General features: G+C 44.1%; 5 protein-coding genes across 12 annotated transcripts in view; 2 read left to right on the plus strand and 3 right to left on the minus strand.

Moving 5' to 3' along the window:
- The window catches only part of NIBAN1 (niban apoptosis regulator 1), a 54,406-nt gene extending 32,403 nt beyond the window's left edge, over positions 1–22,003 (minus strand). The window contains exon 1 of one of the 2 annotated variants that reach the window (XM_041479617.1): positions 21,855–22,003. In XM_041479617.1, coding sequence (XP_041335551.1) covers positions 21,855–21,909 — 55 coding nt within the window. In that variant the 5' untranslated portion in view covers positions 21,910–22,003. The remainder of the gene's footprint in view (positions 1–21,854) is intronic. The other variant, XM_041479618.1, reaches the window with a different exon arrangement.
- A 22,269-nt stretch (positions 22,004–44,272) lies between these two features.
- Positions 44,273–62,838, plus strand: RNF2 (ring finger protein 2). Its single transcript, XM_041479525.1, has 7 exons — positions 44,273–44,493; positions 55,564–55,652; positions 56,300–56,460; positions 57,685–57,900; positions 58,701–58,973; positions 59,839–60,010; positions 60,406–62,838. Exons 2-7 carry the CDS (start codon positions 55,566–55,568, stop codon positions 60,505–60,507), a joined length of 1,011 nt encoding a protein of 336 aa, XP_041335459.1. The 5' UTR covers positions 44,273–44,493; positions 55,564–55,565; the 3' UTR covers positions 60,508–62,838.
- A 1,597-nt stretch (positions 62,839–64,435) lies between these two features.
- TRMT1L (tRNA methyltransferase 1 like) lies at positions 64,436–80,122 on the minus strand. 3 transcript variants are annotated; one of them, XM_041479522.1, is made up of 17 exons: positions 80,031–80,122; positions 79,213–79,333; positions 76,545–76,697; positions 75,648–75,710; positions 74,747–74,860; positions 73,705–73,769; positions 73,228–73,357; positions 71,547–71,670; positions 71,059–71,138; positions 70,551–70,797; positions 69,695–69,907; positions 68,702–68,892; positions 67,322–67,400; positions 66,457–66,623; positions 66,195–66,254; positions 65,719–65,845; positions 64,436–65,597 (listed from the first exon to the last, which is right to left on the minus strand). In XM_041479522.1, the coding sequence occupies exons 1-17, from the start codon at positions 80,043–80,045 to the stop codon at positions 65,306–65,308; spliced, it is 2,241 nt and encodes a 746-aa protein (XP_041335456.1). In that variant the 5' UTR covers positions 80,046–80,122; the 3' UTR covers positions 64,436–65,305. The 3 variants fall into 3 exon arrangements, with proteins under 3 accessions (XP_041335456.1, XP_041335457.1, XP_041335458.1); XM_041479523.1 differs by having other exon boundaries at positions 79,188–79,333; XM_041479524.1 differs by lacking the exon at positions 80,031–80,122 and having other exon boundaries at positions 79,213–79,337.
- SWT1 (SWT1 RNA endoribonuclease homolog) lies at positions 79,350–104,128 on the plus strand. 3 transcript variants are annotated; one of them, XM_041479519.1, is made up of 19 exons: positions 79,350–79,414; positions 80,524–80,598; positions 82,718–82,776; positions 83,452–84,187; positions 85,210–85,281; positions 85,421–85,477; positions 86,076–86,205; positions 86,334–86,435; positions 87,956–88,144; positions 88,482–88,575; positions 89,781–89,917; positions 90,598–90,746; positions 91,638–91,776; positions 92,592–92,737; positions 93,841–94,049; positions 94,264–94,392; positions 101,004–101,070; positions 101,762–101,826; positions 103,050–104,128. In XM_041479519.1, exons 2-19 carry the CDS (start codon positions 80,533–80,535, stop codon positions 103,153–103,155), a joined length of 2,652 nt encoding a protein of 883 aa, XP_041335453.1. In that variant the 5' UTR covers positions 79,350–79,414; positions 80,524–80,532; the 3' UTR covers positions 103,156–104,128. The 3 variants fall into 3 exon arrangements, 2 of the variants coding, with proteins under 2 accessions (XP_041335453.1, XP_041335454.1); XR_005956139.1 differs by lacking the exons at positions 93,841–94,049; positions 94,264–94,392 and having other exon boundaries at positions 103,050–103,066; XM_041479520.1 differs by lacking the exons at positions 101,004–101,070; positions 101,762–101,826; positions 103,050–104,128 and having other exon boundaries at positions 93,893–94,049.
- Positions 104,129–104,877: 749 nt separating this feature from the next.
- On the minus strand, positions 104,878–121,506 carry LOC121360080 (influenza virus NS1A binding protein). 3 transcript variants are annotated; one of them, XM_041479565.1, is made up of 15 exons: positions 121,264–121,506; positions 115,490–115,721; positions 114,169–114,295; positions 113,695–113,864; positions 113,532–113,607; positions 112,659–112,832; positions 112,146–112,271; positions 110,677–110,784; positions 108,476–108,602; positions 107,727–107,951; positions 107,528–107,649; positions 107,246–107,372; positions 107,034–107,165; positions 106,710–106,883; positions 104,878–106,294 (listed from the first exon to the last, which is right to left on the minus strand). In XM_041479565.1, the coding sequence occupies exons 3-15, from the start codon at positions 114,277–114,279 to the stop codon at positions 106,041–106,043; spliced, it is 1,926 nt and encodes a 641-aa protein (XP_041335499.1). In that variant the 5' UTR covers positions 114,280–114,295; positions 115,490–115,721; positions 121,264–121,506; the 3' UTR covers positions 104,878–106,040. The 3 variants fall into 3 exon arrangements, with proteins under 3 accessions (XP_041335499.1, XP_041335500.1, XP_041335501.1); XM_041479566.1 differs by lacking the exon at positions 121,264–121,506 and adding an exon at positions 116,182–116,417; XM_041479567.1 differs by lacking the exon at positions 121,264–121,506 and adding an exon at positions 116,123–116,154.
- Positions 121,507–141,964: the final 20,458 nt, after the last annotated feature.

The raw sequence follows: 141,964 nt of genomic DNA on the forward strand, positions 1-141,964 counted from the left end.
TCTTCCAATCTTCACACTACTTGTTGCAAAGGAGTTTTGCATTAAAAATACTCCTCTCTCTTAAAATTAGAAGAAAAGTTTATTTAAGGAGATTGTGAGTGGCACCATTTGAGGACCTGGCCTTGCAGGGCTTGGCTGAACAGGAATTTCAGTGCTACCTGAAGGTGGGAAGAGAAGCAGACAAACCCTTGATCCATTGTTCCTCAATGGATATTTAAACTCTCTTGGTTTACAGAAGATAAAAATATGCTATCTGAAAATAAACATGATGGAAACAGTCCTGAGTAACAGAAACTCTTCCCATGAAATGATAACGTGGGGCAACTGGAGATAAAATACTCCAGGGCAGCTGAAAAATGAGTTCCCCTAATTCTTTTCCAAATTTAGTGTGGCTGGCTTCATCAGAGCTGTTTATATGGAGCACAGCCAACGCTCCCACTTGGCTGGTCTGGCAATGGCACAGCTCCAGCCCATATAAATGGGATTTGAAGCCCAGCAGCTGGGATGTTTATCCTGGGAGAATGAGGAGTCTGATCAGCTCCAGGAGGAGCCTGCATGCACCTCCTGCTCCTGTGCTGGGCCAGGAGCTGGACTCAATGACTGATCCCTGTGGGTTCCTTCCAACTTGGGATATTCTGTGATTCCACGAACCAAAATTACCAACAGGAAAAGACAACTGTGATGGAGGTGGAAGGATTTCCAACAAATTAACATGGTAAGGGTCTGTTTCTCCTTTGCTGAGGGTTTAGAACCTCCTCCAGAATAAACTTTGCTAATACTTCATGATGCACCTCCTGCTCTGCAGAACTGCCCCTGCACATGACCACAAAACTTTAGCATGAGCTATGATACCTCTTTTAAGAATTAAAACAAATGTTGCTGCACTGAGAAACAAGAAACATCTTCCTGTTGCTCCCCTGGAAATCAGTAATCACCCCCAGATTCTTTTTCCTTGCTGTTCCCCTGCCTTTGACCTTCTTAATTGCGTCACCCATGTTGGACATTGTGTGTAACTCCAAGTCATCAAGCCCACAGAATGGCCTCAAATACCCAATTTTGTAGTGGGGGTTTCACTGCTTTTATTGAAATAACTGACATTCAGCTTTTTCAAACGAGGGCACTCTTCAGCAAGTTCTCTCAGGAATGAATTCCTGCTGGTCTGGCTCCCAGCACAGCCTATCCAGCTCGCCCTGCCACATCTCCCTGCTCTCAACAACTTTGCCACGTGGCCAGTCCAGGTGCAGGTCAGGAAAACTCAGGAAAAAAAGGTCAGAAAACAATAACTTCTTGGCTGCCATACAAGAGAGTGATTGCTCACGCTCCCAGAACTTCAGCCATTTGGAAGTTAAGAATGGAAAGAGGGAAGGACTTGCCATAAAAGCTATTTCACTTAAATATTGGTGTTTGGCAGTAAGATGACCCTTCCAAGAGCAGGAAAATGTTCACAATCCCCCTTCACAGCACAACTCTCTGCACTCAGCACCTTTTGGAAAGAGTTTCCCAAATATACACAAGCACTGATATGAATCTCTTTGGAGGTCTGGAGGCTGATGTATCTCCTTACACCATATAAGCCCTAGGGGACATAAATGTAAAGGAAGTAGATTATTTGCTGCATTAAAACAAATCCTGGACAAAATAAAACCTAAAAGAAAGAGGTACTGTGTGTGCTGAATGTCAGTACATCCAGCACTTCAAACAAGTAGAGCAGTGAGACAGAACAGGAACAAATCACTTTGTCTTATTTCCTCCACCAGGCCATGAGCAAAGCTGTCAGAAAACAATCTAAAATGCTCAGCTGATCATACCCACACAGTGCTCCACGAGCCAGGATGTAACCCACAACTGGAGGAAAACTTTTAAATTATAAACTAGAAACCAGTTAATGAAGATGCAAATTGAGCTTTAAAATTACTCCTGTCCATCCATCCATCCATCCATCCATCCATCCAGTCTTATGCTCACAGCCCATCATGGTAGCAGCAAAATGAGTTCAAAAAATAATTCCATTGTTCAGCTCTTGGGCCAACTTCATCCCAAGTCCAAGAAAAGCACAACTCTGATTGAGGTAAATGTCTGAAACTGCAGATGCTCTGAAAGCTGGATGTCAGTACTGGCAGCTCTGAAATGGGCTGGATGCTCAACAGGAAGAGAAGGAAGCAGCCACTCACCATAAAAACTGCTTTTCCTCAGATCACCCCTTCACTGCAAACATCATTATCAGTTGTTAAATGCATCTGGTAACCAGAGAACCTGTGAAAGTGGTTCTGTTTGGCACATCCTGACAGTGCCCACCACCTTCCAGTGCTCTGGGGTAGAGAATCCCAGTGTAGTGGGATTTACAAGTGATTCCCTCTTTCCTACAGTCATCTTCCTTGTGCAGTACTTGCAATACCACCCAGGAAGTGTTTAAGTTCAAGTGCTCCCAGACTTTATCTGGGAAGGCAATGTAAACTACTCTCATTGTTGAAAGCAGAACTCATTTTGATCTTTATTTGTAGAAATAGTAGTTCAATTAATCTGAATCACGATTTAATACCTGTTATGACAAAAATGGATGGCAGACACAAATCCCATGTTCTGATTTGGCTGGATCACCTCTCACAGGTTTGTTTGCACTCAGCCAAACCCAGCAGCTCTGGTTGGTGCAGCCACCCCTCCTTCCCATGCAGGAACATGTGGTTTGCACCTGGTTAAATACTAAAACCAATTATTTATCCCAGCCTTGGTTTATATTAATAGAGACTGCTCTCAATAAAACCTTACAATTCTGAGACTCCAGTGGTGTGCACACACCCTCAAATCACCTGTTTGCCATGCTGGCAAAATCCCTGTTGGTCACCCAAAACTCAGTGCAGAGGAGTGGTAATACCCATCACACCCTGGCTCAGCCTCTCCTCACATCTCAGCATATAGCACTCCTCAGGTGCTTAGTCCATCTTCTCTACAGGAAAAAACTGATGCTGTCTTGTGAAAAAATCAGATTTTTTCGCAAGTTTGGCAGCTGAGACCGTGGGTGTGATATTTGTCCTCCACCAGAAGCAAAGCTTTTTTTTTTCTCAGCAAGCTAAACAAACACATTTGTAAGTTCATCTAGATGTGATTCCCGGCAGAAGAGGTGCCAAAAGTAACAGGCTCCATTCCATCCTTGCAGATCTCCCTTTCTACAATTCTGCCCCTATACTTTGCTCTTCCTCAAGTGCTCTGCTACACGAGGCTGAATTTTGCACTGAGATGGACAATTATCCCATAGATTTCCAAAGGTTTCCATACTTGTGTTGTTCCCAGGCAGCTTTGGGAGCATCTCACATTCAGAGGGAGCAGACTCTATAAAAAATGCTTATTTTGTGATGAGTAGCTTGTGATCTAACTGTGGAGCTTGCTGGTTTAAGTTAATTCTGAATGATGAACAATTATTGAAAATGAAGAACAAACAGCAGAGCACAGACCCTGCACAAACACAGAGTCCAACTCAGAGACTCATTCCTGCACCTGGCTTTCCCTTCCCTGCTCCCACTGCCCAATCCTTATTTATGGCAGAAGGAAAATTTCACAAATTGCCTTTGCACTTCTGTCAGGCTAAAAAATCCTAATAATCATGGAATACATAAAGGCCAGTGCTTGTGGCTGATCAGGCTGAAACAAGCCAAGGGTTTGATTAACACTGCGTCAGATAAGCTTATCTCAAAGGCTGTGAAGATCCACCCTTTCTTGGTATGGGGTGAGAAGCAGCAATGCCCTGTCTAGAAACAATTACTCATGGTCAGATTCAACTAGAATAAGTCTGACAAGACTTTATTTATAAGCTGCTTTCACAGCACCAGAAGGACTTGGGATTTAATAACCAAATGAACCCAATCTAATTCCTGGAGGGGGTCACATGAAACTAAACTATGATCTGTGATAAATAACTTTGGTGAAGGTCAGTGGTTTTCAAGTTTTGGGGTTTTTTTCAACTCCCTGAGGCACAAGTTGAGCCACTCCTGGGGACACAGACACCAGGCATGTCTTGAGCAGCTTTCTCCAATCCGGATCTCAGCACCACATTACACGTCACTGGAGGTCACACAAAAATGTTTCTTGGGAACATTTAAACAGCATTCCAAAAACGTAAGCCAATGCTGCGTCACCCTTTAAATCAGGATGATGTATTCCCCCTTCCCTCCCTTTCGGGTGACAGTTACCTCACTGCCCAAGCATCCACAAGACAAAATGACAAAAAGACACAGAGACATAGATAACAGAAAAAAAAAACATCTTCATGACATTAGCTGAAGCTTTTTTCTGAATATATATATATATATATTTATATTGAGACACACACCTTCAGAAGATTATTTCCATGCAATGCTTGGCATATGCTCATACAAATCTGGGAGATATTTTTACTAATTCCTTTTTTCTTAATTACTTTGCCAAATTATACCACACTACATGGCTCTATCACAAAATTACTCCAGGGAGTGTAGGACATTGGCCAAAACTATGAATACACACATATCTTTCCATGAGGGGCTTCATTTATTCTGAGGTTTCCTTACCTTAGTCATAAATTCCCTTTATTCCCTCACCATTCCAACTCCTGTCACCATCAGCCCAGATGGATTCCTCAGAGTATTTCCCACAAAACAATCACTTTTTAAGCACTGTAGCAGAAGGCCATTATTCCATGGCAGGATTTTATTCCATTTCCCTTCAACAAACACACAAACTGCACAAAACAGAGTAACAAAATGAGAATAGTGGCAACACTGGAGCCTCTTTTCTTACAATTTTCCTCATCAGTTCTAAGGCGTTTGCTTCACTTTTGGCTCCTGTATACACTGAAAATTAGTAAATACCATGATTTGCAAAGGATTTTCAGCTAAGCCTCTGTGCAAGAAGGGTGAAACCAAGACTAATCTCTAAACTAAACAGAGGTCTCCAAGCAAGGACATTTACTTTAATGACCTTCCAACACAACCACACCACTTGATTTGATCACAGGACATAATTTCAGCCTCAAAGCCCCTTCTTGCCACTCTGAACTTCACAGCAACACCTGGGTGAGTACACAGATTTTAACCCAAACAAGCAGCATTCAGATTTTTGAAGCCCAAGGCCATACCCATGTCACAGTTTTGCCATTTGGGACCATTTCCCAATTTCACATGGTTTGGCTTTGCTTGTCTCAACACCTCCTCACCTTGGTCCTCTCTGTAGGGCAGCAACTGTGAAAGGGCATTTTGAGGGGGACAAAGAGCCAACTCTTTGTTGGAAAATCAATAATTGATTTTATTCCTCTTCCCCCTCTTTTAAAAAGGACAAAAATTTATACATATATATATGTATACAATATTAAGCTTCTAATAAAACTTTATAATACAGGAAGAGGAGTATGTAAAATGCAATTCACATTCCAAAGAATTTTTTTTTTTTTTTACCTGACCTCTCACTTTACATTCAGCTTGAACAAGAGAAATGGGAACATTTGTCCTTTGCAGTGTATATTTAGTCATTTGTTCAGGCTCTCACTAGTTTCAGGTTATAATACTGGAATATGACTAAGGAAAGTGTAACTCGTCAGAGCAAAACACTGGGCAGGAGAGGATGGGAGAACTTTACTTTATAAAACTTAGAAGTTCTAGTGAAGCCTATAAAATCTCTTTAATGTGTCATATATTTTGCTGTTACAAAGCTTATAAAGTCTCTTTGATCTGTTATATATTTTGTTGTTAGACAGCAGGATCACAGTGGGATCCCTTTCTGACGTCACATGGACTTTGTTGGCCATGGAGATGCTACAGCAGGAATTGTTCAAGGAATTGTTCAAGGCTGACACAACCTACAAGACAAAAATGTTCCACAGCACTACACTGTGGTCAATCCTTCAAAGCCTTAGCTAAGACAAACTAGACAAACTCTCCTTGCTGGTACTCTGTTCTCATGTTCAGAAAAGTAACATAATAGCTCTCAAAATGTTTGCTAAAGCTTTAGAAATAAATTGATTTTAAAAAAGGATTGCATTCATTCCTTTGCAAGGAATACTGCCAGGCATTAAAAGGGTCTATACTCATGCAACTGAAGGTCTCCCCTTTCCCAAACAAGCCCTTCTCTACCCTTCCATGGATGGTAATTCAGGAAATCCACACTGTTCACTTCTCACCCTGCAGAGAGACAGGAGGAAGTGCTGGCGCCTCATCCTGTGGGAAAGGTTTGCTAAAAAGCATCAGTTAAGGTGGAATTTAGAAGACAAGTGGGTAATTATTACATGAAGCTGCTCACCCAACCCTGTGTAAGACATGACAGATGGGGAAGGGGAACTACAGCTCTGTGACGCACCAGACCAGCTTTACAATTCAAATCAGTGCAGAAACACTGGGAAGGGGCACCAGAGCATCAGCCCCTGATCCAGGCTCCTTCAAAAAAGGGTGGCACAAAGGGAGCAAGATGCACTGAGGCTGCTGGAAAGGGAGACCTTGACCACATCTCCCCAGTCCCCTCAGTCTTGGTCTGGTTCTCTCGCTCACACTTTACTCTGACTCCCCACAGCAGCTGTGGCTGCCCCAAAGTCACACTTCAGAACAGGTCACAGCCCTTTGCTTCCAGCTGTGAAATGGGTGCAAAAGGAACAGAATAGGCCTCTTCCCTTGTGAAACCAATGAAACCACTCCAAAAGCCCCTACTAAATCTGGTCCAGGGACAATTCAAGGGAAGAAGCAGAGAAAATGAGGCAAATGAAAACAAAATTAATGGGAAAGGACAAATAGAAGATGGGAGATGGCTCTCTGGCTGCCTGGGGCTTCTCAACATGGAAGACATGGCAGTAGCCTCCTTTTCCCTCTTTTCTCCCATTCAAAGTTGAACAAGGCCATAATCAAGATCCCAGTATTTCCAAAGCACTGTAAAAGAGTAAAAGAAAACGATCTAAACATTTTGGGTTTTTTCTCTGGCAAAGCTCAAAGGACCCATTAAACTTCAATAATCATTCCTTACTTGGCAAAGTTCATGCCTTTGATTCCTTCTAAATTAAAGCTGGGACCTTATTAATAAAAACACACCTTCTGCTACCAAATTGAGAATAATTTCCAAAATTTTATCCTGAAAAGAGGTCAAGCAAAAATCCAAACAACCCCTAACTTTCTGCCACTGCAACAGTGTCAAAGATGAAGGACTACCTTTACATTCCCCAGATTTGCTGTTCCTACAACCCACATCACCAGAGGCAGAAATACTCTCAGGTGCCAAGGGCACAGGTCAGGGGAATGTAAGGAAAAAGGGAAACCAAAGAACTGTGTTCAGAAAGAATTTTATATAAATGCCACAGAGGACACACACAAAAGAAGACTCCTCTTACAGTCTCTCCTGTGCAAATGTGGGGGTTTAAGGCCTCTCTGTTCCGGCACACTGTTCAAAAGTATTTATTTTCTTTTTCAGGCTGCTATTTTTAACCATAACCCAGAGAAAGGCCAGAGCCCGACAGTGTCTGACTGCAGCGCTCCCAGACAGCACAGCCACAGTGCCACTTGCTGTGACAGGAAGGTGGTGACACAGCTCTGCAGGTCCCAGGTGCCGTGTTTCCTCCGTGGGGCTGGTTTCACCAAAGCCCACTTTTATTCAGTGAAATCAGCTCAGAGGGGTTCCATCCAGCCACCTGGCACATCAAGTGCTGTGCATTATTCTTCTTCCTCCTAGACCACTTTCAGATCCTCAAACACTCATGAAAGCATCACTGGGAGGACAATAGTTACCACTGGTGTTTGTTTTCTCCATTTCTAAGAGGACTTCCCAGGGAGAAGCTCCACTCAGCCATAGTCCCTCTCACTAACCCTGTGCTTGAGGCTCCTTGGCTCTTCCGCCCCAGTGTTTCAATGCTCCTTCCTTCTTGAAATAAAAAAGGGAGATAAGTTGCCTCATTTCCTCTCCATTTATCTTTCACGTTCAAAAGGGCTTGTGACAACATGACTTGAAAGGGAAAACCAAATCCAAACCACCTTCTCCCTGGGCTGTGTTTGTACAGTGGGACCACGTGAGGTCTGGGCTCAGAAAGGCAGCTGGGCAGGTTATTATTAAGAAAAGGAAATTTGTTCCTGAGGGTTTATTGGGAAATGGGCTGGTGAGAGCTCTCCTGGCTCACAGTGACCCTGTGCCTCTGGAGGCCTTCCATGTACAGACACACCAAACTCACCTGCCTGCACACCAGGACCTGTGGCCACACAAAACCAACCAGAAGATGTGCAAGGCTTGGGTTTATACCCTATGTGGCAATGCTTCAGCCAGTGCATTTAACAGTTTGCTTTCATCTCTCTTGCCTTTGTATGCAGCTCCAGTTTTCTAAGTCCCAGCTCTTCCATCAAAGGCCTCTATGAAGTTCTCCCCATCAATCCAATCTGAGCTCCTGTCACTGTGGATGCTGACATATTCCCTCTTTCTGGAGAAGAGTATGTTTCACTTGCCCATATCAAAACTTAAATTCTTCATCTTTCTGCGTTTTGTAAAATGATTTATTTATGGCACCAAGAGAAAAGCAGCCCTAAGAATGCAATAAGCAAGAGATGTGTGGTAAGGGCTTTATTTGGCAAATTTATGTGTATCAGATCACATTTTCACTTTGTGAATGCAGAAGTAATCACTAGTAATGTGACTTTAAATATATTTAGCCCCTGTCTAACAATGCTCATTCTGAGTCTCATCCAAACCTGAATTCCTCCTGCATTTCCTCACTAGAGCTACATTTCAAGCCATGTTTGCATTCTTCAAGGGTGCCTTAAAGGCAGCCTGTGGCTTTCTGAGAAACAAACAGAAGGAAAACCACACAAACCCATTTTCTGTCTTCATTTGGGTTGATGGGACTTCACCAGCCTGATGAGGTGAAAGATGAGCCCTGAATTCTATGAAATATTTTCTCACTTAACAGCATCCAGTGTGGCTTCAAAACACCCTGAAGAGCTCCTGAATCCACAACAACCTTTCAGAGAGTTTTCTACTCCTTATTACAACTCCCAAAGATCTTTACTATACAATCAATCGTCCCTTCCAACGAGATGCTGCTCAGGCAGCAGCAGAACTTTTTGCTGCCCTGAGACATTGTTTCTCTGCTATTTGCCCTTTCAAGCATCTCTGAGCCAACCGTTTCACCAACTGCTTCACCACAGCTTTTGCATAAACCCAGCAGCTTCACGCAAACAGGCAGGCCCTTGATTAAGGAAAAAGCAGAGCAGTGAAAAGTGTAATAGAACAAGAACAAGCCAGGGATTCTGGAAAAGTGTATTCACAAAACCCAATAAGATTCATAGGGTTTTTGTAATTTCCAGTGAAAAAACACATAGACAGTGTTGAATAAATGGATCTTACGGTCCCTGCTCTACTCTGAGCTTTACTAGCAAAAGTGCACCAAACCTTCATAAACAAGTCAGTCAGGCTGAGCCTTCTGGCTCCAAAAGTTTGGGCTTAAATGGAGTCAGGACTTTGTATTCACCAGTCTCAGAAATGCCGAGGTCAGGACAACACAACACAGATTTAACATCCTGGTTTCCAATTCTGTTCCCTCTGAGGGACATGTGCCTTAGCCAACAGCCACAAATCCATTGTTCAGGAGATGACAGTCTTCTTACAACCCCTTTTGAACAAGAAATGAGGTCAGGTCCTTCTGTTGTAATTACTTCCACTTTAGAAGCACCCCTGGCACTAAGAGGACACAGACACTGAAAATGCAAAGGCATTTTTTCACAGTTACTTTTGCTGCACTGGTGTGAGGCAGCTCCTCCTGTTTCCAGAACAGCTGGTACCAACCACCAGCTGCCAGGTGGGTGCCCAGCACCTCCGAAGCCAAGCTGGAGCTCTAAATGCCAGCTGGCATTCTAAAAATCACAATTTTTGGTTGGGTGTATTAAAAATATCTGCTTAGTGTGTTTCAGAACCTGCTGAGAGAAACACGAAAGCATCAGGTCTTATCTCATCCAAGAATGCCTAGTACAGAGCAACACCAACCAAGTCAGAGGAGATCATGCAGCCCTGGCTTCCAGATTGAGCAGACACCCTGACATGCTTTCTAAACTCCTAATCTCTGAGGGCTCCTCTGATTTGTAAAATAGCATGTCTTGAAATTTAAACAAAATACATAAATGTAGTCAAGACACCCACCATACAGAAGTAAAACTTTCCTGAGCCAGCAAACATGATTTGTTTTTTTAAAAAAGGTATTCAAAAGAAAATACAAATCTCTTAAGTGCATTAGATCCACTTTTATTGCAAATCTGCTCTGGCAAACTAATTTTTTAAACATACACACTTCTTTGCCTACCTACTGTATATAAATTGAATATATTCTGATTAACATTATTCAGCCCAGAATAATTACACATCAGAGAGATGCCTAATAAGCTCATCTTTAAACTCTGCAGAACTAAGAAAAGATCCCAAGCAAATTTTATGAAGATAGGATGGCATCAGCTGACAAATACATGGCACAATCCATTTTATTGTGGTTGCAAACAAGAGCCACATGAATGAATGTTATGGGCTTGTCTTTGCATTATTCAGGATGATGGGACTTCTGAAGGATAGCAAGAGTGTGTTCTGGAATTGTGAGACTGTGAAGATAAATGAAAATTAGTCACACACAATATGGTAAAGAAAATACACAAAATAAGCAAAACTGCATTTTACCAAGCAGTGGGCACTTCACTGGAAGATTCCATAAGGTTTTCTGGACCAAACAGCTGCTACAAGAAGTAGCAATGAATCAAAACACTTGGATTTACAACCAGAATGGACAAAGAAATATTTTCAGTTACTATAACCATATTGTTTTAGACTTACTTCAGACAAAAGCTATTTCAACAGGAAAACCTGTCTTAGCCAACAGCTGGAAAGCTCATAGCCTTATTCTGGAAGGAAGGGGGACTGTTACTTTTTACAGATGTCTCCATTCTCATCATCCAAACAGAGTTAAATCTCTGAATAGAGAGATGGGCCCCATCTGAAACGCAGCTCTCCCATCCTCCCAAGGCTGTGCACACTCACAGCCCTGGCACCCATTCAGCCAAGGCGACCAAACACAACAGCCACAGAAACTCAGCGCTGTGCAGCATCCTCAGAGTCAGCTGAGTTTTGGGGTAGCCCCTCAACAGCACAACTCCAGACACTCAGCTGCCAGGGAGGCTGGATTTTATTTAAAAGCAGCTCTCTTGCAGATGGTAACAATCAAACCCAGCCAGTGCTTCCCTCCAGCCCCAGCACCCTGTGAGATCCAGGTTTAGGAGCACCCCCAAGGCAAGCCTGAATCCGGTTTATGGTCACAAAAGTAACACCTGCCAATGCCAAGCGCTACAGAAGAGCAACTTTTCAGCTGACCACACTTCCTGCTGCCTGCATATTTAAGGCACGCCAAGAAAAAGCCGTGTAGAAGAGATGAGTAACTAACAAACCACAAGCTCTTGCTCAGAATTACCATGTAGTATTTTACACTCTGAGCAACACAGCGGCGTGGGACGTTTGTTTACGCTGGTAACTCCTCTGTCTGCCAGTGTGGTATCAGCTTTAGTCACCCCCGTTCTGGTATGGGATGTGCTCGGCTGCTTCGTGCTCGTTCCAGTTGTAAGGGAAGTTGGTGCTGATTTCAGATGGGGCCTCCCTCCTTCATTCACTCAGAACTCAGCTTCCTCCTTGAAAAAACCCAGTGCTGCCTCAGTTTTTGATGTCACCACTATGTGGCCACAGCTCCTAAGGGCTGAACACACCAAGCCCAAGCTCCAAAGTCTTCCCCAGAAGATTCTTTTGTCACAGATCTCGGGTGTGTGTCACATACCAAATACAGCCTCAGTTGTGTTCTGGGCACTCTTCCTCCCCACTGCTTCCCTTGGGTTTGGTAGGACATGATGGAAACACAGAATACCAGAATCATTCAGGCTAGAAAACCCTCCCAGACCACTGAGTCCAACCGGTGCCCAATTCCCACTGTGTCACCAGCCCAGAGCACTGAGTGTCCCATCCAGACAGATGGAGCACAAGCAGCAGTAATTAAAGTTACTTTCCTTTACAATCACACCTAAAAATACCATCTTCTACCTCATATGTACCTGTCCCATTCATTGCAGAGCTCTGAAAGTTTGTGGCACAGTGAGCTGGAAATAGCAGGAACTTGATTTATGTTTAAAAGCAGGTAAACATCACCCCAGAGAAGCGGATCTATCGCTACTGCAGAATGTAAAGGTGGATAAAACATGTGGCACTTACAGAAGAAGCTCACACATGGCTCCTGCCACCTTCTTTTCCTGATTTAGAGAAGTGCTGAGTGCCTGAGCAAAGCAAGAACCTGGCTGGAAACTTGGGGAGAGCATCAAAATTGTCAGTTCCCAAAAAAATTAGGCACCAGGTTTGTTAAGCCCCAAATAAAAGCCGTAACTCCTGGTGCATGAAATCCAACAGCAGCAAGATTAGCTAAGCAATGGCTGCACAGCACTCTGCAGCTTGGCAGGTGCACAGGAAATCCCAGAAGGAAAGAAAAAACCCAAGCAATGAATCTGGGGCTTCCTACTGAATGAAGCAGTAGAAAAACACACCAAAGATAAGCCTTTGCACCCTGGTCTCCTTCAAGCATCAGCAATGAGCTCAGGGCTTCAGATCCATGGAGTTTCCCCCTCTCACGTAAGCCTGTAAGGTACAAAGCTGTGTTTGCTTTGCTCACAGCAGTGAACAGCTGCTGGGAGCTGTGGCAGCTTTTTCTAGCCTGCACCGAGGGCAAACGTGGAAACAACAGGGTTTAGTCCAGCAGGAGAACATGGGCAATGGCTAGAAAGCTCCTTTCCCACTCACCTCCAGTTTCCCCTATTCTACCTCTATGGCCCCCAAGCCCTTCCCTTGCCTGCAGGCCATGCCTGACCTGCTCAAAAGAAGAGGAAAGCATGTTTTCTTTAGCTTAATTCACAAAAAAACCCCAAAACCTCCCCTCCCCAAAAACCCCAAAAAACCAACAAAGCAAAACCAACCAAGCAACCAAAAAAACCCAAATTAAAAAAAAAACAAAACCACCCTCATCCATTTTAGCTGCAGTTTTCTCAAAATGGCAATTTGGGGCAGATGCTCAGCATGGAAACTTCAGTCTGGACAGCTGAAGGCTGGCAAAGCCTCATCTGCAACTGCATACACTGGAAAGTGTCTGGCAGACTAAATAACAGTGACATTACTTTACAGAATAACCTTAAAAAGCAAAAAAGCCTTTTTGTCCTTTCTTTTGCACAGGCCCAGCCATTAAATCCTTGCCTGGGAAGGATGAGAACTTGCCTTTCCTCTCGTGTGACCACTGCAGTATTGGAATATCAAGTGAAATACATAAAGATCCTCTGTATCATGCTCAGTAAAAGCAAGCTGGTCTTTAGACAATGTTCACCCAAGGTATTTAACATCCCAAATCCTGCTCCAAGCCTGGTGTCTCCAACATGACAACAATGTCCTGCAGAGAATCACAGCACAAACAGCAACTGTGGTTTCATGCAGAGGAAGGGAAATGCCATGTAAAGCTCTAGAAATGCCTTCCTGAGACAGGAGATGAGAGGGGCTGAGTGAGATGGATTCTGAGTGGGATGGAGCTGGCACCTTCTGTAAATCTGAAGCAGCAACACTCGCGTACCTCTGAAAAGAGCAAGGAAAAGGTCCTTGGCAGGCAGAAAATTTCCAGATACAGCACATGAGGGTACATTTTTTAGCTGAGGTCCCAAGCACAGTGAACCAAAAATCAGTAGTAAATGGGCTATCCCAGGAAGGGAGCAGGAATCTGGTAAGCATGGCCAGAGGTGGCCTCTGAGCCCTGCAAAACCTGCAGCTCCCTTCACATGGAACATAAACCTCCAGGGGAAACCCCAGGTGGCTTTATAACATACAGAAGCTGTAGGTATTTCTTGGTAAGGCTGGACGTGAAAGCATTTAGTGACAGGCTGAGAGAGCTGGGATTGTTCACCCTGGAGAAGAAGAGGCTGATGGGGTGCCTGCCCTGTTCACAGCCCAAAAACCCCTGGGAGAGCCTGGGCTGGTGGGCTCCCAACAAGGAGTGCACAGCAGCACCGATGGCGTCACACAACAATGTGGGTGACATCCCTGGCACTGCCCACTCCTCAGGGACACGGGGTGCAGGGCATGGCACAGCTACAGGCTTAGAACCAACCTCATCACAAACAGCACCCAAAAGACCACTTCAATCACTAGTTTTGGCTTAAAATATTGACTTAGAAAAGAACTACTCTACTTCTGATCTCACTCGTTTCCTAAAAGAATTTCAACCATACAAAAACTATCTACATACTTTTGAAAAGTACACTGCTTTTAACCTCTCACTCATGTATTCAGAAAAGCCCAAGAGTCAGCCTCGCTTTTGTTTTCTGCTTCCTGCACTGCAGCTAAGACAACTCCCTAGCTTTAAAAACCATGCAACAAAAAAGATGCAATAGCTACATAACAACTTTGGTAGTACTACAATGACCTAAATATTTTTCCTTAAAGCTTCAGTAGTAGCCAAAGTGTAACAGCTACTACTTGGTCAGACCTATTCACAAATATCACAAAAGCATGAAAATTAAAGGCTTATGAATTCAAGACGTAACACTTAATTAAATACTTAGAGAAACAAAGTCACTAAAATCTTAGGTTATCCATACCAAAATGAGCTTCAGTGCAGAATCAGCAGCAAACTTTTTTTAATACATATAAGACTACTAGAAAGACACAGGACAAAGATTTTAGGAGACCCAGGCAGGAGAACCCTTTCTTCACAGAAGTATGAGCCATTTGCACAAGCTTTAATCTTGCTTTGATGTAAGAGTTTGCCTTGTTTCATTACTGTCCTTTAACTGCAAAAGCAAGTAAAATGCTTGCAAGTAGGATCAAAAACTTGGAACAACTTTTAATGGTTCTCCACGTGTGAAGAGAACAGTGTGGTTGTTCCATGCAAAGGAAAAAGATTTACTTTAAAAGCACATTCCTTATGAATATCACCCTTCTCCACCTAGACACTGGCTCTGCAGCTGCCACTGCCCAAAGGCACCACCAACAAAGCTGCTTTCATCATCTCAGAGCTTGCTTTTTCTCCCTTTCATACCAATAAAATGTCTATCAGATGCAAAGACTGTCTTACAATTTGTGGCCAAGCTGCACTAATTTAAGAACTTCCAGTATTCAAGATTTTGGAAAACATCAAGTACAAAGGCACAGCACACTTACAGTGTGTCTCTTAATTACAGATATGGGGCAAGGATGATCCTTTTTCTCATTTTTTTCTACTGAGATATTCTTTCCACTGACCCTGTGCCTAATTCAACACTGTACCTAGTTTCTTTTACAGTGACAAGAAAAGCATGAAAAATGCCACATGCATTTCTTCCCCTACAACCCTGTGGTTTCCCTTCCCTCACACTACCCGAAAAAAGACCAGAGAAAAGCCACCTTTCGTTTTTCAGACCCAGTGATGCAGCACACCATCTTTAAGGGTAGTTCCTTATGTGGGCTGCTGTGGTGTAGGGGCTTGAGATGATCCTGCTGAACAGGCACAGAGCCTAATGCAGCTCTGGGACACAAATGGGGTAACTGGCATTTCTGGGTTTAGGAAAACCTCAAGCCACATACAGAAGGCAAACAGGGTGCGATCACAGACAATACTTTACTCACTAACAAAGAGAACTGAAACATTTCACCTCCTGCTTTGATTAGGGAAAATTTCTGTTGCAAGATAACAAGGCTGGAAACTTCCAAAATTGCTCGTGGAGCTTTTGAGAGAAGTTAACAATGGACTATTTGAACAATGGAAATGGAACAGAGAAGGTATATCCTTCCTTAGTCTCCCAAAGCTGAATCTGAAAGTTACCAAGGACAGTAAATTCTGTCCATGTGGGTGGCAAGTACCTTTTCCATCAATCACATCCCTGGATGCCTTTTGCTTGCATTCAGTCAAAAGGTAAGAAAAAGCACTTGGCCCCTTGAATTAAAGGCCATAAAACCCAAAGAGAAGCTTCCTCTCCTTTCCAGCCCAGGCAGGCACCATCTATCAAAACTATGGGATGAAAATATGCTACTGGCTCCAAAAGCAACAATCTCTCTGAGCACTAAAACTTCTCAGAAAACAAGTAAAGCCAAAAGGATTTTCCTTTAAAAATTTCATTTCTTACAGTCTTCAAGAACTTGGAAACTTTGCAAGGTGCATATAATAAAATCTTACATGCTTATTGAAATCTGAATTTCCTGTGTGCTTTACCTTACTTCTTCCTTCCGTGGATATTTATCCCTTTTGGATTGGACTAGATGGTACTATCATGAATTCTGGATTTAATACATGCTTCTGAATGAAAACATTGTTCTGCCTCTTCCTTAGATTTTGGGAGTTGCAGGCAAATCCAATCAGCTTTTACCATAAACCTCACCAGGTAAAAAGGAAAAGCTGCCTCTAAGATGCTGTTAGGCCCAGAGAGACCCCACACTTGTAGAATTTGTTGGAATGACTTTAAAGCCCATCTCATTCCACCCCTGCCAGGAGCAGGGACACCTTCCACTAGACCAGGAAGGTGCTCCAGGCCCGGTCCAACCTGGCCTTGGACACTTCCAGGGATGGGGCACTCCTGCTCTGTATGATGTCACAGCCATGCTCACCTACAGAAAATGGAAGAGAGAATTTCTGGAACACGGAACAACCAGGCTTGGAACAGACTGGAAGCAAAGGCAGGGAGTGCAGCAAGACTTGTACAGAACCCTGCTGTATTTGCAGTCACACACCAAATTAAAACCAGAAGGGTAAGTGACAGTTTAAAGCAGAAAATCCAACATCCAGTCTGAGTGCCTGTCCAAAGAAAGGCCAGCTTTTCCACAATTAATTCCAAGTCATTCCTCCATCCTGCAGCACTCCTCCTGCCAGCTCTGTGCACGCTGGCTGAGACTTTCACTCCAGAGCTGTATCAGGCTCTTGGCTTCTGTCCCTCTGAGTTGGTGGGACTCATCTCTGTAGCACTGCTGGAATTTATTCACCTGGTTTCCTGGAAAGCTGACAACCCATTTCCTATCTTGTCTTTCAAGTGAAGGGTAAAGCAGGCTCCCCTGCAGCCTCTAAAACGGGACAGAATAGGGATCTGTCTGCTTTTCCAAGTATGCTACATCTTGTAGGAACACACCTACAGCGTGTGATCGTTGTGCAAAATCCCAACTTAATTACCACCACACTGAAATTCCTAAGTAAAACAAATGGCTAGAAAGAAGTTTCTTACAAACATTAAGTAATAGCTTTCACTGTCACCTCAAAAGAACAACAAAGAAAAGTTTTTCTGCCTGGAAAAACTTCCTAAACAATGCGGAAATCCACAGGGTGCATCCTGGTCACAGCCACTGTGCCCTGTGCTGGGGGTCCCACCTGCCTGGGGGAGGAGAGAGGTGGAAGAGAAGGGAAGGAAGAAACTGCATTTAAACAAACAAATCCAAAGCAAATGACTACAAAGCCTCATCCTCTGGACAGATGTCTGTTCATAGACATGGGTAGCCAGGATATGGTCAAGCATACCAAGTGTCTTTACGAAAAAACAACCTTCAGAGAAGTTCAATTTTTCATATGCTGAAGTGTTTTGGAGATGCACCTGTTGAAATTACTGGTGTTAGGTGCTTGAAATCTTTCCACTTCTGAAAATTTAAAAAAAAATTAGTCCCAACACACGACTTGTGACAGAGCAGAGCTTGGTCACCTACTACTTCTGCTGCTGAGATTGCAGAAATGGAAAATCATCAACACTTTAAGGGCAGTTCCATCTTTGCCAGCTGTAAGAGCCTCGTCCTTGATTGCTTCCTGCCTGCTAGAAGGGACACTAAAGCAACACATTTCCATCAGCAGGGGTGATACCTCTGGCACAATCTCAGTGGTATCTCTCAGGACATACCACTGAGCTGCTTTAGCAGGCACTTTCAGCTGATTCCTGAATTTCGTGACTGCACCCCGAGCCCAAAACTCCCCACCACCGCCCTGGACCGCTCCCTCTTGGGTGTAGCACTCCTCAAGGATCATTAGACAATTCACCCAACAAAAAAACTCCCATCATAAGGTTAGCCCATGCCTCAGTAAACTGAGAGCACAAATTTTTTTAATAAACTCTTTTCACATGACCAGCTCCCAGTCCCCTAATTATTACTGCCATGTTTTAAACTCAATTTTACTCACATCCTGAATAATCTCCATGTAGTCCCACCAAAATCCCACAAAGCAGGATTATCTCTGCCACAAGTCATCTTTTTCAAGGCCCCAGTCCAAAACCTAGAGGAATTACTATAAAATTTTCTTTTCATTTTGGAGGGCTTTAAATAATTTTACTGCTTACAATGTGTGTGTATTTAAAATATCTTATGGATTTCAATAGGTGGAAAAATGTATTTTTCCATAGGTCTGGTTAGAAAAACAGGCCTATGCTGCACAGCACAGAAAAACACCTTTGAAACTCCTAAGGCTTCCAGACTAGTAATGCTGCAGTGCATGTGGTCTGGCTTTCTCCCCCTTCCCCCTAAATATCCTCCACACACCTTCTCCCAAAGGACACAAACTGTCCCCACTGCTGACAGGAATCCCTACTAACTCATTTTTCCATTATTTCACTATGATATTCATTCCTTCAGGTAGGAATAGGGAATATCAAGTCCTGATATTTTATTCGTGATTTCATCCCCCAACAGTGATCAATTTTTGTTAATTTCTACTCAACAAAGACAAAAGATGTAAAATGTAACTTCACAAGATATAAACATATACAGAGATGTCCTGAGTGTAAAAATTGTTTTGCAAAGCATTTTCAGTCCCAACTAAGTGTTTAGGCAGTTGATTCAAACTTCACAAGAAAGATCCCTGTCCCTGCAGTTTCAAACACAGCCTCAATTTCCCTGTGAAGACTGCCTGGAAAATCACCCATTGGCATTGTCTGTTCTCTTCTTAGGCATTGTTTGCAGCAGGGGATGCACATTACCAGGTCAATAATTACATTTTCTGTAATTCATGCCCTTCAGGTCATGATATTGCCTAAGTATTGCCCCATGTACAACCACACACAGCTGTGTGTGTTGGCTGGTTCAGTCCTACCCCATTTTCCCTAAGAGGATGGAGGCTGGAAGCAGTTTTAGGTGGAAATCCCAGGCTTTGCATTCAGTAACTGAGACTCTGCGTGGGATGCCTTCCTGGTTTTCTCTGGGATTCCTTTCTGCAGCTGGTCTGACAAGGCTCACCCCCGTTCACCACGGGAAAGCACAGACAGCAGAGCGGCTCCCAGGCTCTACCTGGGGGTGCCAGTGCTGAGGGCAGGTTCTTGATGGGTTACAGAAGCACCTGTCTGACCAGGTTTGCATATTTCCAACATAGTTTTACATCTCACGTAGTTCCTGTCCTCATTTGGTTCTCCTCTCATCCCCTCTACAAACAACGTGAGTAGACTTTCAGAAGTCAGAAAACCTGTAGAACTGTACCTGTGTTGATGCAGAAGCTGTAACATGGAATTGTGGAATACCCAGAGCTGGAACAGACCCACAAGATTCATCAAGTCCAACTCCTGCCCTGCACAGGACATCCACTGCCTTTATGCTCAGCCCCTCATTTCCATTCATTACACTGTGCTTTAGCTTAAATGTTGTCTGAGTAAACTACAAGGCTTTACAATCCATTTAATTCCAGACAAATTAAATTATCATTACGGCAACAAGAAATTAAATTATACCATCATGAAAACAACCATGAACTACACCAAGCTCTCACTTGAAGTAAATTTCTCACTCAGGATTTCCTGTCTTGAGGCTACTGGTATTTGGGCATATGAGGGAGCATCCCAAAATGCACAAGGTTTGGAGAGTGTTGCTGGCTCCTTTGGCTTGCTGTCTCCCCACCTCCCTCCCTCACCAGTGCTGTCCCATTCCAGCACCTATGGACTGACAATTCTGCTGACAAAAAGCAAGTCTTTCCCTTTCCTTTTTACTTTTACCCCTTCATCACCTCTAGAGAAAAAGAGCCCCAAAAGCTGCCATCCCACTAGAAAAACCCACCCAAGCTTCACAAAGCCAGCTGAAAAACATACTGCTTAATCAAGCTACAGACTCAGTGCTTCCACATGGTTCTGCACATGGTTCTTCTTCACCACAGAGCTCCTCTGCAAATAAATCACACCCAGGTGTGTAGGACAGACAGCAAGGCCTGACTCCCACATGCTCCAGCCTAACATCAGCAGTAGGTTTGTGAGCTGGCTCGATCCCACTCAGTTCCCATTTAAGATGCTCTTCACAATTCTTTTTCTCCTCAGAAGTACTGATTCACAGGCAGCCTCTGTATAAAGTACCTCATTAATTATTTTTCCAACCAGGAGCTTTGAGTGGGGGATCCTCACAGCACCAACAGCAGATGTGAGCCAGGGGATGAGCACAGGATTTTAATTCCTTCTTCCACAGTGACTTCCCTCTGGCTCTTGCCCATGCAAAGATGTGATGGGCAAACAAGAACTGTGTCTGGAGTGCTGCAGAGCTCTCAGCATGGACAAGGCACCCTCCCTGTGAGCTGCAGGCAAATTAAATGCTGAACTGTGAAAATGCAATTTTGGCTGCAATATGGGGATGAATGTAAAGAAAAACAGAAATCCACAGAGACTGCACCCTCATGGCTCTGATGGGACTTGAAACCACCCTCAACAGGGCAGGAAAAACTGACAGTACTGATAGGAGGACTGATGAAAAATCTCGGTGTGTGAGGCCAGTAGCTCTGCTGACTGCTTTTTGGGTGAAAGCCATTTACTAACTGGACATCCTTCCCAATATGGGAATCTCTTGAAAGACTGTGATTTCAAAGGAGTCCTAACAGAGCAGCAGCTCAGTGTTTGCACTCCCTCTGCACCACACAAACATCCCAAAGCAAAGAAATCCAAGGACTAGCTGGGTTGTGGGCATCACCCAGGAGTCCCCCTCCAGCCCAAATCCTCAGCACCGAGTTTGATCTCCAAGAGAGGGCTCTCGCAGGCTCTGCATGCATCATACATCAAGTGCTAAAACTGGGCTTCCTTTTGTCATGCACACTTTTATCCCACTTGTAAATCTTCAGCCTTAAAATTTGCTTTGCAAATACTCTACCTGCTGGCTGAGCGATAAGCAGCACAGGTAAGAGTCAGCTGTGTTTCACACCAAACTACTCAACTAAGAAAAAATCACCCCAAACCCCAGAATTACACTTTTCTTTCATAGTTTGACAGCAATATACATAACTTAAAGCCTATTGGTTTTGTTTGCTTTCTCTCTCCTACCATTTTAATGGGATAAAGAATTGCCCTTACACAGTCAGACTGTGTAAGGTACCCGCCTTTTTTACCTCGGAACCCACCAGCAGCGCTGTCACTGCCTCCAAGGGGCTTGGCAAAGCATCAGCCCATATGGTGCTGGTTGGGTTCACACCGGCAAAGCCCGGTGTCCCGGAATCTGCCGGCTCTGGAGGGCCGGGATCTGTCAGCAAACTCAGCCTCAGCGCGCCACACTCAAGTTTCCCCTTCTACTTATAACTAACTCCCGCAGTGGAAACTTATAAAGAAACTGCTCCAAACTCCTAGGGAAGCTGAGAATCGGCTCAACCCGCGCTGTCCGCCGGCTGCCGAGCGCTGCCCGGGATGCGCGGGGCTCCCGGGGCGCTTCCCGAGCCCGGGGACACCCGGAGCGCTTCCCGAGCCCGGCGCTCCCGGAGCGCTCCCGAGGCTTTCCCGAGCCCGGGGGTACCCGGAGCGGTGCCGGCGGTCCCCCAGCCCCGGGGCTCCCGGAGCGCTCCCGAGGCTTTCCCGAGCCCGGGGCTCCCGGAGCGCTGCCGGCGGCTTTCCCCAGCCCGGGGACACCCGGAGCGCTGCCCCAGCCCGTACCTCGGATGTAGGCGCACTTGCTGTCGTCCAGCGGCGCGGAGGCAGAGGCGCCCATGGCTCGGTGCGGAGCTGCGGCAGCACCGCGCTCCCGCCGAGCCCGGACCGCTCCCGCCGCTTCCTCCGCAGGCACCGCCCCTGCCCGGCCCTGCCCCGCCCCGCCGGGCCCGGCAGGGACCCAAGAGGGACCAGACAGGGACCAAGAGGGACCCAAGAGGGACCCCGGTGTCCCCCGCCGCCCCACGGCCCGCGGCGGCTCCGGGCTCCAGGCACGCTCGCCCCCGGCTGCTCGATGTGCCCCGCTCCGCTCTGCCCCGCTGTCACTCGTCACCGCAAAATGCACATCCCCACGGAGACACGGTTGGAGTTTATCTCCGGAGTTTCTCCAGAGGTCGCGTTAAGGACCGCGCCGCAGTAAAAGCACGGTTAAACAGGACCGAAATGCCTCTCCTGGAGGTGTCCAGGAGGCAGCGGGGTCTGGCGCTGGGTGATGCGTGCAGTGGTTTAGGGGTGACAGTGGCAGTGCTGAGGGGGCGTTTGAACTCCCAAGATTTTAGAGGTCTGTTCCAACCTTGATAATTCTATGATTCTGTGATAAACGCCCTGGCACAGGTTGGCTAGAGAAGCTGTGGCTGCCCCTGGATCTCTGGAAGTGTCCAAGGCCAGGCTGGATGGGGCTTGGAGAAACCTGGGATAGTGGAAGGTGTCCCTGCCCATGGCAGGGGGTGGAATGAGATGATTTTAAGGTCCCTTCTGACCCAACCCATTCCATCTTTCTGTGATTCTGTGATTTATGGCTCAGTCTTCAGGGCCATGTTGTCTCACTCTTCCCAGGAATACTGCAAATTACCATTGTGTGTTTGATTCCAGGATGAACAGTAAACCTACACAAGCAGGCACTAAAATACACATCACTTCAGTAAATATTGCCCAGTGATTGAAACACCTTCCTAAAACAGGCAAGCACACCAGTGTGCAGATCCTCAGCACAGCCATGTAAGACAGTATGGAACAGATATTTGAATTCTCTTATCCTGAATAATTATTTCACATCATACCCAGATGTGACTTTCTAAAGTACTTCCTTATTCTTTGCTGGTTTTATAACATTAATCCAGCTGACTGGCCATGGGCAAGGTGCCATCCCTTATTGAGCCTCATATGTTTTGTATGGAGCTGATGAGTTGCAATGAATGTGGATTTTGCTGACGTGCTGGAGGTTCACAGTGACTGGAAGTTACTCATTTTACCATTAAACACTTCTCATTCAGCTTGTACACATCTGCCACTCACTGTGAAATTGCTTGCACATATTTCAGCTTTGCTGACAGGGTTGGTAGGTTTATCCTGTGCCACTCAGCTGATCACAGAATGGTGAAACATGTTGGGGCTGAATAAACCAACCATCTTGGGGTTTTTAAACCAACACTGAACTTGATCAGATTTGAAATATTGCAGATGATATGCGACATCAAGTTCAGTATTGTGCTAAACAATCTCTTTCCTTCCAAAATTCATGTTCTCTGGGCACACACTGGTGGTATCTAAGTGTGATGGAGCAATTGCTTCACTACTTTGAGGAGAGCAGGCTCATCCAGAGCATCACTGAGCCAGCATCTCACAAGTCTATTGAGACCTCAGCTGAGCTAAAACATTAAATCAACAGCACTTCCAGAGGTCAAATGTGAACCAGGCTCTGTTTTAAATATATTTGAGAGCTCTCAGCAAGGTGGCTGCTGTGATTTTCTCACTGCATCTCAGCTGTGTGAGCAGACAGCAGTGAGGAAATACTGTTACTGGTGTGTGTTTTGAAGGCATTAACTCAGAGGGGAATTCAGGCTCTGCTCAGTGTAGTGTATCTTTTATCAAATGTAGCTGAGGAGCTTTTCATCACGTGAAATGGACAAGTCAGCTCCAGGAGTCTGGAGAGATAAGCCTTGGAGAATTCATGAGCCATGAAGTGGATTGCAGTTCTGTCCCATCATTTAGCAGATGAAAATATGCCAAATCCATACCCCACAACAGATATCAGAATGTGCACTGAGTGGGAAACCTCCCTGTCTAATTACAGCTAGGGTAAAAACAAAATGAAAGCTGAGGAGTTTATTTGGTTGTAACATTCTATACTTTGTTACTACCTGATCCACAAGATCCCCAGGCATTTCATAAATGCTTGCTAATTAAAGACTGTAATTTCCTTTTTAAGATAGGGAAATACTGTGTTTTAATGGCAAAGCTTGTGTCTTTATCATCTTAAAAAGACACCATGAGAAATGTGAGCCAAATCAGGAACAAAGATAAATGATCCTATTTATGTACTTCTTAAAACTAAAACCATCCTTAAGATAAGGAATTTGCCACATTAAATTTTAAGCTGATGTGACACACCTGCACTGCAGCTATCGATGATAAAGTCATACAATCAAAACAAGTATTTTCCCACTTTTTCTCCTATGAAATATTGATCTTTAAGGGTTGTGTTTATCTTTACACACCCCAAAAGTCCTTCTCTAAACGCTGTTTTGTACTATATCCTAAAGGTTGTATTATATCCTAAAGGTTGTATTATATCCTAAAGGGCAAAATGAAAGAGAATTCCTGAGTGAAGAGGATCAGGATAAACCCTTCTTTCCAAACAAAGGATGAAGAGCTACCTCTGCTGCCTCTCTGAGTTCACTTGTGGCACAGTGACATGGAGGGAGGTGGTTCCTTACGTCACCAGAGTCTTCCTCATGCTCTGGACCCATGAGGCAGCCAGTGGAAGTACTGGGAGCTCTGGTATCCAAAAAGTGCAGTGCACTGTCACTGCCAAATTCTGCTTTGGGAGGGTGGGAGGGAGGGAGGAGAAGAAGGGAAAGAAGGAAGGGAGAGAGGGAGGGAGAAGGAGGCTGTCTCCACAATCTCATCTATTTGATCTCCCGCTGCAATGGAACCCTGATGTGCCCCAGACATGACAAGGTCCATTCCCAGCACCGCGGGCTCACCATGGAATCAGCTTCCAGGGGCTCTTAGTCAAACACACAGTCCTTAACACAACCACAGGGCTGACAGCCTGCAGAGGTGTCATCACAGGGACTGATAACATCTGGGCCACCTTGCTGGCTGCTCCTCCTTGTGCAATTGGAACCAGCTTGTTTGCCAAGCTGCACAAGAGCACTTGGCTGTGCGCTTTCTCCAGAGGGAGCGCAGGTTCACCCTGTGTGTGCTCCCCCACAGCCCTCTTGGTTGCCTCAGAGACATGGTTTGTTATCAAACAGAAGCACTAAAGTGAAAGGTGTGTGAAATCCATTGGGAGAGATGATTCATTATCCAAAAAGTACCTTTTAGGATTTCTCCAAGGGAAAGGAGCCATTTTAAGGCCGCTGGCTTTGTAGGCAGGACAACAATATGCTGTTGACACAGCCAGCTGCAAATATAATGAAACTGTAATGAATAAATAATAATCATCTATTGCTAGAGGAAACTCCTAATCATTATTGTCTGAAAGTGAAAATCAGGTTGCAGACAGTGTGAGGGACGTGTGACAAAATAAAAACAGCCCTTTTCTCAGGACAGAGTGTTGGTTGAAGTATATTCTGAATCCTTTCCCTGTAAGAAAAACAAAAATGCTATTCTTATGAGTTATTTTCAAAAGGTTAGAAGGAGGTCTTAAAATCTAGCTACAGAGGATACTCTGAGAGAATCACAGCTGTTCTGTCTGGAAAAGCAAAAATAACATTTTGATAAAATAGCCTTTAAAAAAAGGTTAAGAGTTGGTTGTGCTTTAGCTACTGCCCTTATTCTGAGAGACCAACCAGCGTGGAGCACTGAAAACACACACAGAGGAGAGTGGATTTTGACAAGTTCCTAATCCCAGAATCATGGAGCAGCCCAGGTCTGGAAGAGACCTCGAAAGGTCCTCGAACCTCTCCTGAGAAAGGGAGTCTAAGGAGATTATCTAACACCCTGTGCCATTGCACCTTGAGAACTTCAGCAACAGAGACCCTGCTACGCCCCTGAGGAGGTTGTGCCAGTGAATTGCTATTCTTGCTAGAGAATGCATCTTTCTTACACCAAAATGAAAAAGCATGGTCTGGAGACAGTATGCTGCTTCATTTATGAACTGGATGTTCCAGGAAAGAGGTAAAAATGGTGTTTATGGTCATTATTCAAATGAAGAAATCAGATAAAACCCCTTACTTTTGTAACTGAAAAGTGTGGATGACAGCTGAACCACTCATAAAGGAGGGAAGGTAAGGCAAAGGAATATTTCAGTAGTAAATGGTGGTAAAATGATGTAATTTTATCTGTAGTTCTACCTTTCAAAGGTTACGTAGATCAAAATATAATCAAACTGCTGAGTGCACACTTCAAAGCAGGAGGAGGCTTTGCTGGTTGCCTTTCTCACTCCTTATTTTCTTCCCAATTATGTTTTATTATGTTGCTCACATTCAACATGTGAACAACATTCATTGGAATACTCATTGAAAAACAGTGCTTATAGAAAACCAAATTATAAATGACACTCATTATTCTACCCTGCTTGGTTGCAAATTGTTCAGATATGTAAATTTTGCCCACAGAACTGAATGGGATACATAATCTGAGAGGTTTTTGAAACTCCTGCAATAGAATGTTCTAATAATGCATTTATGGTGACATGGCAGAATTCTGTAATTCTGTACTTGGATTTAATAAATATATAGACACAAACATAGCCCTAGCCCATAGCAGGGCTCAGCTAGACATCAGCATTGCTACAAATTGAGCATTTCCTTCCTCAATATCCAAACAACACACATCTTGTTCCTCAAACACTAAATACTTTTGAGTGGAAAGGTAGAAAACTTGAGGTTTAAAAACCTCTTTTTTCTTTGTTGTCCAAGAGTGAGGTTGGATGATGAAAACTTCCCAGTAACGACAACGAGAAGCTTCTCTCTCTTCTGAGCCCTGAGATTCTGGAGTGGGAGGATTCGAGCAGCTGGGCCTTTAAGGCACCAGGTGAGCACAACAGAAGAATTCTGCTCCTCTAGAATTCCTCCTCAAAGCTGAGGGGAGCAGCACAGTGCTCATGGTGCTCACTCCAGAGAGCTCTGCTCTTTTGGTTTCTATCCAAAGGGCCCTTCAGTGGCTCTCAGGTTCCCAGCTCTTATGGAGTGCAACCAAACCCTTGCAAATCTATTCTAAGTGATACTCCTTACAACCAAATGCACAATCTGTTAGTACTTCGGGCACATTACCAACTGGCATGTCAAGACTGCTTTTTAAAACAGAGTCTAAAATTGATTTATTACAAATAAACAGATTGTCCCAAGTACAGCTCCAGGCAGCAGCTGTGGAGAAGGGAAAGCACTGCACACCTGGAGTGAAAAAATCCTCTCAAATCAGTAACCCCACAAGAACAAGAGACTCTGCCTTATCTTAATGTGAAGTAATTTTTCTTTCAGCCCTGTGGTGAAAAGTTCCCTTGGACTTGTCTCCTCCCAAGTTTTCCTGGGGGAGTGCTGCTGGCCCTGTCATTGCCATGTCAGGAACCTGATGGGAGAACTGTTTCAAGCTTGTTTGCTTGCTCTTTTGATGTCAGCCCTGTGGCTCTTTGAAGTTGGAGTATCCCTCTGGAAGGCTGGGGGGCAATGCTGGATCTAGAAGAACAGGAAAGGAAAGAGGTGCAGCAAACCCAGCACCCCTGGGAATGGTAAAGGGAGTGAAATGGAGTGTGAGGACATACCATGAGACTGAGGGCATCTGGGACAGGAATAAAAACCTCGAATAGGGATGCAGAACTCAGAAACTTGAAGATATGGTTCTAGATTTTATTTCCTATAAAGTGAGGAATTAAGTAAGGGTTAAGAATCACCTCCAGCTGTGGCACACTCCATTTGCCTGCCTCACTGGCCAAGAAATGGCATGGTTTTGTGTATATGTAAATTAAAATAAAATACATGCGTTGAACTTGCCTGTTTTTTAAATATACAAAATGTATTTGGTAAATTCAAACACCATTTCCTTCTCTGCTTAGTCACTAGTTATGAAATCTGTTAAATGACAAATGAGGTGATCATTCCTGCTCAGCTGCCATTAGAGGCTGTAATTTAATTAGGTGGGACATTCATGTCAAAACAACTAATGCACAGGCCCTCACAGATCCATTGTTGAAGTTCCCTCATTGTCAAACAGGACTCATGGGTTTGTTCCCTCACGTGAAAACAGAGGTGGTGCTCAGAAAGCAGAGAATAAACCCCAGCTGAGTGCCCTGCCTGCTGCTCCCACGGCTACAGCGCTGCAAAGGAGAGGGCACTGCCCAATCTGCTGATCTCAGCAGGAAATCCAGAATAAAAAGCCATCTGGTGGAGATCCAGTGGGTTCTTCACTGCTTCAAATGGGCAGCCACACCTGCCTGGGAAGACCAAGTAAGTTTATAGGGAGTTTTTTGTAGGAGGCAGCTTGGTAAGAAGGCATCCCACTGCCTCTGAACAGAGTTTAGTGAGGCAAGATGCCAAATCCAGAAATTAAACCTTTCATTTTCTCATCTTAACTAAGGGAATCATAGTGACTCTGCTTAGAGGAGTAAGAAATTCTACTTCCATTTGATTATCAAAGATGTGACTGAAACTTTCTTCCCAAGTGAGCTGCTGTTCCTGTATTATTAACAACCCCTCAAAAGTCCAGCAGGCGAAGGCTGCAGAAGCTGAATGATCCTGCAGACATGATTAATGAAGGAGAGAGCTAAATCCCCACGACATCTGGATTTGCTTCTTCTGGCCACAGATGGTTTTGGTTGCTTTTTATTCCAAGTGTATTCGTTAGGACCAAGCATGGGGTTTAAACACAGCTTTCCTGTTCCAAGTCTCCATTTTCCATGGAGGAGCTTCTCCTCAGGACCCTATCCAGGGAGGCATGTGTAACAAATAAAGTGGGATTTGCTAAACCATCCTGCACACTGAAGGGGCTGCAAAAGTTCAAAAGGAGACACACAAAGGAAAATGGAATAGTTTGGATTTTTGATGTATTTTCCCCTCTCCAAAGTGATTGTCTTGTCTGCTTCATTTTTGTTCCAGATAATTTTATAAAAAACTTATCCCTCCAAGGTTTTGAACTTGCAGTAGATGGATCACAAAGTGTTTACAAGTTTTTCTGTTCGCTTAGTGCAGATGCTGAGAGCACAAGTCCATCCACCCAAGCCTGGCTGCTGGGCTGGAAAAGCCACCCAAGGAGCAGCCTGACAGCAATCCCACACTCATCCCATCAGTGGGTGAGACACCCCCCATCCCTGGGATCCTGTCAGCCTCCTGCTCCTCTCCAGCTCACCCAAAGTGTGCCTGGACAGGAGGACATCACCTCCTCAGCAGCACCAGCACATCCTCATGGTGGAGCAACCAGCAAAAATCTTTCCAATTAATTATTACCGTGACTTATTTGTGTGATAAAAGCTGGGCACAAGGTCTTTCAGTGTCCTTTAGGAGTGCAGATGTAGTTAACTAGTGTACTATTAACCTTCTTACACTCTGTTGCTTCTCCAGTTGTTAATGTGGGTAACAATTAATCTGCTTTTCTAGCACCGTACCTGCCTTGGGTTCACTCTTGCCTCCCTAAAAAACCAACAGAAGAAACAGCAGTGGCTTGATTATGTAGTAATGATCTACTTAGACTTGATAAACTCTATCAAATCACTAGCACTATTGAGAACTGATAGAACTGATAAACTCTATCAAATTACTCTAGTAATTCTGTGTGGTTTTTTTTTTTTTTTCCAAAGCATTTTAAATGCCAGTGCTTATTTGGCTGTTATAGGAAAGCATAATACTGATTTTAAAATTTTCGGACACATCCACCATCACAGTCCCAGCTGTTTTGCTGCGCAGTACTGAACACACTGTCATATTTACTGCATTAAAACTGCTCTCTGCAGATCAAAAGAGATGATTTTATTGCTTTTTTGATGATGTTTAGCAGAAACCTCTGTTCTCCCGGTTACCTACTCTGTTCAACTTTACCAGACTGGTTTAGACCACAGTCAGTTGCACTAATGTTTGTAAGTGAAATGCAACTATTGCTTTTCCTTCCTTTTCTATTTCATAATAAAGTCAGTATTTCCGCAGACACTGGAATCCTCATTTTCCTTACATGAGAGCAAATAACAACATTCTTCTGTTATCCCAACTTTGAAACATGATGATTAAAAGTATTATCATAGATCACAGAAAAATCCAGTTTGGAAGGGACTTCTGGAGCCCATCTGCTCCAAACTTCTGCTGGAAGCAGGACCTTGTGTTAGGCTGTCCAGGGCTCTGTCAAGCCAAACCTTGAATATTTCCAGTGAGGGAAATGTTACCACTTCCCTGGCAACCTAGTGCAATGTTTAATTGTTCTCACAGTGATTTTCTTCCACTTAAACCCAGACAGAATTTCTCCTTGGGGCAAGTTGTTTGTACTAGCCTTAATGTGTTTTCCCTTGATGTGTTCAGATGCACAAATTAGCTCTTGCCTGTCTAAATAACCAGCAGAAGAAGCAGCAGTGGCCTTGCCCCATTTCTCACGGCACACTGGATGTTCAGCAGTTTAGCCACCTTAAGGCTGCCTTTTGCCACATCTTGCAGTAACTGCTGGATAGAACTGGGGGGTCTTTCATTACTCTGTCAAGGACCAGGAACACAGAAGTGTGCAGGAGGCTGGAATTGGGGGTGCTAACCTTCTCTAACAGCTGCTTAGCCCATTTTAAAATTAAGCTTTTTGAGCATGTTGTCTGTATAGAATAATTGAGCTGTAAGGATCCCTGCTGTGGACTGAAAGCAGCACGCAAACCAAACCTCGGAGTCTTGCCAACAATTACCTTTTACTTGGCACACTGCCCAGAATTAAAACCTTGCAAAATTTTAGTCTCCATTTCTCTGGTATATTTCTGTAGCTATTTAAACAACCAATAAAATAAAGGGAAAAAAATGAAAAAAAAAGAGATTATAAAAATGTGCAGATTATGGACTAAGCATACATAATGGTCTGGCTGTGGTTCCCTTCTCTTTCCCCAAATACCTAAAGAATAACAAGAGGAAATACTAAAAAGAACCAGCAATTTAAACAAAAGCTGTGAGGTCAAACTCTCCCTTGCTCCTCCTTCCTTCTCTTTATCGCTGGTCTCCACTTGGCTCCTGGCTCCCAGCTGAAGGCACTGCCTGTATTGTTAGTCCAAGACAAGAACAATGCACCACAACAAAGATTGGGGGAGCTTACTGATTAACTTGAGCCTTTCCAGAGTTTTGTGAAAATCCTCTGAAAAGAAGGAGAAATAAAATGAAATTCATGTGGAATCATAGAATCATGGGATGGTTTGGGCAGGGAGGGACTTCAAAGCCCATCCAGTTCCACCCCCTGCCATGGGCAGGGACACCTTCCGCTAGCCCAGGTTGCTCCAAGCCCTGTTCAGCCTGGCCTTGGACACTTCCAGGGATGGAGAGAACTTCTGCCCAATCCCCCTCTGCAGTGGAAGCCATTCCATGTGTCCTGCCCCTCCATCCCTTGTTCCAAGTCCCTCTCCAGCTCTCCTGGAGCCCCTTTAGGCACTGGAAGGGGCTCTAAGGTGTCCCCAGAGCCTTCTTTCCTTCAGGTGCATCCCCCCAGCTTTCCCAGGCTGAGGGCTCCAGCCCTAGGAGCATCTCTGTGACCTCCTCAGGCTCCAAGAGGCCCACATCTTCCCTGAGCTGTGGTCCCAGAGCTGGGTGCAGCTCTCCAGGTGGAGCCCACGAAGCACCAGCCCCAAGCGTGATCATGACAGATGACAAGTGTCACTAGAATGAGGTGCCAGAGCACAGCTGTGTCTCTATGAGGTGTATCTGCCAAGGAGGGTGGGGAGAAGCCACCTGGCAGGGCTGAAACTGCAGCTGTGGGTGAGGCAGCAGTGCAGGAAAGGCACCAAGAGGGGTCATGGGCCTTCTCACTGGTGGTGCACAGGGCTCTACTTGCCAGCCAGCTCTCATAGCAGTGAAACAGGGTTGGAGTGTGAATTTTCAGTTTTAAGAGAGCCCAGTGGCACCTTGGCCCCAAGCAGCACCTGCACCACCACGTGGGAAGTGCTTAGGATGAACACTCTGTTTGAGGCTGCATGGGTAGAAGCAGCTGCCACTCACTGCAGCTCCCCTAAATGCTGGATTTGCCGTGGAAAAATGACTTAGCAGATCCTGACAGTGCTCCAGTGTCCAGGCTTCTGAATGTTTGTGTTGTCTGCAAAAGCCTTGCATGGCTACAGCCCTGAAAATAAACACAGCCCAAGCTGTAACCTCATTCAGCATTCTGGGAGCACAGGCAACCAACACTAAGTGGGCAGTGTGGAGACTTGTAAGGGGATTTTCTGGTTTAACAAGGAACTAGCTCACTGTGGAGGCTGTATCCACGGCTGGGATTGAGGTAGTGGTGTGACACGAGAAATAAAGGAAGCTGTACACTTCCTACCCAGTGTGCTCTCACACATGCAATTAGAGAGCACTGGTAAAGATTATACTCCTCACTGACTGAAGGCTGGGGTTGCTGACATGAGTGACAGCAATCAGATTTTCACTCCTCTTGAATGCACTAGCTACCAAAACCACAGATGCTCAGTTGGCCGCTCAAACTCTCGTAGGTTATGCAAAATATAACCTCAACCAAAACTTTAAAGCAGCTGTTCTAATGAGGTGTTGTCACACCAGGAATTACTCCTTGCTGTCGGGCGCCCTCTCCTGCACGTTCACCTCTGTAGCTGTTCTGGTGACAGAATCCCTCTTTCCTTTTGCTGCAAGGTAAAATCCTTCCAACAAAAGTCCCTCCTGACCCCCCACACCTCTCTGTTTTTCAGATACCCAACTTGTGGCCGCTCACTACACTCCAGAAAGCTCCCAGGCAATCTTAGCTTTGCTAATAAAGAGTTACCAGGCAATTAGTTTTCTTTACAAAGCAAATTAATTCCAAGTGTCCTCAACTTAAAATCATAGAATCCCAGACTGGTTTGGGTTGGGAGGGACCTTAAGGATCATCTTATTCCACCCTCTACCACGGGCAGGGACACCTTCTGCTAGAGTCAGGTTGCTCCAATCCTTGAACACTTCCAAGGATGGGCAGCCACAACTTCTCCCCACCCTCACAGGGAACAATTCCTTCCCAATATCCCATCTAACCCTGCCCTCCTCCACCTTAAAGCCCTTATTTTACTTCTCATTATCCTCCTCTAACTCTGTTAGTAATAAATTCACGTTATACCTTTGAGCCTGTTTTGCCCTTGGAGTGTTTTCTCCCAGTCCTTATCTCAACTCATGCACCCTTCATTAAGTTTTCCTCTCCTTTTCCCAGCTGTGGCAGGGGAGGGTGAGTGAGCAGCTTTTGTGGGTGCCTGGCTTTTGGCCAGTGTCATCCCACGACACCCCATCATGCCCCTTCCAGCCTCCTTGCTGCTCCCCGTAGTGAGGCAGCACTAACTAGGTGTACTGACACCTGATTGTCCCTGCACCCTAGAGAGGCAAGAAGGAGCAGGAGATTTGGTGTGTCAGTTCCACATCTCAGTGTTCTGGCCAGAAGGGAGTTCAGAGAGATGGGATGTGGCCTTTGTCTCCTGCCAGCAGCAGCTCAGCTCATCCAGCCGAGACCATCACAATCACCACCAGCAGCTCTGGAAATCTGCTCCAGGAATGAGTCCTCTTGCCCTGCTGTGACAGAAAACAACCCACCTTTTCATCTGGAGAAGAAAACCTAGGTTGTAACTCCTACAAAAGCCAAAGAACAGGGAACAAACCCTGAGAAATTTAAGAATTTCTACAAGAGGAAACAATGTGGGGCTAACACTGAATCACCACACTTCTACATCCTCCTCTCACGGGCTGATTACCAAACCACTTTCCCTCATGCTTCCTGCCTTCTTCTTGTCTTTTTTACACTCTGTCAAGTTGTTCACACGGCTTCCTCATCCCTACTCTGTTCCAAGACTTCTCTTTATCATATTTTCCTAGTTTATCACCAAAAAACTGCCAGAAACGAAGAGCAATTATGTCCTAGAGAACAGCAGAGTGCTTTGACTTTTGGCCAATGCTCTGCTGCAACGTGTATGCTATTTGATGCATATGTTTTAGAAAACTTTTTATTGTAGGTTGGGGATGAGGAGTAGATGCCTGTTTTCTGTAAAATCTCATAGATACTCGTCGTTCATGGTCTGTAGGTGCCTTTGACAAATCCTTCTGTAGGGTGGCCTGTTTGAGTCTTCTCTGATCAATGGCTACACAGTACTGCTGTCATTTATTTCACAAGAAAGGACATTAAAAATTTGGGTTTGGTTGCTTTGTGAAATCAGGTGTGTACTCTACAGTTTCATTGTCCAACAGCTCTGTATTCCTGACTTGTTCAGATGATTTTTTTTTTTCCTCTGTTCCTGCTGGTGTTCACGACCAGGATACGTGCCAGGCCTGGAAGTTTGTGAAAGTTGTTCCTCCACTTGTGGACTGTGTGGATTTAGGTCCCCCCTCTCCATGCACACCAACCCACCAGACTTCTGCAAAATCAACCACTGAAAGCAGTGGGAAGAGGAACCCACCAGGTTTCATGAATTGAAACTGCCTCCTCTGACATTTACTTCAGCATACCTGTTCCTGGAACACAACAGGTAGTTCTCTAAAGACACAAAAGTATGGAACAAAGCTCCCAAAAATGCCTACATTTTTATGGCAGTCAAAGCTTTGGTATCTATTGACAATTTCGTCCCACTGTCCTTTACCTTATCACTAGAGATGCCTGGAAATCCTTTCAAACAATAGTACTTAAATTGCTTCCAAGGTTTGAAGTTGGCTTAATTTGTTTTTTCAAGGTAGTGTTTTCTATTGTTGCTAAATTATCACCAAAAAAACCTGATTGTTTTGTAGCTCCTGGAAAAACTAAGACATTTAGATTGAATTTAAGAAGGTGGTTTTTTTCAATGGGGGTGGGCAGGTCCTGGCACAGGGTGCCCAGAGAAGCTGTGGCTGCCTCTGGATCCCTGGAAGGGTCCAAGGCCAGGTTGGACGGGGCTTGGAGCAACCCAGGATAGTGGAAGGTGTCCCTGCCCATGGCAGGGGGTGGGACTGGGATAGCTTTAAGGTCTCTTCCACCCCAAACCAGTCTGGGATTCTCTGACCAGAGCTATCCTGCCAGCTGAGCCAGTTCAGAGGCGTGTGAGAACAGAGAAGGCAATGCAGAACACCTGAAGTGGGTGCTCAGAGCAGACAGTAGGAAAAAAAAAATCTCAGCTTAATGTCATGAGTACAAAAAAAGTATTCTTTGAGCAGTAGTCACCCTTTAACATCCTCCTGTTGTGCATTCATTGTAATGTCTGTCATTCCCAGTCACACCAGCCACATAATAGAGTTCTTCAATGCTTCTAATTTTTATTGTCATTGTGCTCCCACTGTTATGTTAATTAGATTAAACCAGACTCCCACTGAGGCTGTAACAATGATAAACATTGTAGTAATCTGTCAGCTCTCTCTGAAACCACTTTCCACAGCTTTGGAGATGTGCTGCTCCAACAGACCACACTGCTGTGTATTGTAAATAATCTGCTTTGATCACACTTGCTCACATACATTGTAATAATCAACACTGAAAAATAAGCTTCTAATGACTCACAACCTGAGGCATATTATTGATCTTTCCAATCAGCTACCATGAAGGGGCTCATGGAAGCAGAATATATTCATACTGCCATTTTTAACTATACAAGACAAATATTGTGGGGAGAGGGGTCCTGCCAGAAATCTAAAATGACCACACATTAATACTCATCATTTTCTTTGTCTGGAAAAAAATTGGCTTATTCCATCTTCCCCTCTTTGCCTGAAATAGGTTCTAGCTTTTCCACTAATGGTTTTAAAGATAGCAGTAAATTCTGACAGCTTTTAACACAGACAGTTCTGTGGGATTTTGCTTCCAGGCCATTAACTCCTAAATCCATATTCTGTCAGATTTCTTCTGAGAAACAAAAAACAATGTAGGAATGAGACCTGAACTGCTTTTCTTGTCTTACTGTACAGAGACACTCAGCAACAAAAATCTCCTCATTATAGACCCTGTGGAGAATTAGGACTTCACAAATCCAGGTACTTTACAAGTGCTGTGGAAACCATTATTACAGATGGTTCTGTTCTTCTCACTAGCCCTGTGCCTCATTGCAGTGAATCCCAAAAGGTTAAATCTTTATTATTCAGTGTGTGTGTGTGTGTGCTGATGTATGGACATCTGCTGTGTCCATAAACCAGCATTGCACATCCCATTTCCCTTCCTGCTGCAAATCTGAAGCAGATGTGTGAGGCTGCAGAAAATAGGCGTAAGCTGTATTTCTCCAAACTGTGTTCTTGCTGCTGTTTAGAAGGCAGCAATTTGCCAAATAACAGAACCAGAGACTTTAGAAGCAAGTAACAACATACAGCCACAATCTTGCTTTTCCATCCCTTGGCCTGAAAATAATCAAAGAGTGAAAATAGAACCCAAAAAGAGAATTTTAAAATTTTTTTAGACCTCTACCCTAATATAACACCTGTCCATAGCACCTACCAAAGTCCACTGCAGATCCCTAAGGCTGGCAACTGTGATCTTGGAAAGAAACCCCAAATGCAAAGTCCTACCCAATATGCAGGGCTGAAATGTGTGTTCAATATGCTCCAGCATCCCCAGATAAATCAGAGCTCAGATCTACAGAACCCAAGGGCCGTCCAGGCTGGAGCAGCAAAGTCAGGGAACTCCCAGCATTTAGAGAGCAGAGCTGTGTTATGAAGAAATGGGCACAGCTGCTTTGGTGAGTCATGTGTGGGTTTGGAGCAAGGACCAGCTGGCAAACACCTATTTTCCATTCTTTCTTGAGGTCACTGCTGAAGTTCAAGTAATGGAAAAAATGGATGAATTAAAACCAAACCTCCCTAAGCTATATTTGAAACACACAGCTCAGGGATAGCCTTGCAAATTTAAGCAGCCTCTGGAAAGTGTGGCACAATCATCCACTGAGCTTCTCCACTCAGGGAAACAGTTGGGTTGAGGATTGCAGGCTTTGACCAGCTACAAAACAAGGTAAGTCTGTGCTACAGGAAATCTTCTAAAATAAGATATCAAATAGAGAAGGAATAGTCATTTATTTCCTGTAACTGATGCTTAAGCCAAGAATTATTTAAATATATCCTGATTTATTTTTTTCAGTATTTTTCCTTTTTTTTTTTTCCTCCTTCTGCCCTCTTGTCTTTTTGCCTTCTCCTTATCCTTGTCTCTTTAAAAATATACTTTTTAAATTTTGGTCACTAGTAAAGATCAGCACAACAGACAAAGTCATCCTCATATTTATTTACCTTTTGCATGATTTTCAGTGCAAGCATAAGCCTTCAATGATTTCAGCAAAGGTTCTTGGCTGGGCCATTCACAGGAAGAAAAAGAAATCTGTCTGTGCAAGAGAAAAAAAAAAAAAATTCTGATTGTATCTGTCTCATGCTCCACCAGAGGGCACCAGATAATTATCTTAAATATCACCCAGGCCGCTGTTGTGTACGGGCTGTTAATTGTACCTAATTAGAGATCAGTAGATGTATTAATCAACTACAAGTCAGGCCTCAATGCAGAAACACTCAGTGGCACTGTTTCCATCTACCATCAGCCTCCAGCTCTTATTTGGGTCGCAAGAAGTTGTGTATGGGTATTGCTGCTCCCTCCCAATATTCTCCTGTTTCTAACCCTGCTGCTGTGCTCTCTTGTGTCACACACCTCAAATATTGCACATATTTTAAATATTGCCCACAGCCCTAGGATGAGAACAGCCAGTGCTAAATTTGTTTTCCAGGGTACACCACATTCTTTTCGCCACAAATGAAAAGTTCATCAATGCAAGAGACAGCTTTACTGTGGGTTAGTCTCAGCCTGTAGTTCATCCCACAAACACCTTACACACCTCATACACCTCATAAATCTTTGACTTCATCTTTGCAACACTTTCTATGGAGTTATTTCTTTTAAAACTATTTCCAAACATTATATACAGAACTTCCCTTCATTTGGCAGGCTTTAAATACCCTTTTTTCCTTACTGCAGAGAGCAGGACGTTGCTTGCTGAATGACAGATTAGAAAGTTGTAAACAGGGTTTAATCATGTCCCTATTTCAGTTCAAACTGCCTCTGCTAGGCACCAGAGCTGGAGCATGCTGCTTTCTTTGCCCTGACACTACTTAGACCCTTCTGAAAGGATGTGCAAAATCTTCTGAGGAAGCAAGGTAAAACACAAGATTTCTTTTTCCTTTAATCCATTTACTACAATGAAAGTAGTAAACAAGGAGTTACAAGGAAAACCAGCTGCAGTTTGATACCAAAGCCGGGTTCTGTCTTACTCACTGCCTCCTTTGCAGGGTACACAACCAACATTTTCTTGTTTTCCCCAAGTTATTTATAATGAGATCCCACTCTTTGGCCTTTATCTCTGGGGCCTGGATTTCAGGGATTGGAAGAAATTAGCTTATCTTTTGCAGCCTAAATTTGGAACATTCACTGGCTACAGGGGACAGACCATACAGACAGCAGCCCACAGGGAGAAGGCAGCCATGTGTTCAGTGTGCTGCTCCCATCCTGTGGAACAAGCTGGCCATATTCCATGGCTGGGAAGTCCCACCTGTGCCAGGAGACCTGGGTGCCTCTGAACACTGGCACAAAGGTGTCACTTTGGGCAGACAAACAGCCTCTCTCTCCTCAGCTCTGGTTTTCTCTGGCAGCCTGTGCAAGCAGAAACAATTAGTAGCTTTGGTTTTGTAGTGATTGAACAACATGTTTTAGATTAGTGGAATTAATTCTCTTGCTGCATTGAAGGGATATAGGTAAAGCCTAAAATAAAAATCCCAACAAATGAAAATATTTGTAATAAGCTAATTATCTGATTAAATGATTACATGCTCTGTCATCCTACACCTGTTAATAAGCTACTGTAAATATCAAATGCAGAATTAATACCAGCCATTAAGTGCATGCTACTCCTCTCCAAAAGTCCAATTAAGCATGTGTTTACAAATGATGCCACTAATTATCCACCTCTTCTATTTCAGTCAAAGGTCTTAATGTGCCTTGGAGACATTTCCAAAGCTAAGGAGACATAAAATGTCTTTTCAAAGAACCAATACTCGGAAAACATTGTGAATTTCTGAGGTAAGCCCTAAGCCTATAGATTTTATAAACACGGTTTTTTTCAGTCTAAGTGAGTTTGGGGTTTTGCCTCACGAAATGTTGAAGAATGTGAATTTCAGATACTTTTTCAATTGCATGGCCATTTCTGTGATTTGAGAGTGTGCTACTTGGAACTATCCTTCGTTTATTAAACTGGCAAGACCCTTTGATCACTGCCTGAAACTTCACTTTACGAAGCAGATAATAGTATCTTACAGCGACTCCTCCAATTCTTGGCCAGTTTTGACCTCTGTTTTCACTTTGCTGATACAATCACTTTCTGAACCCTGCAGTTGAATGCTGCTATGAAAACACTTCTGAATTACTACCAGTCACTGATAGCAGTGTCCTGCTGTTGTTCCCCTGCTGTGGCTGTGGGATTGTTCTGCTTGTGCCTACACTGGAATGCTTCCTGCCCCTGAAGCTGTCAAAGCTTATTATTAAAATATTATTATATTATTAATATATTGTTATATTGCAAGTTTAGAGTTGAGATATTTGAGATATTTTCTCTCCCTGCCTTCTTATAAGCAATTTGCATCAAAGAACTTTGCCTGGCACTGTTCCCATCAAAGGTGGAAGATTTGATGTCCCTGCTTGCTCACTGCCTGAGCAGAGCATTTCTCCACTAAAGCTCTATTGGGATCAAGTACACTGAAATTTTTGGGATACACTGGAGGGGTAAAAATAAGTCTTTCACCCTTCCTAATGAGATCCACTCTTTTACTACCTGCTCCTGTCTCTTCCACTCCCAGCTCTTTCTGGATTTACCAACTGTTTTTTTTTTAGCAGTATCTTTCCCTCTAGGGTCACCACTGACTGTCCAAATGCTGGCTACAACATACTGATTTTAAGTTACTTTTTTGAAAGCAAATACTTAATAATGGCAGGGCCTGAATACTGAAGAGCCTGTAATGTCTCATGCCAAGTTTCTCTTCCAGAGGAATACAGCTGATAGAATCCCTCATTTGTACATTTTGATCCTTGAGCAACATGGATTCTGTTACAATTTGCCTTTATTCATGTTGCCTCTGTGAGTAGTTAATCTGCCCCAACTCTCTCCCTCTCACTTATTTTTAAAATTATTATTTTGTCAACAAGTCTCAAAATAAAGCCACAATCTGCAAAGTTCTGCAGATATATCACTGGGGTATTCTCTTGCAGGTCTCTTACGATCCAGAAAAGGGCTTTTCCCCTTGACTGCCACGGGACATTCTTACCAGACTGCTACAGCTCTGGCAGGAGGAAAAGGCACATCACAGCTACCACCACAATACCAATCCTTGCTGAGCAATCTTGGTTAATTTCCCTTCTTTCCCATTCATAACATCAAACATTTTTCATTAAAGATCACACAGCTTGCTTGCTCTGCTTTATTTTAAAAGAATCTAAATCTTAAACTGTAGCAAAGCCATTTGTCCTCAGCCAGAGCTGGCTCAGAAGAACCTCAGTGCCTTTTCCTCCTGCCCCATTGCACCTGAGTTGATCCTGAGCAAAGCTGCCCTGTACACACTTTGTACCCTGCACAAAATGCCTCAGAAATCCCTTCTGCTCTGACGGGGACATTTGGCATGGGAAAAGGATTATTTTACTTCTGCTAGGGCAGACCTTACCTCATCCTACCAATGCCCATTTAGTTTTCCTTTGCTATCATTTATTTATACCCTTATCTTGCTTTACTGTAATGTATCACAGTGTAGTAATGCACCAACATGGACATTTTCACCTGATTTTCCCCATCTTTTGCCTCCATTTACAGCTCTCTGCCTCCAGATTTTTAAAACATGAGTATTTTCTCTTCCTTCCCTCTCTGTGCTGGTTTCTAAAAGGAAATGAACAGGTGACCTTCAATCACTTTAACAGGTAATAAATATTTCACCTGAAAGGATGACATGGAAACAACATGTCTCAGTTGACTGGAGTAATTTTCTTTACTATTATTTTGCTGCTGCAAGGAGCAGAACAAATGTTTCCATTACAGCAGGAACAGTGGAAAGCAGGAGCTGGTGAAAGCTCTCTCAGCTCTCATGCTGCACAGTTTTGCTACCTGCTGCAGAGAACAAAAATGCTCCCAACACAGAGCATTGTATTGCATTGAAATATGATATTATCCATCTCCCAGGCTTTCAGGTCTGCACACAAGTGCAGAATCACAGGATGATGGGATAACTTGGGCTGGAGGAGCCCTCAGAGGCCCCTGTCCAAGCTCCAGCTCAGAGCAGGTCAGCCCTGGGGTCAGACCAGGCCACTCAGGCCTTGAACTGCCTGTGTTTGGAAAACTTCCAAGGTTGGAGATGGCACAACTTTGCTGGACAACTGTGCTGCTGTTGAGTGTCCTCATGGGGAACAGGTTTTCCCTGTATTCATCTAGAACTTTCTTGTTTTGGCTTCCTGTCACCTCTCCCCTTGGCTCCATAACCTCCCAGGAAGGGGCTGGCTGTGCAGGGTCCCCAAAGCCTTGCCTGCCCCAGGCTGACCAAGCCCTGCTCCCATGGCCTTTCCTCCCAGGGGAGGTTCTCCAACCCAGCCATCCTGGGAGCCTCCCTTGCCTTCCCTTCCTCCTGTCTGTCAGGGCCTTTCCTGCAGGGAGAGCCCCAAACTGGACAGAGTATCTGGATATGATCTAGGGAGTGCTGAGCACGAGGGACATGGTCCCCAATCCCCTGGCCATGACAGCAGTGTCCCTGTGCCAGCAGCTCTGCATCTGCACCACAGCTGCCCCGAGCACAAAACCCTCATGCTGATGTCTTGGCAGGAGGACAGCCTGCACTTGGAAAGTACTTGGCAGCCTTTTCTCACATCCTTAAAAGCAGCAAGAACACCACATTGCAGAGGAGATCCATGGTGCCACTATTAAATCATGCAGGAAATATAAAACAGAATCAAGTAAATATTCCTAGAAATACAGTGAGCTGGACACCATTAGTGCAGCTTAAATGTGTTGAATTTCTTTTTGCATCTCTTTCAGCAAAAGGTTCCTAGAAATGTTTACAGTTTGTTAATTTACATGCCAGTGTATAGTTTTGCATTATACCAGATTTCCTCCTGTGAGGCTGGAGAGGCCCTGGCACAGGGTGCCCAGAGAAGCCGTGGCTGCCCCTGGATCCCTGGAAGTGTCCCAGCCCACGCTGGACAAGGCTTGGATCAACCTGGGATAGTGGGAGGTGTCCCTGCCCACTATCCACTACGGCAGGTGGTTGGAACGAGGTGAATTTCAGGTCCCTTCCAACCTAAACCATTCTGAGATTCTGTGATTCCTACTCACCTTGCACTCCATCTGCCTTTGGAGATCTGCCTCCCTGACAACTGCATGCTCTCATTTTGCAAATCTTATTTCCACAGCATTAAGATTTTCTCATATAGAACAAATTTTACTAGCAGTGGTACATTAGTATCAGAACCTCTTCACTCACCCCAGTGCTGCAGGCAATTAACAAGAGAAGCAATTTTTACCAAAGGGCACTTCTGGTACCACAATAACTTGCCAGACAACGTTTTCCTTTCCTTCGCACTGATGAATAGTGAAACTTCAGGAAAATTTCAGTCACTAGTTCTGACTAGTGTCATTCTAAAGACAGGAATGTATCAGAATCTCTTATTCCATTCTGTACCAGCTTTGAATTTTAACACTGAAAGAGCTCAACACAACCCACTTCAGAAAAATAATTCTTTAAGAAACCAAATCAAGAGCAAGGACTGTTAAATCCTGTCCACAGCTGACTCCCTCTGAGATTTATCTGAGACATTTCATCACTCTTAGAAAACAGAGATGTTATCCCTGACTAACTCATCAATGTCTTGTAAGGATCAATTATATAGGCTGCAGTATAGGTCATAAGGGGTGTGAGGGAGTGAAAGCTACTCCATAAAAATAGTTACTTAGGAATAATCTCACTTAGGCTAGAATTTCTCAAAAATATGTCAAGTTTTGCAAGGAGAGGTGAAGGTCCAAATCAGGACTTTTAAAATATTCTAATTATGAGAACACTAACTATAACACTCTAGGAAAACTTACTTCATACTGAATTGCTTTAAATGCTCTGTATTGAATTGCCTTTAATACTCCATATCGAATAATCTTATGTTGCTGCATGATTAAAGACTGAAGTATTAATTCAAACTCACGTCTGATCTCTGTTCACTTTTTACTCACACCAGATTTAATTACACTAAGTGCACTGCCTTGCTATCGCTATAAAACAGTTAATGCCAAGACCAGTAAAGGCACCTCTGAAGACCCAAAGCTCATAAAAACAATTTTAATTTACCAAGCGTTAAAACGCAGACCCGGGAGGACAAACGCTTATTTCACGTTAGGACGGCAGAGCGGGCTGGAGAACACCCGAAGGTGCCTCGCAAACAGGAACACCGCAAGCCTTACTTCAGCCTCTGTGCCTCGCCTGAGGGTGTGGGCATGGCGCCGGGCCCGGTGCCCCCCTGCCCTGCCTGCCGGGGCTCAGCTGCTTCCCACGGCCTCCGGGCACGTCCCTGTGGCAGCGGTGTCCGAGCCCCCGGAGCTCAGGGAGCAGAGCTCAGCCGAGGCCGTGCATTCCTGCCCGGGGCAGTGCGGTGCGGAGCCGCTCCTGCCCGCAGAGCGGGGAATGAGCCGGCACTCACCCAATTCCTGCGGCCCGCAGGCTCACCCGGCTCCCCGGGGACAGCGGGGGCTGCTCGGGCCGGCCCGAGGCCGTGCATTCCGCCTCAGGGCAGTGCGGTGCGGAGCCGCTCCTGCCCGCAGTGCGGGGAATGAGGCGGCACTCACCCGATTCCTGCGGCCCGCAGGCTCACCCGGCTCCCCGGGGACAGCGGGGGCTGCTCGGGCCGGCCCCGCTCCGGGCACCGCCACCCGCCCGCTCTCCGGCCCCGAGCTCCGGGGCTGGCTGCGGGAACCGCAGAGTTACCGGGGCTGGAAAACACCTCTGGCATCGTCGAGGGCAACCTGTCAATCAGGCCATGGCACAAGTGCCACAGCCAGCCTTCCCTTAAACACCTCCAGGGACAGTAACTCCACCGCCCCCCTGGGCATCAGCCCTCTCCAAAGTCTAATCCCCATTTCCGGGAAGGAATTCCTCCAGATGTGCGACCTGAGCCTCTCCTAGCGCAGCTCAGCCGCCCCCGGCCGGGGAGGGCGGTCAGTGGAGAGGGGCAGTGGTGCGGAGGGACCCCCGCAGGACGCGGTGCTGCATCCCGGGAACGGAAAGGGAAGGGAAAAGGATATGGAGCACTGGCGGCGGGGCCGGAGGTGTGGGCAGGGCGGGGGAAGCAGCGAGCAGCCCCGGCGGCCGCCGCGCCCCGGCCGTGAAGGAGGCGGAGGAGGGCGCGGGGCGGCCCGGGCGCGGCAGCCCCGTCCGCGCTCCCCCTGCCCAGCCCCGGCCATGAATATGTAACTCCCCTCTATTTCCCGAGCTCCATTGCGGAGCCGCCGCTCGCCATATTGTGCTGCGGGGGCTGCGGCGGCACCGCCGGCCACGGACCGAGGCGGCAGCGGCGGGCGGTGAGCGCTCTTGCGGGGGCTGTCTGTCCCTGCGGGACCGGGGCGGGTGCGGAGCCGCGGGTGCCCGTGCGCGGTGTCCGAGCGGGGCTGACCCCGGGCGGGGAGGCGGCGGGGCGGCTGCCGGGCTATTCCGGCGGGGCGGGGGTCGGGGTGTCCGGGAGGAGCCGTGGCCAGCGGCCCCATGGCAGCCTGGAGCCCCCGATGCCACCAGCCCGGCCGTGCTGCGGGGCCGCGGGGCACCGAGCCGCCCCCAGGGCCGGCGTGGGGCTGCCGAGCCCGGAGCAGCCGGGGTATCCATCTGTACACACATACCTATATGCACGCAGCTGTCTCGCTATACATGCACATAGTGATGCATATGTAGGTGCATGTGTGCAGCCTGGGAGCTGCAGCAGAGGCAGAACGCGCGGCTCCATCGCAGCCGCAGTAGCGCAGCAGCAGCCGGCGAGCGCGGCACCGCCGCTGCCGTTCCCGGCAAGGGACAGCTCACGGGCACGGACACGGACACGGCCCCGAGCCGCTCCCGCTGCCTCTGCGCATCGCCCCGCTAAGCAGTGCGATCCTGGGTGTGATTTATAGCTCGGCCTTCCCGGTCTTTTGTCTGTCCCGGAGCCCGTGGCGAGCGGTGCTGGCGGGGCGTGATGCTCGCGAACTGGGGCTGGGAGCCACCCGGCTGCTCCCGGGAAAATGTCGTTTCCCACAGGGCAGCAGGTGCAGAAGGACGCTGTGCCGGGAGCTGAGGATGTCTCCTCCCTCTACATCGCTCCCGCTGCTTCCCGTACGAATTTAGCGCTTGCTTCTTGCCAAGTTTTACATTCTGCAGGAGCTCTTCTGGATAGCTTGCCTTGCTTGCACCAACCCTATGGCACATGCACTCAGCAATATTCTTCTCGGGATTTTTGTGGGCTGGTTGTTTTTCAGACTCTCTTCTGTGGAAAATAATTGGATCAAGTGTCTAATTCCACAGAAATTCAGAGGACAGCTAGTGGAGAAAGATGATTTCCAATATGATAATTCATAATCCAGCCCTGTTTGGAAGTGGTTGTAGCTCTGTGTGATAACCGTGCACTGCACATGGGCTTTTAAGGATTAAAGGGAATTGCTTGCGTTTGAAAAACTGTGACTGGTGTGCAGGTGAAATTATTATTGCTTGGGGAGAATTCTTTCGTCAAGTGTCATTCATTCAGTGACAAAGACTCAATTTGTCATAGGAGTTCCCTGCAGAGGTGCTCTGATTTGTATTCATCTGTGTTTCCATTAAAAACTTGTGTAATGAGATAATTTGACTTTCTTATACATCATGTCAAGCTCAGAGCTGACATTCAGCTGTCAGCGAAGACAGAGGTGCTGGCTGTGACAGCAGCGGATACGGATAAGCAGTATATTTTGAATTAAAAATATTTGTTGGAAGGATAGTTGTCTAGAGATGGGAGGAATTGTCACTGGACAGCACGAGCTGCAGTGTCAGGTACGAGTTTGTGGCTGGGTGTGACTCTGTGACAGTGCCTTTCAGCAATGACAGACAAATCGAGAGCATCTTTAAACCTCACTGCCCCCATGAATTTTACTGTGTCTAATAACTGCACACTCACAGTGTTTAATAATATTGTTGTCTGCATTCAAGTTTATGATAATAGAGGGACACAGACATTGTATTGGAGCTATTTTTTCACTTCTTTGGTGGCTAAAATTGTTGGCCTTTGGCTTCAAATCTTTGAAGCACCAGCCTTACTGCAGCTGCCAAGAAAAGCACTTTCTGTCACGTCTTAGAGGTGAAATAATATGCAGGTGCCAGCAAAATAAATTGCATGGGATTCCCTTGGTCAGTGATGCTTTGTGTTTTAGGAGTGATGAGTGGTAATGGGTTGAGTGTAAAGACTTGGTTGGGCATCTTGGGTGATTGGAGCAGAATTCTGGCATTTTCAGTGCTCTGCTGTCATTGAATAGAAATACAAGCTACAGGAAAGCCATTAGTCTTATATGTGAAATAGATATTGGGATAAGTGAATTTCTTAATCTTTTAACTCTTTCCCTTACTTACAAAAAAAAAAAAATGTAATGGGGGAGGGAAAGGAGCTTTAAAAATGAGACTCCAGTCTGCGACTGCTCTGTTGTATTTTTCTTAGGAGGACTGGATCTCCTCTTACTGAAGCAGCAGCTCTAGGAACATGCATGAAAGAAGCATTGGAGTAAAGGAATTTCTTCCAGTTTTTTTTTCCTTAAATACCTTTTACCTATTTTTTTTCTGAATAGGTCAGCAGTTTAATAATGATGCAGACAGAGAGTAAAGAGATTGGTGAAGAGATGCTGTTGAGCCTCAGCTTGCTTCTGCTTGGTTTTCTGTTGATTTGAATAACTGGCTGTCAGAGCTAAAATTCTTAATTTTCGAAGGAATGAGCAGCATTTGATATTGTGGAGCAGTTCAGACTTGTTACAGTGGAGAAATATTTTAGGAATTACCCCTGTCTGCTTTCCCCCCACTTGTGGATCCTGGAGCTCTCTTGCAGACAGCAGGGAGTTAGCAGTAGTGTTCTGCTAACTAATTAAAACCTAATCATTCTTTACTCTTCACCTCTTGGGGATAGCATTGCACTGTTTTGTGTAAGTATTGGGTTAAATTGTGTTAAGTGTTGCTCGTGTAGTACTGTTCACAAAATGGACAGTCTTACTTCTGAGGGAGTCCTTGAAACACAAATTGTTCTTTGCTGTTGCCCAGCTTTCGGTGAGAGCTGCCTGCTTGCCAAATTCACTGTTTTGCTTTTATATATTTATTGTAGCTATATTAAGTCAATCAGACATAAAATTGCTTGAGTCTTTTTGTCTCTCAAGTGTTGTGGGGGAGTTTATTTTCTGTTTATTAATAACCAAGCTGTCTTTTTGTTCTCATGAAGAAAATTCTATCACTGTTGGTTGTAGCTTCACTGCCAAGTGGGAGAGCAATCCTTATGGCTCTCTAACAGAGCTCTTGGAAGGAACCTGGAATCCTGCACATACCTCTGGCAGAACCAGTCACAGCATTTGTGAAGACGCAAAAGATTCTGAATTGTCGTGCATGGATGTTCATAGAATTTTTGTTAAAATGTACAGAAAATTTGAAGGCCACAACATAGGTACTGAAATGATTAAACTTCACCTTACTGATTGAAGTGCTTAGGTCTTGCTTTTGGCAGCTGTTACTCCAAGGACACAACAAGAGAGTGGATAGCCTCAAAAAAATGTGCCAGCAGAGCAGAGCAAGGAAAAATTAAAAACTAAACCTCATTAAAAATATCCTAAGGCAACACGTATCATGAATTGTTTGTACAATTTAGTTGCTGTGATGGATTCAACTTTCTGGAGTTTGAAGCTTTACTTTTGTTTGCTCCCAAAAGTTTTCAGTCCTTTATCCCTCCTGTTCTGATCTGATACAGCACTGAAATGAATTTTAGAAAGAAACTTCGGCTTTTCTCTTTCCCAGCTGGTGATTAATTCTGAAGTCTAAGGTTAATTTAAGAGATAAAGAATTTTTGAAACTCACCTGGCTAGTCACAAACATACTATACTGTACCATGCTTCATAATATGAAAAACTTGGTGTAAAATTTAACAAGCAGCAGATAAAATCACAATTCTACTCCCCCCAGAGCTCTGCTTAATGTTATTTCTTCACAGGGCTAAATTATAACTTGGTATTGGCTGTTTTCCTTTTTATATGAATTCTTGGCAAAGTTCTTTGGCACATTTGAGGTCAAGTGTTTGCCTGATCTGTTGACCCACATCAGCAGTGAAAAGTTGCTGTTCCTGTAACAGTTTTGGGTTTTGTTTCTACTCCTGGCAGAGGCATTAATGTTGTAACACATTTTCATACTGCTTTGGATGAGATATAGGTGATGTGAAAGGCTAAGTTCCAGGATGTGAGCTCTAATGATTAAAATAATCTTACTGCCTGATGCATTAGAACAGTGGGCAATGTTTGCTTTTGTGTGTGTGTGAAACCTGAAAAGTTTTCAAATTAATCCCTTAAGATGAAAAAAAAAGTCTAAGCTTTGTACTTTAGGAATAGCCTGGGTTTGACATGTGATGAGTTTGAGCAGGTGAATTCTGGACACCTTAGAGGCAACTGATGATATAGATAGTTCTCTGGAAATGTCATGGTATTTTTATGTATTCCAGTTTTTCTAGCTGAGGAGATGTCCTGGAGGGTAGGGTACAGAACAGGGAATGAGGAGCTGACAATGAGGACTGAAGGTTATTGACAGGAATGGAGAGATCTGGGAGGCGGTGTGAAAAGGCCAGATGCATACAGAGTACAGACCTTGTTAGAATAAACTGAAATTTGAGCCTCAGCTCCACAGGAGGGATGTACCTGGGCTCAGGGTGCTTCAATGCTGCTATACTTTCCTGCTGTAAATATACAGAGAAGCACCAATCTAAAATCAGTCACATCTTTGTGTCGTGTCCAGAAGTACATGGTTGTTCCCAACACTCATAAAACAGCCTGGAGTTTGATCAACAGTTTAATTTGGTACATTATTTTCCTCTGTTGCCCTTGACATCTAAACCAGGAGGATTATCTCCCTTTGGACACTTCTGTCAGCATGGGATTCATGGAGCCCTTCCAGAGGTGTCCAGATGCACAGCAGATGGTTTGTGTGAGGTCACACTCCAGTGTCTCCAGGCCAGGAGCAGCAGCTTGACAGCCAGATTGGAAATGCTGCCCAGCTCCATGCATTGATCCATCTCAAGGCCAGGGAACTGTGAGTGGCTGTTAGCTGGAAGATTCCATACCTCAAAGGCAAAACACTTTCTTAGGGGACTAAATACAGCCAAGAAGCTGTAAAAGACCATGTCCTTCCAAGCCCATGGGTTTCAGAAATGCCGGTGTTATTTTTTCCCTCAGTCAGCTGTCATCTGTCCAGCAGCCTTCCAGAGATTCCATAACACAGCATTAGGTGTTGTTACTTGCTTTTCAAGGAAGGATTTTTTTTTTTTAATGATGAAGAGAAATGCTGTTAAATTTATGGGAAAATGGGAATTTGGGACTCGTTATCAAGGAAATGAAAACCTCTGCTGTGGTGTGACTGAGAGGGACAGTCATGCTGGGAGAAGGTCTTTGGTGTTACCAACTGTGGGGGCTGTTAAACTGCACCGATGCCTCGGATTTCTCTGCATTCCTTAGTTTTATTGGCTGCTTTGGGACATTTTTGAGTCTGTGGTCTTGAATTAATGATACATCTTTCCCTCCTGGCTGGGAGTGCTCTAGGGCTGCACTGAGGTTCTGTCTCTTTGCTAAGTGCTCTTTATAGAGTGACAAACCTTGGATTTCTCCTATTTTAAATGTAGCACTTGGCACAGTCTTGAGTGTGGGGAACATTTGTCACTCATGTATTTACAGATAGTTTTATTGCATTAGTAACTTCTCCATTGTCCATTCACCCACTATCTGACATTCAGTGAGAGTTTACCTATCCAAATGTAAAATTTGTGTCTTAGTATTAATTTTCTGGTTTTATTATAGCTAAATTGTTTTCTCGGCCATAGTGGGGTCATATTGATATAATTGATCAAAACATTTGAATGTTAATCTCTTCATTTCCTTCTGTGAAAACGTGCAGTCTGTTCCCAATACTAGTCATAGTGTGAGAGACAGTAAAACTTAAAACTCTAAACCTGTTAAATTTCCAAGTAACTGCACTATGAATACCTGTTTTTAAAGGAATTAATCCTTAGGAAGGAAAACCAGAAATGGTTGAAGGTGCTGTTGAATTTGGCACACTGAATAGAGGTCTAACTGTCTTACTGTTTTAAGTCTAAATATTTACCTTTTACAACTTGGAACAGAAATCAGTTATTTCTAAGATTTTAATACTCTCTAAAAATGTGTGTAATTTTTTTTTAAAGAGCCTGATGCAATATTTTTCCTCCTAAGTGTTTTTTTTTTTTTTTCATGAAAGTATCACAGAAAGTTGAATGGAGATGGTGTGGTTATGGTCACACCTGAGCTGGGTTTGTGGGTTCTCTTTCCAGCTGCTTGGTATCATTCCAGCCTTTCTCTGATCTCAAGGTGTGCTGACACAACCACACTGCAGATGCTCTTTAGCCTTTGCCTGGGCTAAAACGGGCCCTGCAAAGCATTTTGGAGCATAATCCGGGTTGTGAGGGATCCCTGATGGCATCCCCTGCTCCCTGTATAAAGCAGGACCACCATCAAGCTTAGTGCTGGGCTAGAGCTCAGAGGAATGTTACATATTCAGAACTGACACATTTTCAGCAATAGGACTAAGGAGCTGTTACTCATTGGTGGATCTGAGGGTGGAAACCTGTGAAAGGTAAGCTGGGAAGGGCAGGAGCAGAGAAATGGTGGTGCTGAGCTCCTCCTTCGGCTGCCCACAGATCTCACTGGTCTGCTCTAAGCTGTCAGCTGGGTTTTATTTTTACTGGACGGCTTCAGGAGTGGGATGTCCAAATGCCCACCCTACTTCAGTCATGACTATGTTGGAGTAAATAATTAAGTATATTTCAGTGTAAGAGGTTGTGAAGAGGATGTGGTGTGTAACAAGTGTGGATATTAGTGTGCTGGAGTTTTTTGTGCAAGCACTTTTGGAAGAAGGACACCCCAGCATAACTTCCCCAGCCAGTGAGCAGGCAGGAGATCCAAGGGCCTTCCAAACAGGGTGTTCCTTACTGTTATTTTGTCCTGTAACTGTCTGTTTTCCAGCATTTCAGGAACAATACTTACTTTCTTAAATTTTTAAACCCAACTGGTTTTCTTCAGATTTGTTGAGGTGTAAGACGTTGGTTTATCAGTCAGCTCTGGCTTTGATAGTGACAGATGTGTGTATGCTGTAATTACGGAGTTTGTGCTTAGGGTTTTTGCTGTGCCTGAAGACTGAGTCAGTCTGAAGGGTTGCAGGGGTCCATACAATATTGATTAAGGTGGTTTTCTTAATGATTGACAAGAATGGCTCTCTGGCCACAGCATTAATCCAAACAACTACTACTTGGTGATGGCTCTGAGAGAGAGGTTTGGTCTGCCAGAGGACAGGGTTAGATGGGATAGTGGGAAGAAATTTCTGCCTGTGAGGGTGGGGAGGCCCTGGCACAGGGTGCCCAGAGAAGCTGTGGCTGCCCCTGGATCCCTGGGAATGTCCAAGGCCAGGTTGGACGGGGCTTGGAGCAACCCGGGGCTAATGGAAGGTGTCCCTGCCCATGGCAGGGGGTTGAAACTGGATGATCATTAAGGTCCCTTCCAATCCAAATTGTGATTCTGTAAATGTGGTTTCACCCCAATTAGCCTGTTGTTGTGTGACTGGTTGCTTTTCTCTTATATCCAGAGGGAACAGACAAGTCATAAAGGTAAAAGGATGATAAAAAGTCTATGGCTGTGGTGTGTTAGAAGTTTTTTCAAGGAAGGCTCATGGGGGTGTCTGACTTCACCTTGTTCCTGGTGCTCGCATGTGTGACTGTGAAGAAGCGATCCCACCTTCTTTATAAAGTGGGAAAGATGTGAAATGTTGAACAGGTGAAAAGTGGGTATTGTTGATGTGAAATCTGTCACATAGTGCGAACTGGGAAAAGGAGTGTGAGAAACCTGTCATGTAAGACTTTTTTGAAAAACAATGCCAAAAGGGATGCAGAGGAAGAGTGAACTGTGTCAGTGATGTTAGGAATGTGAAATTTCACTGGACTAAATTTCCAAACTGAAGAACAAATGTGAGGTTTGATACTTTTTCTCTATCTTTTGTCTATTTGCCAGTAGTAGTTAATAAAAAGACTATTGTACCTTCAGTGTAGAAACTTTACACTTCATATTTTTCCCTAGGAACACAGTGTCAAGAACAGGAAGATAATCTTCCTTCAGCTCATGAAAAACTTCCTACTTCTGTAGCTCTAGAAACAACCAGCCAGTGTGACCTGAGCCATGCATGATTTCCTGCTTTAAATCTAGTAGCAGTGGACTGTCCTAAAAGGAAACTGAAGAGTCAGCAAAATGTAGAGGTGTTTCCCACCTCAATTCCCTAAGGAATTGGAGAATGTCATTCATTGATGCAACACCTGAAGCGATGGTTCACTGGTTTTGGTTTTGTGACTGCTGGTTGGTACTTGGTGGCTGTTACATGGTCAGTGAAATTCTGGGTCAGAATGCCTCTCCTGACTGTGGGATGGATGTTTGATCCTGGTGCCAGCTGTGGGTGTTGCTGGGTTAGATTTCAGCAGTGTGAGGAAACACAATCCAATCTGAGAGCCACCAGTGCCAGAGGGAAGAGAAGTCAGGCCTCGTTCACATGCATTTTTCAGGAATGATACCGATATGGCAATTGTAGGGGATCAGGGAAAAAGCTGAGCAGGCTGACTTACTGATCATCAAGAAGAGTAAAAACTCCATGGAGCATAATTTGTTTTAGTTGTCGATCCAGCATGCTTGAATTGACCACGTTTCTGCTGCTCCTCAGGTTTCCCTTGCCAGAGGCAGAGGAAGTGTTTGGTAGTGACAGGATGGACTGTGTGGATCTCTGCAGCTTTCAGCTGGCTTTAAGGCCACTGGTTTTCTTCTTAAAATTTGAAAGTACTCTCACTGCAGCCCTTAGGGCGAGAGTGAGGCACTTGGCATCTCAGATGAGAAGGATTTTGAGTAAAGTTGCTCAGTTACTCATCAAGACAGCTGTACAGAGTCCTGTGCAGTGTAGCTCCCGGCTTGTAGGTGTGGCTGCAGGATAAATTCCTGACTCACTGAGCCTGGAAAACACCTCTAAGATCATGAAGTCCAAGCTGTGCCAGGTTCCCACTGTGTCACCACCACCAGAGCTCTGAGTGTCACATCGTAGCCTTCTTCGGACACCTCCAGGAATGGGGACTCCAAATCCTCCTGGGCAGCCCCTTCAATACCAGACCACCCTTCCCAGGAAGAAATGTTGGTGTTGATGTGGTTGTTGTGCAATGGATGGGTTTGGTGATGGCCTGGCCCCCAGAGCTGCTGTTCTGTGTTGTTCTCTGTTCTTGGACAGTCCATGAGTTCAGGTGAACCTGTACACACAGGGGATGCTGGGATGAGCTCTTGTTTAGGACAGGCTGGATCCTCTGGGGCTCTGCTGTCTTGGTCTGTGTGCTCCAGCAGGTTTTGGCAAGGGTTGTGATTAGCAGCTTCATGAATTTCTTTCAGCTGCTGAAATGATGGTTAATTGAATGTGTCAGTTTTAAAAGCACACAAGAGTGGTATCCAGTGCAGACACAGAATGATGTTTGGCCTCTGTTAGAACAACATTAAAAAATCCTTATCCTGGAGCACTTAGCTTCCTGTACACCTGGAATCGCCTTAAATATTAGTGGAAATTAGAACACAGAGAAACAGTGTTTCCCTTCTTTGCTGAGATGAGTCACTTAATACCATCATTAAATTCATACCACTGAATAAGTGAAATAAAACACTGGCAGGACAGCCCAGTGCTTCAGTCTGCAGCTGGGGATGTGGTGGCTTCTCACTCTGCTGGGCTGGTGAGGTCTTAACTGGACATGGGACTTCTCTGATCCCCACAGAGGAACATGTCTCTTGTGACAAACTGTGGTTATAGGACACAATATTTACACAATATTGGAGTTGGAGATGGATCTTGAGAGGAATTGGAGTGACAGAAAAAGGGGGAGGAGCTTCAGACTGACTGAGGGTATGTTTGCATTGAGTTTTGGAAGTTGTTCCCTGTGAGGGTGGGCAGGCCCTGGCACAGGGTGCCCAGAGAAGCTGTGGCTGCCCCTGCATCCCTGCAAGTGTCCAAGGCCAGGCTGGATGGGGATTGGAGCAGCCTGGGACAGTGGAAGGTGTCCTTGCCATGGCAGGGGGTTGGAACCTGGATAGTCTTAAAGCTTCCTTCAGACCCAAAATATTCCAGGATTCTGTGATTCTACTTAATAGACATAATAGTGGATGTGGCTATTTTATGTCAGGCTTTTTTTCCCTCCTTCCTCAAAAAGAAGGAAAATACCAAGTGAGAAAACTCTGATTTTTGTGCCTGGATGGAAGTAGATCTAATACTCTGCACAGCTTATCTTGCTTTTCCCTTCACAATTAATTAAAGCTTATATAGTGACCTTGTTCTCCAGAGAGTTTGGGCCTTTTCATAAAGAACTTAATGAGTTGGAAAATAGATAATAATGTATGTGATAGATGCCAATAGAAAATGCATTTGGCTGCTGAATTGAAGGGTCTGGAAACCCAGATTTAAAAAAGGAATAAAAAAAAGCACTTTAATTTCTTCCACCTAGAAAAAAGGTCTGCAATTGCAGTCTTGCCACTTACCTAGTTACAATTATTTTTTTTAAACATACCACTATCTGCGATAAGTTTACCTGCTCAAGGCAGGCATTTTTTGGAGTCATGAGAAGCAATGCCTCTTCTCTCCCAGTATAAAAGTATTTTCTGTTCAGAAACATAATTTTCTTCTGTCAGTTTACAGACTTCTTTGCATCTGCAGTGACTCTGTGTGGTAATTTTGCCTCATCTCATACAATAATACTAAAATTTTGATGAAATAGCAGTGTAGTTTCTCTGGGTTTTGAAAATTATTATTTAAGTTATGCAGTGACTGGGTTTCTCTTGATCTTTCAGTATCCTTCAAACTTCTGATGGGAAAGGCCATGGGATGTGTTTTGAAGAAGAAGGAAAAGCCCTTGTGGTGTGCTCCAGTGAGCATATTTAACTGGTGTGCTGTGTCCTGCCTCATTTTGCCCTTCCCCTCGGTGTAGGAATCAGACCCTGCTTGACCCATATGCATGTTTGGAAGTGGATGTTTCAGGAATATTTTCTGCATCAGGTGGCATTTGTGGCCCATGTTCTCTGGCCTTTAGTTCTGTGTCACTTTTGTTTAGCAGCTGAATTGATTTTTGCCAAGTGTTCACGGCTGAGCAGCTCCCCCAGTTCTCCTGGAGTGGTACAAGCAGGGGATTATCCTTGTGTGACACAGCAGAGCCTGGTACGTGGGGGGACGGGTGTTCCCTGGAGCCTCTGCTGGGCTGGACACGTGCTGCTGTGGCTTGGGAGGGGAGAGGATCCTGAGCCAGACTCACCTGAGTGCTCAGCCCGTGTCCCTTCTTCCCCCAGCCATGTCTCAGGCCGTGCAGACCAACGGGACGCAGCCTCTGAGCAAGACCTGGGAGCTCAGTCTGTACGAGCTGCAGAGAACACCCCAGGTAATCACAGAGCTGTGGGACTGCTGGGCTTGGGAGGGACCTCTGGAGGTCACCCAGCCCAACCCCCTGCCCAGGCAGGGTCATCCAGAGCAGGTGACACAGGGGCACATCCAGGGGGCTTTGGGATGTCTCCAGAGAGGGAGACTTCACTCCCTGGGCAGCTGCTCCAGGGCTCTGCACCTTCCAAGGAAAGAAGCTCTTCCTTGTGTTGAGGTGGAGCTTGTTGTGTTTCAGTTTATGGCCATTGCTCCTCATCCTTTACATCCTTACAAACATCAGAGCTTTACCCAATGGCAGCTCTGAGCAGAGTCTGGCACTGTTCTCTGACACCCCTGGAAGATACTTATGTATATTGATGAGATTGCCCTCAGTCCTCTCTCCTCCAGACTGACCAGGCCCAACTCCCACAGTCTCTCCTCATCAGAGAGATGCTCCAGACCCCTCATCAGCTTCATGGCCTCCCCTGGACCCTCTCCAGCAGCTCTTTATGTTTATTGTGTGTTGCAGGGCTGGCAGCACTGGGGTTTTGTGTGCTTGATGTGTTTGTGTGTCGTGTCTCTTTGCTGTGTTCCCTCGGGTAAAACACGCTGTCTCCATGAGGATGGGACTCAATCCCAGGAAAGAACCTTTCCCTTCTTTGCTGCCAGGAAGCCATCACAGATGGCCTGGAGATCGTGGTGTCCCCCCGGAGCCTGCACAGCGAGCTCATGTGTCCCATCTGTCTGGACATGCTCAAGAACACCATGACCACGAAGGAGTGTCTGCATCGCTTCTGCGCCGACTGCATCATCACTGCCCTCAGGAGCGGGTACGTCAGCCCTGCCAGGGGACACTGCCAGGGCACAGGGGAGGGACACTGCCAGGGCATTGTGGGGGGGACACTGCCAGGGAGGGGTCACTGCCAGGATGCGCTGGGGACAACGCTGCCAAGGCATGGGGAGAGGACACTGCCAGGGCATGGGAATGGGACACTGCCAAGGCACGGGGAGGGGACACTGCCAAGAATGGGACACTGCCGGGAAGAGGGATGGGATACTGCCAGAGGACAAGAAGGGGATGCTGCCAGGAGGAGGAATGAATGCTGTGGAGGAAAGAAGGCTTGGACAGTCCATTGCACTTGAGGTGAAGTGTCCTTTGCAGGGGTTGATGTGTGACAGTCACTGTGCACTGAGAGTTTCTGCATCTGCAGCACACCTTTCAAATCCAGTTTTTCTATGTTCAGCCATCTCTGGAAGATCAAATTGCTTCCTCATGAAAAGTAATTTCATAATTCTGTTTCTTGCAAGGAATTGAAGTCCTTTTTTGTATTATTTTCATCCCTTAGATCCAGTAACAGTAAAACAAAAATACACATTACTGACAAAAATGGGGTTCATTTCCCTTATTCTTCCTTTTCCTAACAATACATTTCAAATTATGGGGCCTTCAGCCATTTCAAATTATGTGTCCTGTGAATGTTGGAAATCATGGAATCATAGAATCCCAGAATGGTTTATCTTGGAAGGCACCTTAAAGCCCATCCAGTCCCAGCCCTGCCATGGGCAGGGACACCTTTCACTCTCCCAGGTTGCTCCAAGCCCTGTCCAACCTGACCTTGGACACTGCCAGGGATCCAGGCGCAGCCACAGCTTCTCTGGGCATCCTGTGCCAGGGCCTTCCCACCCTCACAGGGAAGAATTTCCTCCTAAGACTATGCCTCAGTATAATGTCCATTAGCCATCCATTTTTTCTAGGTAAAAATCCATCCAGAAAATGAAGAGAAGAAGGGAACATGGGACTTTTGAGCTCTTCAGTCTAAATAGTTTGCTCAAACATACTTTAAAATAAAAGAGCAGCAGGGAGAGATACGTTTGGGATCTTGGTTTAAATATCTGCAACTACCTGATGTGTCAAGAGACAGAAGCCCCTTTCCAGATTTACTATAAATACTGAGTCTTAGCGAGCACCTTGACCAAAAATGGAAGCAACAGGGCAAACTTTTGTTACTGCTGGAGAGTTAAGTGTTGTTTGCTTTCTTCTTGCCCGTGTCCAGGAACAAAGAATGTCCCACATGTCGCAAAAAGCTCGTTTCCAAAAGATCCCTGCGGCCAGACCCCAATTTCGACGCTCTCATCAGTAAGATTTACCCTAGCCGGGATGAGTACGAGGCTCATCAGGAGAGGGTGCTGGCCAGGATCAGCAAGCACAACAACCAGCAAGCCCTGAGTCACAGCATCGAGGAGGGATTAAAGATTCAGGCTATGAACAGGTACATAATCACCTTGTTTGCCTTTAGGCTAAAAATACAATGCCTGTCCTCCTGCCCTGTGGAGCTTGAGAATCTGCTCCTCTCCTCTGATATCTGCCAAAACAATTTTTAACCTTTGGCAAAAGGATTTTTAACCTTTTGTCTACTACCAGAAATCTCTGTATCACTCCCTGTGACTTCTGTGGCAGCCTGACAGAAACTTCAGCTTAGCTTTACCCAATCATGTCTTAGATAAGAAACCATAACACCATGGATTAAGAAACACCATGAATCCTGTACCAAAATGCTATCCTTACATGCCAGTGAATGCACAGAATACCAGGACTTGGGGCTTAGTTGTGACCTAATTCACAGGCTGGAATATGTTCACACCATGGTGATGTGCATTTAAACCTAAGAGAGCCAGCTGGGAGAGAGGCCCCAAACTTTGCATGATAAAGCATGGTGTGATTTGATAATTCTAACCACATGTGGATGTGATAATTCTAATAATGTGTAATAATTCTAATCCATGCTTGGATGAAAATAATGGTCTGCAATTGCCTGAAAAACAACTGTGTGAAGTTAAAATAGCCTTAAAACATAGCTAAAAGGTGTTTGAGTGACATGAAAAAATGAATAGCTCTGTCTATGAGTATCTTTCTGTACTAGAGAATTAATATTAGTAATTTTTTTAACTTCAAATCTCTCTGAAGCATTCAGTGCTTGCATGTGCACATGCCTCACTTGGGGAGGAGGTGTGCTGTGACCTGGCTGGATTCTGGATGGGTCAGGGTGTATCTCTGCCTGTTTGTGGCCAGGTTGCAGCGGGGCAAGAAGCAGCAGATTGAGAATGGCAGCGGGGCCGAGGACAACGGCGACAGCTCCCACTGCAGCAACGCCTCCACGCACAGCAACCAGGAAGCTGGGCCCAGCAACAAGAGGACCAAAACCTCAGATGACTCTGGGCTGGAGCTGGACAACAACAACACCACTGTGGCCATAGATCCTGTGATGGATGGGGCCAGTGAGATCGAGCTGGTGTTCAGGCCTCACCCCACCCTCATGGAGAACGATGACAGTGCACAGACAAGGTCAGTGGCCCTTTGCCATCTCCAGGTATTCTGCTGCTATTTCCTGGTGATTCGGTTTTCCATCACTTCTTGGGGCTTCTGAACATCAATTTACTTCAGTCATACCACATCCTGTTTAAGTGTATCACAGGATGAAGTGGCAAGGACCTTAAAACCCATCCAGTGCCACCCCTTGCCATGGCAGGGACACCTTCCACTAGCCCAGCTTGCTCCAAGCCTCGTCCAGCCTGGCCTTGGACACTTGCAGAGATCCAAGGGCAGCCACAGCTTCTCTGGATAACCTGTGCCAAGGCCAGATGCAAATAAGCACTCTTCCCTTCTTTCTGTTCCAAGTCAGGTAGATGGTACTGCTCAACTATTATAAAAAAATACAGTCATTAGCTGTTTTAAGCCTTTGATCATGAATAAAGATGTTTTTAAGGATTTCTAGCATTGCAGTTCAGTAGTGGGATAATGGTGTTATATCAGCCTCTTTGTACTTTAAGATTCTTTGGGAATAAACAAACCTTGTGTAAGTGTCAGCAGTTTCCAGAGCAGCTTTGTCTTAGCAAGATTTGCAGGCTGGCAGCTTTTCCTGACTTTTTTTGTTCATAATCTAGACCAAGCACAGATTGCAGTTTGGCTCACAGCACTGAGTAGTTTTATGGTGTTTCCTCAGGTCTTTTCTTGGCTTTCTCCACTGATGAGACATCTCTCTGTGGTGTGTGTAAATCTGTGTGAAGCTTCAGCTGGAAGCTGTCTCTAAAGCTTTTTTACAGCTGACCTTTAATATTTGGGGCGTTGCAGATGGCTTTTCCCACAGCTGCTGCTCAGTGATTACTGACGATCTGTGGGAATTCTTGCTCTTCCTTGGCTGCTGTCACAGGTACATCAAGACCTCGGGCAATGCCACGGTCGATCACCTGTCCAAGTACCTGGCGGTGAGGCTGGCCTTGGAGGAGCTGCGGAGCAAAGGCGAGTCCAACCAGATGAACCTGGACACGGCCAGTGAGAAGCAGTACACCATCTACATCGCCACCGCCGCCGGCCAGTTCACCGTAAGCACCGCGCTGCCCGCTCGCCCACAGCCCGGCATGCACCCCTGCTCAAAGCCCACTCAGCTGGGCTCACGGGAAAATTTGTGCCACCAGCTTATTTAGCAGCACAGCAGTTGCTTTTTGGGAAAACTTGGTAGAAAAGGAGGCATAAAAATTAATTGGGGAAAATGCAGCGATGGCAGCAGCCATGACCTGACTTACGCCATTCTTCTCCAATTAAAATTGAAGAGGGGAAAAATATTACTTGAGAATCTTTGTGTTTTTTAGCTTGTAACTTGTGCCACATTATTGGTGACTCCTTCAAGCCAACACATTTAAGCATTGAATTAAGTAGCCTGTTTAACTGCATGGCACCAGATTACCTCATTTGTTTTCACTTTGCTCTTCTCTTCTAGGTGCTAAATGGGTCCTTTTCCCTGGAACTGGTCAGTGAGAAGTACTGGAAAGTGAACAAACCCATGGAACTGTACTATGCTCCCACCAAGGAGCACAAATAAGTGCTGGGAAACTAGCATGGAACTAACTCTTTTTATAGCTATGACTTCTTTAATATTAAAATAAGGCACCACCAGTATGTTCATGGACAACACACGTGGTGCCTTCAGGCACTCTCACTATACTCAGTAATATGACTAGACAGTATTCTGGGCTGTATTTAATTTAGTCTTTGGGTTGGGTTTTTTGGTTTTTCCCTAGGAGACTAAATGACCTCCAGTGCATTCCAGTGTTTGAGATGCTTTCTTGTTCCTAATGCATGATATCTGATCCAGTGTTCCGGTTTGGAATGGCTTCGTTTTGTCCAGGTAAATCTGGATTTCTGCTCCATCAGACACAGTTATAGTAGCCTCTGTGAAGTGTGGAGTGTTGGGTGGCCAAGGAAATCTGTTCAATAGTAGCATATGCCAAGGAATGTGTTAAATGTTGGAATTTGGTGACTGTTATCCATCTGAAGAATTGATTGGTAGAGAATGGATTTGGGCTAGTCTTACAGCTAGAGGTAATCTGATCCCCTAGGAAAGGTTCATTAAGATATTTTCTTGTGAACAAAAAGTGAATTTTGCATCTTGTGAGAGGTATTGCTGCCCATGGCAGGGGCTTGGACTGAGATGGTGTTTAAGGTTCCTTCCAAGTCCAACCATCCTGGGATTCTGGGATTCCAAAGAGAGCTCCAGTGTGAAAACTGACACTTTAAAACCTTGCTGTTTATTGGGCTTAACTGAATACTTCAGTGCAAAGTGGTTCATCAGATTGATTTTGGTTTTGTTTTTGATGGCTATTTCAGTCAAAAAAACACCCTAACACCCCAAACCCCTAACTCTTCCCCATGCAGGACTTGATTCCTGCCTGGCCCCTCCTGCAATGCTGCCCTGTCCTCACAGCTGAACTGAAGAAATCTGGATGTTTCACAGCCCTGCTCTGTTCCCTAGAGTAGGATCTGTTTTGAATGTGCTGTGAAGAACTGTCCAGAAAACTTTTTTGTTAAAGCAAATCCCCTAAATTCCAGCACACAGCCATCAAAATGCTTTGATTTGGGGGATTGTGCCACCCCAGCACGGACCTTTTCCCAGTGTCAGTGTGAGTAGGGAAGACTTCAGTTGTAAGCTGCTCCAAGATTCTACTTTTGTTACTTTGCCATAGCTTTAACAAACATGGCTTAGCACTTTGGAAGACAACTTCAGTACTTGACAAAGTTTACCATTTAGTGTCTTACATTTAGGCTCAAGTTTCTCAGCGTGGCAGTGGGCTGTGCTGTAAGGCCCAGCAACTGCTGGTCATTTGCATGTACAGCCCTGGTTCTGGACCTTGCTGTGGCTCTGAGGGGCAGCTTGACCTGTCCTATGTCCTGTCTGAAGGCAAGCTGTCACCATGAGGTTCCCTTTCCTCTAAGACTTGCTGATGAACCCTCCCGTTTGCCCCTGAGGCTCAAAGCAAAAAGAGTTGGTGGTAGGTGGGAAGCACCAGGCTTTACTCCACATGCTGTGGTTTACACTCCTCCTGTGTCCTGGACTCCCACCGGCTTTGGCATGTGATACATGTATTCTGCTCGGGGATTCTCCTGGGAAGGACTTGCCCTTCCCTGGCTCTGGGCTTTCCTAGCACTTGTAAATAGCATCCCTTCTGGCTGCTGTTCAGATCAGCTTTATCCCGCTGTGGAAACTGCACAGGCTTCTTTGAGTAACTTAATTATTTCCTCTGACTGGAGAGCCTTGGGCTTTTGTGACATGAAATGGAAGAGTTCAGGCCCCAGAGCACAGAGGGGCAGCTATTAGGGACCTGTTTTTGCTGACTTTGTGAAGCGTTGCTGTATAGACTGTAGTGCATGTCCACGGAATATAACGGGGGGGTGGGGGAGTGGCTGTGCTAAATGCTTTAAAGTAACTGGGGAAAACTTCTAGATTAGTGCCAGCATCCCTCCTGGGGGGAGCTGAGGGGAGAGACAGACCCTTAAGCAAGAGAAGTTGTGAAGCTGAGCAGTCTGTCTAGGAGCTGTCACTTTGTCTCCAGTTCTTTTGAAAAGCGTGAGAGAATGTGAAGCTTTTATTTTCATGTTGTAGTGAATTTCCTGAATATTTATGTTCTTTAAATATTATATATATAATGTAGTTGTTTGATTAAACCATTGATTGCACTGTGACTCTTTAGTGCTATAAGCTATTTTATTTTCAAAATGCCATTATTCTTCCCCCTTTTAAAGCCATGTTCTTTTGTAAGTACATAATGTGTGTTACGTACGGGTAAGCCTAATATCCAACTAAACTATCTCCTATCCAACTAAAGTCCCACTGAAATGCTCAAATTGACAATAAAAGCAAAAATGTTATCAACAAGCTGTTGGGAATTGCAGTGCTGCTTCCTCTTGTGGTTGGTAAAGGACCCCCTTTGGGCAGTGTTTGTGCTGCCACCCTGGCTCTGTGCAGGTGCAGCTCAGCTCCACCAGTGGTGGCTGTTCAGTCCCCTGAGAGCAGCTCAGCTCCTGAGCCCTGAGTGAGAAACAGGGGCACACAGAAGGTACCAGCTCTTCCACTGACCTGTCCCAGATACTGCTGTTCCAACCAGATCCTGCAGCCTGAGGAAGGGAAGGATTTTCACAGCACTCAGGTTAAGCCCAGCAACTCTGGGTGCATTTAGCTATTAGGCAGCTTCAGTCAATAGCAGCAGAGAGCAACTGTAATGAACCCCTTCAGCTGAGGTGCATTATTTAGAGAGATCAAATTTTGTTCCTTTCCTTGTTTTCTCTCTACATTCACCACAACTTTTAAGAAGAGGATGCACCTTGAGTTAAGAGGCAGTGCTTGAGTATGCCCAGTGTAGAGTTTCTTGAGATGCACTGAAAATGAACAGTGTCTGACTGAAGAAATCCTGCTGCTCTCTGGACCACCACTGGTTACCCAAATTGCCTCTGAACAGCTTCAACTCCCAGAAAGCTTCCTCGCCATGTGGATCCATGCAAGGAGGAATAAGATGTGCCAAGCTCCAGACTCAAACCTACAGTAATGTTCTGCCAGGCGATTATGGCAGGACTGACCCTACCTGGTCAACAGCAGAGACACCTGCTGAATAGGAAAAGAATTCCCAGAGGCCTGAGTTACAAACACCCTTCAGCTGGTCCCTGACAGATTACAACAGCTTCTGCCTGTCTGGCAGAGGAAAAGAGCAGACTGTACAGACAAGTCTGAGTTTCACTTTTACTGCCCTTCCACACCTGGGAATAGTTGCATTGGCTTGGAGAAGGTATTCAATACCTTTGGCTCCTTAAAAGGAGCTGCAAGAGTAAGCAAAAGTATTTCCCACAAGGGGCTTCAGTTAAACTTTCTTTTTAACCTACTTTACTGTAATCAGAACAATCCTTTGCCCAGGTAACTGACTTTAGGACTGCTTTTATCTTACTAACACTGAAGTGTGTTACCTGCAAGCAATGTCTGCCAGCAGTCTATCCGCTTAAAAACCCAAAAATGCCACTAGGGAACATGAAATTGTCTCCTTCCACTTAGCTTTCCAATGTGCTCCCAGGTGATTTTTGGAAAAGAACTGTAAGCACAACATTTTTGAAGGAAATGTTGCTGTATCACTGATTCAAGAACCCTTCAGTGGGTTCTTCCTTTTTGAAATTAGAGAAGAGAGTAATTCTCCACCAAAGCAATCTGGAATTGAAGAGAGTGGAAGAGGCAGCAGCAACTTCTGGCCTGACAGGAGCATAGGATGCTTTGCATCATCAGGAGTGCATTAGTCCTGTTACTTTTATTATAAAGTTTCAGAGATGGGTAAGGATAATAACCCCTCATATTCTGGTCTTCGATAAACCTAACACTGGGGGCCAGGCTGAACACCAAACTTGAGAGCAACCACTGCTGACAGCTATTCAAGTGGAATACACAGAGATACCAGAACTAAGTGTGGGGGAAAGAAAGGACAAAGGCAAGCTGGTTTGGCTGGAATGCTGCCATGTATTTAAGGAAACCACAACTGCCAACACCTGGCAGCTTTGCTCCTTCACAGAAGAGGTCTTAGCTCAGAGTTACTATTGACAACTCACCACAAACTTCACCTGAACATCCACTGTGGTCCCGTATCCCTGTACCTTTCTGCAGCACACAACCACTAAGCTCTGAGCAGACAACTACCTAGAGTGACTACACAATTCACTACGATTTGGGTACAAACTGAAGTTCGCTAGCAGCCGTGTCACCGCCCCTACCTGTTCTCCTGGGATCAGCTCCTGCCATGAGGCAGAACCCTGGAAACACACCTGAATGCAGAGTTACGTGTGCAACATGGAGCTACAGCTGCACTCAGGCAGGACTGCCTGGCTTTAACTCAGAGGGCATTTTATCCTGTGCTATTTTCTTACCTTAAGCATGCCCTCTCTCTGGATCACAGCTGGCCAGGTTTAGGAATGATGCATTTCAGGAACAGGCTGTTTCACAATAATGTCATATTCCAAAATGCTGAATACTGTTGGCCCTGGCCCCCCTCCTGGATGCTGTGCTGGCAGTAAGGCCTGGACAGACTAGGAAGCAGCCTCCATGTCTCAGTGTGAAAAGGAGGTGAGCATAAAAGCAGTTAACTCCACAGCCTTCCCCACAGTGCTGGTTCTGTGACCACAGCCATGCCGGGATCAGGGTTAAGTTCTGTTACCTAAGTCTAAACTGTCCTTTTGAAGTACAACAGGCAGCTCAAAACAGTCAAACTCCAGCTTGGGAGGAAGGAGTGGCTTACTGGAACAGGGTGTGCTGGAAGTCTGTAACATCCTGATGAACAAACCAATCTGCATTATTCAGCAGCACAGTGAGTGGCTTAGGACTCTGTGACCACAGCGGTGGCAACCCCAGACTTATCATCTTCTGCTAACTCAGCCTCCTCCGCCTTCAACACTGCAGCAGCTGGAACCTCTTCTCCCACCTGGATCTCTCCAGGGAGATGCACAGTGCCCTCTGCCTGTGCCCCCACGTAGGTGGGAGTGCTGTACTTCATGAGAACAGTCTTGAACTGCACCAGGGGCGCGTTGGTGCGGACTCCCATGGGGTCAAAGTGGGTTCGGCTCACGCGGTATCCGGCCTCCAACAGATAGTTCAGGAACTTATTTAACCTGGGAAGAAGGGCAGCAAAACCAAAGCCCCGCATTAGAACGGACGTGGTGCTGACAGGGCTGACTCAGAACAAGCTGTGTGTCAGAGTGAGGGCAGGCTGGAAGGTGAACCCACACTTACTTTGGCATGTTCATGCCCTTGATGCTGTGCCGGTGGATGTTGTAGTAGAACGGGGGGTGCTCGGTGCTGTGCTCGGCCCGCTGCCGCTTCGCCGTGCCGCGCAGCACCTCCTCGCTCTTCCTCTTGCCTGCAGCACAACAAGGCCAGGAACCACTCAGCACTCACAGGCACCCCAAAAACGCCAGCAAAGCCTCAGGCAGTACACACAAAAACAAAGCCACGCAGCAACTTCAGCTGTGTGCCTGCTTTTGTAAGCCAGTGTTTGCAGAGGTAAAATCTGGCCTGAATTTAATCAACACGCCATTTTCTGTAGTAACAAGTAAATTAAAGTGGCCTTCATAGAGTATTTGGCATTTTGCTTTTACCAATAAATGATTCTGGATAAAGATAAAATCAAATCAGTACTGGGTGGGAAAAAACTCCAGAGTGCAATACTGTTAAATATAAAAAAAGCTACACCAAAATGTTCCACTTACCGTGTACTAAGTAGGATTCTGCAGAAGTATTTGGTGTTCTAATATATACGCCACACTCTTCTAGAATACAATTAGAAGGCAAAATTAGTTGTATTGTAAAGTGGCAAAATGCTTTAATTACAGAGAGTGAAATAATCCAATTATTCAATAATGCATTCAGCTCCATGGATATCCTGCTGTTAAACAACTTATCACAGATCAGCATCTCTAAATATCACCACAAAGCCAGTCCTCTCTGTGAACAGGCTGCCCCTTTTCTTACCTTGTTTGTTCTCGTCACCAAGACTGTGGGTAGAAAAATGTTTGGGAGTTGTGCACTCTGCTTCACAAACTAATGTCTTCAGAAGTGGCTGAGCTTCATCCAAGCCATACTGCACAGCCTCCAGGAGCATCCTCCTGAGGAATCCAGTGTTAAAGAGAGGTCCTGACCTATGAAACACAAGAGAAATCAAAAGTTAAGGCTTCTTAATGCAAGCTGCTCCAAAATTCCCTTGCCCAAATTGATCAGCAATTATGTTACACTGAATTGATTTTTTGCAATGACAACAACACTGGTCTTGTTTTTAAAAAAAAAAAAAAAAAAATCAAGATCTCAAAACCAGTCATTTTATTTCAGCCCTAAGATGTAGAGAATGTAGAGAAAATCATTCAGCCCCCACAAGAAAGGTGCTATTGATCACCAATAATTAATACTGATTTGAAATGGCCTAAAGACTAAAATATTTATTCTTGTTGCTACAAATATTAATTAACAAGCAATGTAGTATTTATTAACATCAGCACATGTAATGATTTATTTAATAAATTCTCTATAAGTATAGAGTAACAGGAGTTACTTTTGGCAAACAGAGGAACACAGAGGCAGGTTCTCCTGTGCAGGACATATTCCATAAGTGCACTGAATGTGGAATTTAAAATGTGTTACTATTTATTAACCAGTCTGAACAAAAAGAAAAACTGAATACCCCACTAAATTGAAATCCACACTTGGTTTCCTGAGCTCCTCCTGATTTCTGTACCTCCTTTTGTAGTGCTAAAATAAAAAAATATTATGGTATGAACAGCTGAGCCTCAGAGCTCCTGGACCCAGAGTGACTCTCCAGATGTGTCCTGTGATGTGAACTTACCAGAGAGGACCAAGAAGCACTGCTGTCTTCCCAGGCATGCTGCCGTGGCAGTCACAGGGCAGCTGCTGGTAAGGGTTTTCTGCAGCAGAAAAACAGCATTTAGATTGCTTGGCAATAGCCAGCCATGCCTGTGTTACTGTGTTAGTCATGCAGAGACAGAGAGATGCAGTGGGAGCTCACTTCAGTGAGGTATTTGGAAGGGCAACAGCAGAAGTGTGACACTGTATTTACTTCTGCCAAGCAGCTCATGGTGAGATTTTCTGATTGATGACTTGATCTGTAATCAGTGTTAAAACACTGAAGGAAAAAAACCCCAACATAACTTCCCTATGTTTCTTTCAAGAAACAAGGAAAATATCTGCCTTCCTACTGTTACATAAACAGCTGTCCAGGTTAACACTAAGTGCCAGCTACAAAATCTGAAACATCAGCCAGTTACATCTGAAAAACACAGTCCACCTATGAGTCTTGTAAGCCCAGTGCAATTAAGGCATTAAGCAAACAGTTCACTTACAAATTAAGATCTCTACAATAACACTGTATTCAGCTACTCATCCCCATCCTTAAAACTGTTATCTGATTTTTAACAACTTTTTAATACCAGGCTCATTGCATGCTTATGCATCTCTCTTGAGCAGGGCAAAGACACCATGAGTTGACACCAAGCTATCTAAGAGCCTCTAATTTGGAAACAAGGTTTAAGAGTTTATATTAATTCAAACCAGCATCTCCACGAGTGCAAGTTTTCTTGTCTCTCTGTCAAAGTCTCCTGTCTTTGCTAACGTGTGTGTGGGGACAGCCCATTAACAACACCAGGGGAAAACCAGACTGCTCAGTCCACTGCAATTTAAGGAACTGAAATGCAGCAGAAAAGCAATCTGACACCAAAAGCTATCCAGCTGCTGCCATCTGAAGGAACCCAACAGTATCAAAGGCTATTCCTAGTGGCAGATTCATGGACACACCAGGCATCCTGGCAGCTCCAGCAGGCTGTTTCTACACAGGACTAGAGAAATCCTGTGTAGCAACAGATCTCAGAATGGTTTGAGTTGGAAGGGACCTTAAAACCCTCCCAGTGCCACCCCCTGCCATGGGTAGGGACACCTTCCACTAGCCCAGGCTGCGCCAAGCCCTGTCCAACCTGGCCTTGGACACTGTCAGGGATGGGGCAGCCACAACCTGAGCAGTGTGTGCCACAAATCCAGTCCATTTACAGGAAATTCCATGCAGACAACCAATCCAGCCCATAGCCATGAAGCACAGCGCCCTCTCCACCTCACACATACCACTCGTTACATACAAGGGAATTGCTACTGATGGGATGTAAATATAAACAAGGCACAGAACAGAGAGACAAACTGCAAAAGAAGAGCCATTTACCTTCCACCATATTGCCCTCTTTCTGGAAAACCCTCTCTTCACACCACTGGCAGTGGATGAGGTACCGGACCTTCTTTGCAGAGTCATCTGCAGGGGTTGGGCCCCGTAAAACTCTGACCACCACCAGAACAAAGTGTTCCAGAGCTACTGCCAGCAGCACTTCAATGCCTTTGTTACAGCGAGCTGCAGCTCTGGGGGGAGAAACACACACAGAAACCAAATTGAACTGAATTCAGCAGGTAAACACTGCCATTGACACCTGAACCTGCTGCACAGTTCTTGAGCTTGCCCACTTCCTAGAAAGGGGTACTGAAGATTTGAGAGATCAGGAGGAAGTGTTCTTTCTGAAGTGCCTCCTTTTGTGGCCTTCCTGGCAGGCCAAGCAAATCTAATTTTACTTCTTTTTATCACAGCTAGAAATAGTGGTCTGCCACCTGCATCATCACATGAGCAGAGAGAGGACAAGGGAAATCTAAACACGTTCAGCTCAGCATTTGTGCTCCAGCATTCTCAAAACCACTGGTGATTTCATTTCCTCCTCATCTTTCCCAAGCAGTTGTCCCCTCTTCCTGCCTGTACCTTTTTTTCCCAACTAGATTTTAGGTCTGCATTTCTTTAACAGGCTGAGTTTAGTTAGAGTATCTATATGCAAATAACTGATTTCACAAGTCAGTAACCACATCCATCTTTTTAACCTCAAGTATGAGGATGTGCAGTGAACATCAGGTTCCACTGAAGCAAGTCTAACTGAAAGGCTTAGATAGAAGCCATTCAAGGAAGCAATACTTCCTTGTATCTAGGAAGTCCTATGGAGCTCTAAAATGGCAAAATTGACAGAGAAATAGAAGAGTTTGCAAGTCAGGGCATTTTTTTTTCACATTACCATCCACCCCCCCACCCCCCACTGATGCATTTTCACCTTGCTCAGTTACTAATTATTTCTAATAATTACCTAATAATTTTTTACCCTAATTGGAAATGGTTCAGCAGTACCTTGTGACAGCAGCAATTACAACCCTGGCTGCCAGCTCCTTGTAGTACTCTGTTCTGACAATATTGCAGCCGTAGTGACGCAGGGCCACGTGCTGAGCCTTGGCATAGAGGGAGCTGATGTCTGTGGATGTCAGTGACACAATCCCAAGGTTTCTCACGTTTCTAAAGGCAGAGTCCAGGTAATTCACAGAAGTTCCAAAGGGGTCCAAATGGCTGAAAAAAAGGACGTACCACTGAGTGTCTATAAATGTTCCAAAGCCTGGCTTTACTGAGGAAAACACTGCTTTATACACCTATGATCACATTTAAAACAGAAAGAAGGAACAGGACTAAAACTTCCAGCAATGCTTAGATCTGAATGTTAGTCATTAATAACTCAAAAAAAATCCCACCATCCTGTATAGGGTTTGAATGCATGCATCTGTATACCCAACCTGGAAGAATCAGCCTGCTTTAATTCAAAGTTAATATGCTGCAAAATAGATAAAAACAAGAGATGCAACGACCACCATTTTAAACCAAAACGAGTTTTTAAAAGACCCAAAACTGATTTGGTATTTCCCTCAGCAAACAGACAATGAAGTTATAAAAAAACCCCAGCCCGAGTTAAAATTTTCATGTATATTTGTAACCCATTCTGAATGCCAGAAAGACTAATATTTTTTCCAGCAATTTCTAAAACATTTAACATTAAAGTTCTGTCCCCATACTATTTCAGGGACAAGAAAATTACATTTCAAGTGACTGCTAGTTCATTCTTTTATCACTGCAATTTCTCCAAATAACCATATACTGGGAAGTGGAGTGGGGTGTGTCATTAGAAACCAGAAAACTGACAGAAGTACTCAACACTTACATAAAATCAAATGATCTCAAATGCATGACAACATTGGCATCCATTTTTGTCACCTCAATGGTGTCACTGTTTTCTTCTCCATTTCCCACAGTTTCATCACTGTCTTCTTCCCTAATGTTCAGTTTCACCTTCATTTTGTTTAAATGACAATTTTCCTTAATCATTGTCACAGAATTTTCATTACAATCGTTAATTGTAACTTTCACAGAACTTCTGAGGTGCTTCGCCCACTGCAATCCCATGATTCCTGTGGAAAAACAGAATTTAAGGACAGTAAGACAACTGATTTTAAGAAGAACGCTGAACTTTAATATCATTTTCAGCCTTTTTAAAAGCCTTAATACAGCTTTTGACAGCTGTCTTTTTGTATGGAAGCTCAGGAGTCCCTGCCTAAGGAAGAGAATTATTACATATCTCACATTATTTTTGAGTATGTGATGTCAGTTATGAATTTCTGCTGCTTCCTTCCATTGGATATTAACCAAAATATTAAAGAAATGGACTTTACCCGTGGCACCAAAAGCATCCAAACATTCAATGGGTTTGCGCTCCCCAGCAAGCACGGCCAGCGCACAGAATATCAACTGCCTGGAAGATAAAAATCATACTCTGTAAGTTGAGAGAACATTTCTGCTTCCTTTTCCTTATTTATTTTCCTTTAACCTAACAGTGGAATATTTAAACTGAACTCCATTTTTTACAGGGAAGAACTGTAAATAAAAACCTCAGCTATGCTGAAAAGTTGAATTCTACAGCAGAGTATTCTTAAAGTAATATCTAGAAATTACAGGAAAATACTTATTTACTTAAGAAATGACACTATTTCACATACAGTGTTCTTGGGAATAAATATCATTTTTCAAAAAGAGTTTTCTGATGAGAAACTCCTTTCTCCTGCCCTCTGAACAGAAGTTTCACAGGGTTACTTTTCAAAATACATATTTTTCACCACAAACTCCCCCCTCTGATGCATCCTCCCACTCCCTGCTCTCTCACCTGTTGAGTTTCATTTTAGGATTAAAATAGGAATCTGTTTTCTGGGGCGTGGAGTGGTTGGGAAGAACCTGCACATCTGTGGCTGACTCCTTCACCACTTTGTAAGATGACTTGGGAGCACGAACTGAAACAAGCGATTGAGGCAGAAGGAAAGAATCGGTGAGAACTGAAATTAATATTAACACAGTTGGTAAATCACACTAAAAAACTGCTCCCATAAAGCAAGTCTGCTGCTGCAATCCAACCAGCACATGGGCAGGTTTACAAGGATGAGGGGAGAAGCAGGCAACAATTGATCTTCTAATCTCAGAAGTGGCAAATAAGGATCATGCTCTACCACACTTTTCTTCTCATAAAACATCAGATTTGTTTCTCAGTTGGGCTCCTATCTATCCACTCCAGTTTAAGAAAGCCAGCTCCTGAGCCTGAGACTTAGCACATTTGTTTTGCATGTTTAAACATAATACATTGCTCATTAATTAAAACCCTGTTAACAAAGTCCTGAACGTGTCTCAATGAACTGCAAAAATCCTTGATTTAAGTTATTGAACAGCCCCACAAACTGTGCGTGAACAGCACAAGCACATGGACAATTCCAGCACCAGAGCTCTGTGGAGACAGCCTGTGGCAAAACAAGCTTTCAGATCTGACAGCTGTAAACACAGGCTGCCATTCCTCTGAGCAATTCATCCACAGTGTAAAATGTACCTAGGAAAAACCAGGAAAAATTTGTATTAACTGGATATGACGACCCTGCCTCTCTCAGGGCTTTCAAACACACATGGTGGATCCGCTCCACCTTCAAGGGCCCCAAGAGCTGCCCAGTGCCTACAGATCACAAAACCTCTGGATTTCTCCTCGCTCTGTAAGGAAAAACTGCCTCATGCATTTTGTTAAAAATGCAAAATGGGCCATTCTTTACTCAGAGCTCTGAAGAAAGCACACAGAGATCAATGTATTTCACAGCACAAAATCTATAAAGATGTGGAATGCAGTACTACTATAGCTTTTCAGACATGCACACTGATGCCCAGGCATCAAACTACTGGCATTCCAATTATTTAAAATGCTTTTAACCTAGTTTATGCAATTTTAGAAATCAAAGTCTCATTCTGGACAAAGTCAGGTAGGATTGCAATTTACCAAAGAACTACTGACACCTCTGTCATGACTTTCTGAGACTGGAAAAACATCACCTTGTTTTGGGAACCCAAGATGGTTCAGTCTGGATAAAAAGCTACGGATTTTTCATTGCAGAAAGATTTATTCCAGACTTTTTTTTTTTTTTTTTTCCTGTGGATGCCATGTCCTCCTGGTTCAGTCTGGATAAAAAGCTAAGGATTTTTCACTGCAGAAAGATTTATTACAGACTTTTTTTTTTTTTTTTTTTTCCTGTGGATGCCATGTCCTCACTCTTTTGGAAACACACAAGCTAGTACTTACAACATTAAGGGTGAGGGGAGTACTAGTTATCTCAGTAAGAACACAGGAACTGGTCAATGCAAGACTAAATCACAACTCCGAAGAAACAAAAGTTCTGAAATATTAAGGGCAGATTTTTCATTAGAAAGGCTAAATCTCTGTTTCTGAATTTCTCCTGTGTCTCCCACCCCTTAGCACAGTTACTGCAGGTGGTACATGACAGAAAAGGAGTGAATGCTTCCTGTCAGTCAGAGCTCACCTGTGCTAAACCTGGACTCAGTCTCTCCTTTATTCACATGACGATTAATGTGCCCGATCATGTCAGTTCTTCGTATTATAGTTGCTGAGCAGATGATACAGTGGTAATGAGCTCCCATCTTTGACAATGTCTGTAAAACAGAGCCTTTTATGTAGCTCCAGAAGACATAAAACATGCTTGAAGTAGATCTGAACACAGGCATATGAGAAGTCATCTGTCTGATACCTCTAGAGCACTCAAAACTTCTGGAATCTAGAGCCACAGCTGCCCCAGGCAGCTGCCCCCCACACTGAGAGGTACAACCACATGCAGCTACCCAAGGGTTCTATCACACATCCTGGACCAACAAGATTTTGGCATCACACACAGAGGAGCAAGACATATTTGGCAACTAAGCAGATCTCAAAAGTTCCCCTCAGTCACCCAATTCCCGCACTTTGCACAGTAACAAGAATTTCTGGGATTCAGCATTTTTACCTGGTCTCCAACAAGGTTGGGTTTTACTGGCCGACAGGGTAAGTGGCAGATGCACATTCTGTACCCTGGAAAACAAATACCACACCAGAACAGTAAATGAACAGCACATCTGTGGCCTGCAACACATGCTCTCACTTCAGATTTCACCACACAGCAACAAGAGAACATCACCAATTATCTGGTACATTCACTCTCCACACAGGGAAATTTATCAGCTAATTATACATTTTAAACTTTAAAATGCAAAGAATTTAAATTTTATTTAAAAAAACTTGGAGCATCTTACAAAGCTACACCAAGTCTCCAGTTCAAAAGTACCTGTGAGTCTTTCACAAAAATATTGTTACCTGGCCAAAAGACTTGTGTGAAGACTCCTATAAACATATGTTGTACAGTAAAAGAAAACCAAAATGAGATACCTGATACTCCAACTGGAAAATGTATAGTTCAACTTTATCTTGCCCATCCTCTAAATAGTCACTTTATTTGCCACAAACCCACACACTTGAATTTTTAAAAAACACACACTGCTCACTTGATTTTCCTTCCTCAACTTCTGGCGGGGATTTTACTGCATCTCACAAGCAGATTACAGAGTTTATTATAAAACAATTAAAGCTACTAAGTATTGATACTACATCAAGATTCAAGTGTTTATTGGAACCCATGGAATCTTTATGATCCACTAGAACTGATCACCTGTGTGTGTGTCTGATTATTATTAATATATAACTAAAACTTTTACTGCAGTAGTTTTCATTACACACGTATTTTAAATTTTATGGTAATTTTCATGACATGCCAAGCAATTATTGTTGTTTTTCTAAAGAGAAAATGCATAATTGTAACCATTTTGGCTGGAGAAGAATAGCATTCTTTCACATTTACACTTTACATCCCACCTCAAAATTCATTCTGTCAAAATATGGTTCTAATTCATAGCTGGTAACAAAATGCTTAAGTCAAGAGGAATTATGAAAGATGAAACAGAACATATCCACATTTCTTCTAGTATTTACTATTCAAACCCAATTGCCATTACCTTCAAATTCAACAGAAACCTTCCAGTGCAAATTCTGCAAGTGACGATGGAGTTTGTGGCTATAGCAAGCTTTGAATTTCTCCTCAGGACACAATGGACAAGGCTTCCTTTGGTCTGAAAATACAATTAAAAACTATGAGAAACATGAAATGCAGTTACCACTTGTGTTAGCGGAGATGCAGGCCAGGAGAAAAAAGGCTGAAGGTAAAATCAACTTGAGTTAAAGATGAAGTCCTCAGGGAACATTCTATTTCATGCACAAACTTCAAATTTATGGGTTTCCTTTTTCTGCTCCATATAATATAGACCAAAATCACTATAACTTTAAAAATTATTAACTCCTACAACCTTTGTGTTTTGGTTTTTAGTATTTTTTACTTCAGCAACACGAGGCCAATGAAACTTCTGAAAAGTACTGAGGAACAACAGAACTTTACAGATGACATGCAAAGACTTGAAATGTTTTAAAAAACCCATCAAACCAAAATCTCCAACAAATCAGGAGGTTAAAACAAGATTTTGTTGTTCCAACTCCTGGATGTTTCGGACAAAACAAGCAGCTGATATCTATTTAAGCTGCAAAATAAGGCAATGTACCTTATATAAAATAATTTAAAAAATATAAAATAATTCTTGAAAATCCTACATGTGAGACACAAAAAGCAAAGGCAAGACTGTGTACAAAGGTGTTGAAGCTCTTGAAGTATTAACCTAAATAAAAACTAGCTGAATGTCAAACAACCTCTCAGGCAGAATTTAGCAGAAGAACAAGAGAAGAAATCATAAAGCCCTTTTTCACAAAACCCCTTGTCTTTAAATATCATAAATATATGCAGTGTGTTAAAGATAAAATCTAAAGGAAAATGTAAAATGTTCTGGGACACTGCTGTGGACAACTCACCTGCTCTCAGGTCAGCCAGTTTCTCTAGATCAGCAAGGTGTCTCTGAATTGAAATATGTTTTTCTAAAAAAAAAAAACCCCAGAAATATTTAGAAATTAAACATTCTTAGTTTACTGCTACTTTTCTATGCAACATATCAAATCTAGCATTGTTAGAGAATGACTGCAGTAGCAACTGAAATACTTGTTTTTGTCCTTTTAGTTCCATGGCAGCACAGATGACTGCAAAAATTATCCCCAGAATAGCTGTTTAATAAGATCCATATATTTTCATATATTTCTACTTCCTTTTAATACTGACACACAAACTTTCTGAGATAGAAAGACCCTCATTTGAAAAAAAAAAACAGTTGAAAAGATAAGTCACATTCCCTTTACACCTGGTTTTACTGCTCAGCATTGTTAGTGAATGCAAATCCTGCACAAAAGCAGCACAAAAACGTGGTATGAACTCACTGGCAAAACTAATTATCTACTACAAGTGGACCAAATTTAAGAACAATTATTCACTGTGGAGCCAGGATACATTAAATTCTAGCATTTTTTTCTTTCCCTTAGTAAACAATTTAACCTTTAAATCTACCACCTGATTTTTCAACTTATCAGTCAGAATTTGCCAATACCAAGAAAATTAGGCTGAAATCTGCTTTATTGATTTCAGCACACAGAACTTCCCAGTCCACTCTAATAGATTCTGTAGAACCTTTAAGCTTTACAACATTTTTAAAGGATAAATCTTCAGGTTTTCTTATGCCAGACAAAGCAACAGATCCATGTGGTCAGGACACAAAGGTGAGTTTTAAAATGAGATTTCACACCCTCCCTTTAGATTTCTTCTCTAGTATTTCTACCTCTCCTCCAGCACATGGTACAAATATTAAGAGTTTATTAACAAACCTCGTGGGTAATCAGATGATACATCCAAAGTGTTGCTATCAGATTCCCTGGGGCGTTCTTCTTCTGCTCCTTTGTCTTCAGCTTCCGATTCTGACTCGGGAATTTTCACATCAGTGTTGTTGCTTTTCACGCTTTCAGAGACCACCAAACCATCTTAAAACCAAACAAAAACACAGTATAAGTGTCACTGATGTAATTGAAGTATTCACACATGTTCGTTTGTGTCCAATAATCTGGTGCTAACTACAAGCATGAAGGAGGAAAAAATTATGTAGGAGAATAGTATGAGATGAATTTTCACTCCAACTATCCCTGGAAAACACTGTGCAAAAATGTAATCCTGGACAGCTGAAATGACTATTCACACATCAGTATCAGATGTTTAAGATGAAAATAACATTTACAGATTGTTTTCTGGCAGGATGCAGTGAAGCAAGGCAAAGAGGCAAGGAGGAGCTCCAAATCCCCCTGACAATTTACTATCAGCTAAAAAAGTTTGATAACAGTATAGTTCATTCATCAAACAGTATGAAAGAAGGGACCAAGGCAGGAATTTGTTATCGGCAGAGGCAGTGATGAGGGGTAAGTGCTGGTGCCATCAGCATTTGCAAATGAATTACTTCCTGGGGCAGTACAGATGGGCCTGGTGAAGAATTTCAAGCATTTAAAGAAGCTGAGAGTTGGGACAATAAAATGATGAGAATAGTCAAACCCGGGGAAAAGAACTGAAGGAAAAGGTAGAAATCCCCAGAACGTGTGGTCTGATCCCCGTCCAAGGAATATAAGGAAGCACTAGGAGAGGATTCAGAAAGCCACATAAATCTATAAATATTGTCCTGCTCCTTGCAAGATTCCAGGGAGAGGTGGGACTAGTGGTTTCAACCATGGGTAACAAGAAATAAAGCTCGGGCATCACTTTGCAGCTACTGAGAAGCAATAGAGCAGGCCAAGGCTTTTCAGCGTGCATGGGACAGACAGGAGGTGCAGAGAGGGCACAAAAGGCAACCAGGGGCTGTCTGTCCTGACACAGAAACTAGGATGCACCTCATGGAGAAAACATGAACCTACAAACTGGTTTGTGTTGGAAGTTATTTCCAGAGGATGCAGAAATGGATGGTTGTTCTGGATGTGGAGGAAGCAGCCTGGGACAGTGGAAGGTGTCCCTGCCCATAGCAGGGGCTGGAATGGGATGGGCTTTAAGGTTCCTTCCAACCCAAACCATTTCATGATTCCATGGTTTTCTGATTTTGCTGGTCTTGCCTATCCAGCTATTCCTGACCACAACTTAAAGACAGGCTGAAGGATCTTACAACAGTTCTTCAGATTCCCCTGGGCTACTTCTGTTTGTTTTCTTTTAAACATTGCTGTTAGGTAAAAATATCTGTTATTATGAAACCTGACAGAAAGAGAAAATAGCAGGAATACCTCAAGACAGGGGCTCAAAAACCTGAAAAAACAGAAGCCCAGAGTACAATATTCTAGCTGTCTTAAAATCTATCAGGAGGTGCATTGCTAGGAAGAGATTGTTGCTGTGCTCCTCACAGACCTGTTTTAAGATGACAACTCACCTAAGAAAGATTTGCATGGAGCCTACTGCTCTATTAAAAAGTTGCAGGATTCCTGGTGATAGTTTCTACGTGCTTTATTAAAATCAAGACAGAAAGAAAACGAGTAAGTAAAAGCATGTTTGGCAAGAAATCCCTGACAACTATTGATTAGTTGTGGGAAAAGTAGAAACAGTTATAAAAATGTATAGTGAGAGCACAGCAGTGACAAAATCCAGCAGAGTTGGACAGTCTGCATCTTCAGAGCACGTGGAGAGGTTAAAAGGGACAAAAGGATAATACAAGTATATGTAAAAATCAGCTAGTTAATATGTAAACGTACAAGGAAAGAGGTAAGATTTCACACTGAAAGATGAAGAAAGGCAGGCTGCTACCGAACCAAGACGTCAGGATTGTCAGGATTTTTTAAATGCCCACCAGGAATCACTGATCACACACAAACAGAGTAACGCTTCTTCAGAGAGCCTGAAGTACACTTACACGCGAAAAAGAATTCATTAGAAGAGTCAGTTCACTTGAACCGTAAGGCTGCAGCAGCAAAGGGCTGGCACCAAGGGCTCACTTGGGGAGCTGAGGTCCAACAAAACCAATTTACAGAATCCCAGAGCGGGCCAGGTCGGAAGGACCACGGTGGTCCAACCTGCCTGCTGCAGCACATGGCGCAAACACGTTTTGGTTTCAAAATCTGCGAGGAAAGATGCGCGGCTGAGCCCGCGCGGCCCACGCCGCACTTCGGCCTCCCCAAGGGACCTCACGGGATAATAAATGATCCTCAAAGACAAAATATCTGTAGGTTTGGGGAAGAAAGAAGCGACAGGAGCGCGGGTTCAAGCGTAGCGAGGCCCGGCGGGAACACGTGTGGCCCCGCACCGCGCTGGGAAAACGGGAGAGCCGGGAGCCTGCGCCTCCCAGGGCTCCCCGGCCCCAGGGTGTAAATTCAAACCCAGCCGAGGTGTAAATTCAAACCCGGCTGGGGTGTAAATTCAAACCGGCCCGGGCTGTAAATTCAAACCCGCCCGGGCTCCGCATGGCGCCCACCCGCCCTCAGCCCCGGCACGGAGGGCCCGGTTCCCCCTACCCGCCCGATCCCTGCCCGCTCTCACTGAGCGCCGCCGGCCCGCCACCGCCTTCAGCCTCATGGTTGTGGTTTTCCTCCTCCTCCTGCTGCTGCTCCTGCCGCCGCCCCAGCGCGGCCTTCGCCGCCTCTAGCGCTGCCTCCGCCGCCTCTAGAGCTCAGCCGCGGCGGGCACAGCCCGAACGGCCCCGACAGCTGCCGCGGGGCCCGCCGGGGAGCGGCTGAGCGGGGTGAGGCGGCGCCGCACGGCGTCCTGTGAGGGGGGAGGAAGAGAAGGGAAGGGAAACGGACGGGAGGAAGGGAAGCTGTGTTGACAGCGCCCTGGGTACTTTGCGGGCCGCCGGGCTGTCCCCTCGGGAGGAGTGAGGCAGGAGCTGTCGCCCCTCAGCCCCCCGTGAGAGGCTCCTTCAGAGCCCGGTGCTGCCCGCGCCTCAGGGCGGAGCCGGTCCCGGGCTGCCCTGCTCGGGTCTGGGAGCTGGGCATCGCCCCGCTGGGAGCTCCGGGTGAAGCTTTCCACAGCTGCCCTGAACTTCCTGGAGGTGTGCGCTGTTTGTGTGGAGGGGCTGCTGCTGAGGGGATGTCACTGTCATTCCTCCATCCTCGCGAGGGGCCGAAGGCGACAGTCACCCAGCCGGGACTGCCTTAGACAGTCACGGCTTCAGCTGGGTTGGAAAAGCTCTCCAAGCCCACCGAGTCCCAGCTGTGCCTGATCCCCACCGTGTCCCCAGCCCAGAGCACTGAGTGCCACATCCAGGCCTTCCTGGGACACCTCCAGGGATGGGGACTCCAACACCTCCCTGGGCAGCCCCTCGCGGCCTTCGCCGCCTCTAGCGCTGCCTCCGCCGCCTCTAGAGCTGCCATATTCCCGGCACGGAGCCGCCGCGGAGCCCACACGCCGAGGGCGGCCCGCTCCGCCTACACTTCCCAGCCGCGCCCGGGCCGGCCCGGCGCGCACCGCGGCGGAGGAGGAGCCGCGCCGGGGCCGGGGCCGGGGCCGGGGCCGGGGCCGCTGCGGGGTTAAGCCCCTGCCAATGTCCGACTGTCTTAAAACTTGGTTATACTCAGTGTTGAAGGATGGTAGTTTCTGTTTGTCTGCTGGTACAAAATAGGTGTCTCTGGGGAGGTGTCATTGCTGTCCTTTCTCTGGTGTCCCCTCAGATGTAAATAATTAACTAACCATATTGAGATCTGCTGTGGCTCTCTAATGAGAAAACAAAAGAGGACTATTATAAAGTATTTTTCTCTGTGCAGTTAGAACTTATTTTTATCTCATCTGGATCTAAAAACTTAAAACAGGCAATAAAGACAACATGTTTTTGGTTTGTTTTTTTTTTCATAGTATTTGAAGATGTCTAAAAAGAAGCTGAAGAAACTGTCTGCAAAGGAAGTATCTTTGGATGGCCAGGATGACAAAGTATGGGCAGAAATATTACTACTTTTATATGTTAATTCAACCTCCTACATTCAAGAGAACATTAATTGTTTAGTAGCCCTGTGGTAGAAGGATGAATCCAATTTAAAGCAGGGTCATAAAGAACAGCAGGAGGGTGGAGTTGGTCAGATAAATGTGTTTTTCTTCAGAGGCTGAGTAGTATGGGTATCAGAAAATAAGAAACTTTTTCATTTTAGTGTATCTTTCTGTTTGAAGAAAGTTTGGTTTAGTATTGATACTGAAACCAGTGCTGTTTTCTTGGACTGTTCTGGGTCTTGGATCATATATCCTAATTTTCTGATTAACCACAAGTTGTACTTCTCAGCATTTTGGTGAGTGACTCTGAAAAATTTCCTTCTAGCCACTGAGACATAATTAATGACCAAAATTCTCAGCATATTCTTATATAGTACATACTTGTATCTAGTGAGTCAACTTTCACTGAATCACTTGTAAAATACAGGTGCTACAGGAGCTGTCACCTTTTGGTCATACTTGTGTGTAGCTTCCTATTGTTTTTTTTTGTTTGTGTCCACTTCTGACAGGTTATTTACTCTCAGAAGTGCAATACGTACTTGATAAATCAGTAGTTTATTAAATCCACATTTAAATTTGCTAGATTTTTTTCCTGTTGGATTCTGCAAGGAATATGTACAAAGTAAGAGAGCTTTTACCTGTCTTCTCAACAATTTTTTGCAACTGTTAATAAAAAAGCATGATTATGGCCTTATAAACTGATTCATTCATGTTAGAAACTTTCTGATCATAGAGAAAATGTTGTTCAAAGTCAAATGTTTGTAACTATTATTTCTTGCCCTGATTTCCTTACTATTATTCAATTTGTCTTTAAAAATTAACTTATCCTAAGATGCTTTATTGTTTTGGGTTTTTTTACTTCTGTAATACAAAGGGTATTACGGAAGTAAAAAAAACACTTGGCTTAAAACCTCCTACTGTAGCTTATTGCCATTGCTAATGCCTCACCAGTTTGAAGAATACAGCTTTAACAGCAAAAAGATAAGGAAATCTCTAACAGGAGCAAGTGTCCTGCAGTGTGATCCCAGCACGGGTGGGAGGTGTCTCATACCTCAAACTGATAGTGCTGGGAGGAGAGGAACAGTAAGAAAATTTGCTTATGATGATTAAATTAAATGAAAACGTTTGAGAAAAGGAGGAGGTAGGTTGGAAAGAAATATTAAAAGTGTCATGAAAACTCACGGTTGTCAGGGAATAGGCTTTAAAGAGAGAAATGATCAGCTGGAAATGGGTTTGTTATTATCAGAAGTTGTCCCAGCAACATCATGAGCTCCACCTGCCCCAAGGGAGCTCCTTCAGTGCTTTCCAGCTGCTGTGGACAGCAGGGGGGTGCATGTGACCCCGGGGGGAGCCTTTGGAATTGTCTGTCATTCTGTTTGTTCTTTGCATTGCTGCTATGGATTCTGCAGCTCCAGAACCAGCCACAGGCAGAAGTTCTCAGAACTGCCTTAATTTAGGACTCCCCTGGTTTCTGCAAGCCTTTGATTTTTGCATTAAGTGCTCTCTAGTGTGGGAGTAAACCAGCTAAGGCCTCTCTAGGCAGGAAAAATCACTGCAGCAGTGACCTAATGGCCTCACTGAGTCAGCAGGCCCCAGTTATTGAAGGAGTGAATTATTTGTGAAAGGATGAACTGTCTGGAGCTTCCTTATCCAAAATAATCCATGTGTTACCGTTCTCTGTTGTAATTTCCTACAGCCTGCTGTGGTTTGGGGAAAACTGAATTGTATAACCCAGAGGTGTATAAAAACTACAGTGCATGCATGGTTTTACCTGAGTGAGTGCCTGTGAATTGATCATGGTAGGGATGTTGCTGTCTCAGGTCTGTGGTTGTCACTGCTGTAGTGGACCCTGTTGAATCACTTTGTAAGCATTAAAGTGCTCCATGATTAAATCATGAAGTGCTGCTAAACCCTTTGCACCCTTATCTTTGCATGCACATCCTTGGCACCCTTTGACCTTAGTGTTTCTCTAAGCAGCCAAACCACCCAGTTTTGACATTGTCTTATGAAGTTGTTTTTTTTCAACTGCAGTTTCCTTTGCAAGACCCTGAATTTTTTTTTTCAGAACTCTGAAGACACAAGATCTGACAAGCACACTGCAAAAGGAGAAACAGAACTTCAGAGGTAAATTCTCAATCTGTCATTAAATAGAACTACTTAAAAATATAACAATCACAGACCGTTTAATGCTGAAGACTTTTTTTCAACCTGTTCACCAAATAAAATAGGGTGTTTTAACCAGTCTTTCTTTGAATATTTTAAACCTAGTGTACAGTAAATATGATTACGGAGTATTTTCTCTGCTCTTATAAGAAAGTTTCCTAATAATTTTTCATATAATTCATTATTTCTGTAGAATGGTGTTATATTCCCCTCCATTGTTCCCTTTCCAAGTTCCCCAGTCAGTGCAGGAGAAACAGTTTGAAAGCTGTGTGTGTTTTGGCAGCGTGTGACCAAGCTGACCTTTTAGGTAACACACCTCCTTTATCTCTGAACTGCTGTTAAAACTTATCTGAGTGATAAGAAGAAACTCAGCAGTGTAGGGTGTCTCTCAAACCAACAGAAAAAGCTTTTTTCTCCATTTTCTTAAAGCTAAAATGGCTGTACAATGGAGAAAGGTAAATCCAAAAATTGCTGTATCAAACTATTTTGAAGGACAACTGTTGCTTCAAGTTCATGTTTAGGAATATGTGCTCATAAATACTTAGCTTTGTCTCCGTCAAATGCAGGTGCCTTTTTTGTTGCTGTTTTCCATTAAGTGAGCTAAATTAAATTACTTTCTTGATCATGTTTCTGTAGGTCTAAACCAGAGAAAGATGGGCATGAGAAGAAGCGACACCGAAGTTCTCGTGCTTTTCACGATACAGAAGGAAGATCCCAGGAGAAATCTCCAAAGAGAAGCAAAACCCCCGACGGTTCTTCAATTCATACTGAAAGGCAGAAGAAAATAGTGATCCAGTTTAAAGCCAAAGAAATCAAACATGGCAAAACCACCCGCACTCCTGATATGGTGACTGCCAGCAAGGAAAGAAGTCAGTTAGATGGAAGAGAAGGAAAAAGGCTCTGGCACAGCTTTGAACTTCAGAGGGACAAGGCACTGAAGAAAAAGAGAGAGAAAGCTGAACTCTGTAAACTCAAGCTAAAAGCAGAGCAAGCTATGGTAGAAAAGTTTAAGTCCTCTGTGTACGAGGTACCACATAAAAAGGCAGAGAGCTCAAAAAAGCAGAGTGAAGATGTCAGAATTCCCAAAAAGCCACCTGACAGCTCTGTAGGGACTGGGCATGGTGATAGACATGCCAGTAAGGAGCCAAGTGCATTATCTAGCTTCTGGGAAGAAGAGGAAGAGGAAGAATATAAGGACTTTGCTGAGAAAAAAAGGTACACAAGTAAACACAGGTCATCACACTCCTCATCTGAAACTCCGCCACGACGGGACTCTCGGAAGCGCAAGAAACACGGCCCTGGTTCTCCTAAAGCTCCTGAGCACTCAGGAACTGAAGGAGACTTGGAAGCCACTGCATTGTGTTTCAAGCAGGTAATTAGAACCCCATTCTTTGTATTATGTAGATGTTTCAGGATGGTATCTTAATGGCACATTTATATGAGCAGACTGTCTTCTTTACAGAATCCAGCCAGGTTTCATAGCTAACTAGGTGGATTTTTCTGATCCTAATGTAAACCTTGTTTCCATGTTCCTCAGCTAAAAGTTAAACAGACCAGAAGAGTAAAGGTCTTAGATGTTGGGAATGTGTCTGCGCAGATGCTTCCATGGCTTTGCTTTGCTGCCGGGGGGTGTGGAATACTTCAGTTTAGGTATAAATCAGCTGATTTTTTGGTTTGAGCTGATATGGTTATTTCATTTTTTGAATGAATAAACTGAAGCAATGAAAACTTGCTGCCAGACAGAGCATTGCTTGTGGAGTGATGCCAGGAGAGCTTGGGGTGGATGTGGGACTAAATAGGTATGTGTGCTGCAGAATTCCCTTTCATCTGTGACAGGTTTGTTTCTAGCTCAGGTTGTGGTGCAGAGCCAAACATAAGCTGGGGGCAAAGAGCCAAACTTGAGCATGGGGGTTTTTTGCTGTTGTTCTGGTGAAAATGCCCAGCAACTTTGGACATTCCAGTTTGTGTTATGGTAGTGTGTTTGTGTTGTGGTAGTGTGTATGCTAAGAGTTATTATGTGCAAAGCTGGGGAGTCATTGAGGTTGGAAGGCACCTCTGGAGACCATCCAGTCCAGCCCCGCTTGCTCAAGCAGGGTCAGCCAGAGCTCATTGCCCAGGACAAAGGATGGAGACTCCACAACTTCTCTGGGCAGCCTGGTCAAGCACCTTCAATGTAAAAAAAAGTTGGGGGGTTCATGTTAATGTTCAGATGGAATTTGCTGTGTAATCCACTGTAATTTATTTAAAAGAAAGCCATGCATCTTAGCCTTATTAAAATGATACTGTAGATGCTAATAACTGTAGTTTTTGTTCCCTGTTCACTTGGGAGTACCAAGTGTTCTCTAAAAAGCCCCCTAAGACACCTGTTGTTCTTCTGTTCCTGCTTGTTTCTAGAATGTTGAGGACCCCTGCACATCTGACTCCTACCAGGGAGGTGAGGTCAGAAAGCCTGTGCCTGTCCCAAAGGTGAGTGAGTGACTTGTTTAACACTGTAGGGCTGTATTCCAAAACTCCTATCATGGGGATCCCTTTTACCTCAGTATTCCTTGATATTTTGTGATGTTGGTAGGGTGTGTGTTTGTCGTGTTTTTAATTCTCCTTACAGAGCTCTGAAGACTTTCCACCCCTTCAAGACAGTCAGAACACAGAAACAGACCAAGAGGTTGGTAATGCTTTCATTTAACACTTCTGTGTTGTCTTAAAGACCAAGGGCACCGAGGTTGTGTAACTGGACAATTCCATGACCTTTCATAGTATTTGACATTGTTGACTCATGATATACACTCAAATGTGGAGCATTTATTTAAAAAAAACTGAGCAAACTTGCTGAAGTGCTGCTAATCAGGAACTTTCTGAGATAAAGAGTGTCTTTCTGTTACCATGTGCAACAAAAGGGCCTTCATAGTTGCTCACATGCTCCAGCTATCTCATTTTTCATCCTCTAACTTTTTATCTGGAAGAGAGACATATTTTTTAAGAAGTGCCTGTTAGGAAACTTCCAGTTTGTGTAGCAAAAAATACAGCAAAGTTTTTGAATACCATGTAGAGAGGTCATAAATCTTTCTAGGCCATATTTTGGATGTCTTTAGTGGAGAATATGCAGAAGTTCTCGTGGATTTACATTTCCTGTACTGACTTAAAAATTTTCAGACATCATTTTGAGGCAATTTTAACAGCTTTAATGCAGAAGTGTCTTTTTGGGGAATAATTATGAAGTGATTCCTTCCAATGGATTACACACATGCTCATTCTCACTGTAGATGCAGATAGTTGAAGACTTGCACGTTGCTCGTGTGGAGAAGAGGATGGCCCTATCTGTAGTACAGACCTGTGGAGAACTTACAAGCATGGAGATAGATCTTCCAGAACAGGATTTAAATACTTCTGCTGGTATGTCAGGATTGGATCTGCTTTGCTCTCTAGTTGCAACAAGTAATTACAGTTATTGATAGTCTGAGTAGGGAGCACACAACTGATTATTTCTGCTGTTTTCTCTTTTTTCTCTTCTTTTGCCTTAGGGGCTTTTAGTTCTGGTCTGAACATCCTAGTGGTGATTGACACAAATATAATGATTAGTCACCTCGAGTTTGTGAGATCCCTGAAATCTGAGGATATACCAGGTATGTAAATATGTTCTGATGAGCAAGAAAAACAGATGCTGTAAGAGCTTCAGAATACCTGAAGGAAACCAAGGCCTGGGCTCCTTGAAAAGGCAGCAGGTTTTGTGCAGAGGCAGAAGGCACACACACAACCTGGTTCTGTGAACCCAAACCAGCTGCATCCTAGGGAAACCTCAGCTGTGGAAGCAGAACTTACTGTGCTTACAGCCCATGTACCTATAGAGAGTCATGGCAGATGCTCCCAGGAATATGCTTAGATTCTTAGTAGTAAATAAGTCTTAACCCTTTCTAAGAACATAATGTAAGCATTTAATCTCTTACTAGTGATAATTCTATTTTCTCATCTCCTTTTAGCATTTCTTTTTCTAGAAATAGAAAACAATCTAAAAAGCTTTAGGCAGTCAGTCAGTGCTTTGTTTCTGTTTTGGTAAAGGTGGCAGAACTGAGCAATTTCTCAGGAATTCAGAATGCAGACCCTGGCTTTAATATTTGCCTCTAATATTCTGGGAAGCTGTTGGATATTTCATGTTTGCAGGATTGGGATCATGCATGTCAGTTCTTGGTAGGCACATCTGGAATCTGTCAGAATGCCTAGGGTGCTTTGATGCTTTCAGCTAATGAGTACACTTATTCCAGCCACCTGGAAAATACCTTTCCTTAGGGCCTGAGTGATTTTCAGGAGTGTGTCAGACTGTATTTCTTCTCCCAGGTTAGGAATGCTGCTGTCTCAGGTACACTGAGATGCCTTTTTAGAATACTGCAACTCCTGGCCCTGGACCAGACCCACTATGTTGAGAAGGCTGCTGATTCCCAGCCTACTTATTACAAAGCAGATGGTTATGAATGCATTTTTTTTCAAAATTCTGTTCTCATAATGTGAATGAGAAAGAAAGTGGTTGAAGTATTTGTCACGGGGAGACAACAGAACAGTCGTTAAACTTCTGATTTATCCCTGTATTTCATATAAAAGCTTTAAAGTTTAGCCCATACTTACCTACAAATAAAACCATTGTCCAATATCCACACTTTCTGTTCCTGGTTTAAGAGTGCTGGTTGGCAATGAGCACAAGCCCTTGCTGCTTTTCTTTGCTGCTTGTTTTGGCACAGTGACTGCTGTGGTCACTCGGGTGTGTGCAGCCTGCTATTCCAGCTGCTATTTCACCTTGCTGCAACATCTAGCAGCGGCTGTGTGCCAAGATAATTGGTGCAAATATGTGTTGTTAATGTCAAAATATTCTGCTGATTAAAATTGTGTCTCCCTTTTGTTTGCCTGGTACTGTCACTTTTCTGTGTAATCGGTGTAGTGCCAGATTGAGGTTAGATTAGAAAGAGGGAAGTCAACCTTTTTTGCTCTTTTCAAATGCTAGATTCTCTCGAGCAAGGACTATGAAAACTGCTGGCAGAAAGGTGTGAACTTGCATAAATATGATGCTTGAATTGAAAGTTCTCTGCTTTGTTTGGTAGTTTGTGTCACTCCAGCAAATACCTTTATTTACTGGTGGTGGTTTTTTTTCTTCTAGGAGTTGATAGACTTGCATTAATAATTCCCTGGGTTGTCCTGCAAGAGCTGGACAACTTGAAGAAGGGGAAAATGTTGCAGCATGTTCGGGACAAAGCCATCCCTGCAGTGCAGTTCATCTACAAGTGTCTCAAGAACCAGGATTCCAAACTGTGGGGGCAATCCATGCAGCTGGCTTCTCAAAAAATGTGTAATACATGTGCAATCCATTTGTGCTGGGTACTTCATCCTTGCACTTCACCTAGTGGCAACCTTAGAATTCTGAGTTTAATGGAGACTTCCTCACTCTGCTGTTTGCTAATTAAAATGAGCTAATTTCTTACAGAATGTATCAGAGTGTATCCAAGGCTGTGGCATGCGAATGTCTCCACTATCTCTTGTTTACCAGTTGTTTCTCACTTTCACCTGACACTCGAGTCCTCGTGTGGGGAGTGTTAAATGTACAAAGAGCACCATGTGTGCACTGGGGTGTTTGTGAGGCTGAGTTGTGCCCACATCCCTCAGCTGTGTCTGCCCTGCCTTTGCAGATGGGCTGAGCGATGAGAACAACGACGACCGCGTCCTGCAGTGCTGCCTGCAGTACCAGAAGCTCTTCCCACAAGCTCTTGTCGTCCTGTGCACGTGAGTTCCTGGCTGCCTTTAGTTCTCCTGCCACACTGCTTTCAAATCAGGGCTTAAAGAAAGAGCACTTTCTTGTAAAGTAAGCTCTTGGAAGGGCAATCACTCTTAAAAACTAGAGTAGGAGCATATAGTAAACGATTACAACTGGAGATGGTGGAATCACCTTCATGAGCTTGAGGCCTGAAATAGAATTCAGCTTACTCAATATTCAATTTTGAAACTAGTTAAAGCATAGGCTTCTCAGATTTTATTCTGGTTTCTCATAAAAAGTATTTCTGAAGTTAAAAGTAGAAAAAAATATGTGAATTAAGGATTTAGAGCCAGTTAGACTTTATCCCTGATCCCAGCCAGGTGAGCAAAAGCAAAGAAGGTATTAATCTTAGAAAGAAGGAAACTGGGGTTGGATTTGCTGCTGTTCCTGTTTGTGAAGATAACAGCTGACCTCTGGGTATTGATTCTGAATTTGATAGGAGCAGGTGAAGCCAGCTTGAAGGACTAATACTCCTTGGCTCTATTTGCTCTGTGCTTGGCTAGAATCAGTTCCTGCACGGTTCAGTGAGTGGGGTTAAAACTCTGGGCACCATTTGGATTGTTCAAGTTGACACAGGTGGCTGCTGAAAATGCCATTTCAGTCACAGTGTTCATAGGGTAGTGATGGTGATTTTAGATTTCACTGATCAAAAAACAGGAGGTGACTTCAGAACTGGTTTTCATCCAAAAATCCCTTTATCCTCCACCAATATAAGCAATGGGAATTTTTGAGAAAGTACTGGGATGCAACTTTGTCCTGGAATTTTAAAGTAGTTCTGCTGGAGCAGAGCCTCAGAGTGGCATCTGAGATAAAGATTTGGCCAGCAGAATAGTTAAAAAGGGTCTCAACAAGGAGAATTAACTGTAGCCATCAAATAAGATAGTACTGTCTTAGAATTATTGCCTGGTTTGCTTTCTGAGATCATAGCAACTAAGCATCACTGCTGTAATTGCTGCTGTAGTAATTATAGCTATTGTTTTCTTAAACCTAGACCCTGAAACACTTCTCAGTATGTTTCTCGTTTTTACTTAATTTTCTGGTTTAACTTTTTGAACTGCTTCTAAATGCTTGAGAAAGAGAACTTTGCCTATATAATGAAGTTCACAAAACAAGTTTTCCAAATACAACTGTGCTGCTTTTATTCCTTGGTTGACAACAATTAATTATTTTCTAGGGATGATAAAAATCTGTGTAATAAAGCCATTGTGAGTGAGGTCAAGGCATTCTGCAAAGCTGATCTGGTCACTGCTCTGCAGAATGTGAATGCAAATAGGCCCCAGAACTCTGAGGAGCTGCAGCAGCCGAAGCAGGGTGAGTCTGTGGAATGTGGTGGTTTGAGAGTTTGTAAAAATCAGTGGGATAGAGGAAAAAGTTGCTACTATACCTTCAGTTTTCCTATGCTTTGAATCCTTAGGAATGTTTTTTTGTTTGGGGAAGGTTTTTTGTTTGGGGAAATTTTTTTTAAAGGTTTTCTGAAAGTTTGAGACGTTAATTAAACCATCTGTCTGAGTTCTAGGAAATGCAAATATGATGTATTTTTATTTTATAGGAAAAGCCACTGCATTAATTTCCTGTGTTTAGAGTAATTTAAAAGGTGTCCTAAACTTTTTGGGAATGAAGGAGGTTTTTTTCATTTTTCCAAAGATACAGGTACAGCTTACAGAGATCCTCTTGTGCTTGCTGATAACCCTGCTGGCTCTATATGATCTAAGTTATTTAAGGAAAAGAGAAATGTAGAGTAAGGTCATTAATGAGTAATACTCTGGGGACATTAACCTTCTTGGTTAGTAGCTCTTAATTAAAAACACACACAGTATAAGAGGTGGGTATAACTATAAATAATTGAAACTTAATTAGGTGAAGCATATCTGCTTTATAAACCAATGTGCAGTCTGTCTGTATTTATGGGGACAAGTTCTTCATGTGCCATCAACATGAATTAGATATAAGCCCAATTTCAATAAATGCCTGTTGTTTCATTGGTTTGACAGATACAGAATTTGGGAAGACAAGAGGTGATGCTGGTTTTACTTCACAATTCCCAAATGTGCTTCCAGACCTTGAAAAGAACTTAGGAGAAGCTTTGTCTTGTATTTTGGAGACTGAAATGAAACTTGCATTTGGAAACCTGTGGATGGAGGTGGTTTCTTACAACATTTTGCTTGATATTTTGATTTTTGAAAGGTTTGAATGTCCTTGGTATTTTATTGCTGTTCATACCTGTACCCAGCCAAACCCAAGTCATCCAGGTCCCTGATATCATTGACAGGGAACAGCTCAGCGTTCACTTCTAATATTTAATTTTATAGCAAGATTATCTAGTTTGACCACTAGTGTGCAACATGTGCAGTATTTTAATAGAATTTTAATGACATTGTAACAGGGCTGCTGGTTTCTCAGTGTGAAGTTTCAGAGTTCTTTTTATTAGTGGCATTAAAATGCTATTTCAGCTTTTCTACTCAGGTAAAACCCTGCACTGTAAATACATCCTGCAAGAAATCATTCCATCATGTTCTGTATAATATCAGGGCATTTGTTGCAGGCATTTCTTCCCCACCAGAGCAGATGTGGATAGAACTGTTCCCAGCTAAATTGATTCCAGTGCAGATACAGAATGGCAGGGGTACTAATGAGAACCTCTAAACATGCTTGCAGAAGTGTGGTTTGCAGAAGATAAATACCCACGTACTGTTGGCTTTTGTGCACAAGTAACTCATTAGATCAGTTTTGACATAAATCAAAAGTATTCAGAGTTTTTGAGGAATGGGGAACCACGAATCATGAGGCTGATTGATTGTGCATTGCTTCTGAATAAGCATCGCTGTTTGACCCATGGTGCTGCTGAATCAAATCTTAGTTAGTAGATAAACTTGTTTAAATCTGGTCATGGTTTTATTTCTGAGCAATCACTGAATTTCTCCTTCAGCAGTCACAAATCATCACGTTCTTGAAGAACAGAGCAGTTGTGGGATGTATAGGAATATGTCTAAATGAAAACCAGCCTTTGTATTTATAACATACTCTCTTCCAGATCCTCTATCTGAAACCACCATGGACCTTAGCAAACCTGCTGAAATGTTATAAAAAACACTGGATGGCTGTTTTTGGTTATGTGGTGCCAAGGAGTTTATTTTCAACCATTGAATGTCTTTCTAAACACCTTTATGCAGGTAACAGTTCCTGGGAAAGTTAATTGTAAACTTGTAAAAAGCCTCCATGTTCTGGTTGGAGTTATGGAACTGACTGTGTGTATTAATAGTCACCTAGGTCTGAATTATTTTTACAAAGCAAATAATCCTTTTCCCTCTTTGCCCCATGTTACATGTGACCAAATGATCTGCATTTGCCAAAATCTTTATGGAGGAGCAAAGGATATTTAATGTGGTATGTGAGGGCAGGGAGGTTTGTTTCAAAAAGAAGCCAACTAAAATAAAACCCCCACAAACCTTCCATTTGTTTAAAGATGTCTTTGAGCATTTAATTTTGACACAGACCTGGTGAACTCCCCCAGAGGGTGCTGGGCACTGCCCAGGCTCCCCAGGGAATGGGCACAGCCCCGAGGCTGCCAGAGCTCCAGGAGCATTTGGGCAATGCTCCCAGGGATGCACAGGGTGGGATTGTTGGGGTGTCTGTGCAGGGCCAGGGCTTGGACTCCATGATCCCTGTGGGTCCCTTCCCACTCAGGATATATTAGGATTTCTTGGTTCTAGCTCTTTGGGATATTCTGCTGTTCTGCAGAGTTATTTTAGATATGCCAGTTGATCCTTGTGCAAGATCCCAGGACAAATTTGGAAGGCTTGGTTGAGGAGAGAGCAATCTCATGCATGTTTCTCTGAGATTGTTGTACCTGATGCTTCTGAACCATTTTCCTAGGCTTTTCATGTGGTTCTATTAATCTAGGTATTTGAGTATGAAATTTGCCTGCCAAGACTGTTAAATCCTAACTTTTTTTTTCCTCTCTCTTACATGAATGTCTAAACATCAGATAAACCATTTGACTCCTCAACGGTGCGTGTCCTACTCCAGGAATCCAAAAAATTGCTCCATGCTTTCAGCTGCAGGTCAGACTACAACGGTGTCCTCCCCCAGGCTTATGCTGAAGTGGCAAAACTGTGTGAGACCCTCGGGGGGGTAAGGGCAGCTTTGGTGTTTGTCCCCCTCACCCCATCCTCAAGTTGTTCCATGTTCCAAACCTGGCTTAGATTTCTTAATTATTCCCATCATTTCCACTGATTACTCCAGGAAATGTTTCTGGGGTGTTTTCAAAATGAAGAGACCCTGACTTTAACTTTTATTTTCATACAGTGAATATCTGCTGATACATTTTTTCCCTAATATAAATGTGTTAGTATCAGAAGGCTGACTGAAAACCATTATTTTGTCTTAGTTTTCTATTGCATTTGTACGTGATGGGCCTTAGAGGCTAAACTTGCTGGTTCTCCTTGTGACATGAGTCCCATACTGCTCTTCTTAAGTGTGTTATTTCAGCTTTCATTGTCTTTGTAGCTGAAGAAGGGACTCCCTTGTATCACGTGGTTTGTGGTGGTTGTCCTGGCCCCTTTTGTGTTCTCAGAACTTGGTCTTCACTCCCAGCTCTTGAGTTGCTGTGCAGAAAATTCCAACTATCTTGGTTTATGGTTACTGTCAGTTCTGTATGTAATGACATAAAAACTGGAGTCATGAGCATGGATGAAATATTTGGATTTATGGGAAAGAAGATAGGTCAGAAGAGCTGTAAAGAGTTCTTGGAGTCTTTGGAAAAAGATGAAAGGGAAAGGTCAGGAGTCCCCTGTGCTGGGACCTCTGTGCAATGCAATCAGCCCTGAGCCTCATGTTCTGTGTCATGAGAATCAGGCTCTGTTTGAAAACTTGTCAGGAAGGAAATTCCTCCCTGTCAGAGTGGTGAGGCCCTGGCACAGGGTGCCCAGAGAAGCTGTGGCTGCCCCTGCATCCCTGGCAGTGTCCAAGGCCAGGTGGGAAGGGGCTTGGAGGAGCCTGAGGCAGTGGAAGGTGTCCCTGCCCATGGCAGGGGTGGCACTGCATGGGCTGTAAGGTCCCTACCAGCCCAACCATTGAGAGAGGCTGTGGATGCAGAGACTGTAACCAAGGCGACTCAAAGAGTTCAGCCTTGATTTCTTGAGCATTGCTTTAAAAAATCTGTAGAAGTGTGTAGATTCTGGTTTTCTGAAGTCAGGAACCAAATTGATTATTTGTTTGCTGAACTGTTTTATAAGGTGAGGGCAGACAGTGAGCAGGATTTATCAGAAGACATCATGGTTCTTTCAGAAAATGCTGCATGTGAAAAAATGGAAGCCACGATGCCCAATTTGCAAAGCACTGCGGAAAAAGAGCTACAGCCCAGCTTTCATGTGGCTCAGGAAAATAGGCACCAGGAAATCTGGTCGGTCCTGGAAGGTGTTTGGAACACCATGAACTTGTACAGGTACAGCTGGCTGAAGGGGCTCAGAAGTAACACATAACCTTAGATAACTTTCAAACAAGCACACTTTAGAAACTGTCCTTTTTTTATCCACAATTAATCTAAAGTGACCCAAAAAACAATCACACAAAAGTTGGGAGCATGCAAATTGTTAGGTCAGTCAGAGCTTTTGTATTAACTGCTTTTCTATCTCTTCTTTATTTCTTTGGAATTTCAGTATTGAGCTATTCCAGAAGCTGGACCCCAGTGCAGTGACCATGGCTGCCAAGGCCTCGTTTGAGGAGGCTTTTTTGGGCCTGCAGAAGCTGCTGGCAGCAGTGAAGGACATCCGTGAGGGCATTGGCAGGTGAGCACTGCAGCTGGGCACAAAATGTGTCACAGGCACCTGAATTAACAGAAGTCTGAAATATTTCAGCACCAAACCACTCTTTATTCTGGTGTGCTTGGTGACATGATTTGCAGTAAAAATCCTGCTGTCAAGGCTGCCTTGAACCATTGGTAGCAAAAGTTCATGGAAGTGTTGCAGACTTGGAGATCTCTTGCAGGGAATTGCCTTTGATGTCTGGGATTTGTTTTCCAGTTTGACCAGCAAGTTGCCTCTGCTCAGGTGTAACTGGAGCTATTAATGATTAATGATTATGATTAATACATCAGTTTTGATGGCAGGAACTTTGAATAATTCAGGGCATTTGTGTTTCAAATGTGAGGCCTGCTCAGATGGGGGCGAAGTTCCAGTAGAGTGAAGGATGTAAAGTTTTGGGGCTTTGCTGTTCCCAGTTCTTCGTGACAGCCATAACAATGACAATCAGCTGCATTCTCTCTTTAGGTAGGATAATATTCCCTCTGTCTTCATGAAATCACAGAATCCCAGAGTGGTTTGAATTGGGAGGGACCTTAAAGCCCATCCAGTGACACCCCTGCCATGGGCAGGGACACCTTCCACTGTCCCAGGGTGCTCCAAGCCCCATCCAGCCTGGCCTTGGACACTGCCAGGGATCCAGGGGCAGCCACAGCTTCTCTGGGCACCCTGTGCCAGGGCCTGCCCACCCTCACAGGGAACAATTCTTCCCCAGTATCCCATCTAACCCTGCACTCTGCCAGGGGGAGCCCCATCCCTCCACTGTCTTTTTTTACAGCACAAAAAATTGGAAGTGTCAGGAAGAATAAGGAATTTCCTGTGTTGTCTTGGCTTAGTCCTTTTTTCATGGCACTGAAATATAGATCTATTCAAAGAATTACAGTCTCTCTTTCAAATACAAATGATCAAAATATTATAAAAATTAGAAGCAGAAAAATATGGGTAAAAGAGCTTGAGCAGCTAAATGCTGATGGATTAAATTTATTGCTGGTGGGCTTTTTCCCTCTAAGGAAATGGGTTTCAATAAAGTAGGTTACTGCTAAACTTTGTTCTCTTCATTCTGATGCTAAAGTTTTTGCAACAGGTCCTGTGGTATCAGTTTATAAATGTGGTGGATGAGATTAAATGGGAATATGGAATATTCAGAATGGTTATTTTTGTGTTGCAGAGGTGTTTCATTGAAAACTGTTGGTTTTCCTTGTGGGAAAACTCTGTAAAAATAAAAACTCCTGAAATACCCAGGCTGATGGTTGGAATGGAATAGTTTCCTGGACACTTTGGAAATGCCTGCTCTGATGTGCAGGTTTGCAGTAGGTGGCATCGTGGAGCAAGAAGTGGGGAGAATTTGCACCAAGCATTCCCTACATTGGCCTTGAGTGGAGAGATTTAAGGGAGTTTGAGAGTTCTGAGGAGCTTTTCCAGAGAGCCAGGAGCCAGTTTAATGTCTCACTGCAGTTTTATGAATATTACAGAATACCAAAGCAAAAATTCAGAAGCTTTCATAGAATCAGAATGGCTGGGGTTGGAAGGGACCACAAAGCTCATCTTGTTCCACCCCCTGCCATGGGCAGAGACACCTCACTTTCATTTTGCTCTAAAATTGATCTTGCAGCATATTTATATTTCTTGATTTTTTGAAAAAAATGCCTCTCAGTGACTTAATGGTGCGATTGCAGAAAAGGAGGCACTGGAGAAAAAATAGTCAGCAAGTTCTGTCTTGAATATTTGGAGATAACGCAGCTTTTAGTGATCAGACACAGCTGATTCTGTGGTACCTTCTGATCCCTACTGTCCAGAACAGAGAACAGAAAATATCTTGTGAAAGTTTGGAAGCTTTACCAGTAAATTGTGTTGGAAGTTCAACTGCATTAAAAGTTTAGATTTTCGGATTGTTAAAAACAATTAGAAAAACATGATAATGCTTTTTGAGATAAATGTAATGATGCTCTTAATCATAAAAAAAAATACTACACCAGCTATTCAGGCTTGATGACCAGAACATGTTAATGACAAATACAGATACAGAAGGGGAAAAAAAAAAAAAAAAAAAGATGTTTCATTGCAGATGTGTCAGTAACAGCTTTTGTCACATTACCCTGTTCTGGTAATTTCTGTAACACCATGCAGGTTTTTTATTTTGTCTTGATTTCTTCCTCTAACAGTATTGGGAGCCGAGTGGTGTTTGTATTGCACAGTTCTGCATGTCAGCAATGACAGCCTTCAGCTCTGAAATTAAGAATAATCAGTACAGTTAGCATGTTCTAACTATATACCTTTACTGTTGGTAAGGGTATGAAACCTCTGAAATTTAAGCATCCAGTAAAATTGTGAAACCATGACATGATTTCATATAATTTTGGATTGAGGATTTGTGAGTGTTCTCACTGTTGGTTTATATTTGTATTTGGGTTGGGTGTTATTTCAAACCAGTTAATTGGGGCACCTTATTTAAGGTCTCTTAAATTAACTCTTTAAAATAGGGGTTTGGATTAGCTGATGTTTGCCCTCAGCTGAAGAGAACTTGTGGTTCTGAGCTTCTGTATGCAGCTCTAGGGAATTGGACATTGTCCCCATGTTTCCTGCCAGGTTTCTTTTGGATAAAAAAATCCTTGTTCATAGGAAAGAAAGAAAATTCAGTCTTGGGTGAATTGATGCAGTTATTTGAAGTTGGATTTTTTCTTTTCATCTCTTGGCTAAAAAAGAATTTTTTTGTTCATATGCCAACTTGAAAATCACTAACATCTTATAGCATATATACTTAGATACAGGCCTCCTAAATATTTATACTGATATGCTGTCACTGTAAAATATTTGTTTGTTACTGACTGCATAAGGAGCCTGAGTTCTGCTTTTCCAATATTTTATCTAAATTGAATTTCTCTCACACTCCCAATGGTTTAGAAAAATGTGGTTTAGTCAAGGACTCCATAAACATTTGTAAATTAAAAGTGTAATTTCTTAAGATTTCAGTAGTGCAGGAGAGTGTTACTATATCAGAACTGATCACTGAATTGAAATGGTTTAAAAACAATTCTGCAGTGTTGCTAGCTTTAGTACAGAATTCCTCAGATGCAGAGAAACTGTCTCCTCTTTATTTTTTCAGCTGGTCAGTGGAGGAATTATTGAGGTCTCTTCTCCTTGTTGTCTCAATAGAGAATTGTCTTCATTCCCTTAGGTTCCTGTGTCAGTTAATAATTTCTGCCATAAAGTCTCTAGATGAAGAGCTCTGCCTTTAATCTTCTCTGCATACCGTCTCTTTTTGGATGTAAAATGGAGATTAGCTCCCTGTTCAAAAAGTATCAGACATTCCAGTCACTACTTGTTTGATCTTTATGGTTTTATGCATTGAGGTGAAACCTGAAACTGAATTACCTGCAGCCTTCTCTGCTGCCAGCCCCAAATTGAAATGTTCTGTTGTGCCAATTTTAATGACAGCTGTAAGAAATAAAGCTCAAATAGAGCTGGAAGTGGGCAGTGCTCCCCAGGGCCAGGGCAGAGGTGCTGCTGTGCAGCTGCTCACACCCTGGTGCCTTTAGAGCAGTCTGAAAAGCAGAAAGGTTTCAAACATGGGGCTGTAAAAGCCATGGTGCTTTGAACCTGTAGAGCCAGGGGTGCCAGCAGGGGCTGACAGTTGAGGTATTTGGATCTATTTCTTATCCATTTCTATTTATTATTGTATCTTACACCTGTGTTTGGCATCAGATGAGTGACAGGACAGGAGATAAACACTGGGAGTGGCTTGGGAAACACTTGAGATAAAATCATCAAGTCTGTCTGTCTCCTTTCTCCCTCCTGCCCCCAAGACAGCATTTAACCTCCAATTGGTGGCAGGTATCCATAGTAATTTCTTGGGTCTTTCTGTGACATTCCCTTCTTTACCTCACATGCTCAATATTTCCAGAAAACTGTGTAGAACCACACTGGAGTTCTTAGGCTGAAGCTGAAGTACAGAATGGGGGGTGTTGTGGCGTGGTTCTGCAAGGCTGTGCTGATGGAAAGGCCAAGTGACTCCATGGATTTCCACCCTCTGCTTCTGAACCGGTGTGGAGAGAGGAGCAGCAGCAGTGGTTAGTGCTGTAGTGCTGAGGTGGTGCTTAGGACAGCTGGATGTAAAAGCCCTTTGATTTATGGATTACTGATTTACAGACAGTTCTCTAGACATAGTTCTGTAGTTGAGGCAGATGTTTTATCACTGAGAAACTTCCATGGAAATAAGGGCAACTTGATTTAATGAAGTAATGGAGGCAGAGTCAATGCTCCTACAGACAGGTCCAGATTTCCCAGTGTACTCCTTCCCTTAAAAGGTCCATTTTCCATAGCACAGGGTGGTGGCTACAGACAATGAAAGGAACCTGAAGTGATTGAAAGCAGTAGGGAGCAGTGGTGCTGAGAAATCATTGCTCTGCAAACAGGAATGTGTCAGTTTTGTACAGAAGAATATATTCCCAGACTGGAACTGGTATTGCAGCCCCTGTTTAGCTGCAGACAGCACCAGGCTGTTTGATGAGTGCTGACCTGTTGGGAATCTGTGGGGGGAGTTATGGTGCAGGCTCTTCCCTCAGCAGCTTCCCTTCCCAGGGCTCTGTATGGAGTGAGGGCTCTCCCCTCAAAACAACAAATCTCTTACATTCAGAGCTGCTATAAAACTTGGAGCCAAATGTCAGACTTCTCATTCCACAGTACAAACCCAGAAACCATTGGCATCCTCCAAGCAAAGGACATAAAATGAGGCACAGGATTTAACATTTAGTTACTTGGATGATTAATTACACAATTTGTTTTTTTTTCCCCAAAGAGCTGGAGGCACAGTGGTTTTGTCCATACACCTGAGGTCTTGCAGGGATACACTTGAGTGTGTTTCCTCCATTCCTCCTCTGGAGAGCTCCCATGGCCAGGTTTTGCACTGGCACCTCTGTCACTTACCCGTGTGTGTCCTTGGCACAGCAGGAAGAACAGGGATGGACAGATCTTGCCCCAGCATTTTGTGATGGCCTCGGGGTGAGATTATTCATAACACCTTAGCTTTTATGTAGTGTCCACTTGTGCAGCCAGGCTGATGGCAGCAGTCAGGCAGGTTCTGCCTGGACTGGAGGGAATGATTCCATGAGGAATCAGCCTCTCCCAGGCTCGGGATGCTCCACTCCTGCTGCCGCAGGTGCTGGGTGTGTTAGGCAGGGATGGATGGCCTGGAGCCTGCTGGGGGTGGGAGTGGGAGCTGCTGGGGGTGGGAGTGGGAGCTGCTGGATGGGGAGTGGGAGCTGCTGGGGGTGAGAGGGAGCTGCTGGGGGAATGGGAGCTGCTGTGCAGCTGCCAGGATTCCCAGTGTTTCCATGGAGGGTTGCTGGCAGCTTCTCCCTGCTGGGCTTTTCCGCTGTCAAAGCCGATTGTCGCTGAGGTGCCCAGGGAAGGTTCTGAGGTGTTTGTAGGCAGAGCAGCCAGCTGGTTCCCTTCCTGACTCGTTGGCAGGTTTAAGGCAAACATTTTGGGTACTGCTTCTTAGGAAGCAGGAGGAAGAACGCATGACTAATTTTTGGTGATAATTCCTATGAAAAATGATGAGAAAAAGCAGTGGACACTCTGCTTTTAGAGTGGACTGAGCAATGAATCCTGTGCTGTGTCATGGTCTTCCAGCCTGCTTCAAACACAGGGTCCTTTAACTGGTATTTTCAAACTTACTCTGTTACTTTCCTTTCTTTTTTCAAATCCTAATTAATTCATTTATAAATGAAGCTTACAGCTTGCAAGAGGAGGGAGAGAATTTGGGCACTTTCCCATGGGAAAGTAAATAGAGCTTTCCCCAAAAGATTTTCCAAGTCCAGTCATTATCTTAACCATGATTTAACTATGTAAGACTTAAAAATCCAGAATTTTCTCAGTATTTCTTAATATATATAATGTGTTACTTGTCTTTTAATTTTATGTGGATTTTAAGGTACATTTTGCAGCATTTAGGAGGGTTCTGCTTTTCCTGGTGAATGCAAATGAAGTTACACTGAGGTGCAACTGAATTGTATCTGCCTGAATAGATGTGGATAATTAATTTTGTTAAAAACCAACTTCTTTACTGGATTGGCTTTGGAGCCTTGTGGAAAAGGTGTCCATCAAGGTGCTTCATTAAAGCCACTTCTCTTCAGCTGCTACATCCCATTGGCTCTTGCCTGTGTTGGGTGGGAATTGGTGATTATTACAAGTAACAAAATTAGGAAGTGAGCTGCAGCATTTGAGCTGTACGTGGGAATCTGGAGGGAATGAGTTAAAGCTGGGGTGGGAATGTTGTGTGTGAGCCCAGGGGCCTCGCTGGTGGGCACCAAGGGGCTTTCAGTTAGTGCTGGGTTTCCTCCCTCCTCCCTCCTTCAGAAATGGCTCACAAAAACATGGAGGGAATTTTAATTAGAAAAACCCTCCAGAAAAGTCCTCACAGAAGTAATAAGCTCTTTAATTCTGTTAAGAGTAGTGTAAGGGAAAATTCTTCAAAGTTCGTAATTTCCTTTTTGTTCAAGTAATTTTTTTCCCCTTGAAGATTTCTGACTTCTATTTTAACTCTTTCATAGACTCCTTTTCTGCTTGCTTTAAAGCATCCCCAAACTTTTCTTTTTCAGAATTTTAACCCCAACCAGCAGTTTCCAAGATATTTGGACCCTCTATAGCTTCCTCAGAAGACATGAGGTATGACTTTTTTTGGTGTGTGATCACTTCACTTACAGTTTTTATTTCAAGTAGCTCTGAGGTCATGTCTCATCACTGTATTTCCATTAAGAATTTTGATTCTTCGCTCTTATTTATTAGTTGTTGAATATAAAGATAGATTTTGGTTGGATTTCAACAAGTATTTGAATTGTTAATGTGATTTACTCAGTGCTCACTTGATGTGAATGACTTGCTGTTGAGAGTAAAAAAGCCTCAAAATGAATGTTTTTAGTAGAGTATTTCTGTTTAATATGTTACATATTTCAGGCTTGCAGTGCTCTGCTGTGCAGGGAAATGTATTTGGGGTTTGGGCCTTCACATATATGTTTGGAATTGATGCAAGTCAGAGTTTATTTCATTTGAGATACACACACACACACACATATGTATCTATGTATATGTGTATGTAATTAAAGCTATAGGGTAACTTCAGAGGGGAGGAAGAATTCTTGAAGGTCTTTTAGATTTGTGCAGAAGTGGTTAGAAAATGGAGTTGGAATTTGTAATATCAGATTTTATTACAAGTTACAGGATGGCTTTTTTAATGTACTGTCTCAACTTGAGAGCCTGTTAGGGAATACATGAGCTGTATCTGCTATTCCTACTGTGTAATTGTGGAAGACGTGATACTTGATAAATGACTATATTAATTCCTTCTTCTTTGTTTTAGATCAATAACAGTCTGAAATTCACTGCTGAGGAGCTCTATGAGTGTGTTTCACAGGAGCTCTACAGGTGAGCAGTTACTGACCCCACTGGGGGAGCTGAGGCAGCTTTTTCACCTGTATTAACCAAGGTACCATGAGATCAATCATCTGGGTCAGTAAAGATCCCCCTTTGTAGGAATAGTGTAGGGAAAATAAATGGGGGATTTTTTTAATTCCCTTTTTAATTTTAATGCCAAATTAACAGAGAGCAGGAGAGGACAGAAATTAAATTGGACTTCAGGCATAAGTGCCTACATGGAGATTTTCAGCTGTTGGAGGTGAGGTGTTGGGCCCTCTCTCCTCTGCCTGTGGTTTCTGGCTCATTTCTTAATGAGTTTGTGTCACTGAAGGTTTGTGAATCCAGGCTCTGGGAGGTTTCTAAAATGCCATCATGGATTTTTAATAATTCTGAGCTGGCTAATAAAGGACAGGTAACTGGATTTTGCTGTTGTGTGGCCAGGATCAGCTGAGTGAAAGGCTGGAGGGTGCTTTACTCTAAAAAGCTTCCCTTTGCCTGGATTCATTCTGGGTTCCTGAATCTTCTGTGAAGTTCAATATGCAGATTGCAAGATCAGGAGACAAAGTTATTCAGGGAGGGAGACATTCAATATTTGTATCAGTAATAAAAAACAGCTTCACTCCAAGTTGATGGCTCTCAAGCTGTATTGATACAGGCATAAAGAAAACAGTGTGTGGAAATTTGTGCTCAGCAGAGTAAAACAGGTGCTTTGGAGACTTCCCTGGCAGCCCTCAGGCTGTGCTTGGGGAACTCAGTGACTGGGGTTTTCTTCCTTTTTTGAGGAGCAGTCTTTTGATAAAGAATCTTTTGGAAACCTAAATTAGGGCGTGTTTATATGTGATCAGGTTGAGATTACTCTTTAGAAAGGGTCTAAGTCCTAAGGGGGTATCCAGATCCTTCTTTTGAGTGTCAGTACAGGCTATGTCAGTGTGTGAAGGATGGTTGAACTGAACCTTCCAGAATCCCAGATCTCTGCAGGAAGGTAATGTCAGTGACCTCTCCTGACAGTTGTTCCCCTTTACCTGCCCTGGAAGGGAACAGGAGCTCTGCCTGTGGCAGCTGTGGGTTGGCTGTTGTCAGGAGCTCGTGTGAAATCCTCAGATGTAGCAGCTGTAGTGCAAAAGTCACTGCTGCTGCTTGAGTTTGCTGGAAACGTCCTTGAAAATTTAAGGAGTATTTGTAAAGATTCTTGTTCTGCTGTGTCCTGCTAACCTTTCTCTCCTGTCTCCCAGGGAGAGGCTGGAAGTGGGCTGCTGCCAGCTGGCACAGCTGGAGCAGACTCTGGAGCAGTGCCAGGCGTCCGTGCACAGGGAGGCCGAGAGCCGGGGCTGGCTCTGACCCGGGCTCAGCCGCCTGAGCTCCGCCTCCTCAAGGGGAGGAGATGCAAAGGGAAGTGCTGGAGGAGCCAAAACCCTGCCGGCTTTTCTTCTCGAAGGTGCTGGTTTGGGTTGAAGGGAAAACAGTTTCACGTGGACATTAAATGTTGGGATTTCTGCTGAGAATTCTATTCACTGCTAGATTGTTCTGTCTTGAGTGAGGGTGCTGCTGGATGGCCATGGATAGCAAGGAGAAGCAGGGCTGGTTTGGGAGGCAGCAGCTGTGCTGTGCTGCTCTGAGCATCCAGCGTTCCTGTGAGGAGTTGAGCTGAGTTTTATATAGGAAAACCCTTCTGTTTGTTTTGCTGGTAGTTTACAAGTCACAAGTGAGAGAAAGGAATCTGTTATGTCACCCAAGGGTAGGAAGTAGCTGAGTGCAAGGCCAGGAATACGGGACTGAGCCACAGACACACTGTGTGTGTCCTGTGCAGTGAAGGCCTAAGAGAGGATGTAGAATGGGCAGAGGAGCAGACTGACACCTGTTTTTCCTTAAAAACAAAACAGACCTCCCCACCCTCACACAGGTGTTTGTCCCATACCCCTTTTCAGAAGAAAAGGGCTTTTCTCCTTTGTTTAGGCAGGCATTTTATATCATACAGTGGAAAGCTGCTAGCAGTGCTCTTGGGGAAACTCCTCATCCTGCTCTTGCCACATCCTTCCAGAAGGTGGGCCTGGGTCCTCCCTGCGCTCCAGGTGACATCCTTCTCTGGCTGCACTGTTGGTTGCTTTCCAGAACTGCTTTAAGTCCATGAAACTTTCCAAAAGCCATTTTCTAAGGCCTTTAATGCTACCTCTTCTTGTATGTATTTGTACAGAGATGAGCTAACTGGCAAAGTTCTGCAGTGTCTATTTTGATATTAACTTTTGGATGTATTTGTAAATTCTTGATTGTAAAAATGTAATTTATTGTTACATTAAACAGTGGTTAATTCTGAGTGGCTCTGCCTAGTCCCTGTGGATTCAAGTGCAGTGCAATCCTGCCCAGGCCCCTCTGCCAGGGAGTGGGGTGGAATTCCTGCTGGAGCACAGTGAGTGTGCAGGGCTGTTCCCATGGGGGCTCTCCAGCCCTGGGAGTGGTCAAAGGCTCAGAGGTGCTGATGGGGGCAGCTGCAGTACAGGGTGGCTGTGCTCTGTGGGCAGCTGGCTGGGAAGAAGGGCTGTCGTGGAGGATGAGTGTTTCCCACTCTCTTTGTGGCTCTCCCTGCTCAGCTGGACCAGCTTCACCAGCCTGCAGGAGCCAGTGTATTTCCTGGGCCTGGTGTGTTTTCCCACTCCCATGGGAAGCTGGAGCAGCCAGCTCTTGCCCCACTGCCCAGGACCTGGCCCAGCACCAGTGTGCTCATCCCTAAAGCTGCCCAGGTGAAGGAGTAGTTTCAGGGGCAGCTTTGCACCCCTGTTGTGCATTCACAAGTTTGTGTGGTCCCTGTCCCTCCTGCCCTGTGGGGCAGCACCCAGCCTGCAGAGAGGATTCTGTCCACAGCCCTGAGCTGGGAAAGCCCTGGCCCACACTCCTGAGGTGCCCTGAGCTCCCTCGAGCAGTGAGCCTGACTCTCCACTGCAGGCATCAGGGACACGGGACACTCCAGCCCTACACTCCCTGTGCCTACACTCATCTGAAATGTCACTTTTTGGATCTCTTTGGACACCTTGAAGAAAAGGACACACAGCCAGGTCAGGGCACGCCTGTGGTGCAAGGGTTTCCCAAAAGGTACCTTTAATGTGTTTGCAGCAGCAGCAAGCAGTCAGTGCTAGTTTTGGCACCCAGAGTTAGATGTGCAGCACTACACATTAGACACCAAGTGATCCCACCCCAACGTTTGATCCATAGGAACAGAGAAGGTGAACTAAAACAGGACTATGAGCACATACAAAATGAAGTTATTCGTGTTCTATCACACTTCCAGCTGGGAATATTAGAAAAATAAACTTAAGACCGGTACTACAACACAGTTTCTTTGCCAGCTGGCGAGAGTTTAAAACCCATGAGAACCCCCCCTCCCCAAATTGTTGTTGTTGTACAAAGATCAGCTCACCCAGAGTAACAAAACTGCTGTACAGAAAGCACGCTCTGCATTCTCCTCAAAACACTTGGAGCCAGAATCCTTTTGCCACCCTGGAAAGTCTGGGTGTGTCATGTCCAGAAACCCTCTGCAGCTCTAAGGAAGGTGGTGCAGACTAACTCACACTATTGCAGCAGAGGCAGCAGCTCACCTGTGGGGGCAATCCACTGTCTCACTCGGGCTCTAGAAACTCCAAGGCTGTCTCTTTGTCTCTTTATCTGCCATTTCAACAGACAAGATACTCTGCTGAGTATATAAAAACTGTTATAAAAAGGCAATTGTAAAAGATAAGGTATTAGCAGAGGCATGTCAGCTTTTTTTAATAAAAAAAATAGCCATTATATCTATTTAAATAAGGCTTCTTGTTACAGATTGTTCCAGTTACCGAAGGAAACCAAGGCCTGATGAAAGAAAAAAACATTATCCCCCACAAATGTTACTGTTCCTGCCCCAAGAACACAGCTCCAAGAAGTCATCCAATGTGCAAAGTGACAAATACTGGGGGAAGCTCCTGAAATGATATGCCCAGTCTAGTTTCTCTTGCGTTATCATCAAAATCTTAAAACAAAACCAAAACCTTTAAAGTTCTAAAATACACAAAAAACCCCTTCATCTCAATATTTTTTCCAAAACAAATATATACAGCACGTTAATATGCAATATGCAAAAGCTCTGTGTTGCTGTTGGCAACATCTATGCCCTCCCCACCCCTATTCACAGGTGTACCTCTAACTGAAACACAATTACATCACTAAGCCTGTTAGTTTGAAAAGGGAATTTAATTCACTTAAAACTTGTAAATTTTGGTGTAGGGGCTCCACTCATTCGACTCTGGATTGTAGACCTCAAGTGTGTTCAAGAACTCATTGCCATCAAAGCCCCCCACTGCATAAATGGTGTTGGCCACGGTGGTGATGCCAGCGTTGCTCCTGGGCGTGGTCATGCTGCCCATCATCTTCCACTCGTTCCTGGCAGGGTCGTACATCTCCACGCAGTTCACCGCGTGCGTGCCGTCAAATCCTCCAGCCACAAAGAGCTTCCCTGTGTGAGGAAAGGGAGCCACGCTCACTGCTCAGCACCAGCTGGCCCTGTGCTCCCACCAGGAGGCTCAGCAAAGCCCCAAGGGACCCAAGGTGTTGTCACAGACTTTGGACTGGTCAAGGCCTGCACTTACAGCAGCAATCTGCTTTGGGTCTCCTGCCCATGCCAGCTGAGAGGAATTTGATTCAGACTAAGAGCAAAGTCCAAATTCAAACAGGTGCAGCTCTGGAAGCTGCACAGTGACACTTTCAGAACAAAGAGGTGGGGTGAATGCCCCACAACCAAGAGGTTTTTGCTTTTTAACTAAAAGTGGCCATTTAGCCAGGCTCCTACTGTATTGCTTCCTGCCCAGCTTTGTATTCTACTCTCATCAGAGCAAACACGAAAGGCCCCGAGGCAGCAGCCCCAGCCCTACCATCTCGGACAGCCACGCCGGCGCCGCGCCGTGCCACGTTCATGGGCGCCATCAGGGTCCAGGTGTTGTTCTCGGGGTTGTAGCGCTCCACGCTGTTGAGGCAGTTCCACGACTCGGCCCCGCCGATGATGTACAGGTACCCCCCCAGCTCACACACAGCCGACTGGTGCCTCCCTGCAACCAAAGCTGGCACAGTCAGCCACCAGCACCAGCCCACAGCAGCAGCGACTCAAAGGGGCTTTGCTTTGGTGTAGTTTTTGGTTTGGTGCAGTTCTGCAGTTGCTCTTTTTTCCCCGACCCTGCCCAGCTTCCCAACAAACTTACGGATGTTAAGGGGAGCACAGCTCGTCCAAGCCTTTGTTACGGGATCGAACACATCACAGTTCTTCAGTCCTTTCTGGCCATAGGGATCAGAACCACCCACGATGTACAGCTTTCCGTTCAGGGCACACACTCCTGTTGATACAGGAAAGAATGGCAAGTAAGTAAGAAGTGGCTGAGTCTCCACCCCCAGCCAGGTGCTGCAGAGGCCTCACCTGCGTTGCAGCGGTTGGTCCGCAGCTCGGGAACAGGGGTCCAGTCATCAATCTCAGGCTCGTACATCTCTCCACAGCTCAAGTCATCCGAGTGGCCGTTTGACCCACCCACAACGTACAGCTGCCCCTGAGAGGAACAAACCAACACCCGTCACCTCTCAGCACACCAGCCAGCTTGTGAGCACTCGGGTAACCGTGGAACTACAGAGAAACAACTTCTAGAGCTATCCTGTTCAGTGTGCCCCGTTCAGCTCAGCCCAGGTGCGCTCCCACCCCACACACCATCAGCACCGCCATCTGGAACCGGGCCCTCGGCGTCCTCATGGGTGCGAGGAACGTCCAGGTGTCCTTCTCAGGGTCGTAGCACTCCACGGTGCGCAGGCACTCCTCCCTGTTGTAGCCCCCTGCAAGCGAGAGGTTACTGGCCCCGCATTCAGAGGCACCAGCGCGCCCCTGGCCCAGCACCGCCGCCCCGGCTCACCCGCAGCGATGAGCCTGCCGTTCAGCTCGGCCGTGCCCAGCCCCGAGCGCGCGTACTGCATGGGGCACATGGGCTTCTCGATGAGGTCGCTGGGCTGCAGCTCGAAGCTCAGGCTCTTCAGCAGCCGCGGGGTGCTCGAGGGGGAGCTCTGGGGGCTGTTGCGGCCGTGCAGGAAGATGACGCACAGCACCCCGTCCAGCACGGCCAGGCACAGGTACGTGTTACCTGCGGGGACAGCACACCGCCACCGTCAGCAGGGTGCACGGGGGGAAGGGGGACTGAGCTCCATGCCAAATGGGCTCTGCTGGTTGTGCCACTCCCCTTGGCAGCACGGAAACTTCATTTTTGTTCAGGTTACTGGTTCCAAAAGTGTTAGTTATTGACAACTATGCTTTAGACACTAAAAGAGTGCTTGAAGGACATATGACAGCAACTTAAACATCTGCTGGGAGTCTTCTTGCACACACAGAGCAGCTTTGTTAATTAACTATGGACTGCCTGTCTCCTTAGGATTTGTCTGGGAAAATGATGACACACCATGGATTTAGTTGGTAAGGAACTGAAATGTATGTCATCCCAGTTTGGCCCAGGTACATCAGAAGCACCCTACAAATTACTTGACTTGTATCAACAGTAAGGAGAAACCTCAGCATTCCTCAGAGATGTGAAGGAAATCCCCCGGGAGCAGAAGGTGGCAGGTACCCAAGATGAGACACATCTGTTAGACAACCCCTGCCCCTGTTACTCACTCGAAGTCTTCTCTGAAGCAATGATTTTCCACTCGTGTTTAGGACTCTGAACAGTAGCATTTGGAGAAAGACTTCCAGAGGAGCTGCTACTGATCTGCTTGTGATCATTCTCACGTGGTGGCCTCTTCTGCAAAATCAAAAGGCAGCTACAGAAACCTAGCCAGAGACTACAGCTCCTTCTACCTCTGCTTCTCTGAGATACTGCGCAGCTACTCCAGAGCACACTTGTCTACCACCTCCGCAGAGCAGCATTTATAGCACACCTATATTTTCAGCAGAACATCCTGCCTGCCCAGCAACAGTGGCCAAAAACCACCCTACACTTTTCTCCTGGAACTCACTTTATCCTGGGACTGCAGCTTTATACTGCTGGTGCTGGACTGCAAATCCCTGAAGTAAGTGAGTGAGCATTTCTAGCAGGATTTACAGATGTAAGGAAAGAGCTACATGCAGCTGGAGAGAACTGAGCTACCACATAGGAGCCTCACTCCCAAGCTTTGCTTCTGGAACGCGAGTTAATTATATAATGTTGTTTGGAAGGGAATAAACTATTCTCTTCATTCCCTGAAGACAAACTAATTTCACCTCAGTTCCCCTCTGTGCTCAGATTAGCTGTTTCTTGGATTTTACTCCCTTGATACTTCCTGCTAACAAGAGATTTCTACTTCCTTTTCATCTCCAATTAAATTTATACTGTAGCTTACATTATTTTACTCTATTAAGAAAAACCTCAAAATTCCCAGTTTCAGCACAGTTGGCTGCGTTGTTGAGGCTCTCTTCCTGAAGCACAGGAAGTTATCATGCTGTCTATTCTGTTCAGCAGCAGAGTTTATGACCACAGTCCCAAGTCTGCGATGCCTGCACAGTTCCCTGGAGCCTGATCTCCGTGGAAACTGTCACAAGACTTCAGAAACACATCACCTAACTCAGATAACCTCACACAGAGGAGCTGGATTGCTAAGCTCAGCTCACCGTGACAAGCAGCACACTTGTAGAGAGCATTTCTTTTATTTCTGAACCTCCATCCAATTAACCACTTAAGCTCTTATCTTTAAATTGCCTCAACAGCAACAGAAAATACAAAGTTTTGTAATTCAAGAATGTAAAAGTTACAGTTTTTCCAGGACTGGCATTTAGGGCACTTTTACTGTTTGTTTTCTCAACTGTTAAGGATGTCTGAAGTTGGTGACTTTTATATTAGGAAGGATTTGCAGAAAAACATTGAGAAGTCCTGGTCTTAGTTCTGAGAATGAACTTTCTTAACATTCACCTCTGTGCTTCTAAGCATTACAAATGGTATCCAGAGGTGGAGAACCCTATGAAGGCTTTCTAAAAACAATTAACAAACTGGAAAATTAGCTGGCTTCCCTTTTCCTCTCATTTCACTTCTAAAATCTACATTCTGGGATGGACAGTGTTTTACATTAGCTAAGAATTTTACAAAGGAAACTTTTTGTATGAACATATTTCACTGTTATCAAATATTACAATATGTTTGCTTCAAATTCATAAATTTAAACCAAGTTCATTTGTATAAAGTAACTGATAATTTACAACTGTTAGTCCTTTTTTATTCTTTCTATCTTAGCCTGTGTTTGTACTAAGCCATGTGGTTTTCTGGAGTTCAGAAGGATTACACGTGGTAAGAAATAAAAAAATAAAACCATAAAAAAAGACCTCTCAAAAGCACAGGAGTGATTTGCACTCAGTCAAAGCATCGGAGATTTGGCAGCTACACCACCAGTGCAGCTGAACAAAAGAAGTGGACGCTGGCAGCTGAAGGATTAGAACTTGGATCTGGAATCTTTTTCTGGGCCCAAATTTACCAGACACATTCCCCACTGCAAGCCAAGCAGTCCGTGTTTCTCTACAGACTCTGGGAACTCTACAAGGTCTCAGCTGACTTCCTACAGCTGAGTGCTTGTCTGCCTCTTCTTTCTTCTAACAGCCAGGATTGATTTTGAAGTCAGAATTAGAGCTCTCTGTTGTGCAAAGGCTGAAAGTCAGCCCAGCCTGCCAAAGAGGCAGAAGCTGAGAGCACATCATGGCCTGCAGCAGCTCCCAGCCAGACACCTTCTCCTGGTGCACTTCTCCACTAACAGCACCTGCTGCCTTCTCTGCCAGCAGAACACAGGACTTCAGGTGTGCTGTAAACTGCTCCAGTCTACCTGGGGTTACCTGAGACTGTCTGCAATTGGTACCTGCACAAACTGAATGTGGTCATCATCACTGCCATACACCTCAGCCTGTCCATCTAGCAGATTTCCATCAAGCAGCTTGTGATCAGCTGAGTAGTACAGCGTTTGCACCTGCAAAAACAACAACAGAACACCCATGTGGCTGCTGTCTCTGTGCTCCTCAGCTACAGGCACATTACCCCAGGCACCACACTGCTCGTCAGCTCATCTCAAGCTCGCACAGTGGCAAAACTAAAAGGAAGCAGATGTCATGGTGGCAATCTTCAAATAGGGAGTGAAGGTTCCTTACTTTCTCAGCTTGAGAGAAATCTTCACTTTCCATGGGCTTCTGCTGTTTTCCCAGCACAGAAACATTAGACAAGCAAAAGGCACATTAATTTGCATTACACAAATTCACAGTCTCATGCAAGCATTTTCCTTATCCCTGCACACAAGTTTTCTGCTATGAAAAATACACATATTTATCTCCATCAAAAAAGGCCAAGAGAAGCCAACAGACTCTAAAAGAAAGGTATGGGAATGAGGGAAGACAACACAAATTTAAATTCTGGAAGAAACTGTTGTCCACCACTGAAACCAGATGCAGCTGTTTCAACGAAATGCATCTTAATTTCAACATGATGTTTTAAATTAGTTTCTCCAAGAGGAAATATACACTTGAGATTATACGACAGCATCAACATGTACTTTTGCCTAGACAAGTGTTTCTGGGGATCTTTTCTGCTTGTAATAGCAGATTTTGAAAATTTTGAAGAATTTCACAAGATTTGGTAAAGTCTGTTTGCTGGAGCCAATTAAAAATTTTATCTTCCCGCAAATTTTGCCATTAAACACTGCCCAGGCTACATCTACCATTAGTATTCATGAGAAAAGCCATTTAACAACACACAAGTTTCAAAATAATGTATCCTGTAAAGGAGTAAGTAAACACCATTAAATCATCATGATCGTTCTCTGCCCACAGCGGATTTTCTTAGGAGCACTGGGGCAGGACTGCTGCTTCTGTACGTGTCAATACACTTGAGGCTCTTCTTGGTTCTTCAGCCTTGGTATCCTAGTTTTGTTAATAAACCTATGGGGAGATAAACCAACGGGGAGGAACAACCATTAGAAGCTTTTACCTACTGTGCATTTACAAGCAAAACCTGCAAAGGAAAACATCACCAATCTATGGCAAGTCTCAGTACCACCTCCCCAAACTAAAGCAGATACAGGCCACTCTCAGGCTACTATGCAGCAACAGGGAGCAAAAAGGAAAGTGAAGACCAGACTGAACAGTGCATTCAGCTCACCTGAACACCCCCCCAGTTTCTCAGCTTAGGGGTACCTACAGCAAAATTTAAATTCTTTAGGGTCAGTTTAAAAAGTGATGGGGGGGAAAAAAAAAAGAAAAAAGGGATCATCCTTCATATTGGCTTTTTTGGGGTTTTTTAAATGATTAATCCCAAAATCCCATTTTCTTAAAGACTAACCTCTTCCATTAGATCTTCCAGGCTGCCTCCGTTCTCCCAGATGCTGCGCTGTACCCAGTTGATTACCTTTGTGTACAATTTGCCATTGCTGGGTAGGCCAACATTGTCTTCCAGCATTATTTCAAGCTTGAGGGACAAAAGAAAATATTATTTACTCTAGGAATTCTCTAGAAATTTACTCCCTCCCTGTAGCATGCTGTACTTTACAAAGCGAGCACAACTCTCTCTTTACCACAGAGCCAGAAAACACCACAAGGAGCTTTCAGCCTATGGAACTAGGAAGCACATTTAAATACAATCCCCTTTTACACCTGGAAAGGGTGACAGCGCATGTTCCCTACAGTTAAGGTTCACAGCACTAAGAATAGGACACAGGTCCAAAATTGTCATACTACTGGCAGCAGTCAGCACACCAAGCTTTCCTGCCCTCAAAAGGGAAGGAAATCCTAGCTGCTCCTCAGGTTGCTTTTTGGAAATCCTGTACCAGAAGGAATTCTACAAACTTAAGCTAACCTTTAACCGTGGGAGCTTGAGAAATTCCTCCTGTTCTGAAATCTCTACAAGGTGTTCCTGAATGTAGCCATCGATCTTGTTCAACAACCGGGAGTCTCCCATGCAGCTGGCGAAGTTCCGGTACGAGATGCAGCTCTGCACGTCCATCTTGGAGAGCAAATAGTCACCACAAACCTGGCAATGCAAGCAGACAGTTTTTATACATTTAAATCATCTATCCCAACATACAGCAGCAGTGTTTTCTAACTGCAGAGTAGTGACTCTGCTGCCATCCCCATGCCAGTGCTGTAAAGGGAATGTTGCCTTCCACAGGAGTATGCACATCTTAAATGAAAAACTCGGACACATTCGGAAGCTACTGACATCTGCGCTGACCCCATGCTTTTCTACTGAACACCTATTCAAAACTACTTCTCAGACAGGTGAGCTAATAATCCCAATTCCCTTGTAAAGGGTACCCCTGTCTGTGGCTAAGGGTATTTCCAAAGTCAAGCCCTACCAAATTTATGTTCACGAGTGCGTGAATGATTCTTTTTCTGACAGATTGACAGGTTTGTTCACGCTCCCAACACAACCAAGCACAGCACTGCTGCCACAGACCTGAAGGTAAGGAAATCAGCCAAGATTTAAAGCTGTTTTTCTTACAGGGGTGCACAAACACAAAACATAACTTCAGGGAACACCCTGGCACCTAAATAGTTCAAGTGGAAGCAACACATCCAGCTGGCACCAAATCAATACAGTGCTAAGGAGCATCTACAGCAGCTTTGTGCTTCCACAGAAGCATCAGGTTTTGGCTCACTAACACCAAAAGGTGCAATGCTGTCAGCCTGGGAAGGCAGAATGGACTTCCACAAGAGCTGAGAACCATACCTGCTTAACCCTCTCCATCTTCAACTTCTTTGCTGCAGAGTATACATCTTTCACCAGCTCTTTATCAGCTTTTAACCTATTAAATAGAGAAATTTACCTTTTATTATTCTGATTTTTCAAATCAAAGTCTATCCTCTCTCTAGTTACTGTGAGAACTACTTACTGAGCAGTATAGGCATAATTCAACAGAACTTCAACAGCTTCTGGGTTGAGATCATCAAATTTCACATGGGAAACTCCATGACAGTCGCTGTCAGTGTTGAAGATTTCAAACAGGTAGGGACTGCAGCATGCCAGCACGGCTCGGTGCGCCAGCATCTCGTGTCCACACACCTTTATGTCAAACACAAACAAGAAGCCCACGTGCTAGTGAGGATTTTTTTGTAATTCCTTTTGTATTTTCACAATATGAAGGCCTACTCAGGTGAAGGCCACAGTTCAAATCAATTTTTCAAATCAACAGTCTCCAGCTGAAAGTTAGCATCACTCCTCTCAATGTGCACCCCATCAGGATATTTTTTAGTATGCTTTTTTCAGAAAAATGGGCTTCTAAAATCTCACATCTCCCAGTCTGTGAAGCAACAGCTTCAGGTGGTGTAACCCCCACATCCCCCCCAGCAGGGCAGGGCACAGGTACCTGGAGGCGGACGTCGCAGAACTGACCGCTCTTCCGTAAGGCGTTGAGTTTGGCAACAGACGACTCGATGAAGTTCTCATCCTCAAACATCAAATATCCGTTGGGAATCATTTTGGTGTTGGTCTGGCTGCACATGCAACGGGCAAAGGTTACACACACAGCATTTTGCTTCAGCTCAGCAGTACTAGCAACACTGTTTGCAAACAAACACGCAGGGGGCATTAATGGATTAATGATTTTCAGGGATTGAGGCCACAACTTTTAATGCATCCACATCACTTCAGCAGGTACTGGGTTCAAAACCACAGCCTGAATCTGTGCCAGCTCTGTGGGAGCAAGCTGGGAGCCACTGGATTACACAGATTCCCTTCCCTAAAGATCTTTTTTGGTAGATCCATTCCCAGCTAACATTAGTCATCACCACTTTCCGCTCCCTGCCACTCTGGTCCAGCTGCATTTTTTGCAGACACAAAACCCAGCTACACTGAAAAATAAGAACTGAGAATTTAAAGTAGCTTGTGAAGTAGACTAGATAAATAAACATTTTCTATTTAATTTTATGAGTAATGACTCAGTATTTTAGAGCAGCTGGAAGTCATGAAAGAACATTATGACCAACAAAAAAGACAATTTAATAAATTCTGAACAGTCATGTATTTTAAGTCATCTCAAAGCTAGAACAACTTCCTCTGAAGACCTCAGCCATACACAAAAATACCACCTCAGGGAGATCAGTCCAAGACTGGAAAAATAACTTCAGGAAACTTTAATTTTTTAATCTGGAAGCTATTTCACAGCTCCTTTAATTGTTTCTTATTTAGTTAAGCACTTTCCAAATAAGAAGCTAATTAAGAACACTAAACTATTACTCTTGCATGACCTAACGAATTTGAAATAGTAATTTAAAACAAAAACTAGATTTCTAAGTTTGAGCTGCTAACATACACAGAAGTACAGTTACCTTAAAAATCTTAAAGAGTATATGTGGGATTCTATTAATGATACCAGCAACAATTTTTATTTCCATCTCAAGTTCAAGAAAATTCTGAAGAACACACTAAATGAGAAAACTCCAAACCAGAAGCAGTGGATTGCAAAAATCAGTAATGAGAATACCAAAACTCACACAAAATACTTCTCGTGTTAATCCATCTATTTTAAAATCACTTACTACTGTGAGTATTCAACCCTAAACTGGCAACAATAATCTTACTTACAAACATCCATTTGTTGTGTCTTATTAAAGACACCAAGATTTTAAATTTACATAATTTCAGCAGAAGTACTGACTACTGTATACACAATTAATGGTACAACTTACCAAGCAAATATATGACTGTAAATTTAAAATAGCCCAATGGTATCACTGTGTTAGAACAGAGCACTTGAGTTTCAGGATCTCCTGATAGGGAAGATGTTTGTAGAAATGCAAAAGCAGACGTGTGTTTGCAGCTGCAATATGGATTCCAAAACTATCAGGCTTGAAGATGATGTAATATAGTCCTTATGAGCTATAGACATGAATTTCTTCTGTGATAGTCATGCATCATAACCTGCAATAAAGGAGAAGGTATCAAGTAAGGACAACAAATAGTGCTGCCATGTATTTCACATAAAATTTGATTCACGATCCTGACCCAACAAACAAGTTTTTCTTCACAAACAAGTTGGGGGTGTTTTATTGTTGTTGTTTTTTTGTTTTGTTTTGTTTCCCCCCCCCCCCCAAAAAAGCAAGCAGTGTGAAAAATTCCATATTGACACCAATACGTCCTCATGCTTAATAAATAAGAGACCAACCACATCATCGTCATACCCCCGGACACAAGAAAAGGGCTAAATTAGCATTTAGGAAAAAAGTTAGAACAGCTGAATCTCATTTTTAGCCAACCCCTCACCAACTCTGCCCTTCAGCACATCCTATTATCATTACTGCTTCCACAAGTAGGTAACTCACACGTAACGCAACAGAAATGACTCCATTTTCTAAAAGAACACAATCCACAAGCCTCCTACCTTCAGCTCTTCTTGTGCTCATCTACTTATAGCCTTCTTCTACTGAATGCCTAAAATTGTCTGAAGATAGATTAAGGACATGTCTGAAATGACTGGGCATGTCTCCAGTCTCCGCTACTTCCAGAAAGATTTATGAAGTCAGGAATCTGTATGACAGCTTTCTTTGGTAAAAGGTCTCTCTGCTGGGAACAGACCCTGTTGGGTTCTGGTTGAGCTCGGCACTGGCAGTGCAGACATTCACATGCTGGTGGGCTCTTTATGCCAGGATTTTTTGGGGAGGGGAGAAGAGGAGTAGGAGGAGCAGCAGGGAGGGAACAGGCTACAAACACTCACTCTGGAACTTTCCATGACCCTGGTGCCACCTCAGGAAAACATCAATCACTTCAGTTTCAACACTATATTTGTATCCACAGAATAAATGCCACATTGGGAACTCGGTTCCCTAAAAATAGGTGCAGCTCATTTCTCCTTGTCAAGAACTAGAAATGCCCTCCGTTTCAGGGAAGAGAACCTTGTGACCGCGGTGCGTGGCCAGCGCTCAGCCCAGGGGTGACTTTGGCAGGAGCGGTACCTGCCTGGTGCAGCTCAGCGGCTCCAGCAGGAGGCTGATTCCTGGGAGCAGCAGAGGGCATTATCCCACCACGTACCAGCTCCACGGACACTGCCTCCACACACAAAGATTCCAGGCAGCAGAGAACCGTGCAGGCAGAGCAAACACTGGCTGAGCTTGGCTCTGGAGCAGGCTCAGCCACACGGCCCAGGGAAAGGAACACCTGCTCCCGAGCACAGCAGTGTCCCACACCAAGGGAACACAGCACCCCTGAATGCTGGGGCACTGCAGGAGCAGCACCCCTGCACACAACTTCTGTCACCACACTGCGGTGCCAGTCTGCTTCGCTGGGAAATCGCATGCATAGGTGAGATTAAACAATCATAAATTAAGGTATATTCTTTTTGGAATCCTACAGGCAAGTTAAGAAACTGAGACCAAGCTCTATTTAACAAATATTGTTTAATTAGGCATTTGAGAGTCAACACTTCCCCGTCGGTACAACTGGCATAATCACTGCAATTTTTAAAGCAAGCAAACTTCTCAAAACAGAACCCAACAGCCTGATGTCCACACCTTCCCCAAAAATTCACCTCGACCAAAACATTTCAAGTCACAGGACAGCTAGTCAAACTATTCTAACTAAATCCCACAATCAGCCTCGCTCACTTGACATCTCTGGGCACGTGTTGTCACATTCTGCTGTAACACATCAGTTTTATTTCCAATGTTCTAACTCTGCCACACATACGTGCTTGGTATCTTGAAGACCTAAGAAGATCATCCAACATAGTTCTGGATTGAAATGGAAGATCTGTCTGCTAAAATCCTCCTTTGTGTGAGACGCCAATCCCATGCAGATGCATGTATGTCCCTAATGGTATTGTCAAATCTGAGTATCTAGGAATTTGAACATCTTAATCACTGCCACAGATTTTCAATGCTGTTGTGTGTGTCACAGCTAATATTATTACTCAAAACAGCATTAAATAGCACAAGCAAATTAACAGCTTTTCACATTTTGGTTTGGAGTACTGCTGCTACAACACAACCCAAACAATCAGCCAAAATTCACTGCAAAGTCAAGAATGCCGCCTATTCTGCATTAAAGGTCACTGCAAACATACTCTTTCCTTTAAATAATTTTTTAAAATCAAAATCACTTTGTCATTACCTCCCCCTCCTTGCTTATACTCCCTTTTAGCTGAGCACATGAAGAACTCTGTGGCTTTTTTTATAACTATCCAGGATTTTAAATTTTTTTAAACCAAGTGAGATGTTCCCAGATGCCTGTCAGCCAGGTAAAACCTGACATTATGACTGTTCAAGCTCCATCCAAATACATTTCTTTAAACACATTAAAGCTACAGAATTATCATCCCAGAATGGGAACAACACATTCCACTGGAGAAAACTCCTACTTGAGAGCAGCTGTTCCCTTACTTTTAAAATGATACAAAATAAATAAAGAGTAATGCATAAACTTTAGATTTTTGTTGTAATTTTAACAGTAAGGACTGGAACTGGTGTCGGGGCTGGAGGCCCCCTTGGATCAAGAGCCCATCACCGGGCTCAGGCAGGCCTGAATCAGGGAACATCCACACGGTGTGCTCTGGCACCCCAGCTGTTCCCAGGCACAGGAATGCAAGGACTCGAATGTCTGCCCAGCTGCTCGATTTTAAACAGAACCTTGCTGTAGCAATTGTGCTTCCTGAATGCCTCACATCATGCACAGACTGAGATTTTCCTTTGCCATGTACGTGTACCACTGGACCGTGAGTGAGTCACAGCTCATCACAATTCAGAGATAAACTGGCTGCACATCCTCACTTCCAGAAGGGAGATTCCCTCCTTTTAAACTCCTCTATTTCACTGCTGCCCTATTTAAAGGTATATTTAAGAAAACCTGACTAAATAGCGCTGATACTGAGACACAGTGATCCTCAGTGCTCCCTAGGCCTCTCCCCCGCAGAGCCTCTTGCAGGAGCTGTGGTCTCAGGTGACCACCAAGAAAACAAGCCCCAGAGGCAGAGTCACCTTGCCCATGACCTAACAACACAGGGACCATCTCTATTTTACCTCTCATCTTTAATACAGCCCATTTTCCATGCTCAGCATTTGCCGTGCCAATTCTGCACAAACCTTTTAGTCAAATTAATATACTACTTCTTCAACCTACAGGTAAAGCACTACTTTGGGGAAGACACTTGATAAACTTTTGATTTAACATCAATACTTGCTGATGTAATGACAGACAGTTGATTGACACTTGTGAAACAAAAAAGGAATTGAACATCTAGTCAGAGCTTTCTGGCTTGTGACAGCGCAGCTCAGAAGAAATGTAGGTCACACCTACGACTGCTCACAGTCCATTATCTGTATCAGAATATAAAACCAAACGTCCTCAAAAGAGTTCTTTCATACATTAGCATTTATTTATGGTAAAAACACATCATCTTTTCATGTCGGAGTCTGCATTTGGGCAGAACACCAAAGACAAGACATTTTTTAGCATACTTTACACCACTAAAGAGGCCCAACCTCTTTATACCAGTAATCTAATGTAAGACTCTGAATTTACAACAATTTTGTTTTGCTTATTCACTCTGCAGTTGCATTCCACTAAAGATTTAGTCTCACTGCTAACTATGACTTGTAGACAAAATTTTTCTATTTCACTGCACATCAACCTCAGCCATCCTCCCATGCCAACAGTGAGGACAGGGACAGAGATGGAATATTTGCTATCACTGGTTAGGAGTTGAAGAGGAATGACAGAGTACTGTGGACATTTTCCAAAACCTCTTACATGCAGCCCAGGAAGGTGCAATGCTTGGACTGCCCTCTATAGAAAGCAAGCCCAGAGAGCTTCCAAACACATTTATGCATTCAGATTTTAAAAATTTATAAGCAGCAGGCTTCATGCTTGAATGTTACTGCTGTTCCAGCGACAACCCTCAGCTGCAACACTCTGGCTGCTCATTCAGCACTGGCTTCCAGGACTGGCCTCCCACACTTCTAAGCCCCAGCTCTGGTCATTAGTTCCCTTTTCACACTGGTTCTGCCTTTTCTCTCCTTTCCCACTTTATACTTTTGCTGTTGTTGTCACAGTCCTTATCTACACCTCTTTTTCAACCTTCTGCCTCACATTCACTCTATTAAAATCTGAGTTCTTTCCTCCCCTTTTCCCACCCCCTGGGTTTATTTTTTTCTATTAACACAGACTTCCCACAGTTCTCCAAACATCTGTCACACAATCAAACCACTGAGTTTTGTTTATATGTCCTCCTTGTCTTCCACCCCCATTCTGGGCAGTTTTTGCCTTTCTTACCATCTCCTGCTCCTTACGAACTCAAGCTGATGAAAATAAAATCAGACTTAATTACAGCAGTTAACACACAGCTTCCAGACTGGAAAATATTCCCTGACTGTTGACTCCTGTGCTCCAGGAGTCAGGCTTGTGGCTACAAAATCTGTTTTCGAAAATTAAACCAATCTCACCATCAAAGCACCACATCCTGCTTGCTTTCTTATTTTCTAGCTCTCTGACAGAAGAGAATAGATGTGGTGTCTACACACCCATCACTGCAAACAAAAAAAAAAAGTCCTCCCTTCACAAACCACACAAATAAGGAGTGACATGAGACTGTATTTCCATTAGTCTATCACCACACATCTCCTTAGGAAATAACTCGGATGTTCCACCTCTCACTGTCAGTATTTTTCTACCCTGCATGAAATTACAGCCAATTCAGGTTTTATTATCTGTGGGAATGCTGGGTGAAGGAACAGCACAAGTGCCAACGCAAAGGCATTTTCTACCTTGAAGCACCTCTGAAAATACTAAAAAGCTCTGGAAATTGATGCATGCAGGCAGAAAATACTGTACACCTCCCCAACCACCCTTCAAAAAACCCTAAAAAAACCGCAAAAAACCGAAACCGCTCTGGTCATTCACCTTCATCAGCTTTCCCCAGAAGCACTAATGTGAGCTGGCAGCCACTGTTTTTCCTTTATTATCTCCCACTTCCTCGAACTGCTATAGATGACAGGGAGGGTCACGACATTGGCAAACAGCTATCAGCACACGTTGCTCATCCTGGAGCGGCTACTTCCTTCGAACTCCAGGATTCCCGCGATTCTTTTTTCACCCCCCCCCCCCCCAATTCTCGGTACGGGTTTAGGAAGATGCCTCTCCGCGGCTGCAGCGTGGCGCTGGAAGAGGCAGCGCCTGACCTCGGCCCCGCAAACGCACGCATGGGGAAGCCGGGAATTCCCGGCCGGGGGCTACATCGCACTGCCCGGCCGCCGAGGCCCGCCCGTTCCCCCGGCACGGAGGGAGCGGCCTCACGCCCTTCAGGCCATGCGGGCAACTCCGCGGCCCAAGAAAACGAGCCCCGAGCAAGCAACAAAGCGCCTCGGGGCCGCAGGAGCGCCGGTTCCCCGAGCGCGGGGCGCCCGCCCGGGCCGCCGCCTCCGCGCGCTCCCCAGCGCCGAACAAAGCGCGGCCGCACGGCCCCCGCCCGCCGTACCTGGTGCCTCTGGGCGCGGACGGCGCTGAACATATTGAGAGCCTCCAGAATGCGGGGGAAGAAGACTCGCAGGCGCAACCCCGGCTGGCCGGGAAGGAGCAGCGGAGGAACGGAGGGAGCGGAGAGCAGAGGGCGCGGCGCTGCCGAGGGAAGGCGGGAGCGGAGAGGGTAAGCGCGGCCACGCGAGCTGCGAACACACGCACAGCGCTGAGCCCCGGACCCTCCGCCTCCGGGAGGCGGGAGGAGAGCGGGGAGGGGAGGAGGCGGTGCTGGGGCGGCCGCGATCGGCTCCGCTCGGCCGCGAAACGAGTCCGGCCGCCCCGCCCTCCGCGGCCCCTCCGCCTCAGGGCCGGCGGGCAGAGGCGCCGAGCCCGTCGGGGCTGAGGCGGAGGAAGCGGCGGGGCGGAAGCACCGTGCCTGTTTCTGTCCGTACCGACTGCTGCCGCGAGTGTTGGTCGCAGCACTCAGCCACGAGCACAAGTGGTTCAGTAGGCTTTCATTTTCGGACTGGCGCTGCTTGTTCTCCTCAGCCACGACACCCCCTCAGCCATGAGATCCGCCCTGCCGTGACACTCCCTCAGCCGTGACTCTTCCATAGCCGTGTCAGCACCTCAGCTACAGGTCTCCCTCGGTCATTACTCCTCCCCAGCCATAACATCCCCTCAGCCATGACTCTCCTTCAGCCGTTTGGCTCTCCCTCAGCCATGGCTCCCCCTCAGTCATGAACCCCCTCAGCCACGGCTCCCCCTCAGCCACGGCTCTCCCTCAGCCACGGCTCTCCCTCAGCCATGGCTCCCCCTCAGCCATGGCTCCCCCTCAGCCACAACACTCCCTCATCAATCTGGGCTGTAGTTCAAGGCATTATATCTGTTTGACCGAAAAAATACCGTGTTTAATGTTGGGAGCTCTCCCTGGGAGCTTGCTCTCTGTGTGAGGCCATGACAAATGCATCCCACCTCACCCCATCCTCCTGGAGTCCCTCTGGGGACAGCATTTTCCAGATGAACAGCATTTTCAACAGCTGGATGAGAAATTCACCCACACACTCTTCAGGATAAATTCTGTCTTTCCAGGGAAATTAATTTTTAAACATCTCTGCTGATAAACGAGGGTTATTTGAAGCCCTGTCTGTTTGTTATGTGTTTGCATGCAAGCTGCATGCATTCATGGCTGGGCCTTAGATCTGCTGCAAGAGCATCATAAATAATCCACAGGCCGGGTAAAGTCTAAGAATCCATGTTTGCTTCCTGATTTAAAGTGCCAAGGTCACCTGGAAGGCAGTGTACACTTCCTTGAGTGCCTCCTCCGGATTCAGAGGCTGCCTTGGTCAGGAAATAGGAAACCTGTAGATTATGTTACGTACACTTCCCTGTGCACCTTCCCTGAGTGCCTCCTCTGGATTCAGAGGCTGCCTTGGTCAGGAAATAGGAAACCTGTAGATTATGTTAGATACACCTTCAGTGTCTCAGCTGTGCAATGTACATGATATTTTGTCATATGTTATAAAATTTACCCATTTCTCCAACAGTCTTCAGGAATCTCAGTGGAGAAGCATGTTTGAAAACACTGAAGTTAAGCCATTCAGAGGTTTCATGCATAAAGTGCTTTAAAAACACTGAAAATAATGATCTTGTCTCATCAGAAGCAGGCAGAGGCATTAAGCTATAGGTATATTCCTCAGCTGCACATATATCTCAGCTGCAGCTGAGCCCTCTCCAGTTTCTCACCTTGCCTGCAGCAAAAGGCAATCCCAACTTCCCACCTCCCTGAGACATTCTTACTGCCTCTTTTCAGCTTTTAAATCACCAGCCACACCTCAGGGCTGCCTTCCCACTCTGCTTTCTTTTTGAATGAAGTTTCTTATCAGGGCCGTGTTAATCAAAGGCAAAGCTGGGAGGGAGAAGGAGGTAAAGGAATGATGATCAAACAGAACGGTGCTGGGATGTTAATTAAGTAAATCTCAAGATTACGCAAGCTGCTCTTCCAGTTTTCTTAGGGATGGAGATGCCTTTATGAATCACCATCAATTTTCATTGTCAGCCACCACATGTGATGTCAGAGAGCAGGAGGAGTAGCTTCCCTACAGCACAGTTAGCAGATGAGTGTTCCCAGTTCTCTTCCCATGGACCCCCATGCAGAGCAGGGCTAGGCCAGGAGCTCGGCTCTCCTTTGGCCCATCTGTGTTCTGATCACCCAAACTCACTCCCACTGAAAACAAAGGGTTTTTTCCCTCCACTCCTTGCTGTGCAATCAACGTGAAATTATTTTAAATCATTAAAACACCCTTACTCTGGATGAAATCCTATGCTGATGGGAGGTACTTCTGTGACATGGAAATATCTTCATTTCAAATGGCTAGAAACTTGGCAAAACTTCCCAATGCAACTTGTGCTAAATCTTAATTGATTTGTAAAGAAGAACATGTTATGGAAAAGGACTAGTGATTGAGTTGATAGCAAGTGATTGAGTTACCTGGAGCTGAATCAGAACTAGTTGTTATGCGTGTGGAGGTTCTGGATGTTCTGCATACCTGTTGTCTCCTGCCATAGCAAATGCAGTCTAATCCCTGGAAAGCCCTCTTGCTTGTCATCCAAATGGTGTGTTTCCTCTAAATCAGGTGTTTGTAGGTGTCCCTGATGTGGCTCTTCTGCTGGTCTCCACCATGTCTCATCCAAAGGTCTGATGTCTCTGGCTATTGCAAAGGCTTAATGTTATAACATCAAACTCTGCTTCCTACAGAGGTTTATCATTAAAACCACCTGAGAGGGGAAAATAGTGTATTTGGTTAGAGCAAAATATGTGGCTTGGATTGCTGCACTAAAAATGGAGGAAGTATAGAAAAAATATGTCACTCTTAGAAGTGAGAATAAGGCCTTTTTTTTTTAATTCTTCATAAGCTGCTGTCCAAAATGTCTTTAAATTCAGAGTCACGTAGTGTTTCTCTGTGGACACGAACTAGCACAGCTCAGTGCAGTGCAGCAGCACCAGCCAGAGAATCCAGTCCCTGCTCTTATTTTAAGTAGAAAATTTAAATAGCTTATTTTAAACAGAACATTGTTTTTATGAATGAACAGAATGCTTTGTGAAACCAAATACTATTTATTTCAATATCCTTTATCATGTATATATTAAAAATATATATAGAGAGAGATATGTATTGCAGTTGAAGTTTGTTTGTGTTCTGTGTAATTATAACTTCCACCAATCTACTCACTCCATAACTTTTCCTTCCTGCATTTTGGAAAGGTTTTTGATAATTTGTTCTGGTTGCAGAAGTACTTGTGTAGAACACGTTTTGTCAGCGCCTTGGCTTTCACAGTTCTTAGCAGTGACATTTTAATGGTGTTTGGGCCGGGTTGGGATTAATGGTCCATGTTGGACTCTTCCCTGTACATTCTGGCACATCATTTGCCATGTGGCTGGCTGATAAGAGCTACTCTGAGCAGGGCAGTTTCCTTTCCTTCCCTATGGCAAAGCGGTGATAGTCTTGGATGAATTCTTTACATAGGAGCAAAGAATGTAGGACATTTATAAGCACTGTGAAGGAGTAGTAAAAGACACAGGTTTAGTAGCCGTGGCCTTAGATTTTAATGACAAGTTCTCTATCAAATCTCTGTTCTTCTTTCTTGAACAATGTAAACAACTTCTCTCCTTCATTTCAGGAGACACCATTCTTCCACCACAGTCACCTTCCTTGATTTGTGTTGGACAGAAAGCCAGAGACTGTCTGCCATACCAAGGCTATAAATTATGTCTTATTTCCATTAAGCAAACATAAGTCTCCTTAATTAATTCCATTGGATGAAGTCCATAGGAAATATTCAGAGGATTCTGATAGAGCCACTAGTTAAGGTCATTAAAAAACCCTTCTTCTGACTACCTGTCCTTGAAGAATCAATCTTTCCATCTCAAAGACACAGCTTTTGGGATGAAGCCTCATGTGAACTCCCAGCTGCAGATATATCTTGCACAGAGAAAACAGTTACAATTTTAGAAAAACTACAGCTTTTATAAGTCTTTCCAGACAATTCTCCCCAGGCAAATGTCAGCAGATCCATTCTGGGCATGGAGATACTACCTTTATTTATATTACAAGTTATTTTTCCTTGGCCTGGGACAGTATGTAACCCAGATGTAACATCAGTTCAGAAGTATGGATGTCTTCACAAAGCAGTGCCTGTCCTGTTGTCATTCTTGAAGCAAACAAATCCAAAGTTGATATTCAGATCTGATTCCAAATGTTTGCGGTGGCACATTTGTGAATGCCCCTGGATCCCTGGAAGTGTCCAAGGCCAGGCTGGACAGGGCTTGGAGCAAGCTGGGCTAGTGGAAGCTGTCCCTACCCATGGCAGGGGTTGGAACAAGATGAGGTTCCCTTCCAACCCAAACTGTTCTGGGATTCTGTGATTTTTAGGAGAGCGAGCTAAAGTCTGATCCTTTTGACTTTGCATGTATGCTCAAGAGCTCCTGATCAGGAATAAGCCTTTAAATTTTTTTCTAGTTTGTGGCTTTCCTATAGAACTTGAAATTTTGTTATTGGTTCCTTAGGACTGGAAGCCTAGTTAAAATTAAAAGCTTCTCAGCTATATTAATTTATGGTTGCTGGGCAGTGATATTTGCAAATATATTCTAGTTGTACATTACAAAAATGCTGACTCGTTTCATACACCTGTATGTCTTTCTTGCTTCCATAAGGACAATGGATTCTTTGGCTGAAACATCCTGTTCAGAGGGTTATAATAAAACACTTTGCACTTGAATTGTTTGCCTTCCTGACCCCTCAGCTTTCTGCCAGCTTCTGACTGTGCACGCAAGTAAGAGCTTTGTACTATTTGTCCTTGGGGCTGCATTCACTCAGTGTTTGCTGGCTGTACTGGAGCCTGGTAGCTCCCAGTCTGCTTTTTCTTCTTTTTAGTTTTGTCCTTCTGAAGCTGCATCATTACTTTCACTCATGGTCCTAGTGAAAAATCAGAATGTTAATTAAGAATGGTAACAGTGGGGAATCTCTGGAAGACAAACAAACAGAGACCTGATTGCCTCTATCCCAAAGAAGAGCTGTGCTGGGTCATGGCACAGGGAGACCTGGAAATCCTCTAGTGATGAAGCATCAGGAATTGCTGTTAGGCCACCACAGCTGAAAGAGGCTGCTCCTTGGCAATAGTATGTTCTTCAGCCTCCTGCATCCCTGCTGTGGTCATTAAGGGATGGCTGTAATTAGGAACACCAGAACACAGCGTCAGCAGCAGGCTGAGGGCACCAACAGCCTGGGGCACAGGCCTGCTCCCACACATCCCGTGTGGCTGTGAGGGATACACTTCCTGTCCTCCCTGCTGTGAGACAGGTGAGCTTTTAAAATAACATAAAGGGTGACCACGTAGGGATTTAGCTGCTCTGCTGGGAAAGTAAAAGAGAATGAAGTATCCTGTTCTATCATCAGCTCAGAAAGTGTTCCAGGAAATGACTGAAAATTTATACTGAGAGGTCCATAGTTCCTGTGACGAGGCTTTTTTTTTTTTTTTAACAGAACTCTTATTTCTGTTTTTACAGAAGAACCCAGCATCCTTCAATTTTGCTTTTTTAATTAATACTAACATCATAAGCTATGAGGACAAAATTACTTAAGAGTTGGACTGTGCATTTGTAACCTATGCACAAGCAGAAGAATAGTTTTTATATCACTTTAACTCTGCTTATGTGTTCCAGCCATAGTAATGTTATGAGTAATTTAATTTTAAAAAGAGAAGAAAAATGTAGAAGAACCTTTATGTCCTATGAAAGAAAAGCTGTTCCCACTGTATAGCCCTGCTAACATAAAGGCAGGTTAATGAGAACCCCACCTTGAGGGCTGGTTTTCTGATGAACACAGGAGCAAGCCAAAGATTAACTGTGCTGTTTCTTGATCAAAAGAAATGAATTAATCTTCGACCTTGTAATTTATTCCAAAGAACACAGAAATTTATTGGAATCGTGTCCTCACTCTGTATTATGATGCAGCTTGCAATGTCTGAAAAAATAAACCTTCTGATACATGGATCCTCTTTGATTTCACCAGTGTCAGGAGGACATTCAGCACTGGGGAGGTTATGTTTAACATTTGGGGAAGGTATTTTTTATTGGTGTGATTTGTTTCCAGAAGCATCAGTGAGTGCCACACCCAGCCTGTCATAGGTTGTAGGTTTTGATAGGGCTAAGGAAAGCTTCCATGGAAATGAGGTCTTTCAACTGAAGGTAGAGTTTGTGTTGAAATTCTTTCTTTCACAAAACTCACAGTATCTTGCATTTCTTGCACCTTCTGTTTGAAGACCTCAGAGCCATATGCAAATTAATTCTGCAGCAAAGAAACACATAGGAGAAGATAACTAGTTAATATTTATGTTTCACTTTTCAGTGGTGTTTGTTTCCACAGCTGAGTGGACTGCATGGAGAGCTGTCTGACCTGGTTGACACCACTGAAGTGCAAGGACTGGCATTGCTGACAGAAATGAAGTTTTCCAGCTCTTGAATCTAGAGAGAATATGGTGAAAGGAAGATCAGGGCAGTCTGCAGTCACCAGAACTTTTGGGGGACTTCTGCAAGTGCAGCATATGGTGTGTGTCTCATACGTGGGATGATCATGATACCTGGGAGGGAGTAAAGAGAGGGAGCTGCAGCAGCAAGCAGATAATGTGAATGCTATTTCAGGGCAGGTTACAGAATTACCTGTGATTTTTAGCTGAACTGCTTCAACCCAAGTGCTCCCTCATGAGATCTGTGTGGGGGTGGATCTTCAGTGCCTACCTCTCCCCCTCAGTGCAGGGAGGTAACTGCCTGTGCCTGCTCTCCTTGGAGCCTGGAAGAGGCTAGGGCTCACCAGAAGGGATATAGGGGACAGGGGCTGTATAAGGAATGCAAGAAGAACTTTATTTTACTCCCTGTTGCAGCAGGATTCACTTTAGTGGTTGGGTGAAAGGAGAGCCGGGGCAGCTGAGGCCGCTCTGTGTGCATGCTGCCTTTGAATACAGAGCACGTCACTGCTTCCAGCTCCTGTTTCATATTCTGCTGGGAGCTTCTGGTTGCAATGCTAATTCGAGCAAATCTCTGACAATTTAAGGGGGAGAGGTTCGTGTGTAATATCTGTAGTATGACCTGTTTATACTAAGGAAATCACCATCATTAAAATAAAAGGGCATGAGTAATTGCAAGTTTCTCCTTAACAAGAATATTCAATTTAAATAGAAGTAAACAGGAACAATGTGGTCTTATTTTAGAGCTAGTCAGTGCATATTTTTATATCATCAGGAATTACTAATTGCACAGAAGCAACCTCTAGTTGCAACACCTTGTAATGCAGGCACAAAGCATCTTCATAATGAAAACGCAGTGCACTTTGAAGATATGCACATGAGTGCAAACAGGATGAGCACTGGAAGGGTTATGGAAGGTAGAGCAGCACAGGGGGAAAGTGTAAAGGAAAACATTTGGAGTGGGAAATACTTTTCCTGCAGCACCGGTGTCCCTTCCAGAATCTAAATTACTGCCCAGCCCTGAGAGGGGACAAAAAGGCTGGAGAGATGTAAAATTTCAGCCTGATGGCTGCCAGTGGGGATGGACTAGATGCAACAAGAGTATTTGGCATACATGCAATGTCATTTACTCTCCCAAGAACTGCAAATTCCATCATAAGGTCATGCATCTGACTTTCTGGCCCCATCCTTTTAGCACAGTGAGGGAGAACCACGACAGGCTGCCTCGTGTTACACTGGAGTATTAATAGTGCTGTTGGCTGCCCAAACATTGTGGGGAAATGCCCAGCTTATTTCTTTAAATATATGTTCACAGAATTCACAGACTCACTGGGTTCTAAGAGACCTTAAAGATCATCGAGTCTAACCCATGCCCTACCACCTCAATGAAAGCCTGGCACTGAGTGCCACATCCAGGCTTTTCTTAAACACATCCAGAGATGGTGACTCCACCACCTCCCTGGGCAGACCATTCCAGAACTTTATTACTCTTTCTGTGAAAAACTTTTTCCTATTATCCAGCCTATATTTCCCTTGACACAGCTTGAGACTGTGTCCTCTGGTTCTGTCAGTGCTGCCTGGAGAAAGAGCCCAACACCACCTGAGCACAGCCACCTTTCAGGGAGCTGTGCAGAGTGATGAGGTCACCCCTGAGTCTTCTCAGTTCTCCAGGCTGAACACCCCCAGCTCCCTCAGTTGTTCCTCACAGGGCTCACAGTGTTCCAAGTCCCTCACCAGCCTCGTTGCCCTCCTCTGGACATGCTCAAGCATATATATCTGGGCATTTCATTGTGCCCTTCTTAAATGTTGTATGCACCAGGATAGTCAGGAAGTTAAACAATAAACTCCATTTTTATTAAATGCTCTATTTTATTTTATGAAATACTCTACATTGACCCTTACATGAAGGTCTCAGTTATTTTACTGTCACACATAAGATGAAGAGCATGTAGCATGCTGATATGTAAATGTTTGTGGTGCCAAGACAATTGCTGGTGTGTGATGACCTTGTGTGTTTTGTTCCAGCTTTGAAGCTCTGCAGCTATCCATCCCTACCAGTCAACAGCAAGTTCCTGTTCTTGTCAGAGTTAAAGGCATGTCTTCCTTTGAACTTGGTTGGAGCAAGAACTGGCCCAGTGTGCAGCTGTGGGAAATAATTGACTGCAGAAGAATTTACTTCATTAATCTCTGAGTTGATTTGAACCAAATGACTCAGGTAATTGCAGCATGTTTTACTTACAGTTTTACAATCTTAATTACCATGCAGGTCTCCAATATTAGGACTGTTATGTATTTAGGGGAAAGAGAAAAAGGCATTAATGGTTTTCTACCATGTTAAGACCAAAAAGTCACACAGCCACTCCAAAAAATAGAGAATGTATTCAGCTTTTGTCAATTCTGGTAGGCACTAGAGTAAATAAAAGATGTTCATTTTATATCAGTCCACTTTGTATTGCTGAGGCCCAAAGTTCTAAAAAGAAACTGAGAATGTTGTCTTACTTTTACCCAAAACTGATAATCTCTCTTCCTGTCTTGAAGATGAAGAGAGAAAATTCAAGGGATGAAGAATTAATCTTTTGAATTTTTGCCTCTTGTTCATTTATGGCTTTGTCTTCTCCATGTCCTTTCTTCAGTAATTTCCATTGCCTGCTTTTATGCCACTTGGCAAACCCCAAGGTGATAAATTACCAACTCTTCAGTAGAGAGAACAATCTCCGGTGTCTTTACCTTGTGACACTTTTGTGGGATGCCTTATCTTTCCTTTTGCATATACATGAAGGGTACCTGAATGTGTTTGATGGGAAATGGCAGAACCATTTACAAACTCCAGTTTAAAATCTATAAGTGAAACCTGAATCCTTCTTGGGTTTGCGATCACTTCCTTTTTATGAGTGAATCAGGATTATGCCCTGTTGTTATTTGAAATTCTACTGTAGTTATTTTCTTTAATTTTTCCCCAGTGTAATCTCTGATCCCATCACCAAGATGAATGACTGTAGTCTCACAGCATCTTGGAGAGGTTTATAGACCTCATTTTGCAGCTTAAGAAGCTGAGGCTCAAAAAGGCCACATCATTGGTTGGAGCTACAAAGAAAGAATGGAGCAAAACTGTGAATTAAATTGGGATCATCCAAGTCCTGTATTAACATGTCCACCCTAAAGCTGTTCTGTTGTGAAAGAAAGAACAATATGACTCATGCATGTAACATGTCTTTTCTGTATGACCATTTAGAAGAGGACCACCTCATGAAAATGATTAACCATATGATCTACTATATGATCTTAGGGAGGAAATATCTAGAAAGATTATTATAATTTAGATAAGATTAAAAACTTCAGCTTTTTAAAGTCATCAATAGAGGCTGATGTCCAAAATAACTGGCTGGCTGAAGGTATTGCTGTGCAGGTATCTTCCTATATTTCCTAGCTACCTCTCTGAAAAATTAAATGCTGCGACTGGGAAACCGTATATTTGGGGAAAGAATAGGTAATGGCATGGTCATAGTGAAAAGTTTGGTGAAACAAATGAAAGAAGGAAACATCCTCAAACTTTCCAGGATTTTGAACTTCAGAATTAAAAAGCCAAGCCAAACCTGAGAAAAAAAAAAGTCCAAAACCTGCGATGACTTCAGAAGGTTGATGGGACAAGCACTTCAAGACACACCTCAATTAGACACAGATTTACAGGGTTCTGCACATTAGGGTAAAGAGGGAGTAAAGTGGATGTATTCTACAGTCACCTGTAATTCTGTTCATAACAAAGAAAGGAGAGAGTTTTTTAGGATGATCTAGATCTGTTTCTATGAAAACAGAAATATGACAGACACTACATGTTGGCACTGTTTCTGTAGTTCTGCAAATGCAGCTGAAGAAACAAAGGGTTGGGAAGAGCAACCCCTACAGCCCCACCATGCTTTTTATCACCCCTCACACCACTGCAGTTATGTGCTGGGACACACTCTAATGCACAATGAAATCACCTAACCTAGGAATCAACTTTCTCAGGAGTTTTTCTTGTTTTCAACCTGAATCATTCCACAGGTTGATTTTGCATGGGAATGGGCAGGAACTGGTGATTCTTGCACCTACTTTTGCTGCTCCAGCCAACAGACAATGGGCCATGGGGTAAGGATTGCAGTGCTATGTGCAGTGATACAGAGATGGATCCTCTCGCTGGGGGCATTAGGAGAGCCACAGGAAGTGGCTCATGGGCTTGCCTGAGACAGCATTTTCTGTTCCCAGTTGTCTGAGATAGACCAGTGCCCTAAGGGCACTATATAAATAGGCCTGGGGTGGTTAAATATGTATCCTAGATATTTGCATTTACTTTACCTTTAAGTAGTAAATACTCAAAAATCTGTGAACAGACTACTGTGAACATAAATGCCAGGTAAACCATTGTCAGGAATATTGGGAAACAAATAACCAGGCACAATAATATCCATTTCAAGTACATGCTGAGGAGGAGTTTACTCTTTTAAGGTCCAGTATCAAATAGAATTTGTGCCTTAAAGAGACACCCAGCATTCCTGCTCTGGTTTCCTGGATATTTTTGAGGTGTGGAAAGGAACAGTTTTGTGAGGACTTGCAGACTTCTCTGGAGACTGACTTTCCAGGGGAATGGTGTGGCTATACCATGCAGCCCTTTTTATCTCTTCTGAAGATGCCTGCAGTTAAGCAGAGTGCAGCTTGGATTTTAGCAATTTCTTATGGATCAACATACTCCTCATTTTGTTAAGCACTCAAGATACAGCAATGATTAATGTTGAACCTGTCGCCTACAAGTGACCCAATCTACTGCCAATGCATCACTCATGACAGCAAATAAGGAATTTGGGGGACAAGAACCCCCATTTAAAGATATGAGAGGAAACAGCCTTACCTACAAGTGACCCAATCTACTGCCTATGCATCACTCATGACAGCAAATAAGGTATTTGGGGGATAAAGAACCCCCATTTAAAGATATGAGAGGAAACAGCCTGTATGATTTTTAAAATTTAGGCTCAGATTCCTTTCTGGCTCAGTACGTTTGCTGCATATTGATTTTCCTGGAGTTATATAAGGCCTAAGCCAGCCCTTTGTCACCAAAAGCAGCACAGCTGTTTCCAGGACCACGAGTCGGTGTCACTTCTCTTTTTAGCTTCCCACTGGCTTTTTAAAAATACACTTTCAATCAGTTTTGCTTTTCAACACCAAAAAGAAAAAGCAGTAAGTTTTCCTGAGAACTGGAGATTTGGGCAAAACATTAAGTTTTCATATGCTAAAAAAGTTGTGCTGAGAAGTTGTGTTAAACTCTGGTATTGACCTGATATTATAGAATATGGGAGATGTACATCTGATTATATACATCTAAAGTTCATCTTGAAGGTACTAGAATTGTCTTATTTAATCAATAGTGAAATAAATTAAGGTTAGCAGCAGTGGGAAAAATTGAGAAACACAGGTTACACCCTCATTTTTTTGGGAATTGTGTTCATTTCTAGTCAATTAAATACTAAGGCCTATAAAGTGGGTAAGCCAAAAAAATAATAAACACAGGTAGAGGGTGCGACTGGAATTCTCCTTGAAGTACCTTGTGTAATCCCAGCTGGATCAGCAAAACAACCACTGATGACTAAACCCTTTTCCTTGGCCTCTCTGTGGTGTTTCAGAACTGTAACAACCTGATCTCCATGTACTTGCTTTTGAACCTTGTTTTGGTTTGCCCTGACTTTCTGTGCCAGGGATCTAGCCCGGGCCAGCTGTGCCTCCAAAGGGAACTCTGTGCTCTCCTGCAGTAACATCCTCTCATTCCTCCCCTGGATCTCTGCCATGATCCCAAGGAGGAGCAGTTGGGCACGAGTGTATTGTCCCATTTGTGATCCCAGCATCTCTGCATTACACACAGAGCGTGGAGAATCCTTGCAAATTGCCCCAAGTCACCTGGCAATCCATGCCATGCCTGGGGAATTTCAGGAGTTAAGTTTTAGGGGTTGAAGTTCAGCCTATTTACCGTCAGGCTTATCAAGTCAGGAATTTATGGCACCTCTCCTCAATCCAAGTCATTCTTATGGATTTAAGGAAGCCACTGCAGTGCTTCATTAAATCCATAAGAATTCCCACATGTGGTCCCAGCACCCAGGTACTGGGCTTGTCTCAGGGCAATACTGGGAATCAGGTAACCTGTGTAAAGCACTCTGAAGAGTAAGAGCACCCCAATTTAAGAAAATTACTTCATGGAAAGGCTGATCAAGTGTTGGAATAGGCTGCCTGGGAAGTGGTAAAGTTACTGTCCCTGGGAGAGTTCAGAACATGTGTGAATGTGACACACAGGTTAGTGGTGGCCTTGTGCTGTGGGAACCACGATCTTAAAAGAACTTTTCAGCCTGAAGGATTCTGAGTCTAAATTCTGAGTCTGTGTGGCTTTACAACAGTTTAGATGAATTCACATGACTGATTAGACAATATACACATTTTATATCCTATTACATTTGTATGATAAATTTATAAACTCCGTATATTTGCACTCATCTCCTCTAAGGCTTTTGGTCTGTTTTATGAGCTGAGAGGCAACTAGCAACCTACTGGCTGCTGTGTCCAAGATTAAATATAAAAATACAGTGAGAGTTAATGAACAAAACCTCCAAACATTTCTAGAGTTTTATTCACCTCACACACTTGCATAAATTTCAACAAAAGAGTTGTTTTTAGTAAAAATGGCAGAGGCATGAAAATGCAAGAAAGGCTGAGACATAATTAGACAGTTTCTGTATATATTACAAACCTCTCTGCTTTGTTTCAAAGTTTTCACTTTTGTGTTTGAAATCTGGCAAGAAAATAAAAAATCTGATACAAGGTTTTTAAGATGGATTTTTCCAAGGCAAAAATCAGTGGACCAGCTTCATACCACCAGCACAGTTTGGGTAAATTCATGCATTTCAGAAGGCTGACACTAAGTTTCAAGTTGATTTATACCAGTGCACCCAGAAACACACACAAGAACAAAAATATAATTTCTCTTGATCTCTGTATATATGTATGTGTGTGTGTGTGAATTTACACAGATAATATCTATGTGTCCAAATTTTATCCAAGCCCAAACCAGGACACTGTGAGCTGTACAGAGACATGGATTAGTGCATAGATGGGAGGTATATCCAAGTTCCCTCCCTTGAGGAGGGAGTAGCCACAAGCACAAGTCAGGGCAGGATCAAGCCCTGGCTCTGCCTTTTATAAAGCAACGCTGCTTCTTAGCAACTATTTTCTGCCTGGATGAAAGCAGGAATCTTGCAAATCATAAAAAAATATGTAGGTCCAGGAAGAGGCCAAGTTAAATAAAGTATTCTTTACCCTAACTCTGTCTGCTCCTCTTTTTTTCATGGTAAAAATTTCCATGAAAAGTAAGAGGGAATGTAGGACGCAGAGCTCTAAAGAAGGGATTTAAAAATAAATAAATAGGAAATAATATGATGCACAGGAAGAGTTCAGCCACTATAGGAAACAAATAAGATTTGGAGAGGAGGTAAAAATAATTTTATTCAGTCTTTTAGAGCAAAAATTTAAGTTAATTTAAAATTTTCCTTTATTTCCTCCATGGGTGGAATTACAAATACATGTTATTTCTTCCACTTAATGTGGAATGGAGAGGTCTAGGATATATTTTTCAATATATCTATATTACATATATACATTTATTTCATAATATATCTCTATAAGGGTATATTTCAATATCTTTATTTACAGGTATTTTTGTTCATGATGATGTTCTCATGTACTGAAATGTCATTAATGCCCAGGGATGAGCTTCTAACAGGGCCACAGCTAGCAGCCTGGAGAGCTCTTGCACTTGCTCACTGACATACCATGTGCTGCCTGGCAAATTAATTAAAGCCGAATTTCCAGAGATTGTTGTATCCTAGAAATGCAGTTGGCACTCAGACGTCACATTTTCAAAGGAAAATCTAATGAAAAGAAAATGAGGTGCCTAAATCTCAGCATAACTGGATGCTGAATCTATGAAGGTACTTTTGAAAATCCCATTAGGCATCTAACTGACATGCCAGTCTGTTTGTAGGGTAAATCCCTAGGGACTCATCTCTTTCTGTGGATCTCTCTATATTTTTTGGGTGCAATGTACCTCATCGTGGCCCAGTATCAATGTAAAGTAGCATAAATTCTCCCCAAATGATGAACAATGTTTGGCTGCATATCTATTTGCATATCCTGATCTGGAAATTTTAGGACAAAGAGACTGAACTCTGTACCTTTTCCAAGGAAAAAGGCTGATGGATAACTTGTGAAAAATAGAGCCCTTTCATAATCACCTGAAGCTCTTCCTTTTGTTCAAGGCTTAAATACTTCCAAACACCTGGTATTAAGGATTTAATTGTAAATAAATCAACTTTTGATGCTAAGATTGTGGCTTTGCTTTGAAAATCCCATCAATAGAATCAAAAAATCCCAAACTGGTTTGGGTTGGAAGGCATCTTAAAGATCACCTCACCCAACTCCTCTACCAAGGGCAGGGACACCTTCCACTATCTCAGGTTGTCCCAAGCCCCATCCAACCTGGCCTTGGACACTTGCAGGGATCCAGAGGCAGCCACAGCTTCTCTGGGCACCCTGTGCCAGGGCCTGCCCACCCTCACTGCAGAGTACAGGGAATGGATTAGTTTGCTGTACAATTCCAGTAACAAGAATGAAAAGATAACTTGTCTTTTTATTTCCCTTCATGTGCCTCAGGGATGATTTCCCTTGCGGTTTGATCACAGGTAACCTACACATGATGAGACCAGTGATGTGAAGTGCCCAGACATCCTAATTCCCGAAGCAGCAGGAGTTCAGCAGAGCTGGCCTTGCAGCAATCCATGAGCTGGAAGATGAGATCAGGTAACTGAGTCCTCAGATCTTCCTGATGCTCTCTGACCCTGCCCATTCCCCAGCAGGTTTGTGTGTCTGATTACCTCTGCACAGTCTTGTTCATGCAAAGTAAACACAACCAGGTTGGCTTCCCCAGCTACAGCAAGAACAGGAAAAGGGAAACAGCAAAGGTACCTGGCAAATGGACAAGAACAAAATGGGAAATTTTGCAGAGAAGCTTTTGGCAATCACTGAATCTTTAGGAGCTGGGTGACGATTTTCCTGTAAACCAGCAGGGAACGGAAAACATTTGGAATTCTTAATATAATGATGGTGCTTTTTAACTTCCACTAAGAACAGAGTGACACACTCATATGTTTAAGGCATTTTTGCTGTAGCATTTCCAACTTTGCAACTATCCTGCTCTGGCCCTGAGGGCTGCTCTTGTACAAACCCATGTTGATATAGTCACTAATCTTTGGAGAGCTTTGAGCAAGGAAATGATCTGTAAGATGGAGGTATGTCTGCAGAAAGCAGTCTGTGGACATGATGCCATCAGAAGCAATAAGCAATACAAAACCACATTATATTTGCTGTTTCTCTTCCTGTTTTGAACTAATGATATCAAATGTTGTAAAAACCTTGACAATTTGTGCTGTTATTTTTAAGGTGGTTTTGTCACTAAATATCAAGTGGGCTTTGATTAGAGGCAGTTCAGTGCTATCAGTTCCGTTTAGGAGACATGGAACGCTGCCAGACTTCACAATGATGCTCCTGATACCACTGCCTCTAAAAGATAAATTAAACTTCTAAAAAGCACCTTTTAAAATAATTCTGGTTCAAAGAGAAACATCTGTTTTCTGGGAAACATCTCTTCAGGGAGAAATCACACTGTTGTGTGAAAGGGAGGGAGGGTGTCTGGATTGCTGATGGTGACAGCAGCTTTCAGTTTCATGACGTTTCCCACCACGAGATTGATGCTATCCTTGAGACTGAAAATGGCTGGCAAAAGACTTCTGGCTGACTGGAGGAGACTGTCACACAAATGCCTGTGGGAAGATGCTGTAGTCACTCAGGCATAGTAAGTCCCTCTCTAAGACAGCTGATCCTTGCAAACAGTGCAAACTCAAACGTAACTATGCTCAGAGTGAAAAATGGAAATCGTATCAATTAACTTTGGCTGCATTTTCATCAGTGTTTATCAAGGGAAATTATTCCCTGGTGAAAGACATCAAGTACAGGGTGTTCAGGAGATCACCACCAAAGCTGAATATTTATGAAAATTTAATGGAACTTGTAGATTATAACTGGTGTCTTTCAAGGCTGACTACCACGGAATGGTACTCAGGGAAGCCATGTGATGAGAAATGAAGTGTACAGCCCCAGTCCATGTGAGCTGATGGAGGCCAGGTGGCAAAATTTAATGTCAGCCTTCTTGTGTGTTATACTCTAATTGCAATTAGTAGTTCTGTGTACAGCAAGTCTCTTAGCAATTAGCTTGTTCTGCTTGAGCTTGGGATCAGGAATGTAGCTCAGATATGACTGGTGAGCAGGTTCAAAAGCAATGTGAGAATCAACTCACATACGTTGTCTGTGGAAAACAACACAGAATCCCAGAATCATTCAGGTTGGAAAAGGCCTCCAAAGTTATGGAGTCCAATCTGTGACTGATCCCCCACCATGTCACCCAGCTCAGAGCACTGAGTGCCACATCCAGACATTTCTTGTACACTTCCATGCTCATAACCTCTTACGCAAATTCTTCCTGAGAACAAATGCAAAAATAAAATATTCTCCTAAGCCCTAAAAGCATCACAGTAGCAGGACCTTACCTTCAGCGTGGTGACAGACTGAGGGAGCCATCCTTGACTGCCAAACTCCAACTGAGCTGCTCTGCCTCGTATGTAAGGGCACTGTGCAGCCCAAAAGCTAAACTTCATGGAAGCTGCTTAACCTGGATCATCTCACCCTTCCCAGTCAGGGCTTTGATGTTTAAATGCTCACCTACATGCTGCTTATCAGTGGGTCAATAGGCCACAGCCCAGCCACCCCAGGCTCAGACAGGGAAACCTAAATTTTATGCTGGGTTGGAAGGAAGAGCAAGATCTTCCTCACATCTCAGGATCAATATCCTTCATTTAAACTTCACAAAGGGCTAATAATTCTTGCCCCATCTTTCCACAGAGGAGAAGCTATCAATCTGATCCTATGAGTGCTGACATCTCAGAGATGTGAAGTAACTTGCCCTGCTGAGCTGAATCCCTGTTTTAATCAGTAGGTAGCATCCTTAACATGAGAATATGTTAGTTTTAAATATTAACATTTCATTATATGAAACCTGTCTCCAGCTGAAAAATAGGTTGTTTAATGAGGGAATAAATACAAGGAATCCCTTTGAAATGCAAAACTGCTTTTGGATGTAGCAGAGTAAATATTAAAAGTGTTTCTGATGAATAAAACTCAGATGTTCCCTGCCCAGAACTGGATGCACAGTGGTTGATGGGCTCGATACAACACAGATAAAATGTAATGTAAAATAATAATCCATCAGATTCCTCCAGAAAGGTACTCTGGCCCCTTACTACAATTCTGTTTGCCTTTTTACAAATGTCATCTTATTTCTTTGCAGTCCATTCATACCAGAAGACAAGCTGGTTTATGCTAGTGAATTTGTTTGGTTTGATTTGACAGTGACATCTTTCCTCAGGTTAGAGAGGAGTTATTTCCGTAACATTTCAAAGTTGGAATTTATATTTTAATGTGGCAGTAATATTTGACATACATACAGCAAGGGGCTAAAATAGGGCCTGGAAAATGTCAGCTATTATGGGCAATGCTTTATGGAAAGGGATTATTCACTTGCTTGCTTCCAATTTTTACAGTTTGAATATTCCAATATTGGAATATTTCCAGTATGGAAAGGGATTATTCACTTGCTTGCTTCCAATGTTTACAGTTTGAAATGTCACCACTGTGAGGTTTAACTACCTCTCTCATAATTTAGATAATTTTTATTTTTTCAGAATTTGCTCTTATTTCATAGTGATAACAAATATTGGGACTTCTATAAACAACCATTATCTCTTTCTCTCTACAGATAATTTACATTGAGAAAAATATATGGAGAATTTGAAAATAGGGGAATGTGGTTTCAGATGTTTCATGTTAACTCTTCCTTTATCCCTCTTTATCCTTTCAGAGTTCATTTGGGGTCTTTGGCCACCTGGCAGCAGGCTGTGTCTAAAGAGCCATGGCAGAAGCCCTGACAGCAGTGTTGGGCTGGCCACCCTTCTCCTGGGAAGGGGAAAAAGACACAGCACAGCTGGGGAGCACAAGTGCAGCCCTTGGCTCCTCTGCACATGACATCCACGGGCACAAAAATCATTGCCAGCCATAGGCAAGGGGGGGAATTCAGGGCACTGTGCCCTTGCTTCAGGTTTGGCTGAGATTGGGCTGATGAGGGTTGGGCAGCAGTAAATCTTCCCTTGTCACTGCTGCTCTCCACAGCCTCCTGGTAATGTCACAGAATCCCAGAAAGCCTTGGGTGGGAAGGGACCTTAAAGATCATCCAGTCTCACCCCTGCCATGGGCAGGGACACCTTCCACTAGCCCAGGTTGCTCCAAACCCCATCCAGCATTGAACACTTCCAGGGATGGGACAGCCACAGATTCTCCAGGCACCCTGTGCCAGGGCCTCACCAAACTCAGAGGGAATAATTCCTTCCTAATATCCAATCTACCTTGTTCAGTTTAAAGTTATTATCCCTCATTCTATCACTACCTACCCCTGGAAAATGCCGATAAAAGTTCATATATGAAAATACATACAGCTTTAAAACCTGGTAGAGACCTTGAGCCATAATCTTGGTGCTCACTTTCTCACCTAGAGCAAGTGGTAAATACACTGTTTCAGTTGGTGGCAGACAGACCAGACAGCAATTACACTCCTCAGGATAAAAAATCTCACATTAACCAGGCTCAGGCTGGTGGCTGGGGATTCAGTGGGAGACTGAATCTGGCTCCAGTGGGCTGTAGACTGCAAATATAGAACATTGCATGACCTTAACTTTGCTTTTTAAAAGAGGCTGCTGATACTGAGACTTACATAAAGAAATACATAAATTTACTGTTCAACATGGTAGATTGATGCCCTGTGGCAAACACATATTGGAGAAGTAGAAAGTAATTAAGGTTACTTAATGCTGGGAAACTGAACATTGCTTGGGTTATTTTGTCATTCCTAATGTATTAATCAAATCCATCTCAGCTATGTTTCCTTACTCACTGTCTTTATTAACAGTGCCTCATTTGCCCTTTCTTCTAAAATTACTATTTCTATTCCATGCTTAATGTATTTTTTGTTTTAATGAAGAACCTCAGTGTTGAAATGAACATGGGGATTTTTTTTGCTCTCTTTGAAATGAAAACTTTATAAAAACTGTCCCATCAAAAGCAGCTGGGCTTTAACATCCAATACACTTTTTTGCTTGCAAAACCAGATCAATTAAACAGACAAAGCATTTAATGTGGCTGGAGGCCCAGCTACTTTATTTTCAGTAGTGGAGGTTACTCATCTTTAAGCAGAATTACAGGTTGCCCAGAGAAGCTGTGGCTGCCCCTTGATCCCTGGAATTGTCCAAGGCCAGGTTAGACAGAGCTTGGAGCAAGCTGGGCCAGTGAAAGGTGTCCCTGCCCATGGCAGGAGGTGGAATGACATGGCCTTCCAACAAGAACCACTCTATGACTCTATGATTTTCCAAATTCTGTATGAGTATACAGCTCATTTTTTAAGTATAAAATAATTTAAAGCGTTTAGAATTGCTACTTCAGCACTGCATTGGTGATGATTGGTCACATCCAAAGGCCAAGTTCTGTTCCAGGGTTGGTGCAGATACACAGGAATTCTCTTACTAGAGATGAATGCTGCCAAGTTTTAGATAAGGAGGGAAGCAGTGGGTGCCCCTTCACTTCACACCCACCAGGTGGTAACAGCTTCAGCCTCATCCCTGCTCTATGGAAGCCTCCAGAAAGGGTTTCAGAGCTCATTGCAGGAACCCCAAAAAGCCCAGTCACACATAGGCTATTCAGCTATTTCAGCTGCTGTCCTTCCCTCTGGAAGATCCAAGGGAGCCAAAGCACATCAGAAACTTCAGGAAGATTATGCAGAGCACAGGAAGATCTCTGAACCTTGACTGAGGTGGGTAAGCTTGTTTTTCAGGGAACTCTTCAGCCCTACGCGAAGTACAGTTTGCAAAATACGAAAGCTGTAGCATAAGAGCTTGAAAGGTCCAGGTGACAGTGCTGCTGCAGTGCCCCACAGGTGCTGAAACAATCCAGGGCAACTCACAGAGTCCCTA

The sequence above is a fragment of the Pyrgilauda ruficollis genome, unplaced genomic scaffold (assembly GCF_017590135.1).
Source record: "Pyrgilauda ruficollis isolate IOZ18807 unplaced genomic scaffold, ASM1759013v1 scaffold49, whole genome shotgun sequence".
NCBI lineage: Eukaryota > Metazoa > Chordata > Aves > Passeriformes > Passeridae > Pyrgilauda > Pyrgilauda ruficollis.

What these genes read in the sequence shown, in the direction of transcription:
- TRMT1L (XM_041479522.1), bottom strand. An exon ending in ACTGGCTGACCTGAGAGCAG is followed by an intron (nt 74,861 to 75,647) that starts GTGAGTTGTCCA and finishes TTGTATTTTCAG; the next exon opens with ACCAAAGGAAGCCTTGTCCA. An exon ending in GTGCTTCTTGGTCCTCTCTG is followed by an intron (nt 66,624 to 67,321) that starts GTAAGTTCACAT and finishes TGTGTTTCATAG; the next exon opens with GTCAGGACCTCTCTTTAACA.
- RNF2 (XM_041479525.1), top strand. Translation starts at nt 55,566, where the DNA reads ATGTCTCAGGCCGTGCAGACCAACGGGACGCAGCCTCTGAGCAAGACC. An exon ending in AGCTGCAGAGAACACCCCAG is followed by an intron (nt 55,653 to 56,299) that starts GTAATCACAGAG and finishes CTTTGCTGCCAG; the next exon opens with GAAGCCATCACAGATGGCCT. An exon ending in ATCACTGCCCTCAGGAGCGG is followed by an intron (nt 56,461 to 57,684) that starts GTACGTCAGCCC and finishes GCCCGTGTCCAG; the next exon opens with GAACAAAGAATGTCCCACAT.
- SWT1 (XM_041479519.1), top strand. Translation starts at nt 80,533, where the DNA reads ATGTCTAAAAAGAAGCTGAAGAAACTGTCTGCAAAGGAAGTATCTTTG. An exon ending in GGAGAAACAGAACTTCAGAG is followed by an intron (nt 82,777 to 83,451) that starts GTAAATTCTCAA and finishes ATGTTTCTGTAG; the next exon opens with GTCTAAACCAGAGAAAGATG. An exon ending in GTTTCACAGGAGCTCTACAG is followed by an intron (nt 101,827 to 103,049) that starts GTGAGCAGTTAC and finishes CCTGTCTCCCAG; the next exon opens with GGAGAGGCTGGAAGTGGGCT.
- LOC121360080 (XM_041479565.1), bottom strand. Translation starts at nt 114,279, where the DNA reads ATGATTCCCAACGGATATTTGATGTTTGAGGATGAGAACTTCATCGAG. An exon ending in AGATGGAGAGGGTTAAGCAG is followed by an intron (nt 112,833 to 113,531) that starts GTATGGTTCTCA and finishes TTGCATTGCCAG; the next exon opens with GTTTGTGGTGACTATTTGCT. An exon ending in CGGCGTGGCTGTCCGAGATG is followed by an intron (nt 106,295 to 106,709) that starts GTAGGGCTGGGG and finishes TTCCTCACACAG; the next exon opens with GGAAGCTCTTTGTGGCTGGA.